General features: G+C 38.2%; 12 protein-coding genes, 1 long non-coding RNA gene and 1 pseudogene across 17 annotated transcripts; 5 read left to right on the top strand and 9 right to left on the bottom strand.

Moving 5' to 3' along the window:
• Positions 1-13,442: 13,442 nt before the first annotated feature.
• On the bottom strand, positions 13,443-16,960 carry LOC126792664 (probable prolyl 4-hydroxylase 4). Its single transcript, XM_050519118.1, has 7 exons — positions 16,651-16,960; positions 16,499-16,556; positions 16,311-16,415; positions 16,059-16,116; positions 14,811-14,986; positions 14,250-14,319; positions 13,443-14,043 (listed from the first exon to the last, which is right to left on the bottom strand). Exons 1-7 carry the CDS (start codon positions 16,758-16,760, stop codon positions 13,748-13,750), a joined length of 873 nt encoding a protein of 290 aa, XP_050375075.1. The 5' UTR covers positions 16,761-16,960; the 3' UTR covers positions 13,443-13,747.
• A 678-nt stretch (positions 16,961-17,638) lies between these two features.
• Positions 17,639-20,683, bottom strand: LOC126792662 (receptor-like cytosolic serine/threonine-protein kinase RBK2). 2 transcript variants are annotated; one of them, XM_050519115.1, is made up of 9 exons: positions 20,547-20,683; positions 20,006-20,145; positions 19,480-19,905; positions 19,108-19,359; positions 18,853-19,007; positions 18,692-18,771; positions 18,461-18,596; positions 18,200-18,349; positions 17,639-18,096 (listed from the first exon to the last, which is right to left on the bottom strand). In XM_050519115.1, the coding sequence occupies exons 1-9, from the start codon at positions 20,612-20,614 to the stop codon at positions 17,911-17,913; spliced, it is 1,593 nt and encodes a 530-aa protein (XP_050375072.1). In that variant the 5' UTR covers positions 20,615-20,683; the 3' UTR covers positions 17,639-17,910. The 2 variants fall into 2 exon arrangements, with proteins under 2 accessions (XP_050375072.1, XP_050375073.1); XM_050519116.1 differs by having other exon boundaries at positions 19,270-19,359.
• Positions 20,684-21,512: 829 nt separating this feature from the next.
• LOC126792663 (uncharacterized protein At4g15545) lies at positions 21,513-24,448 on the bottom strand. Its single transcript, XM_050519117.1, has 8 exons — positions 24,012-24,448; positions 23,877-23,945; positions 23,654-23,789; positions 23,303-23,398; positions 22,905-23,153; positions 22,555-22,597; positions 21,895-21,973; positions 21,513-21,804 (listed from the first exon to the last, which is right to left on the bottom strand). The coding sequence occupies exons 1-8, from the start codon at positions 24,255-24,257 to the stop codon at positions 21,712-21,714; spliced, it is 1,011 nt and encodes a 336-aa protein (XP_050375074.1). The 5' UTR covers positions 24,258-24,448; the 3' UTR covers positions 21,513-21,711.
• A 4,563-nt stretch (positions 24,449-29,011) lies between these two features.
• Positions 29,012-30,440, top strand: LOC126792665 (uncharacterized). The gene has a single exon (XM_050519119.1). The coding sequence runs from the start codon at positions 29,167-29,169 to the stop codon at positions 29,695-29,697; it is 531 nt and encodes a 176-aa protein (XP_050375076.1). The 5' UTR covers positions 29,012-29,166; the 3' UTR covers positions 29,698-30,440.
• An 8,708-nt stretch (positions 30,441-39,148) lies between these two features.
• LOC126791917 (uncharacterized) lies at positions 39,149-40,244 on the top strand. The gene is made up of 3 exons (XR_007671885.1): positions 39,149-39,401; positions 39,617-39,811; positions 39,991-40,244. It is a non-coding gene; the product is annotated as an uncharacterized LOC126791917 (long non-coding RNA).
• An 11,721-nt stretch (positions 40,245-51,965) lies between these two features.
• LOC126791465 (protein DMP2) lies at positions 51,966-52,900 on the top strand. The gene has a single exon (XM_050517919.1). The coding sequence runs from the start codon at positions 52,055-52,057 to the stop codon at positions 52,658-52,660; it is 606 nt and encodes a 201-aa protein (XP_050373876.1). The 5' UTR covers positions 51,966-52,054; the 3' UTR covers positions 52,661-52,900.
• Positions 52,901-53,109: 209 nt separating this feature from the next.
• On the bottom strand, positions 53,110-56,185 carry LOC126791464 (uncharacterized). The gene is made up of 4 exons (XM_050517918.1): positions 55,955-56,185; positions 55,749-55,850; positions 55,349-55,475; positions 53,110-53,713 (listed from the first exon to the last, which is right to left on the bottom strand). The coding sequence occupies exons 1-4, from the start codon at positions 56,159-56,161 to the stop codon at positions 53,490-53,492; spliced, it is 660 nt and encodes a 219-aa protein (XP_050373875.1). The 5' UTR covers positions 56,162-56,185; the 3' UTR covers positions 53,110-53,489.
• Positions 56,186-66,746: 10,561 nt separating this feature from the next.
• On the bottom strand, positions 66,747-72,939 carry LOC126791455 (pyruvate, phosphate dikinase, chloroplastic). Of its 2 annotated transcripts, none has more exons than XM_050517908.1 (21): positions 72,826-72,939; positions 72,209-72,503; positions 71,971-72,027; positions 71,614-71,847; positions 71,312-71,449; positions 71,043-71,205; positions 70,682-70,917; positions 70,450-70,578; positions 70,162-70,341; positions 69,904-70,041; positions 69,457-69,621; positions 69,208-69,369; positions 69,037-69,126; positions 68,751-68,889; positions 68,446-68,623; positions 68,043-68,172; positions 67,738-67,866; positions 67,474-67,611; positions 67,277-67,354; positions 67,095-67,186; positions 66,747-66,958 (listed from the first exon to the last, which is right to left on the bottom strand). In XM_050517908.1, the coding sequence occupies exons 2-21, from the start codon at positions 72,461-72,463 to the stop codon at positions 66,910-66,912; spliced, it is 2,880 nt and encodes a 959-aa protein (XP_050373865.1). In that variant the 5' UTR covers positions 72,464-72,503; positions 72,826-72,939; the 3' UTR covers positions 66,747-66,909. The 2 variants fall into 2 exon arrangements, with proteins under 2 accessions (XP_050373865.1, XP_050373864.1); XM_050517907.1 differs by having other exon boundaries at positions 72,209-72,524; positions 72,826-72,937.
• Positions 72,940-74,392: 1,453 nt separating this feature from the next.
• LOC126791456 (putative E3 ubiquitin-protein ligase RF298) lies at positions 74,393-78,767 on the bottom strand. Of its 2 annotated transcripts, none has more exons than XM_050517909.1 (3): positions 78,630-78,767; positions 75,909-78,044; positions 74,393-75,176 (listed from the first exon to the last, which is right to left on the bottom strand). In XM_050517909.1, the coding sequence occupies exons 2-3, from the start codon at positions 78,039-78,041 to the stop codon at positions 74,634-74,636; spliced, it is 2,676 nt and encodes an 891-aa protein (XP_050373866.1). In that variant the 5' UTR covers positions 78,042-78,044; positions 78,630-78,767; the 3' UTR covers positions 74,393-74,633. The 2 variants fall into 2 exon arrangements, with proteins under 2 accessions (XP_050373866.1, XP_050373867.1); XM_050517910.1 differs by having other exon boundaries at positions 75,093-75,236.
• A 1,211-nt stretch (positions 78,768-79,978) lies between these two features.
• Positions 79,979-81,812, top strand: LOC126791466 (uncharacterized). 2 transcript variants are annotated; one of them, XM_050517922.1, is made up of 4 exons: positions 79,979-80,164; positions 80,247-80,292; positions 80,395-80,502; positions 81,733-81,812. In XM_050517922.1, exons 1-3 carry the CDS (start codon positions 80,000-80,002, stop codon positions 80,457-80,459), a joined length of 276 nt encoding a protein of 91 aa, XP_050373879.1. In that variant the 5' UTR covers positions 79,979-79,999; the 3' UTR covers positions 80,460-80,502; positions 81,733-81,812. The 2 variants fall into 2 exon arrangements, with proteins under 2 accessions (XP_050373879.1, XP_050373877.1); XM_050517920.1 differs by lacking the exon at positions 81,733-81,812 and having other exon boundaries at positions 80,395-80,581.
• Positions 81,776-83,434, bottom strand: LOC126791469 (F-box protein At3g07870-like; annotated as a pseudogene).
• Positions 83,435-85,658: 2,224 nt separating this feature from the next.
• LOC126791462 (uncharacterized) lies at positions 85,659-86,622 on the top strand. Its single transcript, XM_050517916.1, has one exon. It carries the CDS (start codon positions 85,723-85,725, stop codon positions 86,506-86,508), a length of 786 nt encoding a protein of 261 aa, XP_050373873.1. The 5' UTR covers positions 85,659-85,722; the 3' UTR covers positions 86,509-86,622.
• Positions 86,623-95,845: 9,223 nt separating this feature from the next.
• Positions 95,846-97,687, bottom strand: LOC126792244 (F-box protein At3g07870). Its single transcript, XM_050518705.1, has 2 exons — positions 96,507-97,687; positions 95,846-95,945 (listed from the first exon to the last, which is right to left on the bottom strand). The coding sequence occupies exons 1-2, from the start codon at positions 97,685-97,687 to the stop codon at positions 95,846-95,848; spliced, it is 1,281 nt and encodes a 426-aa protein (XP_050374662.1).
• A 37,329-nt stretch (positions 97,688-135,016) lies between these two features.
• LOC126791468 (peptide methionine sulfoxide reductase B5-like) lies at positions 135,017-136,089 on the bottom strand. The gene is given in 4 exon segments (XM_050517923.1): positions 135,017-135,070; positions 135,149-135,305; positions 135,996-136,017; positions 136,020-136,089. Coding segments are annotated over 4 exon segments (303 nt in total).
• Positions 136,090-144,179: the final 8,090 nt, after the last annotated feature.

Genomic DNA, 144,179 nt, shown 5'->3' with positions numbered 1-144,179 from the left:
TACTAAGACTTTTTCTAGTACACTTTCGCATGCTAATAAGGCTAAATTGAAGAAAATGGCTAGACATTATATGTGGGATGAACCGTATTTATGGAAACAATGTAGTGAACAAGTCATTAGGAGATGTGTCCCAGAAAAATCAGCATAGGTCAATTCGTAACTTCTGTCATAATGAGGCATGTGGAGGTCATTTTAGGCCTTGTATAACAGTTTTGAAGGTGTTGTAGTGTGGATTTTATTGGCCTACTATTTTCAAGGATACATACATATTTTGTGTTTCTTGTGATAGGTGTCAACGGACAGGTTAGATTGGTCCGAGAGATCAAATGCCCCTTACTCCTTTTATTACTGTCAATTTTTTTGATGTGTGGGGTATAGATTTCATGGGTCCATTTCCTTCATCTAGAGGTTTCTTGTATATCTTATTGGATGTTGATTATGTGTCTAAGTGGGTGGAGGCAAAGGCCACCAGGACTAATGATTCAAAAGTGGTTGCAGGTTTCTCAAGAACTAACATATTTTGCAGGTTTGGAGTACCACGTGTTTTGATAAGTGATTTAGGTTCTCATTTCTGCAACCGGACAATTGAGGCATTGCTCAAGAAGTATGGAGTGACCCACAAAGTTTCGACATCAGATCATCCTCAGACAAGTGACATGGCAGAAGTGTCAAACAGAGAAATCAAGGGAATTCTGGAGAAAACTGTAGGTCTAACAAGGAAGGATTGGAGTGATCGGTTGGATGATGCATTATGGGTCTACATGACCGCATACAAGACGCCTATTGGGATGTAACCATTTAGATTGGTGTATGGGAAGACATGTCACATTTTAGTGGAGTTAGAGCACAAAGCATGATGGGTGGTGAAGGAGTTTAACATGAGCTTAGATGAATAAGGTCTACATCGAAAATTACAGCTCAATGAGCTTAAGGAGATTAGGAATGAGGCTTACGATGCTTCGTGAATTTACAAGGAGAAAACATGTGTTTACCATGACAAAATGATTAGAGGAAAGAAGTTACAAGTGGGCTAGAAAGTTATGTTATTCCATTCGAGGCTTATGTTGTTTCCAGAGAAACTTCGTTCGCGTTGGGTTGGCCCATTTGTTGTTACTAACGTGTTTGCTCATGGTGCAGTTGAGATTCAAAGTGATACAACAGAGAAGACATTCAAGGTGAATGGGCATCGACTTAAGCCCTAATATGAGCCATTTGAGGAGCACACGTGTGAGGAGACAATTGTGAGAGATGCGCGTAAAGGAGAATGAACATGAGAGAGTCTAGGATGAGAGACTATAAAACTCAAGCGTTGCATGTGAGACAACCCATTTCAACCGTATTTATGGAGGAGTCGTCTATGAGAGTTTGAATGTTCTAATCCCTTCACTCTTATGGTTGAATTGTATGTGTTGATATGTGATCTTATTCTATGCTTGTGAATTACATTCTTACTATTGAGCTTACATTGAGGACAATGTAATTTTCTAAGTGTGGGGTAGGTTTACAAGTCTGTTTTGTGTTTGTTTGTTTGTTTCTGTAAAAAAAAAAGGTTAAAAAATGTGTTTGCTTTATTTGAGTCAATTGAGTCTTAGGATGCCCCTAAAGTATAGGATCATTATGTCTCTAAATACATAGATGATGGTTTTGCATTCCATAAGAATTGAATTATAAGTTTTATTAATAATGTGGATTTGGTATGAACATGTCAGATTTTGATTGATTGATTATGACATACATTTTTGGTCAGTTTAAAGTCCATAATAACCTGTGAGTTTTTGAGCCTATATGTAATTTCTTCAAGAGATGTAATATGAAATTTCGTGGTTGTTCATGAACCTCACTATTCTTTGCATATTCAAAAGCTATGACACATAGCTTTTAATGGACTATATAATTTACTAGAACTCAGTTTTGTGATTGTTGAAACTCTTAAGTCATAAAATGCTCTGATTTTGAAAAGGATTTATGGATCATTTCTAGGAATACCACAACTTTAGCCAAACAGTCATGTATCCTTTTATGTGCCATGTCTGGAACCCCTTAGTTGAACCTCATTTGAGCCTACATTGAGCTTTCTCTTCATCACTTATGTTATCTCCATGCTTACTATAGTTACCTCTACCTTGTCCTATAGACTTTCAGAATTCTTGTTGAGATGATGTTATGATGATGCATGAAATAAGTATGGGGTGAAAGACATTTGAAAAAAAAGAATAAACAATTTTTTAAGGAAGCATTGCCAAAAAAAACAAGAAAAAGAAAAAAAGAATGATGAACTCGACAAGAAAAGAAAAAAAAAGCTATGTTGTCTTCCATTTGTGATTTGGAGTTGAGTTGTAATTGAAGGTCTAAAAGTTTTTACTTGACCTTTGTCCATGTTCACTTTGTGGTTAGAATGATGATTGTGTCAAACTTGTTATATTTGGCCCATGATGATGTGTGGTGTTATAAAGATGATGTTTACTCTGTTAAGTCTATAGGATTACCTTTGTGATTCCTTGATATTCCATGCCTTTAGCTAAGCCTAAACACTTATCTTATCTAATGATCCTAATGATTCTTAAAATGAGCAAATCTTGGTTAGTGGAGATGATTACAAGAGTTGAGCATATGGTTTTGGTTCATTTGTGCACTTAGTTGTTAAATGAGGTTTTCCTCTGTTACTGACAAAGTGCTTTCATTTGTTGAAATATGCAAGTTATTTGATGCCTTAATATCATTTCTCTTGCATATACTTGTGTGTGAATGATAACCATGAATCTGAGTGAAAAGAAGAAAGTATGTCTTGTGAGGAGGATTGGATTGACTAAACATGTTAAATGCTTATTGTCTCGTATCTGACTTATTCATACTATGAAGCATGTTTATGAAACTTGGAATTTATGTGCTTACACTCTAATGCTTAAACTTGAAAGTTATGTGTTTTGAGATTCTGAGACAATCATTTAGGGGAAATAGTGTCTTGTTTAGTTTAGTTTTGCTAAGAGACTAGCAAAAACCAAGTGTGTGGTAGTTGATAAGAGCATTTTGTGCGACGTTCTTAACATATTTTTACCTCTATTTGTACTTTGCTTACCCCTTATTGTTGTACTGTTGAGTCATTAAGTAGTAGTAAGAATCTTGGGTAGTATTGGATGCATTTATGTGCTTACATGAGTTTAAAACGCAGAATTGGTCTAGAGTCCTAGTTTGAGTATGAATCTTTGTAGAACTAGGAAACCTAGTTGGATTAGGAGTTTTCATCTTTCTACGTTTTGGTCGCATTGACGTTATTTTGAGAGTCCTTCTTACACTAGTAATCCTTGTTAGACTAGGAAACGTATCATTTGGGAAAGTCCTACTTGAATTGAAACTCTTTTTGCAAAACTTTCCTAAATGAACTTTCATGTTCTAATAACTTACTTGTTCTAGTAAGTTTCCTTTTTGCAAATTAGAAACTTTTCTAATCTAGCTGAGGTCATATATTACATGTGTTTTTTTAGGCATAAATGCCAATTTGCACCCCAAATTTGGCTGAAATTGTCAATTTGCACCCCGAACTTAGATTTGAGTCAATTTACCTCCTAAACTTAGTAAAAATTGCCGATTTACACCCCAAACTTGTATTTGAGTCAATTTACCTCCTAAACTTGGTAAAAATTGCCGATTTGCACCCCATTCGTTAAATTTAACTGTTTCTATCCAATTTTGCGTCACATGTCATGCATTTAAGGGGTAGTATTGTCATTATATATTTATTCATATTGAATAATGAAATAAATTAATAAAATTACTTAAGAGGAACACTTGCTACAATGTGTGTTTTTTCGAAACATGTTATTGATTTATATATTTATTATTTTATGTGATATGGTATGTTAAAAGATATTAGAAAAAATATAAATAAATAAATACATTGAAAATTAAAAATAAATGTGTGTTCCGAGAGAATTACTATTCTACCATTGTGTGTGTCTTAGCCTTATTAGGTTTTCTGTTAGAGATAGATTCGCATGTCTGTAATAGATTATGACTCCGAATCCTACGGGATTTTGGTTATGTAATGCCTATATATTGGCGTCATTATCAATCAATAAGCGGTTACGTTCTGTTCTATTACGTCGTTATTATTCTCGTTTTGTTCATCCTCCAACAATGTGTACATATAAAAACATATTTATACGCAACACACTATATTTGAATGAGTGGGTATATTGAATATATAATTCAAAATAGGGTTAAGTAGGTAGAAAAAAAGATATAAATAAATAATTTGATTAACGAAATAATCCTCATTTTAAAAGAATATTTTTATTTATTTTTAAGAAAAATATAAATATATAATGACAATACTACCCCTTAAATGCATGACATGTGACGCAAAATTGGATAGAAACAGTTAAATTTAACATATGGGGTGCAAATCGGCAATTTTTATCAAGTTTAGGAGGTAAATTGACTCAAATACAAGTTCGGGGTGTAAATCGACAATTTTTACCAAGTTTAGGAGGTAAATTGACTCAAATGCAAGTTCGGGGTGCAAATTGACAATTTCAGCGAAGTTTGGGGTGCAAATCGGCATTTATGCCTTTTTTTAAGACAACAATTATTTAGATTATGACATAATTTTTAAAACTAATTATCTCTTACTTATGAATTTATTTTCAGATTGGATTTAAGAGATAATCCTAGAGAAAATAAAGGGGAAGCCATGCATATGGAGTCCTATCATCAACAAGTCATGCAACAATTAAATAGAAGATGATCATTAAGGGAATAAAACATAACATGATTTAAGAGATTAAAGCATATCATTATAATAGGAGATAATAGAATAAAGGAGAGAGTTGTGCAACAAACAAATTAGAGATGCACGAAAGGAGAAGCTTAAAGAAGAAAGAAGAAATATATGTGAAGATGAATTAAGTGAAAAAAAGAAAGAAATGAGCCATATGCAACATAAAAGCTAGAAGATGATCATTAAAGGAATAAAACATGGCATGATTTAGGAAATAAATCATGACATGATTTAAGGGATTAAAGCATAGCATTATAATAGGAAGAAATAGGCAACATCAAAGTTCAAACCGTGCAAGCATACTCTCCCTCTTTCATCTATATATATATAAAGCTTCACCTCTCAAATAAATCACTTCTCCTTTGCATTCAAGAGCCAAAACTCTAGCAAAATACTATCTCAAACATTCTTCAACAAAAAGAGCAAGTCATTATCCACTGTATACAAATTACATCTCCACTAAAATCACCATTGAAGACAAACCTCTAAGGTTTCTAAAACGCAACTCATCTCTATGATTTTGTTTGTTTTTGATTTTCTACAATACTTTGTCTATGAAGATTGTAGTATGATGTTTGTGTGTGATTATTGTTTTGTATTAAGAATCAAAATTTTCATATTGTTTTATTAGATTTTTGGTTCTTTGCCAAATTGATGGTTTCCTATAATTATTGAGTTTGTATTTCTATTGTTGTGTTCTAATCATCTTTCTCATAATTTTCAGATATATGCATATGAATGTAGTGCTTAGATGCAGTCCCTAAGATTGTGTTTGAGTGCTAGATTCGTTAACCATATTGACACAAATCGAATCATGCCCTAAGTAGGTTCGGTTTGTGTTGATTAAAGTGGTAAAAATTCTGGAAATTTGCATGTGAAACCATGGTGGGTGACGCCATACATGAAACATGTCTCAAACAAAGATTTGGTGCTTAAATGTAATTTTGTTTGATTTCTACTCTAAGTGTTATTGAATTCGATTGCATGCAAATTTAGATTAGGCTCTAAGTCAATCTAAATGTTAATTGAAATCTTGCATGATTAGATGATCCCCTAAGGCTCTAATTGTATTAGTGTCTAAAAAATATATAATTGGTCAAATTAAAATACATAATAGGTTCGAACTTGAAATTATGTGGTGTAATAGTAAATTTGGTTTAAGTTTGTTAAAGAAGTCGATCATGTAAATAGTAATTTAAGATTTATTTTCAGTAATAGTTTTATAATCTAACTCAAATCCCTCAATAACATGATAAGTTTTGAAATCCTTTTGATTCCCCGGACTGACGATCCATGCTTATTCTATACTAACGATGATGTTTTACAAGGTTTATTATAGACGTTTTAATTACAACCACTACTTGTATAACTTAAGGCTATTTGCCTATACTAGTAGATTCAAGTGAACCACTATACTTCTTGTGTCAAGCTAACACTCACTATAGCTAACTATGTGATTAGCCACCCCAATAATCACCACGTTAACATTGGCGCCATTTTGTGGGAAACCAACGAATAGCTTCGTCACTCACCGCGAGTCGGAATTTAAGCATTCTCCGCAATAAAAGATATATTTCTAGAACTCTTGATTTAAAGTTGAAGTGCCTTAGCTGCGGCGCAACAAGGACAAACATAATTACAAACAAATATTGACCGGTCATTGACCATCCATCTTCTTTCATGGAGGTCGAAGTCAATGCGCAGTGTCAGGAAGCAATTATACATACTTCCACTCATGATAAGTAACTACGACGCAACGGAAAAAAATCATCAACCAACCATCTGTGTTACAAGCCCAGCGCATCAAAGGAACTTTGATGTCCAATTACTCTGGACACCTAGAAAGTTCTCTTTACACCACCTATCTGGTGGTCACCGCCCCGTAGTATAATGAACTCCTTGCAGTGGAACATATTCTCCGCATCCAAAACAACAAAGGCCACTCCGCCGCAGCACAACACCGCAGAAGTATAACACACTAACAACATCGTCGACCCTTCACCTCCTTGAGCACACTGAGCATAAGTATCACTCTCTAGATGGATCTATAAGTCACTATATGGCTCAACCATGATATCCATAGCGTATCTCGTCATACAAGCTTTCCAACAATAGCCGAAAGTCGCCAAGACACTACTGAGAAGTCACTTTTTCAGCCTCGCTAAGATGACTCTATAGTAAGCTTAGAAGACACTTGTCCCACATTGAAATATATGTAAATGAGAAGGGTTCCCTTACCTATAAAAGGGACCCCTCATCCCACTTAGAAAAGATTCCAGCCACTACTTGTATAACTTAAGGCTATTTGCCTATACTAGTGGGTTCAAGTGGACGTATGTTGGTTGCATCACTTAAGTATGAGTATGTGCATTTGTGTGTGAAGCTACCTACTCCAAGTATAGGAGGTCAAGTTTTAGTAAGGGATTGGGGAAAACTCAACTCTAACTAGATTTCTGCAAGAAAAACTAGAAAAGCATGCATTCTATTTTTTTACAAGTTCATAACCTTAGTCCTTTGGAAGCTAAGAGTCATGGAGATGGTATTAACAAGTGGTAGTGAATCGGCTTGGTTGATTTTAGAATTAAGCTAAGCAAACTAGTTATTGCACAAAAATAACAAAGAAAGGTAAATGTAGAGATATAATCAAAAGAGGAGTAGAGACTTGGGCAATGCACCTAGCCTTACTCATGTACAAATGTCAAGATTAATGCATAAACATGTTTGACAAACTTCCCCCTAGTGCTTTGGTGAAGCTACCAAGAAACCAACTAATCATGCAATTTAACGTCTTTTGGAGCCAAATTAAATCACACAACCTTAGTCCCAATTATATTACCTTTATAATACAATTGGGCTATTTACCACAAGCATAACACCTCCTTAGAGTAATTACACTCATGACACAAGCATTAAGTTCAAGGTAAGAAATTCAAGGAACTTAATATTTCACGTAAGAAACACTAAGCCATCACCTAAATGCTACACATGCTCACGGATTCAAGAAGTTGTCAAGTTCAAGTTTTGATTCATTAATTACCTAAACATTTTTTTAGGTGACAAAACTAGCAATACATTTAGTAAGCATTTTAAGTGTAGAAGCACATAGATTCAACATGCATCAACATCAATTAAGAGTAAAATGAATTCATTAGCACATGAGTTTGGCTAGGGCTAGCCTAGCCTCAAATTCAACTACTCATAACTCATTAAATATAACAAACCCTTCAAAATAAAATACATCAAAAACGAATTAGAGTAAAGAGAGAAGAGATTACCAAGGGTTTGGTACAAATGATACCAAACCGTACCTCTAAAGGTTCAATACCCACAAAAATGTAATAAGAAAGAAAGTATTTCTAAGTATGGTATTAATGGGTTCTAACAAAGGAAGAACTCCATGAACACTATACTTTATCCACACAATCTAGGAACAAAGAACAAGGGTTGAGGATGATTATGAGTAGAGGATGAAGAGAGTGAAGTGAGGATGGTTTTGGTAAAATCCCTAAACTATTACAACTTTTTACTCCAACCCAAATCTACGAAACAAGTTTGTGATTGATCAAAGGTGTAAATGATCTTTGGTTTTTGGTAAAACCCCAAGACACTTTACACTTTTCTCTACACAACTTGATATTTATGACTTAGGCCTAAGAAAATTATGTTAAAACTATGGAAAAGATGAAGTTTTGATAGAGTTTTAGTGTGGTAAAGGAGGTTGCACGAATTTGGAAAGAAGGAGGGTATTTAAAGGCCTTAGGGTCACAAATGAAGAGTGAAGATGTAAGGGGATGAATGACTAGATATGATGAACAAATGTGGAAGCAAAAATTGTGAATCTTATTCTTGAAATGGTGCCCTTCATTTGTTTTCTTCTATTTTGAATATGAATTTAAATTTAAATCCCTAATTCATGGAGCACAAATTGTGGATATTAATCTTGAAATGATTCACTTCATTTGTCTTCTTCTATTTTGAATTTGAATTGTAAATTAAAATCCACAATTCATGATTCACCAATGCTCCATTGGCTTATTGACTTCAGCCACCACCATTTCCGGCAACCACATTCTCATCGCCGGAGTTTAACCAGCATTTTCCGGCGTTGACTTTTGTTTTCTTGTGAAATCTCCACATTTGCTATTCTTGGCTTGAAACTTTCACCCGAATATAAAATGTTCGTTAAATCCACTCATTTTGACGTGTTTCCGATCATTTGCACATTTTCCTAGCATGAGTAGGAAACATAATAAGAAATAAATAAATATACAAAAAGATAAAGCAAAAGAATAAGAATAAGACAAACATTACTAGGTTAATATTAACCTAACAACGTAGCCTACCCCAAGAGAGAGAGGTGAACCACTATCTTCTTGTGTTAAGCTAACACTCACTAATAGCTAATTATGTGATTAGCCACCCCAGTAATCACCACGTTAACATACGTCAACAAGAAAACCATTAAAGACGGTTATCAAATAGCTCAAGTGAGAGTCCTCATAAATCGACTCAAATGAGCTAAGATCTTTTCCAAATTTGACTCTAACTCAGGATTTTGGCAAGTAAAAATGCACCCAAATTCTATAGCCTTAACAGCTTTTGGAACAACACAAGGGCATTACGAATGGCTAGTTATGTCATTTGGTCTTAAGCAAGCTCCGTCTATTTTCCAAAGGAAGATGGACAACATTTTCAAGCCCTATTCAGATTTATGCATAGTTTATATAGATGACATCTTAGTCTTCTCAAGGACTATAAATGAGCATCTGAAGCATTTGGAGCAGGTGTGCAAGCTTATTGTTAAAAAAAAGAATCATTTTAGGACAAAAGAAGATACATCTGGTTAAAGGAGAAATCAACTTCTTAGGCATTCATGTTAAAGATAAACAGATTCATCTCCAAGAACACATTGTCAAGAAAATCAGCCAATTCTCAGATCAAATCCTTGATGCAAAATCTTTGCAAAGGTTTTTAGGTGTTGTCAATTTTGCCAGGGACTTTATTCCCCAACTCCCCAAGTTAGTGGCTTCACTGCTTTACTCTCACCAAAAACTAGTTCCAAGAAGAAATGGTGTTTCACAGAAGATGACAGTAATAATGTTAAAAAGATCAAGGAGCTAACCAAAAATCTACCCCATATACAACTACCATAAGAAGGAGATCTAATCATCCAGCAGATAGATGCGAATGATTATTACTGGGCATGAGTAGTTTTGACAATAACCCCAAATACAAATCGAGAAAAGATTTGTAAATTCCTATCAGAAAAGTTTAACGCGGCGGAGTTAAACTATTTTCCACTGTGGATAAAGAGGTGCTAGCTCTAATCAAAAGCATCAAAGGTGCTAAGGCATTTTTAGGAAGCAAATTTGTAGTTAGAACAGACAACAAGAGAGTTAAAAAAATTAAAACTAAAAATTAACTGATGCAACAGATAGAGGAAAAATATTGAGATGACAAATGTTCTTATCTTAGTATGAATATTATGTAGAAATGATTGTAGGTACTAGGTAACAAGAACTTTTTTCCAAACGCCCTCATGAGAGAAATGACAACATTCAGAAGAGGAGTGGAGATGAAGATGAAAGACGAAATCCTAGAAGCAGAAGATCTGAACCATAGTCTTTGGGACAGATACAGAAGTGGAGACCAGATTGTTGGACCTATACATGACGGACTAGGTTATCAGTTCATTGTGTCATATGGAACAACTAAATCAACCTCGTCTACAACTTATGACAAAATTAAACCAAAAGGATAGGAACAAAGGTCTGAAGGAAAAGCTGAAGACACTAATGAGGAAGAAAAACTATGTAAAGAGTATTTGTTGTGTCCTAGTGAGACAACCTCAACTGATCGGTCTCAGGGTAAAATACCGGCTAGCCCGTCTCAAACGACAGACGGTAAAAACATACCAAGTCCGTTGATGGATGTTGCTTTGCTAAAAAGAAAAATAATCCCTTTTAGGGGGAAAATGGTTGAGGTCACTGGAAATAAAAATGTTCATAGCTATCCTATAAAGATATGTAAAGAGCCAGTATTCAAAACAGAGAGGCTATTGGCTTTCAAGCATAAGATCGTCATGGATAACGTTCTACAAGCTTTTTATGAGGAAGACAAAGAACATTCGTTGAGAAGCCTCAATGCCCTGATAGAAGAATCGTATGGAGTCCATGCAAAAGAAAAAGAAAAGGAAAATTCAAAGGAAGGCGATTCAATGTTCAAGTATTTAGAGGGTCCTGAAAGCGTGCGAGTTTTTATTTCAGCCTTAAATGAATTAGCTTGGTGGGAATTTCACTACAAAATTGGAGATGGTAAAATGCTTTCTTCCACCTTAACAATAGTTTCTGGCCTTGGATACACATGATAGACATGGCCTTGGATTACCATGGAAAAAAAAAGGTAAAATGCTTTCTTCCACCTTAACAATAGACAAGGCCATGTCTATCATGTGAATCAAAAATATGGTCTGAAGAGATTATGAGTCCAGCCTTTTGACTAGTGGAGAAAAAGTCATTGTCACATGTTATAATCATCCTTCACTAGATGCCTGTGATTTCTTCTCAGATATCATGAGAAATGAAATAGATGGAACTCCAGAAACCACCACATGGTTGAAGAAAGTAGAGAAAGAAAAAGGATATAAGATTTCCTATCATTTTCCTTATGATTTAGATCTAGATGAGGATGACACAAAGCAAGAAGACATACATGAGAGCCAAGATTCTTTGACAGATTATGATTGTGCAGATGGAGAATATTACAATGTCACAAAAATGATGGAAAAGTAAGAGTTGCTAACGCATCCAAACAAGGAACGTGAGCTGCCGACGCATCAAAACAAAAAATGTATCTTTCTGCCTTTGTGGTACAATTTTCCGACGCATAATAACAACCAGCTTTATTTTGCAAAAGAAAAAATTAGCAAAGATAAGATTCCTTGTCGTCCATTTTCTTAAGGGAGTTTTGATTGATGCTTGGAGTCTGAGTGCTATATAAGGAGGGAGAACCTCTTTAGGAAGACATTGAAAAGAAGAGAGAAAAACTTGAGAAAGAAGTTCCGACCACCTTTCAAAGGAAGAGAGTCTAGTGTTCTAGTATTGTAAATAAGTAAGTGTGAAGAAATAGATAGTTTCAGTGTGAGTGTGAGTGTGCCTATTCTGTGTACAATATATTTTCATTGTAATCATCCGGTGTGGAGTGCTTTTATTATAAGTAAGTTTGTATTTATTTTAGTCATGAATAGGTAAACAACTTTACCCAAGAGGGAGGATCTAGGATTAATGTTTGTATTAATGTTGAATAAATAAAGTTTATCTTATGCCCTAAACTCCGTCGCAAAAATATTTAGATTTGCACGAATTTTCTATTTTTTATATATACTTAGTGAAACTACATATCTTATCTGTGTTTTTTAGAGCCTAGAATTATTGCTTCTGAGAACAGTAGTGATTCCGCCAAAGAAAAGTAACCATTTAGACATAAGTCGTCATTATGTGAAAATCATTGGCATGTTGAAGACTAGTTCCTAGGAAAATAAAACTAGGTTCATAGAAGTAAACAAAAAAATTACTATCTAAATTTTACTTTTTACGTTTATTGTACATGACTACTGTTCATAGTCACTCTTCACGCTGCCTACTATAGTGTATATTTTGAGTGGAAATATATTCCTGCTGAAAGAATCAATTCCGTTAGTTGTCAACATTACTTGGGAAACGAGTAGTTCATTAGAATTTGAACTTGCCCATCTAGCAGGGAATCCATTTTGTGTTTCGAAAATGATCCAAAGCCTATCGTACTTCAAGTCCCTGATTTTTACAGTTTTTCCCCACAAGATGAATTGAGAAATATTAAAATTGGGTATCTTCGTCCCCGAGACTCATGAAGTGTCAAGTAGAAAGAGGGAAGTTTCTCCGCAGAAAAGGTCACTCACTAAGCAATGGAGGTGTCAAGTCATGCCAAATGAAGATAAGGGATCTTCCTTTCTTCTTCAATCAGCTGCTTTTCTTGGGGTTCACTCTACTGAGGCCCCTTCAGTCTTGAAACACTTCAAATTATTGAGGCCGCCTGGATTTGTTTGCATGCTCATATCTCTTATATACACCAGAGCTTGAAAAAAGATTGGAAAAAGAAAAAAGACATTGGGTCTTTCATTCTTTCATGAAATACCAGACATGAAGCACACATATAAGTATATCCAGAATTGACAAAATGCTTGCAGAACAGACATCAAAGGACCACCTCCTATTTTCTTCTGATAATGATGGGAATCTCATTCTTGTCCGTTGAAATTGCAGAACTCATGGCACGATTATTTCATTGGCGATACATCCAGAATACAAGATCAATGAATAACAACTTTCCATGTCACTAAAATCAGGATCCTGAATTATCAAAAACCATGTTACAGTAAAAATCTGCTGATCTTTATTTCTAGCCTAAATTCAAAAGACAATCTGATATTGCATGGATAAATTTGGGGACTGCAGTACCATAACACCAGTTGCACCAGCTGAAGTTCAAGACTGATCATGGATTCATGGGTTATAATGGATGCAAATATAGCCCTCTACCCATCTGCCTCTTACTAAGATCTATCTGGTACTACGAAAAATGTCTTCTGTATTCATATTTACATTCGGGAAAAAGTTAAATTATGAGTTTACATGTAATATCTCACCATATTACTCAACTGACTGGATGCAATACGATTACAAAATGAAATTTTCTTATTTCATCTTTGATTCTACACAAAACCACTTTGTAACTTTCTATTCCCATATATCCCTTAACAGGTAGAATTTAGCACAAAGACAATTAGCATAGACGACAAAATTACTAGACAAAACCAAAGGTTGATTCGGCTGTTTGTAATACTTGTATTACAGTTCACCAAAAAAAAAAATAACCACACCAGGAACAGGAAGTTTCCAATTGATGTTTGAGCGTGGAAATCATTACGTCAAGTTAACACACCTTACAACTCCTCCTACAGTAGCCAGGAAGGTCAGCAGACCCAACCATATACTCTCGGTTCTTGGTGCATTCCCCAAGGGCAGCCCATCTCTCACAACTCTCATTTAGATCTGTGCAGTTTCCACCAGTATCCAAGATCTTGTCAAATGAGTCAACATGAATCCATTTAGTCGCTGACCATTTCTCTCCCTCAATCACTGGGCACCCTGCATGGAGACTATTTGTGTCTGGAATAGCGTTTGGGTGGAGACTGAAGAATAGAAGGGCATCTCCTCTTCGTGGTTTCACTAATTATGTCCAAGATGGAGAGAGAGAAACAGCAAATAACATCAAACCTTATACAACCTACAAATTAACAAAATTTCTACAACTATTGATAGAAGCGCTGCTAATTTATCTAGAGCTTGATGCAGAATTAGCAAGTATTATCTAGAATGATTCTAGGAATATTTTATGTTCCAAGATTTAACGTTTACATTATCAGAGCTTTTACCTGCAATTCCTTTCTTTGCACAGTCGGAGAGACTTGCATCTGGTTCTGCAGCCTTACGGTGATGAACTTCCTGCACAAAGATTGGTTTACTAAAACAACCAGTAATAATATTAAAAAGGAACAAGAAAGCTGGATAATTATTACCACCCGATCCTTCTACTGATGAGCATGATAAGTAATTTGTTAATTTAGTTAATTTTTATTTATTTAATTTTTATCGCCAGGTATCCTCAACACTTCATGCTTATTATAACAGACAATGGGTTGGAACAGTACATGCAATGGAAGGTTTTGCTGATTCTAATGTAATATTGAAGGCAATGAATTTTCGCTAATCCAACTGTAATATAAAAAAATGCAGTGCAGATTCAGGTCTGAAACATGAAGAATTTAAGGGCTAATACAGATGAGGTATAAAAATTTGATACTCTTACAAAAGGAACCAAGTTAGATTCTGAGACCCATACGACACTAAAATCATTGAAATTCTGATAACATTAGCCCATATAATGGAGCTAAAGTTTGCTCAATGGAATGGAAAAAGTAAATACTCCAACTAACCTCTGCTAGAGGAAACACTGTTTCACCACCTTTGGCCACATCAGTAAGATACATGAGTACAGTTGCTACACGATGTCCACCTCGTGCAATGTTGACCTTGTCAGCAAAGTAATCATAGTGTGGTTCATATTTCTGCCCAGGCTCATATCTCAGTACTTGTATGTCTTCTCCATTCTCTTAGGATGAAAAAAAGATACATAAATGCGTGTACCAAAATATTAAGAGTCTGCTTATAGATCATCTCATTCTTTAATCTTTATCGATCTAGAATTGAAAATACTCACTCAATGTTGTAAGAATAGACAACCTCCGAAACCTTATCAAGCTACTAATATTCAATATTAGTCTAAATTTCCTTACCCGTTTTACGTCTGAAGCAGTTCGGGCATAGTGGGACTTATATTAAAACTTAATTTTTTGTTTTGTCTTTATATTTTTCTTCTGGTCTTCATTTTGACATCAGTTATCAGAATATCAGTACAAGTAGACATCCAGATATTTGGCTCATCATATATAGATGTGCTCAAACAAAAAGAGGAATACGAGAGTAAAATAATAACCACGTCAAAAGCAGATCGACTTGTTGCTTCACATATTTGTGTCCCATACCTCCCCTACTAGATGCATCTATATTCATATATACCTATTCTTGTGAAGCCTGTGTGTTCCTTTCCAAATTATGGCTGGTAGAGTCCACACACTTATAAGTTCCTTCCAAGCTACCAATAGCCTTTTTATGGAAAATAAACAAGATCGAGCCTTGCTTCATCACAGTCGGTGAACTCAATTGGACATCAGACTGCCATTTACGAGACCTTATTTGCAGTGGAGGCCAGGGGAAGGTCTTAACTCTTAGTATTCTAAATTTTTTACCACTCTGCCGCACAATACCAGCAGAACCAATTCCCATACACTTAAAGGAAGGTCCCATTTTCATGCACCCATAGAAACCGGACCTATGAGTCAGCCAACTATAATCTAAAAACTTTAACCATTCCACTGTATATGGTCAGAATTGACAGTCATACATGATAAAATTTAACTTCTTCTCATTCACTACTAAACTTTAAAGATCAATAAATGCAATACTGGAGAACTCACTCAAAGGGCATAAATTGATTTCTAAATCATTGAATTGAACGATAGACAAACAGTGACATTAATTTGATCACTTAACAGTAACTACATACTCAACATGATACCGAAAAAAAAAACAACGTAAACGGTATGCTTCTGTAATCTACTTACCTTTAGGGAGAAAGGTCCATGTTGCCAGCTTCTCCTCTATACCGGCAATAATATGATCCTAAACACAAAAGGATTCAAATTGCACAAACACATTACATACATACATGTAAGTAACCATTTCAACTCTCTCAAATCCACATTGTCTAATTCAAGTAACGTTCTTTTCGGGCCGAAAATCTTCCCAAACAAATAGAATGCACACATAATAAAGCACAGATTTTGACCACAAATGAAAATGGTGGGAGACAAAACCTTGGCCTTGGGGATGAACATGCCGGAGCTGGTGCGAACCTCGCTGAGCTTGCTCTGACCGGACAAATTATCGGCGACGGCCGATCTCTTCAGCTCCGATTTCGCCTAAAATCCCAAAGAACCAGAATTGCTCAAGTTTTACAGAAACTAAACGAATTGAAACGTGCGAAAGATCACAAGCTACTCACAATGGAGATCAAGTGGTCACATTCGAGCTCGGAGAGTAGACCTTGGTACACGAAAGCTCTGAAATTGATGATCCAATCGTTCAAAGTTTGAATCTTTTTGATGATTTAGTGATTTACAGATAGAGAAAAGAGAATGAGGATGGGGAGAGTACCTGGGGTTCCATGAGATCTGCTTGACTTTGGAGGGGTTGACTGTGAAGGTGGCAGAGGTGGTGGTGGTGAGTGAGAGAAGGAAGAAGAGGAAGCAGAGGTGAGTCTTCATTGAGATTTGAATGGAGAGGTTTTCAGAAAGGGAAAGAGAGTCGATTCAACTTCCGGTGATGTTTCTGCAAATGGGAATAAGTCTCTAGTTCTCAACTTCTAATAAATCCAACTCTGCTCATCTATGGCGCCATCTAGCGTGACACATTGGATAGAGTAGCCTCTAGATTCCCACATCGTACAATGTCAAACACAAGAGCACTAGTAGCTGCACTTGACACAGAATCAAACCAACTAGCACACATGAAGCTATAATTACAATTGGGTATACCCTTGATTACAAATAGCAAAATATTAGCTCATGTGGACTAAACCAACAGTTACTGTCCGTAGCCATCCCAAGACCGTGGCTCAATAACCCTCAATTACCCCTTAAATATTTAAAAGTAACAACAATTACTGATCAGATATTCATAACAACGGTGAGTGAAGAGAGGGGTGGAGGCTGTCTTTCAAGTTCAGTGGTGTTGGAGGGCGGCGAAGAGTTGTTTTTCGAGGATCAATGGCTTTAGAAGGCGGCATAGGGTTATTTTTGATGTACAGTGGCCTTAGAAGCGCGACGGAGGGCAACAAAGACTTGTTTTTTTAGGCTAAGTGGCATTAGGAGAGCGGCAGAGTGGAAAAGATTGATATCTAAGGCTCAATAGCATTAGAGAGGTACGTAATTTAGATTATGTTGCATTAATGAGACTTAGGGCTTTTTATGAAGTAATTAATATGATTACCTTAATGTGGTTAATATGATCCCTAACTGGTAGTGTAGGAGGAACATATCTTGAATCATTTTCAACTTAGTAAACAATTGTGAGATACTGTCTAATTTGATTTTTGACATCACGAAAATCTAGTATGCATAAACTTCATGAGAATCGCTTACAAACTTATAGTACAGACCTCTGGTAAATGAAAATGAGAATTGCAGATAAGCGCTCATCTTCTTAAGCCAATCTTTACATCACTAAAATTGTCAGTATGTCACTCAAACACCATCCTTTTTCTTCATCCAATTACTTTCATTACAAGTAATTACAAATTTACAATGCTTACATAACATTGTCTTGCACGTTGATATGTTCTCCTGGTTTTAAACAGATTAGCTTCTGCATTTTGAATTCAAACTAAACTCTTCATCGATTCTTCAACAGAAAAATTCACACCTCAGTACTGCGGCCTAAATCAAAGTCGAGACGCTTATCCGTATCAGTTAAATACTTGGTGGAGTTGTACTCATCTGCATCTAAGAGCTCCTCAGAATATGTTCTCTGAAGCTTTTTAGACTTCTGTCGTTTCTTTACAAGATCCAAACTCTCTTGATCACCTTCTAAAACCTGGACAATCTGTGGTAGGTTCAAATTCACATCAGAATATGTATCTGACTGTTGAGCTTACATTGCCAAAACGAAAAAAAATTATGAACTTGATAAAATGAAGTAAACGTGCCTGCCTCATTTGTGGTCGATTTACTGAGGACTGCTGTAGACACATTGAAGCTATCGAGGCAAGACATTTCATTTGTTCCATGTTGTAGCCGTCAGCAAGGCTCGGATCAGCTAGCTCTTTCACATTATTTCTCATGAGTAAAGGTTTGGCCTGAAGAGTTATGTTCAAAACAGGAATGAAATTGTTTTGCAAATATTTCACTACTACTACCAAGCACCTTCAAATAAACTGAGAAACGGGAGGATACAGAAGAAAACATACCCACATGACAAGGCTTTTATGTGAGCTATCCAAAGCTTGCCGGCCAGTGATGAGCTCTAATATTAGTACTCCATAAGCGTAGACATCAGTTTTTTCATCTACTATGCCATGCATGAAGAACTCAGGGGGAAGGTAGCTGTATTGGTTGGGGGAGTGGAGTTTTGTTAAGATTTCTTAACTTAGTAAAACCAAATTAAAAGACAAAATTTGCATAGGTTCAAATTAACTAACCCAAATGTGCCTTCAAATTTTGATACAATGTGGTGAGTCCATTGATCTGGAAGCCACTTTGCAAGTCCAAAATCAGAGATCTGAACACAGAGATGTGATTTTAACTTTTCAAGAAGCAGGTTTTCATAAATCAGCAAAAGCTACTGATAAAAGAAATTTACCTGAGGCTCAAAATCCTCTGCAAGCAATATATTAGAAGCCTTAATGTCTTTGTGTATGATTCTTCTCTGGCACCCCTCATGAAGATACACAAGGCCCTTAGCAGTCCCTAAAGCTACTTTATATCTGATACCCCAATTTAGCATCTCTCTGGGACCTAGAAATGATTGACAAAGAAGCAAAACCGATGATCAAAATGTCAGTGAAATTGAGAGGAATTTAAGTTGTAAAGGATTCATATCAGTATATCTACCAACCATAAAGTATAGATGCTAGGCTTCCATGGGGAGACAAATCAAGAACAAGATGCATCCCTCCTTCAACCCCATATCCAATTACTTTTGCTATGTTGGGGTGGTCAACATGAACTATAACACCAAGCTCAGATAAGAAGTCTGCTGTCATTTCTTCAGGATTACCTCTAATCAGACGTTTAATTGCAACAATCTGCCCATCCTCCAAGATTCCCTTGTATACTTCAGCATAGCCCCCCTCCCCAATCAAGTTCTCTTTACAAAAGACAAAAAGAACATGTTATGAGAACCCTTAAAAAAAAGTGCATCATATAACATTATACCAGCAATGTAGCTAAGAAATGTAATACAAGTTCTCTGAAAATGTGAACAGACCAATGTCAAAGTTGTTGGTTGCATCTTGGAGCTCAGAGAGTGAGTAGTTCTTCCAGGAAGATTTAAAGCAGTACAGTTCAGCATCCAAAGTAGGCCTCAGACTGGGACTGTTTAGTGTTGGAATGAAGTCTTCTCTTATTCGTTTACTTTTCCGTCTTGTGAGTTTTGGTTTTGCTGGATTCTTCATCTGAGGGAAGGTTTGGGGTCCTATTCTCAACATTTTGAAGAAACCACGAAAGGGGCTGTTGACGGTGTTGAGTTTTCCTTCCGAGTCTGAAGCACCACTGGCTCTTCCATCCGAGTCTGCAGTGCTTGCCTTGGGAGTTGATGCTCCAGATTCTAAGCGTCTTGGGAAGTCATTTACTGGAACTGGTCTAGGAGAACAGTCATCTATGACTGTCTCTTCCAAATTCAATGATCCCAAATCTAATCATCACAAATTCCCAACATTAATACCACTACATCACAACAATGCAGGAATACTAACATTTCCAGGCTAGACAAGGAAAAGAAATGAAGTTGTTACCATGAGTTGAAAAGGTTTCAGAGAATCCGGCTCTTGTTCTTCTTGTACTAGGACTAGGAGCCGGTGAATATGGAACAGCTGGTGCAGGGGTAGCAGCCTGCCCTTCTTGATTTTCTTTGGAGACATCACGCGAAGCATTGCTGCCCATTCAATGTAAGCCTCTTATTGTCAGCAAGGAAACCAAAAAATATGACAAAACTAAACACAGCCTAAGCGCCCAAGAGCAAATTCAGACCACGATAGTGAGTAGTACTATACTACCGATCACCCAAGTGGAGGAAAATCAATGAAGAAGAAGCCAAGAACAATATACGGCACATGTAAAAATATCTCAAGAACCAAACAAACGATTTGAGTACAGATTACAGAAGCACCATTGAAACATCATCTCTTGAGCGACAAGGGAAAACAAGCCAAAACAGAAAGCCCAAAGGAAAAACAAAAACGAAAGCGACATTGTATAACTGCACAACAAAGAAAACCAAAAAATGCAGCCAAGCCAAAACGTGACAATGAAAACCAGAGAGAATAGAATACATACTGCTTAGAGACAAATGCCGCAAACCCGGAAGTGATGAACTGAAGAGCAGGCACGGAGGCGATTACCATGAAGAAATTTTGGGGTCAGATTGTAGGGCATCTTCCATACATTTTTTCTTTCTTTTTCTTCAAGGGCTGCCCAAAACCGAAGTGGGAGGCTGCAGAAGTTAGCCAAGGAAATGACAGGCAGCCAAAGAGAGGAAAACTCAAAACAGTGGTTGGCATCGTTTTCCTGTCTTGTTGTCTAAATATTCCAATATTTTTGGACAAATCCAACGAATATTCATGCTCCAAAATCGGGCTTCGTTGTCACTTTTTGACACAAATATGTGGAAATTTTAGCATGTTCATGCAAAACCTTGGCTTTCAAGCAAGCACGCATATGGTTTTTATTGTTTATGCACAGCTCAACTCATTCCCTCCCATGTTGGGGTTCTGGATACGTGAACTTGATAACAACCCTGTTTATCCTGTATAGCCATTATGTAGGTTTTTTTTTTGTTTTGTTTTCTCCGGAGCTAATTATGTCATTATTTCTTTGTTGAAGAACAAGGTGGACTAGGTGGCCGCGAAATATGAACATTACATGACGATAACGGATAAAACTGACCATGTATAGCGGCCTAATATGAACATTACGTAGCGATCATGACACTCTAAAATTAGCTTCTTTTCACTTTATCCACTCATCGTCATCATTAGTTAATGTGAAATAGACTATATTTAGTGTCAGAATCCTCTTCCTAAACAATGGCTGGTTCTAACTAGAATCTTTCTGGTTATATAAATGCAATGACTAATATCAATGTTATGTGAAAATGATATTAGACTCAATTGCCCCCGAGGGCATTACTAAAGCCTTCCTTAAAGGTGTATTAGAGTATCAGACACGGACTATGAAGCAAGTAATATGAATCAGGAACTGATAGTGTTCACGTTCTAAGTTTGGAGTCCTCAACATACAACATATTTAAGGTGTTGTGTTACCTATCCTCCATTCACAAGCCTTTAAGAAGTCGGAACAAGTCATTTTCCAACATTCTCGCAAAAGTTACTACTCATACAGTTAAAGGGGTTCAAAGAATTGGTTTTAGTAGAGATTTATAATTTACATCAGAAACAGATGGAAGTAGTGAAACTGAAGCTTACAGACCTCGACTGCCATGTCAATGGACATTACGACTGATCAATCCTTCAAATATAGCATACAGATCCTTATTGTCTGGGCCAAATATCTCATCGGCTTTATGCAGAGTCTCCTGAAATGCTCCAGTTATATTCGTAGATGAGTAAACAGAACAGTCACTGAATCAAAAATTCGAAAGAGAGATAGAGGTAGGGAGAAATACCTCTTTTGTTTGCTTGTGGGCATTTAGTTCCTTAACATTTGCCAAAAATGCACCAAACTGCTCATAAGACAAACGACTCCTGAGGGAAACAACAGAACAATGTCAGACTTACTAAAGCACCATATGCAAAATGACTTCTGATAGCAATAAAAGAAAGAAAGATTACAAACAGATGACTATCCAAAAAACTATTTGTAACTTGAAGAAAAAAAAACAACAGCGGGAATTTTTCTTGGCATGTTGGGGGTATTCAAAATCAACTCAGTAGTCACTACCGTATCAATAAGTTACAAGAAAATGGGGAGAGCTCAAATAAAAAATATTAAGTAAAGTTTATTCCTGGCTAATGTGTTGATGTTAAACAGGAGAGCCCAGTTACTTGGAAGGCAGATATTTTTGCGAACAGAATAGGGAGGGGTGGATTAGAGGCATTCGTACTATCATTATAGCCACTAGAATTATTGAATGCATAGTTAACGTAATTCAATCAGTTTAAATCTGATACAAACACTACCGGCCATTACAGTATCATCTGTATCATTACTATGGAAGATCACTCAATTTTACATACCAGAAACATGTGTTTTAGTAGGATGTAAAGTTTTCTGTGAAGTGTACTTTCCACCAGACTTGATAATCAAAACTAAACTATGTTTTTACCTGACTTGGCGGAAAAATTCTTTTCCATCCACTCGAGTCCTTCCTGAAACATATTAAGAAGAAAATACCAGCATTAAAAGAATGTACATAGAATTACCTTCGAATTGCAAGCAACGACACTTCAATAAGGGCAATTTCCATTACGACGGCTACAATGTCAATCGATTCTACATCTGAAAGAGTGTTATCTACTATTGAGGATAGCTCAAGCAGGAACCAATGATTTCAAACAGGTCAGTGGCAAAACTCTTTTAAGAATCTAGCAACAAATCAATTCCTAAGTTGCGATGAGTAATTAATTAAACTAATCTATCAATAAATTTCATCCGGAAAAGGTTTCTCGAGCTAACCATATTCAGAGCCAGACATGGAGCCATGATGGCTTGAGGGCGCTGAAGATCTATCATCAAACATGCCTCTTGAGGTAGCAAATGACATGGAATGCCGCTTTGGGGAAACCGGCTTTGAAGTCCTCGTCGGGGATGTGGATGCCGAATAGACAGGAGGAGAACCAGGGGGAGTAAGCCGCGGTGTGCTAGTTTGGGATGCTAACAGTAGGCCAGGTGATATGCGAGGAGCTCTTGGGGCCGGCATTGCAACTGCACACCGTAAGAGATACAACAACATTAAAAAGGACACATTATGTTGAAGGTTAAGCACATTATTCCCTAGCCAAAAAATGAGCAGTCTGGCACAATGCAAGCATATAAGATATCATTTCAAACTCAAGAACAGAATCAAATAGTACCATTTGTGTCGCGATCATCGATATATGTGCTTGCTGCATCGGAGAATTGGCTCTGGACTGAAGATGTCCTCGAAGGTGGCAATGTAGCATCATATTCTGAAATCACAAGTCAAATTATGGATTCATTTCATACTCAACCATACAATGAAGTCCTTAACCATATGCAAAACGTTAAGAAGAAATCACATTAAAATTAAAACAACTACAAACAAGCATACTAAAACAACACCCTAATCAAATCGCTTTCCACACTTTGCTCATCAAATCAACGGCGGAGATATCTCGAAAGCAAATCAAGCATCAGCTAAAGAACTTGAATTTAGTATAATCAGAATTAAAATTAGTAGAGACCTGCAGGTCCAGTCTGGGACTGAGAAGTTAAGCCGTCGTCAGATTGCTCCGTCGGCTTCGCCACCACTCCCGGAGCTCCTCCGGTGTCGTCCTCCTCCTGCAGCGAACGCATAAGCGTCTTCCTGAACACCTCCAGCTGCAAATCGCAACACAAAATTCCGAACTCAGTCCACACAAAAACGACGTCGTTTAACAATCCAGAATTGAGGAGTGCCGTTGCTACCTTGGAGACATCTCTGTTGAGCTTCCTCACAGTATTGGACAGGTAGTTCTTCTCCTTCACCAGCTCCTCCTGCAAAAGTCAACCATCAGTCAACGGAAATGGAAGCCGGACCGGGTTTCGGGTGACGGCACGGACCTTCTGCTGCTCGGCGAGGGCGAGCTTGTCGGCGGCGTCTGAGAGGGAGGCGAGCTGGGCGCGGAGGTCGGCGATGAGGGTGTCCTTGTCGGCGAGCTGGGAGTGGAGGGCGTCGGCGTCGGATTCCAAGGAGGAGACACGTGTCGCGAGGGCAATGGAGGTGATCTTGCGGGCCACGTCGAGCTGGTCGAAAGGATCGGGCGGCAGAACTTGGAGCACTTCCTCGGGAAGGTCGAAGTTCTGCATTTTTCTCTCTCTTGGGGCCTTTTCTTTTTTTGGTTTTCTGAATTTCTAATTTCAGTCTTTTTCGTTTGCTTTTTTATTTTTTGGTCTTTTAATTCCATGGGGACATGTCACATGTTGTACAAAATGAGAGCAAGGTAGTTTTTTGTTTTAGGGGAAATGAAATATGTGGTGAAGGAATGGATAGGAGAGAGAGGAGAGTTGTGGTGAAAGCTGGTTTTCCATGGGGCTGGCCATGCCATTTTGTGTGGTACGAGAGGAAGAAGGAACCTGTGGATGTAACTGATCGAGTAGAAGGGCTAGCTGCTGCATCCAATAATGTAATGTGCAAAGACCAGGGAGGCAGGGACCATATGATAAGTTAGGTTTTTGGGGCATCGACATTAAAGAGGAAGAACAAAGGGTGGTGTCGATTTTGAGTGTATGTAGTAGTCACTATAGTAATTACTCTCGATAGTCGATACATTGAGTTACTGTAGTACACGTCCATTTTCGAGTGTATGTAGTAGTTTCATAACCACAATAAGTAACTCTGAATATATAGAGCTACTACAGTACGCACTTATTTCCGCACTAAGTATTAAGAATGCATTGAGCTTATTTTTGATATATCAATTCTTATCCAATTTTAAAGCGTGGTAATAATCAAAATTTTAAATGAATAATTGGATGAAGATGTTTGGATTTAATTTTGTGTCTTTTTTTAGGGATAGTAATCCTTAAATGGAAAAAGGAAATGTGCTTATGCACTTGGTCTTTACACTTTGGCATGGCCAGCCAGTTTTGACGTCTTAGCCACCACTGCATCATCAAGTCCAATCTACTCTGTCCGTTTAGCAAACTCTTCAGTCTTCACAGTCATGCACTCAAAGCCACAACATATTTAGTCATTGCTTAATTGGTCACCCTTCTTTGAAACGAATTATTATAAGGGAAGCTGAACGTATCGTTCCTTGTCAGATATCACTACTACTGGGTCATTCATGACTCCTATATATATACGCTCTCCTAAGTCTGTCGATTAATAATATCGCCGACGTGTTTGGCCGACCGGACAATCAATTAGTTTGGTCAACTACTACATACAGAAACCAATTCAACTTGATCGAGTAGGTACTTACTACTACGTAGAAGTAGTAAGATTCCGACCAACTCCGAAAAATCTGACCTCAGCCAATTCCATGATTCTTCTTCAGGTAAATAGCAGCTAGCTTTAGTTTTTTCACCTTTTCTTTTCTCTTCTTTCTTTCAATTTTATGGAAAGATGTTTCCACTATATAAGATCACCCAAGACAAGATAGGATGATTGCTTCCTAGGAGAAATTTTGAAAAATGACATGTTTTTGGCGAAAAATATTAATATACATTAATGTATATATATCATATATCCGACTATCGATATTATTATGTGTGTTGGGTCAGAAAATAATATCTGTTGTCAACCGTTGAATGTGAGATGTATATGATATTGATGTATAGTAGATTAACCCATTTTTTGTTTTTAAATTGACTTTTAACCATTTTATTTCATACTATTGAAAAATAACCATATATACCTACAAAAAGTCTTAATTACCCTAAACAATAATAGTATGAGTTATTTCTTGAATCATTATGGATGGAATGACAAACATCTAGCTATTTTGGGTCAAAGTATATATGATCGACTATATTTCCCAAACAAAATCTTTAGATCTCACCTAGTAGAGGTGGCAAATGGGCCCAAAAGTCTGAACCTAGCTTGGACTCGGTACATTAAAAATCGGCTCGGCACAGCCCGGTCCCAACCCGTTATTGTAATGGGCCGGGTCGAGCCGAGATAATTTGGCCCATGGGCCTCGTACGGCCCGAGCCCGTTTTTAGCCCGGCACGACCCGAACACTATTAATTCATGTGCCGGCCCGTTAAACACATAATTTTATATTATTTATATCAATATTTAAACAATTATCATTATTAAACTTGAATATTATACTTTTTAAATTAAAATCTATTTATTATTTTAACTAAAATATTTCACAAATATTAAAATACTGAATAAAACGTCATTATTTTGAGATACGTAACATTTTAAAAATTAGATTATGAAATGTGTTATAGTATTTTACTACTCTAAATAGTTATATAAAACAAATATTCAAAGTACATAATATTTTTTATTTTAATTATGTCATATAATGCTAATGGGCCGGGCCGGCTCGCTTCTTGGCCCGGCCCGACATGAGTTTGGGCCGTGGGCCGGGCCGAGTTTAATATTTAAGCAAATGGCCTGGCTCGAACCCAGCACGATAAATAAATGGGTCAGCTCAAGCACGGCATGAGCACGGTTTTGGCCCGTTAAAAATGAACCGGGCCGGCCCGTTTGCCACCTCTATCACCCAATGTCTAATGATCGAGCTAATTCCTCTTGAAAATGACGAGAGTTTCAGTTGCAAGTAACTTTGTAGACTTCCTAGCTATTCAAATTAAAGATTCAACACACTGATTTCACTCATTCTTCTTTAAATGAAATTGCTCTCTCAAAAATCAAAGCGTGATTGAATATTGAAAGTAACTAACATTGCTCTAGAGAAACGTAGCTCAAAAACATGGCCATATGCAGATGATCAGGCCAACAAGCAAGTAACATGATCCTTTTATATCTAGAAACGAAATTAGAGCACTGTGATTGACAAAATGAATAGACATCGATAGGTTGGAAAAAGTAAACGATCTAGTGAACAGAGTTTTAGAAAAAAAAATAAGGAAGATGTTTTCTGCCTCTGAGACTTTTTGTTTTGTTTTGTTTCATAAACATGAGATCAATTTTGGAAATCTAATTAGATTAAATAGTAGAATAAATAGCTAGTTAGGGTTTTAAAATAGTAATATGACATTTTATCTCTCTACATGGTTATTTTTCAGTTTTTTTTACAAAAACATGGTTAGAATTCAATTAAAGACCATAAATGATAAATGGGTCATTCTTCAAAATTTCTCGCTTCCTAGCTTGCAATTCACTTCTCTATCTGTATATGGAAAAGGGTGTTCGATCATTTGAAGCCCTAAAGCTTGGCATCTTTTTCTTTACATATGATGGTTAAAGAAGATGTGATCGGTGAAGCTGGTTAATGGGATTTTTGGTTGGAAGGCACTGAAACTAAGAGCTATGATTATCATACCGATCACGAATCTAACCTAAAGATATGCTAGCTAGGAGCTTACGATTACTTATATATTCTGTGTTATCTTCTTATTACATGCATGGATTATTTTGTAGTAAACAAGATTAGAATTGGTTTTACATGTCTCATTTGGAGTAGCATGAACGAGTCGGGTTAGATTTCTTGAGCAAATCAATGAACGGTTTCACCATAAACTATACAAGAAGAAAATCTATAGAGGGTACAAGTTTGATTTGGAAGAATTATATTATTGTAATACACAGTCATCTTGAATTATTTATCACTTTGGAAAAGAAAGACTACCTTTGATGATTATAGTGTTTAATCTTTCTGATTAAACTATGGAGCTAAGTGCATATGGATCATACATAAACAATGACAAGCAAAGTATACTGCAAGAGAAATTGTTCTCTAAATATATAATTCGATCAGGACCGACCACCTTATTTATATTATTAGCAGTTGTCGTTCTTGTTCAAATTCCTTAATTATATATGATTTGGAGGGACAAATATGATTCTAAATCAAAATGAATTCACTTTGTGCTTCTATTAAGTAAACACTACAGCTACTTAAATTAAGAACAAAATGTATGTGTGTTGTCTCCACATTTGGGATCCATGCATTTTTTTTAACGTGATAAGGGCCAGTAAAACTAAACCAAAATGATTGAAAGAAATTCAGGTGGGAACAATAACGATACCATGGGATATTGTTCACATAATTATTATGCTGATAATTAATCTTTCTTGTAAGATTTCTCAATCAGCTCAACATATTGCATACTCCGCACAAATTGTTACGTTTATTGTCGTTCTTGTTGAACCAAAATTTAGCATCAAACAACAATAAAAAAGTTTAAAAGTAATTTCTCCAACCAATTGCATGATGGTATGAACATACGGTAAAAAACCAATGTTTTAATTCAATTACATTTGACTAAACAAAAATCTATGATCAAGAGAATTTCAAGTGTAGAATTTGGAATGCGGGCTGTGTGTTATATTATGTAGATGAGCAGTAACGTTGCTCAAAGATGTGATTTACTCCACATATATGCTCAAGTTCCGATTTCAATTTCGATTTCCCTATGTCTGGCCAGATTTTACTATACTACGAGTCTCGATCATCTAATTTTTTTTAGTACAAGGATGAACTTTATCTTGAAGAATGAGAATGATAATTGTATTTGGGTGTTTTGTTGTGTTGGAACTGTTCAGTAGTTCGTGACTTTAAATCTTCATCAACCAAACCTAATTTCCCTAGTCCCTTCCATTAAACAATGACTTAACAACTTATTAATTAATCACAAGTCACAACCACCTTTCCAACAACGCTCCAAACCAAACACACATTTCGGCGAAACAAACTATGCACCTTCCCCTTCATTTCCCCAACCACAAAAACGCCGTTTCATTTACAAATAACGCTCCCTAGACAATCCAAACGGTTTCCGTCAAATCCAAACAGACCGAGGGCCTCCTCCTTTTAAATAATCCTTACGTGGCACCCTCACGTACACCTCACGCGCCACCCCCTCCCCTTATATATAGCCCCCCTCATTTCTCTCACAACTCCACAACCCGATAAGATTCCAGGAGAGAGAGATAGAGAGAGGAGAAAAAGACCAAAACAACCTCCTTCTTCCCTCCCCAGAAGAAGAAGGCCACCAAAAAAACTCCAGAGCTTTTTTCCTTCTTTGATTCTTTGTTTCTTTCATCTCTTAGGGTTTTGATTTCTAAATTAATATGGGGACTGAGATTTTGAGGCCGCAGGATTGTCTGATCGACCGGGTCAGACTCCCTACTTCATCAACGTCGTCGTTTTCGCGGCCTAGAAGCTATAGTAATGGCCCCATTCCCGTGCAGCAGCAGCACCGTAGATTCGGAAAGCCAGCGGTGCGGTCCGAGCAACAGAAGCCGGAGCCGGCGGCGGTCGTTTCGAAGAGGTCCGGCGGCCGGGCGAGCTCCGATGACTTGATGAAGGCGGAGAAGGTGACGATTTTGAGGCGGGGAGAGCCGCTGAGGCGGATTAAGAAGGCGGCGAGCGACGGGAGGTTGGAGAGGCTGTCACCGGGGCCGACGGTTGTGCCGAAGGAGGTGAGGATTGTGGATTTGAGGACTCCGGTGACGGATATGTATGCTGGATCGGCTTTCGCGATGTCGCCGGAGCCGAGCTCGCTGCCGTTGCCGTCGTTCTCCGGGAAGAAGAAGCAGGTGTCGAGGAGCTTTGACGACTCGGCGACCAGAGACCTGAGGCGTTTGCTTCGCCTTGAATGACGCTAGTTTCAGAGGTCTATATTCCGGTGGAGGATCCGAATCCGAGGACCCGAAGAAGGCCCTGAATGGATTTTGGATCCTAAAAATAAGTGAAAAACCATTCTCTTTTCTCTCTCCCCCGTCCGCCACCCTCGTTTAGTTCATCCGGGTTTCCGGGTCGGATCTGTCCTTGATTTTTTTTATAAACGGCGAGACTGATCTGGAAATCTGGGAAAAAGACGAGGGTGAATTAGTAATTAAGTTATATTTGGCAGCAAGCTATATGGTTTGGTGTTTTATGGGGTTGTTGGTAAATTGAGCTGGATGGGTAAATTTGGGGAGTTAGGTAGAAGAAGGAAAAAAGGTGGGAAATGGGAGGTTGTTCTGTAACATACGGGAAGTCTAGTTTGGGTTTGGGGAAAGTTAAGGATATGGGATTTAAGTTTTAGTGTATGTGATTATGAATAATGTGAAGGGTTTCTTCTCTGTTGGGGAAAATATGGAAGATTGGTAATGTGTACTTTGTAAAGGAAGGAAGACTATATCAAAGTTTGGGCAGAATTATATACACATGAAATATGCTTGCCTGGTTTCAAATTTTCAATTAATCGTTTGAAGTTTCTGGACTTCCAATATTAGACAGAGATGAATACGTAAAGATGGCCATTCAATTCAAATATGAAATGACTGTGACCTCTCCTGAGAGGTATGGAAATTTGTTAATGTATTCTCAAATCTATTTTCAGGCAAGTAAAAAAGGATTGGGGATTGTGCAAGGGGTCTGAAAGTTAGAACTATAAATCCATTAAGATGTGGATCGACTTCATCAAGGGCCGAACTCATGCAGAGCTGCAATTATCGGAAAAATCTTGACTAAACCATACCTGGTAAGGTAGAGCTAACCAAACCAGTAAGTGGATACGTTTCCTTCTTAAAGAGCAACACAAACATTTCATGTATCTAAGTACATGAGATCCTAAATAACAAATGGTAGGACTGATATCCAACTTTTATTGTATTGCAGAGTCTGAGATTAACAATTTTGAGTGAACTGAACTGAAGGAGGCTTTAAATTGATCATTGACTTCGTCTGAAGGTCGCACTGATACTAAATGGAATGCTGCAATTACCTTTCCGAAAAAGTATTGATCACCTTCAAGCATCTCTTTGGAGAAGCGCATGTAACGATTAGTAGCAGATGCAATGGCAAACATAGGACACAACGTTTTGAATGATTGCGTTTTGTATCATAGCAGATGCAGTGATACAAATATCACCAGACATTCAGACTAGAACAGGTGTTTAGAACCACAAAAATGTGATAAGAACCAGGTAATCAACCTTGTCTATTGTAGGACATTCAAGTGTGGCTTACGTTCCAAGCATCTAAATTTGGGGTCACAATGACTATTATTCATCGAGTATTGATGCTCTGTTGGCGAATGGCAGTCGACAATTCTAAGGTTCACTTCAGTGCAATTCTTCTGACCAGATAAATAACAATACCAGAATGGATTTTTGGAAAGTATTTTCTCTCTCCTCTGCTAGATCATTTCCTAATGAGTATGCCGTTGGTACCTGGGATACACCCTTAAACACATGCTGCTGAAACATGCATGAATTTAGGATTAAAATGTAGTCTACATGACGATGTGAAGTCACACATGGGAGTACTTGATGCAAACATTGTTAGTACATCAGAAAGTTCATGTTGTTTGATGATAAAACTCGACAGAGAAGTTCGTTAATGCATCACTCACAAGAGCACTGCCTATGAAGTCATTGCATTATAAAGAAAACAATCTTATGAACTGTGGAATGATGCAATTTAATGATCTAATTAGGTGGTGGTACTTGAATTCGCTTACCTTGATCAAGGACAGCGTTCAGTCCTATGTTTTGTTATTTTTCTTTTAAATCACTTTCACATCAAAATAGTCTAACCAGCTCGATCATAAGAAAATTCTTTTACAAGACAAAATGCACTGCTTAATTGATTAACTAGGTTGAAAACTATAAACAGATAGATGAGATAATTATAGTCCAAACACCAGACACCCAAACATAAATCTGGCCTAGAAATTAAGCAAAAGAACAGGAAAAGACAAGAGAAAATCAAAAGACGCAGGCTACAATAGAGAGCTAGCATCATCACTCATTCATGATCCCTTCACAAATCTCCTTAGCTTTCACGAGCTTTATGATTCTCTTTTCGAGATCCTTGCGTGCGAAAGGATAGTTCTCAAGAATTTCCTCAAATAAATGAGCAAAATGTGGCCTCTTCAGCATCTGCATATCAAACATCTCCGAATCTAAGTATGTGTCCAGAAGGTTTGCAATACTTGACTGCAAATGAGAAGCTAAACCTTCAATGAAAGTTTCTGTATGCATCTTTCGAAATGCAATTGAATGCATTTTGATGTTTAAGGCATTAGCTAGTAGATCACGGGCGTGACTCCTCAGTTTTCAGTAACCGCAATCTCCCCTACACCATCCACACCATCCACCATAATTGTGGAGAGTTTTTCCGGATCATCCAGGACTGTAGATAAAATCATCACATTTGGACATTAGCTAGTCCAGTATACTCAGAAAAATACTCCTTTCTCCTCTTATTCACATTCTCATGAGTCCACTGATACGACCTCTGCTTCATTTTATCCATCAGATAGAAGGCACGAGACAGCAATGAGCAATGAGCATATCTCCTTAAATAGGACATTAACACCGAACAAGTTATTTCCATGAAGACATACCAGAAGGTATCCATCCAGAAACCTGTGACGGTGGTATGCCATTTCACTTAGACCAGCTGTAAATTCTGCATCGAGTTCGGCTGCAAGATCACTGGCTTTTCTCACCTCTTGAGTAGAAAGACTGATGCAGGCCCTAATCGGATCTGAATTGGGATTGGGTGGAAAATAGCGAAAAGAGAAAGAAACAGAAACCCTTAAACTAAAAGATTTGAATAAATTAATTCTATTAAACTTCCAAAAAGTGAGAAACCAACATAAGTTACAACTTCTTAAATAACATAAACTCAACTACTCCCCTAATCGGATCTGAATTGGGGTTTGGTGGAAAATAGCGAAAAGAGAAAGAAACAGAAACCCTTAAACTAAAAGATTTGAATAAATTAATTCTATTAAACTTCCAAAAAGTGAGAAACCAACATAAGTTACAACTTCTTAAATAACATAAACTCAACTACTCATAATAAATACTCATAAACTACTAAACATTCCAGCTAAACACACACAAAACACAAGAAAATAATGACTAACATAAGTCAAGAAAACACATTTAATGTAGCTAGACTCTATGATACTTTTTAGAAGTCAAGAAAACACATTTAATCTAACTTTTAGACTTTCTAAAGAAATACTGACTGCTTCATTCTCCCCGGGTTGCAAAAAACTCGTCCTCGAGTTTGTACTGAGATGTTTGACATTGAAAACATCTTAAGTCTTTAAGTGACTCGAAAGCTGTAGTTAATAGGCATTTTCGTTTATCTTCTTGAGAACTTTTCATGGGCCGATTTTTCGATCTTTGAGCTTATTGTAAGCTCCAGTAGGAAACTTGTCCTTTGTTAGAACTGCCCACACCAAATCACCTGCCTCAAACACAACACTCTTACGGTGTTAATCTACTACAGCTTTATACTTCAGATTGCTCTCTTCTATTTTCTTCCGCACCTCTTCATGGATGGACTTGATATAGTTTGTCATTTCTTCTGCCCTCTTACTGACTTTGCTTGGATTTGGAAATGAAGTCAAGTCTAGAACACTGTTTGGATTCTGGCCATACACTACTTGGAAAGGACTGAACTTCGTGGTCCGGTTTTGCGACTTGTTGAATGCAAATTCAGCATGTGGTAACACCAAGTCTCATTCCTTAGGCTTATCACCAACTAGACATCTGAGCATATTTCTCAAACTCTGATCGATAACTTCAGTTTGACCATTAGTTTGTGGATGGTAAGCACTGTTGGAACACAATTTAGTTCCAATAATGCTCCACAAGGTCCTCCAAAAATGACTAATAAACTTCGGATCACAATATGAAGTGATGGTGTTGGGTGGGCCATGCAGACGAACCACTTCTTTAAAGAATAAGTTGGCCACATTGGTTGTATCCATTGTTTTACGACATGGAACAAAATGAGCCATCTTTGAGAATCTGTCCACCACCACCAAAATAGAATCCATCATCCTAGGCATGCCAAGGACAAAATCCATGCTCACATCTGTCCATGCTGACTTGGGAATATGTGGAGGAGTATATAACCCAACATTTGTTAAATCACCCTTACTTCTTTGGCACACATGACATCGCTCTACAAACCTTGTGACATCCCGTTTCAACTTTGGCCACCAATAAGTCAAAGTGATCAGAAATAGAGTCATGTCATGTCTAAAATGACATTCTTGATGAAGTTCCTTGAGAATTTTCTCTCTTAAAGAACCTTCTAGAATGCATAATTGGTCACCCTTGAAAAGATAGCCATCATAAACATTGAAACCAATTTACTGACCAACCAATGTTTGCTCCATAATGGGTGCCAAATATGGATCTTCCTTGTATTGCTCTTTGAAAGCTTCAAACCCCTTAACCTCAATACGAACAATAGACAAAAGAGAAGTTTTACGACTCAGTGCATCAGCCACCTTGTTATGAACTCTAGCCTTATGCTTTATTGTATAATTGAATTGCTCCAAGAAGTTTACCCAGCTTGCGTGCTTCCTGGTCAATTTAGACTGCCCTTTGATGTACTTCAAAGCTTCATGATCAGAGTAGAGAATGAACTCTCTATGAGCCAAGTATGCACTCTAATGTCGTATGGCTATAACTGCTGCATAGAGTTCAATGTCATAGGTACTCCATTGAAACCTTGCACCAGTGAGTTTCTCATTGAAAAATGCAATTGGTCTCTCTTCTTGACTCAACACTGCTCCAATCCCCACCTTTGATGCATCACAATCAACTTGAAACATCTTTTCAAAATTAGGTAGAGGAAGGACTGGTGCTTCACATATCGTTCTCTTTAACAACTCAAAACTTTCAGTAGCTTCCGACGTCCAACTAAACTTCTGATTTGTCTTTAAACAGTCGGTAATTGGGGCAACCAAGCCGTTGAAATTAGGAATGAAACGTCTATAAAATGAAGCAAGCCCATGGAAGCTCTTGACTTCATGTATATTCTGAGGTGTAGGCCAATCAAGTGAGCTTTCACCTTTGAAGGATCCATATAAATTCCTTCTGAAGACACCACATAACCAAGAAAAGTGACTTGTTCAGCCATGAACATGCACTTTTTCAGGTTAGCATATAGATGCTCCTTCCGTAGTGTTCCAAGAACCTCTCTTAGATGTTCTTGAGCAATGTAGGATGTGCTATAGACAAGTATATCATCAAAGTAAACCACCACAAATTTTCCAATAAAACGTTTCAATACCTTGTGCATTACCCGCATAAATGTGGTAGGCGCATTGCATAAGCCGAATGACAGCACCATCCACTCATACAACCCTTCCCGAGTTTTGAAGTCGTCTTCCACTCATCGCCTGGACGAATTCGGATATGATGGTAGCCACTCCGTAGGTCAATCTTGGAGAATATTTTGGCACTTCCCAACTGATTTAGCATATCATCAAGGCAAGGAATTGAATAGCGATACCGAACAATGATTTGATTGATTGCTCGACTATCCATACACATTCGCCATGTTCCATCTTTCTTTGGAGTTAATAAGGCTGGAACTGCACAATGGCTTAAACTTTCTCTTATCAAGCCCTTCTCCATTCTTAAGTCACCTGCCTTTGCAACTCCTCGTGCTCTTTTGGACTCATTCTATACGCTGCTTTATTTGGAAGGCTAGAACCAGGCACAAGATCGATTTGATGTTGGATACTCCTTAGTTGTGGCAACCTTGAAGGAAGATATTATGGCAACACATCTGCAAATTCTTCAAGTAAAGGCTTTATTTCTCCTAGAATAGCTGAAATGGGACTGCCCTCTTTCGCTACCAAAGCAAAGCATATTCCAGCTTCTTGCAATAAGTTGGTGATTGAGAGGAAATTGCCTTCATTTGTTGCTCCCCTTTACTTTTGAACACTGTCATCATTCATTGGTGTAAGTACTATTTTCACCTTATTCTTTCAAAAAGTATATGTATTGTTTCTACCATCATGAATATCACTCTATCATTTTGTCATGGTCTTCCCAGAAGAACATGACAAACATCCATTGTAGCCACATCACACCACACTTCATCCAGATATTTATTTTCCCAATAGAAAATCATACAAGGCAGCGAGTATCAACAATTACCTCACTCCCCTTCTTGAACCAAGAGAGCTTGTAAGGTTTTGGATGCTTCTCTTGCTTCAATTTCAGATTATGCACTGTTTCTGTTGACACTACATTTTCGCAGCTATCTCCATCAATAATCAAGTTACAGACCTTGCCGCCCATGGTGCATGTGGTATGAAATATATTCCGACGCAACCAATCTTCTTCTATCTCCTCCTTAGGCATTATCAAGCTTTTTATGTATAACTAAGGCTTCACCGATGTCTCCATAGACCAATTCCTCATTGCATTCATCATCGACTTCTTCATCATAGATGGGATCCCTTATTTCGTCATGAAATTTCTCTCTTTCAATTATGAGCTGCTTATTCTTGTCCAAACGGCTGCTCGAAGCTCGCCTACAGTCGGAGGACTTGTGATTTGGCTCTTCACACTCGAAACAACGAAGCTTAGATGCATTGTTATGTCCCTGCTTGACTGGTCCTGAAGGATTGGTACGATTTCCAGCTTTTGCAGGTCTTTTTCCATTGTTTGCTGCTTGGTGGATTATTGGGTTGGTACCAGCTCTGAAATATGGTCGAGCACTAGGCTTGCTTTGCCGTTTCTCAATGATTATAGCTCGCTGATGGGCCTCAGACACTGACCAAAAAGTATGAAGATTAAGAGCATCCTGCAAATCTTCTCTTAAACCTCCAATATACCTTGCAACCAGCTGCTCTTCATCCTCATTTAGGTTGTTTATGGCCACCAACATATAAAACTCTTCAGTGTATTAATCCACCGGTCGATCACCTTGTCTAAGGTTTTGTAAATGTTGATAAAGGGTACAAACATAATTAAATAGAAGGAAATTCTCCCTGAGCTTTTTCTTCATTTTCTCCCAGTTCATAATTCTCTATTTTCCACGTCTTTCTCGCTTCATCTTCAGCTGCTCCCACCAGGCAGATGCTCATCCCATTAATTTGACTGCTACCAATTTCACCTTCTTGTCATCCGGAACTTCCTTGATGTCGAATATCCTCTCAACAATATTCAACCAATCAATGAACTCTTCAGCTTGTAAGCTACCATAAAATTTTGGTATCTCAAGCTTGATGTTCATCTCCCACCTTCGATCATCCCGAATAGGTGGCTCCCGATGCGGAGCACGCCTATGAAACGGGTTCTCAGAACTTGCTTCTGAGTCATCATTTTGTTCAGCAGATCTTGCAGCTTCCAACTCAGTTATTCTTTGAGTTAGAAACTCCACTTGTCTCCTGAGTTGCTCAACTTCAGAAGTTGGCTGTCTACCTTGCCCTCGCCCATCCATGGGCTCTGATACCAGTTGATGCATGCCCTAATAGGATCTGAACTGGGATTGGGTAGAAAATAACTAAAAGGGAAGGAAACTGAAACCCTTAAGCTAAAAGATTTGAATAAAATGATTCTATTGAACTTCCAAAAACTGAAAAACAAACATAAGCTACAACTTCTTAAATAACTTAGACTCGACTACTCACAATAAATGTTCATAAACTACTAAACCTTCCAGCTAAACACACACAAAACACAAGAAAATAATAACTAACATAAGTCAAGAAAACACATTTAATGTAGCTAGACTCTGATACTTTTTAGAAGTCAAGAAAACACATTTAATCTAACTTTTAGACTTTCTAAAGAAATACTAACTGCTTAGTAGTTGATCTATGACTCTAGGGAGTTATCATAAAGGTCACAGCGCAAAGAGCTGTAATGCAGCCATTCAGGTTGATCCTCGAACTCATTGAATATGTCTGGCTGACATTTCCCCTCCCTTTGCACAAAAACTTACCTGAGATAATCTGTGGACAATGCCACCAGTTGGAGGAAACTGGCAATTGCCTCATCAACATAAGAAATGCAACTAGCTAGGAAGCAGATTGAGTTCTGAGACGCAATATTTGAGCTGGGCATTGATCTTTCTACCAATGTCAGGTAAGTATCTAGCTCTGATTGAGAATGCGATTTCAATCCCTTCCTTCTGGCAAACATTAACGACAGCTCGCATCCTGCGGCGGGGAACCACGCCGTCTTGGTTTTCTGCTCTGATTTCTAGACTGGTCTTTCTCACGTTGGTATTTCTTGATGATTTGTTGTTCCTCTTTCTCCCCATTTCTGAGGCACACAAAAGGGTCACAAGTGAAGCATGTGTGACATGAACTTAGAGACTGGCATAGCATTTAAGGAGGAGATTAACCAGTTGGAAGCATTGGATCCTCTGTTAGAGGCAAAAGTACTCTTGGGTATATAGACCGGCTCATGTCATATGCTTTGGTTAAAGAGCAACGTCCTTTCCAGTTCCAACGGTACTCTCTGCTAATTATGCAGAAGTAAATGATGTTCTATCTATACAAAGTTTAAATATATATAGTCAATTTATACAATGACCTTGAATCACAAACGATCAGCAAAACATAATAATGAAAACATCAAGAGATTAGTGAACAAATAACATTTCTCATACATAGTCGTGCCGAATCGGTATTAGTGATTCTGATAATGGAAGGCACATGCATCAACCAATTCAAAGTGCTATACATTGGTTGGTCATTCGTATTTAGCTGACAATAGTTAAAAAGCCTCTAAAATAGAGAGTTGAACATGAAGCGGCTTTCATATTTACTTCCACGTACCACACTGTAAATTAACGAGAAAGAAATCAAACAACACTATACACTACAAGAAAAATGACATTCAACAACATCATAATAACAACATGCTTCAAATGAACGTTGTTAATTACTATAATCTACAACATGCAAAATTTGTGCGTTGTTGAAACACCTATATCACAACATGCGTCATTGACATGTTATCAAATAAATATTCGACAATGCATTATGTGTGTTGTTATTTTTAAGTTGTCGAATGTATATATCGACAACAAGCAGAAATGAGTGTTGTTGAATAATGTTAAAATAACAACATGCGGCACGTTGTTGTATAATCTTAAAATTTTTGAGACACAACAATAGTAAAAGAACGTTGTTAAAAAATTTTAAAATAACAACTTACAGTGGGTCGTCATATTATTTCAAAATTTTAAGACATTAAAAAAACCAAAAGAAAAAATATGTATAAGTGTCTGGTTTAGTCTAAAATCCCCAAAACACTATCTCATTTCAAATTTCTCTCTAATCTCTCTCTCTTCTCTGCTGACGCCGCTTCACTGAAGCACTGTGGCTTCATCTTCGGCTCGTCTGATGTGGCACTGACACCAAAATCAATCAATTCAAAGTCGCTGCACTCGATTCCGACGAATCCTTCGGTGTTCGATATCAGGTTTCGCACGCCGTAGTTCTTAATTTGTCGCCGCCTAACTTCTTCAGCTCGACGGAGCCTTGTCGCAACCTCCTTGATGTTCTAATTGTGCCTCATGAAGCTATTTCGAGGTATCAATCTATTCAATCCCTCTTTCACTTCATCATATATCAATTCAATCAATATTCATCGTATTAGGGTTTTAATTTCAAGTGATTTGTGCGATTATAGTGTTTTAGGGATGGAAATCCTCAATTCTGTTTCATCTCAACTGTCAATTTCGTTTTTGATTTCGAATCCCTAATTTCTTCATCTCAGCCTTCATTTGTTTTGTTTCTGTTACAAGTTCCGAATAAGAGCTTTGAACCGTTTCCTTCAATCTATGAAGATGTGCAAGTCGAGACCTCCAAGCACTCTGTTGCGATGTAGAGGCCACCGAGATCACGATCAATTCGGAGCTGCCAGGAATTGTCAATGACATGATGGAGCTTGAAGAGAATGAGAGTGTGATTACTGGTGAACTCGATTATTACACTAAGTGGTAGGGTCTCTGTTGTAGTGTTAATACTGGTATACTTGTTTTGCTTTGATAAAATTGTGGAGATTAAGATTTGTTCGGCATAAAAACACTATTAAAGGACGGTTCGATTGTATTTCTATGAAATTTGTGTACAGTTTCTGTTAAAATGAGTGTTTGACTCTTCTGTTATGAGTTTACAGTTGAGCTTAATGGTGTATGATGGTTTGTTGGGAAAACTTTCAACCTTGATCGCATTGACCTCTATCTTCATGCCGACACCATATGGGTAGATGTGGTCCACATCCGGCAAGAACAACAACATCGTCGATGCTTGACGCGGCTGTGATCTTCATCATCCGCTCTTTTCTATTTTGTGGACGTCCGTTTCTAAACGGCTCCGTGTATGTGTATACATATATATATATATATATATATTTATTTATTTTCTTTTTCACTTCATGATTAATAAAATACTCCTGGTGTTAGTGACGCTAGATGTTGCTGTAGCACCAACGTTCATTCTAGCACACTATAAATTTCATAATTAACACTGCCCAAAGTTCAAACTGATTTGATCCATCTTCACATATATTTTCCATTGGGAATACACTTTAGAAAATAGAACTTATAATAGAGGCTGCAAATTTTTTGAGTTTGAGAAAGTGATGAAGCAGCTTACGCATGAATTCAGTTTTAGGCCCTCACATGCATGAATTCGCATAATAATTGTTTTTAGTAGTGTGCGTGTTCATGGGATGCGACTACAATTCTCCAATTGAAGATCATTTCTTCGTCAATCAATCTTCATCTTTTCCAATTATCCAATATTCGACTTGAAGCATTCTTACGTGAGAGATGCGAAAAAAAAAGTTAACAAGCAATTTGAGCTTTGTCTTGCTGGTTTCTATTTACAGCAGATGTGAGACTGTGTCGAAGAGAAGGTAGCCTACAAAAAGGCAAAGCCTTACAAATTTCAAGGAAAAGACGTACTTTTATTGTTTCATTACCACACTAAATTCAATAAGGCGAGAACCCATAGAATGTAACTACCTTTATTAACATGATGAACTCTAATTACAGTCTTTTCTGTTATTTATTGCACAAAGATCTCCCTAATGAATGTAAGCTGAGTGGTGTTTGGATGAGTCTACAAATTATCAATGTCTTGTCATCTTTGTGAAAATGAAAGATAACATAAATATGAATGATAAAATCGTCCGAAGAGAGTTGAGTTATAGCTCGAATAACTTGGAGGACTTGCAATAGAATTGATCCAGTTTTATCAAGGGTATAATTTCCGAATAATTGGGGTTTTTATATATTAGTTAGAATCTTGTGGATTTCCTAATTTGTTATGATATAATCAAGGTTTTTTCCACATATATTTTGCCCGTTCATCTAATTATGTGGTTTTATCCCATATTAAGATGATAAACATCGGGGCCTAACTAGCATCTGCAACGAGGATTACCCCAATGTGAATTATCAGTGGCTATACTCAATAGATTTCATAGGATTTAGAGATTTTTTGAGGATAATATATTGATTGATGGAGATCAGAATTTGCTGGGGCGGAACTCAATTGATGGAGATGAGATTTGGTTGGAGTGAGACTCATTTGTACATTACTTCAATTTGATTCATACAGTTTTGGTAAAAAAAATCACTAAGCATCTCCTGAAGCATTTCTTCATATTACTAAATAAAGGAAAAATGATGAAGAGGTTTGAGAAGATTGTTCACGTGGTAGAAAAAACTAATCAAATGAATAGATATAATTTGTTTGAAGCATACATAGAAATATTGAAGAAAAACCTGTAAACTATTATACCTAGAAATATTAATTTCATTTAAATAATAAATTATACATTTATACTTCGTTGACTAAATTAATATACAATCTTTTATCTTATGTCCAGACACATAATTTGAGAAATAGTACGTAATGAGCGTAAAAGAATCTTCCACAATGAGACAAGAAGACGACTCCGCCTTGAGTTCGCTGAAGAACTTGAAGAAGAATTGAAACAAAATGGTCGCTGCATCGAGTTAGAACATTTTATCGACAAGAATAAATATGAAAAACTCCAGCTGCATCCACACAATCACTTCAAATTGGAGGCATTACAGTTTGTTTATCACTTTGGGTTAAGGCAACATGAATCAGCTGTATGGTGTGAAACATTCATAACAACCATTGCAGAATGTGGTGGACGGAGCTACATCATGATGATCAAGATTCCGCAGAGAATCCTGACTTTTCCACTAGCAAAGGTTGAAGAGGTTGTCAAGGCGATATTCCCATAACTTTCACTGTACTTATACAATTATTGTTTGATGGAAAAGAATTCGATAAAAGATCATAGATCAAGAGATATGCTTTTCAAGCCTATCGTATCTCCTTCCGGCTATGACTGTAACCATGAATTATCTAGATAAATTGTAACGACCCCAAAATTTCGAGCTTAAAAACTCAAAATTCTAAAGTCGTTAAACACCAAATAATCTCAAATAAATCGAAATCATTAAAGCGTAACAGCGGATCACATCTGAGTTTAAAATATAACTCAGTCAAGCCGATTATTACAAACCCAAATGATAGTTCAACATGTAACAAATGGAATTGTATAATCCTCACAACAACCTCACAAATAAAATCACACCAAATCACACACACAATCCACGCTGGAACCTCACCACGACTGGATGCGATCGACTTCGAGTCTTCGGAGTCGTCACTCAATCACCACTACTCAGCACCTGCGGAAGTATCCCCTACACCATTGAAATTGGTGCACCGGGATTGCAACACAAACCCGGTAAGCTTTGCAGCTCGTATGAGTAAAATATTAAAATAACTCTCGTCTCGTAAAAGACACAACTCCACATCAACACAGTATAATGAAAATCATGAGAAAATGAGCAGCCCATCTGGTTACTCTAATACTTTCACAAAATGGTAACTAATGAGCGCTGGTACACATCCGTTACCCCTCACTTAGTATACCGCTGATGTTGGGTAACCACCCGCCACCCAACATCCAAAACAAGCTGAGTACCCATGAGCAGATAACCACCCGTTACCTCCATGCAGTACTATGGCAGACAGACTAGAGCTCTAACTGTATCGTAACTTTCGCCCGGCCAAAGGCTAGGTTCCGACTTGCCTCACATGTACAATAATCTCACATCATATTGTACCACACATCACGTCCGAAGACAAATCACAATATTTCACATTTTCCGTGATAAAATCACATGTACAATAATCTCATCATATTGTACGTTTTAAAACTTTCACAATATATCCATAATAAAAATCATAACAGTATATTATATAGCAAACTATATATATTCGTATTTATTTACCATTTATACAATATATACATAGTCCACTGTATCATATACATGTCATATTTCATAAACACCTGAAAAATTACGTACGATAATCTCACATCATATCGTACCATTAAAATCACACATGCACAATTTTTCTGTCACCGAAATGACTATTTTTAATGAATTAATAACAGTATGTAATTTAATGAACTATATATATATATGTATTTATTACCATTATACTATATATACGTAGTCCACTAAGTTATATACATGTTGTAATTCATTAAATAAACACACTTGCAAAAATGTTGAATCACCACGAGGGTAGATTCGTAATTCAGTGAGATTTTTACTCACCTTATTGACTTGAGCGTAATTTCCACAATTCCCGATGCTAATTTCCTTCCCTCGCTTATAGATCACCTTGAAAAGATAAGAAAGGAATTTAGGATCGTTTCGTTAAACCTTTAAATGCCACAACAGTAATAAACGGTTACTGTTCAGCAATTTTGGTTTATACGAAGTTACTGTTCACTGTTCACTATTCACGGTTACTGTACAATACTCAATTAATACGTATTTCTGTACGTATAATTATTATATACGTATTTCTGTACGTATAAATATTAATACGTATTTCTGTACGTATAAATATTAATAAGTATTTATGTACGTATAAATATTATATACGTATTTCTGTATGTATAATTATTATATACGTATTTCTGTACGTATAAATATTAATACGTATTTCTGTACGTATAAATATTAATAAGTATTTCTGTACGTATAAATATTATATACGTAGTTCTGTACGTATAAATATTAATACGTATTTCTGTACGTATAAATATTAATACGTATAAATATTAATACGTATTTCTGTACGTATACGTACGATTTAAATGTAAATACAACTCAGTAAATAAAATTTACTAAATTACCCTTTTACAAATTACTTTTTACATTTACTGAAAGTAATTTATAATTACATTTACCGTAGGTAAAACTTAATTACATTTACCATACGTAAATAAAATTTACATTTACCGTTACACAGTAAATTACCAAAATACCTCTTTTAGTCAAAACTAATTACACCGCCTCACACGGCGGCGCGTGTGGCACACGCACCACCTCCGGCCGGCCGCGCGTGGGGCACACGCGCCGAGGCTAACCACGGAGCGTGTGACGCCACCGCCGTGCCCAACCTCTCCCCCTCCTCCTCCTCTATCTTCCTACGGCCTCCGCCGACCCCTAGGCTATCCCTAGCCTCCTCACGCGCCGCCTCTAGGCGGCGGTATCTCCTCCTTCTTCTCCTCCGCTCCCCCTCTCCGATCTACTTCAAACTTCCCCAAAACAATCATAATTACAACAACAAGCAATCCCACAATCGATCTAACCACAACCCTTACCTAAATTCACGAAGTGAAATCGTTGAAGTTCCTTGGTAGATTCGGACCGCCTGCGTTTGCGTCCGAGAGTCACGCCGAGCTTCGCTGCGTCGCCGTGATGCGTCGAGCTCGTGGGGTGGTCACGTCGTGGTGGTGAGGTCGTAGCTGCCGGCGGTGAGGAGCGACGCTCGGAGGAGATGGAAGAGACTCGGGGAAAAGAAGGGACCGAGAGAGAGAGAAAACTCGGGAAGAGATGAGAGGGAGAGGGTGGGTGAGAGTGTCCGATCGTGAAGGAGAGGAAGATGGGAGAGAGCTCGGGTTGTGAAGGAGAGGAAGATGGGGTTTCGGGGGAGAGAGAGGGATCCGAGGGTGAGAGAGGTTGTGCGGCGGAAGTGAAGAGAGAGAGAAGTGAGGTGAGGGTTTCTGATTAAGGAAACCCTAAACCTATAATTACCTATTTATACTAGTTTCCAAATCGGAAACTAACTTCCGACGTTAATAACTTTTACCTCCGACGTCCGATTCGAACGCGTCACATATCCACGAACTCGTATCGACGTGCTCTACAACTTCCGTGAAGAAAGTTTTCACAACAGAGCGACGAAATAAAAGTCGATAAATTCGTTCAGAAACGTAACGTTTTTTCGAATTAAACATTCTAATACGTATTCGTTTTCGACTTCCGACGTCACAACACGGAACGAACACAATTTAATATTTTTGAGAACTTAAAAACTTGGAAGTAGTCTTTTAACTTGTCCCGAAAAATCGGGTTATTACATTCTACCCCCCTTTAAGGAATTTCGTCCCGAAATTCAAACTCACTCAACAAACAACTGTGGATATCTGATCCTCATATCCGACTCCAGCTCCCATGATGCATCACACTCATCATGGTGACTCCACAGTACCTTGACCAGCTCAACTTCTCTCCTCCGAAGCTTCTTTGTGGATCTATCCAGAATACGAACCGGCTCGACCACAAACGTGGCATTTTCTTTCACTTCAATGGTGCTATGGTCGATCACATGTGACTCATCTGGTACATACTTCCTCAGCATGGAAATGTGGAAGACGTTGTGAACGCCCGACATACTAGTAGGCAAGGCTAGTCGATATGCTAGCTCGCCCACTTTCTCAAGTATCTCAAAAGGCCCAACATACCTCGGTGCCAACTTTCCCTTCTTGCCGAATCTCACTACACCCCTCATAGGTGAAACTTTCAAGAACACATGGTCACCAATCTCAAACTCCACATGTCTCCTCTTCAGGTCTGCATAGCTCTTCTGTCTACTCTGAGCGGTCCGGATTCTATCCCGAATGATCGAGATCTTCTCAGTGGTTTCCTGAACCACCTCTGGGCCCATCAGTGCCTCATCACCAACCTCGGCCCAACAGATCGGAGATCGACATGGCCTACCATAAAGTGCCTCATACGGTGCCATGCCAATGCTAGAATGGTAGCTGTTGTTGTAGGCAAACTCAATCAATCTCAAATGATCTTCCCAGCTACCCTTGAAATCCAACACACATGCTCTCAACATGTCTTCCATCACCTGATTCACCCTCTCTGTCTGTCCATCCGTCTGAGGGTGAAAAGCTGTACTCATATCCAAGGTAGTGCCCATCGCCTTCTGCAAACCACCCCAGAACTTCGAAGTGAAACGTGCGTCTCTATCGGAAACAATAGAAACTGGAGCACCATGAAGTCTCACTACCTCATCCACATATAGTTTCCCAAGCACGTCCACTGAGTACTTCATCGACACTGGGAGAAAATGAGCCGACTTCGTCAATCGATCGACAATCACCCATATGGCATCGTGACCCTTCTTCGATCTAGGCAACCCGGTCACAAAATCCATAGATATCTGCTCCCACTTCCAAAGAGGAATAGTCAGTGGTTTCAACATGCCAGCTGGTCGTTGATGTTCTGCTTTCACTTGCTGACATGTAAGGCACTTCGATACAAACTCTGCTACATCTTTCTTCATACCGTTCCACCAGTATTGTCTGCATAGGTCCTTGTACATCTTGGTGTTCCCTGGATGGACGGTATAGCGTGAACGATGTGCCGTACGAAGAACCTCCTCCCGAAGATCATCACAATCTGGGACACACAATCTTGCCCCAAACCTCAACCCTCCATCGGGTCCAACTCTCCACTCAGAAGGGCACTCATCAAGCGTATCAACTACAAGATCCGCCAACTTAGCTCGTGAGTGTCTATCCTGCGCCTGACCCTGTATGATCCTCGTGATCAATGTGGGTTGCACTGTGACACTACCAAGAAAGACCCTTGGTTCTCCTCCCGATGGTACCAAATCGAACTCTGATGCAGCTTCTAGCATGAACCATTCCTGGACCATAAGTGAAGCTACCACGCCTCTCGGTTTTCTGCTCAAGGCATCAGCCACTACATTTGCCTTCCCCGGGTGGTACTCTAATGTGAAATCATAGTCCTTGAGGAGTTCCATCCATCTCCTCTGCCTCATATTCAGCTCCTTATGTGAGAACAAGTACTTCAAACTCTTATGATCTGAAAAGAGTTGAAATTTCTCACCATACAAGTAATGTCTCCAAATCTTCAGAGCAAATACAACTGCCGCAAGCTCTAGGTCGTGTGTCGGATAATTCTTCTCATGAATCTTCAACTGTCTCGAGCCGTAAGCAACAACTCCTCCATGCTGCATCAACACACAACCCAAACCTTGGAGCGAAGCATCACTGTAAATGACATAACCACCACCACTAGAAGGAATCGTCAACACTGGAGCTGTGGTCAGTCTAGTCTTTAGTTTGCTGAATGCTTCCTCACATGCATCCGTCCACACGAACGGAGTATCTTTCTTGGTCAACTTGGTCAATGAAAATGCAATACTAGAAAACCCCTCGATAAATCTCCTGTAGTACCCTGCCAAACCGAGGAAACTACGTATCTCTGTAGGGTTCTTTGGACGACTCCAACTCTTCACTGCCTCTACCTTTGCTGGGTCCACTAGTACTCCATCTTTTGAGACAACATGACCAAGGAATTTGACCTCTTCTTTCCAGAACTCACACTTCTCTAGCTTGGCATACAGTCTCGCCTCCTTCAAGGTCTGCAACACTGTTCTCAGATGCACCACATGTTCTTCTTGTGTCTTGGAGTATATCAGAATGTCATCCACAAACACCACAACAAACTCATCCAAGTACGGGCTAAATACTTGGTTCATCAAACTCATAAAGACAGCTGGTGCATTCGTTAGACCAAATGGCATGACGACAAACTCATAATGTCCATACCGGGTCCTGAAGGCTGTCTTCGATATATCTTCTTCCTTCACTCTGAGTTGATGATAACCGGATCTCAAATCAATCTTAGAGAACACAGTAGCACCTTTGAGCTGATCGAACAAGTCGTCAATCCTAGGTAAGGGATACCTATTCTTGATGGTCACCTTGTTCAGCTCTCTGTAGTCCACACATAACCGCAGAGAACCATCTTTCTTCTTTACGAACAAAACAGGTGCTCCCCAAGGTGAAACACTAGGTCTAATGAACCCTTGGTCTAATAGCTCATCGATCTGCACCTTCAACTCCTTAAGTTCATTCTGCCCCATTCTATATGGCGCCTTTGACACAGGTGCTGTACCGGGTACTACATCAATGCAGAAATCTACCACTCTTCGAGGAGGTAGTTCTTCTAATTCTGGTCATAATTTTGTCGTCCGGCGTTGGATTTAAGAGTGGTTGGTACCATTAGAAAGATATATCTCCCATCTTTCATTTGATACCCTACCCACTCCGAACCGAGCACCGTACAAGAAAAAGAAGAAAAAGAAGAAGAAGAATGACTAGAAATAACGAACATTTGTTTACAGTTATGTGATCTTGAATTTCTCAAATATCGACATTAATGTGATATTACACCCCCAGCCACACTGCCTGTCACACTACCTATCACACTTGCTATCACACTAACTATCACAATGCATATCACAATAGCTATCACACTATTTGTCACATCAAAAAGTTAGCGTGATTTGTAGTGTGATAGATTATGTGATAGGCAGTGTGATAGCAATTTTCTTAAAAACAAATCCTAATAGATGAGGTGGACACCCAGAAAATTACTCTGAGTACCCATGTCAACATCTCTTTCCGGCAAGCTGCATCAGCAACAACAACATCAGCGTCTTCTCCTCTCCACAGTGTTGTCATCGCCTCCAGATCGTCAGCGCCTTCATATTGTCGTTGCCGTCCATAGCCGGCGTCGCTGTCCAAGTTTGATGCGACAGTAGCCGTTGTTGTCACCATCTTCGCTCCCACCGACGCCTCCCGCTTCGCCTTCTAAATGATCTAAACGACGTCGGCCTCTGCCGATGCATTGACGTCGTGGCTTTTCTCGATCTCCGTTGGGAAACCCAGGGAATACGACGACGATGGCAAGGGAGTCCATCTTGACGACTGAGTTCAGACCTCGGGATGTGAATAAGAGGATGAGCAAGGATGTGGATCTGGGTTTGGAGGTTCCACGTCGTGCGGTCTATGTCAGAGAGTATTGATTGAGAAGAGTGGAGCAACGGTGCGAGATCTCTTGCCTTCTGGGTAGCTGAATAGGGAAATCTGAGAGGCCGAGATCGGCGTCGTGAGCTAGAGGTAGGAGAAGTTATGGAGAGGTAGGTGAAGACAGTGGCATATTGTAAATATCATCAAGTTCAGTGGCAACGCTGTAATGGTTTTAGAATTGTGACTTTTTTCTAATTTTGAAATATTTCTTAATTTTTTTCTCATTTCATGTGTCAAAATTGACTTTTTTTTTATAAGAAACCCTATTTTTTACATACAAAAAAACATATTGATTATAAATAACTGATTTTTTATTATATCAAATTTTATGTCTAAAATTATCTTTTTACAATAGGATATTTATGTAATTTAATAATTGAGAAATGACGGAGGTCTCAATACTGTATATATAGCATAAGCCAAAACCTTTACAAAAAAAAAAAACTCGAGTAAGGTATATATAAAGAAACCGGAGTATCACTCGCAAGCAATACGTAAAGTCACTGTTTCGAAAAATCAGGTTAAGCATCTTTACCCCATGAGGCTTGTTTGGTGGCGGAAAAACACACCATTTTTGAACTAAAACGGTCCATTTTGTTGCCCATCAGAAGTTGAATACAACCTATACATGTTATATATTGGTCATTGTACCAAGCCTGTATGTTGAACTCACACAATAAGCTAGCTTAAAGTCGACATACAAGATAAAAGAAACTGAGCATAAGTAATTGAGAATAAATGGCGGAACTCGGCCTAGAATTTCTAAGCATCATCACAGAAACAATAAAAGATATTGAGCAACATAGCAAAAGTCAGAGGCTTAGAAGGTACTTAATTAATTACCCGTCAATAAGAACTGAACTAGCTAGGAGAAGGAAGTTCAGGTTTTGATCGACATGGTTGTTTGACATGTTTAGGGCATATACGAAATTATATGATTGAGCTCAGAGCCAGAAAGGCTCGGTGCACAACTTCAACAGAACTGGAACGGATCGAAGAAGATTTGGACAGCTCCTTCAGTTGCATCCCATGCAAATAAACGTGGTGGTAGCTAGCAACTGGCATTAGTCGAGTCCACCTGCATATGTGTGCCACTGTGCCTCGTCCAAACTATTGGACTGGATGTGAACTCCGGTCCTCTATTCAACTATATTTAAGCTCGAGCGTTTCAGACTTTCAAGTGATAGAATGGTTGTGACGGATTTCTGCAGTTCTATCTGGGGCTTGGTGATTAATGAGTCCGGATCTTAATCCTTGGCCATTAAAATGTTTAATTACTTTTGCGTTTGTTTCTTATTATTAGGTGTCTTAAGAACTGTATCTTATTATCAAGGCCGACAAGTGAGTGTTTTATATAGATTGTTAATATATTGTTTGATTGGAGTATAAAGCTATCTAGAAACGAACAGCTGCATATATAAGTTCGAATTCATACGATTTGAGAACGTCCCTTATAGTACCATAACGATCATATTGTTCATGAAAATTGTGGGGCGGCCTAGTAGTTCATGGCAACGTGGTAACTAACCAATTTCTTCCTTCTCAGTATCTATGAAGTAATTGCATGGTCTCTACTCTAGTACTATATCATGCATTGACAAATAGATGGAGAAATTGAAAGAAATTAAGATAATCAAAGATATCACGACTGAAATGAGTAAAGCTAGCCGCTGCTGATATCATGGCCTCATGGGGAACGCATGTTTCATCAAGTCCCCATATTAAACACGATATCAAAACAAGAAAAGACCCAACTTATGACTGCAATAAGAGATAATGACAGCAACACCGAAACTTTGATCCTTAAAATTTTTTGAGAAGGAAATGCATGACAATATGCCTTGATGGTTAGCTAACCTTCTGGAATGAGGGAAATAACCAGGAATAAGGCCTCAAGAGAGATCAATGCATCTCTTTAAGTTCTCCAAATCAGTTACTTTCCAGGAGCACGTTGTTTGCTATGGTATTATTAGTAGATCGATCTCTACTAAATCTTTAATATACTAATGTGATATCATCACTAGATAACAACTATGGTCTAATTTGAGGAGTTATATATAAATTTTTCGCTCTTGAGGAGTTATATATATATTCAGAGTGAAGTTTCACTATGAAATTACAGAGTGAAGTTTCAATTTTGACACACTTTTCGGTCAAATGTTTTCACCATAAGCGATTAAATACTTAGGTATGTTATTCAAGATCATCTCTATAAAGCTTTATTCAATTTAAATATTGAATCGCTTATGGTGAAAAAATTTGACCGAAAAGTGTGTCAAAATTGGAACTTCACTCTTTTCATTTCAGTGTAAAGCTTGACTATGAATAGAGACTATATATATATATATATAACAAGAGTTATTAGGGGTAAAAATTTCAAATTAACTCTAAACTCTAAACACACTTCAGAAAAAAAGACCATAAGGATATGTATATGTATATATTGATTATATTAAACGAAGTCCAAAAATTTGACAAATGACAGTACTTTTAGTTCAAGTTCCTGATTAGTCAATCTTAAGTTCCTACGTCCAAGTTTGACTTGAAACGGACTTCGATGGTCAAGTAACTTGGGTTGTGCAGCAATGAGATGGATAACTTGATTAGGCCCACATCCTATTTTGAGCGATTACTTACGTAAATTTGCTACAAGCTAGGTAGTGTCATATCTTTGTCTTTTAGAAATTTCAATCCCTCATGTCTCTCTAAGCTTGGATTAGAAACGAAGCCCCTCCATTCTAAGAGTACAAGCAAGCTTTCCAACTCAACAGGACAAGCAAACCATTTATCATTTAACGTGAAAGCAATCTTCTATCCACAAACAGAATCCAACTCCCTCTTTCTCTATAAATCAGGACAATTCTTCTGTAATCTGCAAGAACCAAAACACAATATAGCATTATCAAACCTTTCTAAACTCCCTCTTAAGTCTCCAACTCTCTATCATTCACAAGTAGAATTATTTGCTTTTCAAATGGGGGCTTTATCCAGTTCTTCTCCCTCCAAATCCAAGAAATCAACTAACAACAAGGGTGTCAAAGACATTGCATTAACAGGAGTAGGCAACCTCATTAAGCTCCTCCCTACGGGCACGGTCTTCTTGTTCCAGTTTCTCAACCCCGTCTTAACCAACAATGGCCACTGCAACACCTCAGTTAATAAGTATTTAAGCGCCACTCTCATTGCCATTTCCGCCTTCTCTTGCTGCTTTGCTTCCTTCACCGACAGTTACACTAGTAGTGATGGACAAACTCACTATGGAATTGCAACAACAAAGGGTCTCTGGCCATCAACGAGTTCCGGTTCTGTGGACTTGTCTGCTTACAAGCTTCGGGTTGGGGACTTTGTGCATGCCTTCTTTTCCTTGATCGTGTTTGCAGTGGTATCACTTTTGGATTCCAACACTGTGAGGTGCTTTTATCCTACATTTGAGTCCACTGAGAGGGTTTTGCATATGGTGTTGCCTCCTGTAATTGGCACTATTGCCGGCACTGTCTTTGTTGTCTTCCCTAATAAACGCCACGGAATCGGGTACCCTTCTTCAAGTTCAGATTCTTCCCAAAACTCAGAGGAGTCCTAAGCTTCCACATATAAAACTCACAACCTATTGCATCCGTACAAGAGTATTGATAAGAAGCATGCTTGATCGGTTTGGCTTTCCATTATTTATGCTTTTCATATTGTTTTAGCTTTCATCGTGTGTTTCTTGATAGTTTGCCGGAGCCATAATGTATGATTTTCAATGTTTTCATATTGTTTAAGCTTTCATCATGTGTTTCATAGTTTGTTCAAGTTTCTTGGTTCGATTCTTTTGTATGCAGTTGAAAGAGTGTAATTTACATATGCACCGAGTAAGTTTTTTATGAATTATAAGCTGATGACGAGTATTGAAGGAGACTAGCGTTTTATGGCGGACAAATTGAAGCCTATCATGCGAAACCAAGTTCTGCTGATATTGCAGAAACCTATAGATATTCTTATTTGCCCCAATCAAAGTCTTCATTATGAAAATTAACAAGAGCTATATGTTAAAGAACACAAGCATGGTTCATAACTAATCAAACAAATCACACCGAAGCAACACAAGCATGAAGTATGATTCTGATCAATAAACATTGCTCACAAGGGATAACAAGAACAAAAATACAATCCTTGCAACTGCCCTTGCATGAAGTACAAACCAAGGCAAAAGCTGATGTAATTTACAATTGCAGTTACGTCAATGCAAAAACCTCCCAACTCTAATTCACTGGGAGCACTATTCCATGTTTCCAATAGTAAGTTGTAACAAAACCCCTGTCATTAAGGATACATCTTACTAGAGATTCTTCTGCAGTTACAGGTCAGGCATAAAGTCACAAACTTATTCCGACAGTCCAAACCATTTTCACTATTTTGGATGCTTGGGGTTATCTGACATCACTAAATAACCCATCTAGAAGGTTAGAAGATGGATTGTCATTTGCACTCTCGTCAAAGAAACCATTAGAATTATGCTCTTTTCTAGATTTTCGCTCTTCAATTACAGAATCTGCTGTTTCTGCACAGAAGCTTCGTCTTGTCTGCTTTGCAGGTTTATCTGCCACAATAAACTTGTTCCCATCACGGGTTCTCTCAGGGAAGCCAGCCCAGACTGAAAGATTAATAAGGCTAACAAGTTTCATAAGTCTTGCACAAGGAGGAACTCGAAATCAAAGAATTTAATCCCTCAAAAAGGTACTAAAAACCTTAAAAGTTACTTGTAGTGGGTGCAGTCTAAAAGGAACTATCTAATTTGTATGTCATGGGGACTTAAACTCACAGTATTACTTGGGGATACAATCAAGGGAGTACTCAAATGGTACCTGGACTATAGCAATTTTTAGGTGACTTTCATAACTACCCTCGTATTGCTGAACTATGGCCATGTGCCTGTTTGGTAGTTCTGTCCATTCTACCGCCAAGGTATGCTTATGTGGAGCCGAAATGAATAAATAATATCACCCACGCCTGAAATTTGGAGGATAAAACCCTAGATAGTCACAAAGTTATTGGGCCTTTCCTCTTTGCTCGAGAACTCAGAACCATTCCCCATTCGCCATTTTCCTTTGTGCATAACTCACTTAATTTCTTTTCCTTTCAAGGAAAACCAGACACCATTGGTCTTTTTCCTCTAATATTATTGATCTCATCATCACCTCCAACCAAATTCGTAACCTGGTCTCAAATCGGGAATTAATTAACTACTTTAATTTTAACAATATTAAAGTCACAATTCCTTCTCTCTACTTCCCTATAGTTATATGGGACTTACATCAGACCAAGAGATTTCCTCCACAATAGTTACACTCCACAATGTGATGCAGGAGCCTGCATCACAATGACATTATGGAATTCAATCTTCTTTTCCCTTTCCATTAGAATAGAGTATGGTAAGGTTAATGGAATAATTGCCCAACCCCAAAATTCAACTTTTTAGATGTGTTACGGGGTTGTTAGGAGGGAAAGTAATCCACAAGAAACCCTTCAATCCACAACTTTTTAGATGTGTTACGGGGTTGTTAGGAGGGAAAGTAATCCACAAGAAACCCTTCAATCCACATGTATGTTGAGATTTGGAGATATGATATTTTTTTCATTGGCCATTATTATGTGAATTTATGAGAGAAATGACCACGGTGATTGAAGAAGGCTATATGTAGTTTATGAATGAGCTTATTGTGTAGGCTGCTATGACACACTTTATCCCACTAAAAATATGCCACTTATGCAACCTTAACGGTAGAATGTGCAGAAGTACAAAATGGAGACACTTTTTAGTTCACAAGTTCAGGTACCACGAAGGTAGTTTTGCAAGTCAGGGTACCAAAAGTGGCAGTAGAAAATATAGCTCAAATGAGGATTGTTCCCTATGACTAAAACTGAAAGGAAAGGAAATATGGTGACATTCATAGACTGGCAAGCTAGTACAACAAAGTTTGGTTATAAAGGAATTTGACTAATCTTTTTGAGTGAAGCTTGTTCCAATTTGGTTTTGCTTAGTTAAGGCTTACAAGTTACAACTAAAGGAGGAACCTAACTCCTGACGTCCCCTCTCCCATTAAGGGACAGCAAGCACTAAGTGTGAGGTTGTGCGGAGGGTAAAAACATAGTTAAGCACCATATAGTACTATTTAAACACCAAGAGTGACAAAAATAAAAAAGCACAGTTTGATTATATCTTAGACATGATATTAACAGCAAGTAAATGACAGAATCAAAACAAGTCATACGATTATTGAACAGTTACCTCCAAACTGATGCAGGACAATGGAAGCTGCGACTGTTACATTCAAAGAAGCAGTGCCGTCCCCATACTGTGGGATATACACAAAGAAATCACAAATCTCACACTCCTTAGCAGAAAGGCCTGTTCCCTAAAAATCAAAAGGAGACAAAGAACATCCAACGTAAAGCTTCAATTACAAATGCTTCCCAAGTGAAGTTTGACTCAAACACCTCAAAGGCTAAAACACCAAAACATAACTTCCACCATTGTCAAACTAACAAAACATATCAAGCAAATAATACCCAAAGTACCCATTGACTAAAAGCACACTACTTCACTGAGTATGATGTCAAAACAAGAGTAAAGGATCAAACTTTGCAATGGAAACAGATATGGGTAGCTTCAAAAATCGATAGTTTACCTCATTGCCAAGAAGAAAAGCCGTGCTTTTGGTGAAAGGGTGGTGATTCACAGGCATAGCATTGTCAGTGATCTCAACTCCGCATATATCACAATCTCTGTCCTACACCCCATTAACCAACACGAACACACAAATCAGACACAAACCCAGAAACAGAGACAAAAAAAAAAACAAGAACAAGATAAAGAGGAAAAGTGGGGACTTACCTTGAGAAATTGTCGGGCCTCTTGGAGAGAATGAAAGTGGCGGAAGCGGACGTGTGACGTGGAGCCGTGGCTGCCAAAGGCGTTAAACTCTCTGCGGCCGACGAGTATAAGCTCGGAGACGCCGAAGGCGGTGGCGCTACGGGCGAGTGTGCCGACGTTGTGCCTCTTGGCTATGTTGTGAACCACCACATAGCTCTCCACCACCATTTTTTTCCCACTTCACTAACTCTAAGTCCGCCGCCACCAAAGTCTGTTATAAACAACTTATACATAACTCCAGAACGACGTCGTTATGATGAGTTGTTTTCAACTTTGTAATTTGAGACGCACAAGAAGTTTTGGCACTAAGGTCAAAAATATGTGTACTCTCCATGGATATTACATGACCAAAAAACCATATTAGTTAACAAAAATAGAGAGACCAATTGGTCATTAGTTGAAACTTACATGAACCAAGACTGGTTATAGAAAGATCAGACACTAATTACTAAGTACGTATTTACAGTGCAGATTCTGTGGTAGATATGTTAAGTTTTCACATTCTATAATCTTCAGGGAATTTAGGCTACTCTATCTGAAGACACAAGATCACTGCAAGATTTGATAATCAGAAATTTCAATCTAGCAAGGGACGAAGAGCTTGTATGGTTTTTTGAGGCTGCTGCCATCAGCATTGACTGCAACAGCTTCTCAGAGATTGTGTCCATAAGTAATTCTTCAAGTACTGGAAGCATTGACATGGAGGTTAAGTTAGGGGCGTCCACCATTGTCAGCTTGGTTAGGGAAGGAAATGAAAGCTGTTGCTGCTTCGGCATTGATGTTGTCGCTTCTTGATCACTGCTTGTTTGCCACTCCTTTAAAAGCGGCAAGTCATAAAGTGTGAGCTCTTTCAATGATGGAAAACACAAAGGCTCCCTTCCTCCACCAACCAAACTAGAAGAGGGAAATACGTACCCGTTGTTGATGTGCTCCAAGGAACTTAGACAATATAGCTTGAGAAACTTGAGACAAGGAAGTTGATCCAGTGGTGGAAGATGCTGGCATCTGGGACAACCCTCAATTGTAAGCTCAACTAAATTTTGTAGAGACCATGCAACATTGTCCATCAGCCAGTTGGGGAATCGAACACTGCTATACCCAGCTATATGCAGCACTTTCAAATTTTGACGGGGCTGAAGGCCTTCCAACACCATGTCATCTTCATTACTTGCATTGTTGTCATCTCACTTAAATATAGAGGTTTGTATATTGATATTTTCTCTTATAAATTGATACAAGACTAACCTATCTATTTATAGGGAAGATGAGAGAATATTGTACTGTTGTTTAACACTAATTCTAATAATTAAGTATAGCTGTTAACTCCACCATGAGTAACATGCTCATGCTCCCAACACAGCTTCTTTCCAGCTCACTCAAACACTCCCCCTCAAGTTGGCGCATACATATCAACCATGCCAAACTTGCTAAGTGAGTCATAAAAGACCTTCTTAGACACTCCTTTTGTGAGTATATCCGCAAGTTGCTCTTCTGTAGGAACAAACGGAAAACAAATGATCTTAGCGTCTAGCTTCTCCTTTATAAAGTGACGATCAACCTCTACATGTTTTGTACGATCATGCTGCACAGGATTTTGTGAAATATCAATAGCTGCCTTGTTGTCACAGTACAACTGTATAGCACACTTGGGCTTAACACCCAAATCTTGTAGCAGATTCCTAAGCCATAACAACTCACACACTCCCTGAGCCATTCCTCTGTATTCTGCTTCAGCACTAAATCGAGCTACCACATTTTGTTTCTTACTCCTCCACGTAACAAGATTGCCTCCAACAAAGGTAAAGTACCCTGACGTGGACCTCTGATCCGTAATATTTCCAGCCTAGTCTGCATCTATGAAGCCACAAATCTCAAGGATATTGTTGTGGTTAGAAAACATTACTCCTCTCCCTGGAGCTGGCTTCAAGTACCTCAAAATTCTCACAACAGCATCCATGTGATCCACACTAGGATTATGCATGAACTGACTCACTACACTTACTGCATATGCAACATCTGGTCTGGTATGTGACAAATAAATCAGGTGTCCAACTAGCCTCTGGTAACGAGTTTTGTCAGTGAGCACTTGATCTGGGTACTCTGCTAACCGATGGTTTTGCTCAATAGGAGTATCAATTGGAGTGCAATCTAACATACCGGTCTCTGTTAGTAGATCAAGGATATACTTCCTCTGACACAAATAGATACCATCACTTCCCCGGACTACCTCAATGCCCAAGAAGTACTTGAGTGTACCTACATCTTTCATCTCAAACTCTGTGGCTAGCTGCTTCTGTAATCTATCCACATCAATAGTATCATTACCTGTCACTATCATATCGTCAACATATATAATTAAGGCTGTTACATTCCCTTGTTGGTGTTTGAGAAATAATGTGTGGTCTGAATTACTCTGCCTGTAGCCAATTTTCCTCATGAATTGTGAAAATCTTCCAAACCAAGCACGAGGAGACTGTTTAAGACCATACAAAGACTTCCTCAATCTGCATACAAAGTTATCGGGAGAAGCTACCACATATCCAGGAGGAAGATCCATATACACTTCCTCTGTAAGTTCTCCATGAATGAATGCATTCTTGACATCAAATTGTCTAAGTGGCCAGTTTAAGATAACAGCAAAAGAGAGCAATACCCGAATAGTGTTCATCTTTGCAACAGGTGCAAATGTCTCATCATAGTCTATGCCATATGTCTGGGTGAACCCTTTTGCTACTAGGCGTGCTTTATACCGGCTCACTGACCCATCTGCATTATGCTTCACTGTAAACACCCAACGACATCTCACTGCCTTCTTGCCATGTGGTGGAGATACAAGCTCCCAAGTATTATTCTTCTTTAATACTTCCATCTCTTCCTCCATCGCTTTCCTCCATTTTGGATCCCACAATGCATCCTGCACTTTGTTAGGTATTGATACAGCAGAAATTTAATTCACAAATGATTCATATGACTTAGACAATCTTTTGGTAGACATAAAATTAGCCACATGATACTTAGCTTTAGCATGAAGGGTAGGTTCATATTTTTTTGTTGGCTGACCTCGAGTAGACCTATTTGGCAAGACATATTGTCTACTATTAGTTTCACCAGTATTAGCCCCAATAGAATTACTAACCTCAAGTGAGTGATCTTCTGTACCAGGGAAACGTTGGTCAGGGGAGGCAGGAGGGGCAGTTTTGCTGTCAGCTTCTGGTACCTAAATCTCTGGAGTGACTATACTAGAATCATCTGGTGGTGCATGTGTAGCTGAGACATCAGTAATCTCAATCGAACCTGTCACCATAGCTTCTGGCTGACTTGTCTCCCCCAATGGTCTAAATATCGGTTATCGGCATCGTATCGGTTTTGAAAAATAAGGATATAACGGAGATATATCGAGATATATCGGATTATATCGGATTTATCGTTTTTGTTAATTTTTAATTTAAATTTAATATATTTATAAACATATACTTCAAAATATTCAAAATATACCAAATAATATTAACTACTAAGTACTAATTGAACAAAAATAGGTGCACAAAAGATAGATTGAGATATTGATTATGCATTCATGCATTATAAACTCTCATCATCAGAATCAAAGTCAAAATCATCTTCTCCATTATCTTCGTCCTCATCTTCTGAGAGAAAATCATCTTCATAAATCATATTATGTCTATTTGCGTTGAAATTCCTCAAAACGACATCGCCTCCTTAAAAAAAATCACCGAAAAAAAAGTAACAAGAAAAAAAGTCACCAAAAAAAAAGTCAACGAAAAAAAAATTATCGAAAAAAATCATCGAAAAAAAAAGTCAACGAAAAAAAAAGTCCACCAAAAAAAAGTCCACAGAAAAAAAAGTCAAAAAAAAAAAATCCACCGATATATCGCATGTTGACCCGATATTTTGAGTTGACCGATATATTAAGGCGATATGGCATTTATCCTATCGGTTTCTAAATATCACCGATATATCGCCGATATATCCCCGATATATCCCGATATTTAGAACACTGGTCTCCCATTTTCCATGATACAAGTCTTCAAAATAGGAATTCTCCCCCTGAAGAGCAGTATCGGAAGAGGAAAAATAACTCATGTCCTCAAAGAAAGTAACATTCATAGTGACATAGTACTTATTGGTAGGCGGATGATAGCATCGGTACCCTTTCTGATGTCCGCCATACCAAATAAACACACATTTAATGGCCCGGGCATTCAACTTAGACCTCTAGTGTTTTGGAAGGTGGAAAAAAACAACACAACCAAAAACACGAGCAGGAAGAGTATGGAAAGAGGGTAAGGAGACATGGGATGCAAGTACCTCGTATGAGACCTTTCTCTGAAAGACATGAGAAGGAAGGCGATTAATGAGGTGGGCGGCAGTGATGACAGCATCACCCCAAAGGTACTGAGACATATGGGCACTAAAAAGAATACGCCGAGTCATATCAAGTAAATGGCGATTTTTCCTTTCAGACACTCCATTTTGCTCAGGTGTGTAAGGACACGTCGTTTGATGAACAATTCCGTGTTTGGTAAAGAACTCCTGAACGACATGGTTCACATATTCCCCCCCCATTATCAGAACGAAGAATTTTAACAGTGGGCATTATATTGTGTTTGGACAATGTTATAGAAGACTTGAAAAGCTGGAACAACCTCATTTTTAGTTTTGAGGAGAACAATCCATGAAAGACGGGTGCAATCATCAATGAAGGACACATAATACCGCATCCCTGACACAGTAGACTATTTGGAGGGTCCCCAAACATCAGAGTGAATTAATTCGAAAGGAAGAATATGTTTATTAGAAGTACTAGAGGAATAAGTAGACCGATGACTCTTGCCTAAAACACATGTCTCACACCGTAAAAGTGACTCATCCACACTAATAAACAAAGTAGGCATATATTTTTTCATAATACTAAAGGATGGATGTCCTAAGCGATGATGCCACAACCAAACTTCACTTAGCTTGTCAGAAGTGGAGATTAAAGCGATCCGAGACTGTGCCCCTGGTTTTTCCCCAGCATATGTCAGATCCAGATGAAACAACCGGCCCCTCAGATACCCCCGACCAATTAATTCCCCAGTGAGAAGATCCTGAAATATCACATACATAGAAAAAAAATTACAGAGCACTTAACATCAACGTTCAATTGGGGAACATATATTAAATGATGAGATAAAGCATGTACATAGAGCACATTGTGAAGCTCTATTGTGGGAGTAATACGAACTGACCCTTTCCCTAAGACTGGAAAGGCCTCACCATTAGCATTAGTCACATAGGGTACTGGTGGAGGAGACAATATGGTAAAATAAGATTTGTCATAAATCATATGATCAGATGCACCCGAATCAATAATCCAAGTATCAAAACCAACAAAGTTAGAAATATTTAAAGCCATACCAATTTTGCCACGGCCGGCGATGGATGCGGAGGGTATTGCGCCGCCGGATGTATGATGATCATGTCCCACCACACCATAGACATCAGGTTCCTGGACAAGCTGAATAGCAGCCTTCGCCTGAGGACGAGAATGAGGCCTCTTAGGCCGAAGGTGAGGATACAACTTCCAACATGTCACACGAGTATGGTTAGTATCATGACAATAAGAGCAAGAAGGGCGGGGCTGATTCCCGAAGCCTGGTGGTGGTCCTCGTTGATGAGGTGGAGCTGAAATGGCCTGTTGAAGGGGTGGTGCGGAAGATCTAGCGCGAATAGTAAGACTGGAAACGTCAATTTGTGTCTGATGAAGGCTTTCTTGGTGAGATTCATCCTTACGGATATATGTGAAAGCTGTAATGAGACTAGCGGGTTCGGTCTGCCGGAGCAATTCCCCTTTCGCACTGTTATGTTTTGCATCAAGACCTTTCAGGAAATGGTGAACTCGTTCAAGCTCCTTCTCACGTTGGTACCAAACAATATCCTCTTGATGTTTGATCATGCAGGGACGTTTCATATCAATCTCAGCCCAAATATTTTTAAGTTTGGTGAAATATTGCGCCACTGGTTGCCCATCTTGTTGCATTGCTAAAGCAGTGCACATTAACTCATGAACATGTATGAAATCAGAGTCATTAGTATATAAACCTTCAAGTGTCAGCCATATTGCCTGCGCAGTGTCGCATGCCTCCACCAGATCAATGATCTCGTCATTCATAGCTTTCCACAAGAAGGACATGACAAGGCCATCATCGTCATCCCACTTAGTGTAGGCAATAATATCATCGGGACTAGAAGCTTTAGTTACGCCGGTGACATGCCCCATCTTGTGCATGCCTCGAAGATGAGCCGTCATAAGTCGTTTCCATTTGAGGAAATTGGTCCCATTGAGTTTAGTTCCTCCAAAGGACCCACTGTTAGAACTCTTGACAGATACTTCAAATTTCGGAATATCAGCTTCGTCTCCAGAACCCATTGAAAAAGAAATTGAAAAATCAGGAATTATACAGCGGAAACACCAAAAAAACTGAAATGAACCTATCGCAGGTGCACGGGCATCATCGGTGCACCAGCGCTAACAAAGATGGCCGGGTCGGATTTGGTCGGGTCGGATGTGGTCAGGTCGGATCTAGATTGGGCCGGGCCGGACGGGTCGAATGTAAGCCGGGCCGGGCGGGTCGAATCTGGGTCGTTTGGATTTGCAGTGAGATGCAGCGGCGATCCACGATTTGCAGCGGCGATGTGAAGTCCCTTTCAAGACCGGTGGGAGCGGCGGAAGCGGTGTAGGTCTTCTTCAGCGGCGGCAGACCAAGGAAATCGCCGGGGTATTCTCAAACCGGGAGGAGACGACGGCGACGGCGTCGTTTAGGGGTCGGAAGTCTGCAACAAGGCAGAGGAGGACCATGCAGAGGTGATACCGGCGCGAGTGATGCAGTGATACCGGCGCGGGTCTGTGGAGGTTTCTGTGAGGGTGTCGGGATGCAAACGTGGAGGGTTTTTGGAGTGAACACAATGCGGTTCTACAAGACTGCACGCTGAGGGATGGTCACACAATGCAAGAATCTCTCGGAGATAAGAAAATTGGCTACCAATTGAGGATACTAGCCTAGTTCGCATCCAAACAGAAAAACTAAAAAACCCAGGAAAAATAGAGCAATGCTCTGATACCAACTTAAATATAGAGGTTTGTATATTGATATTTTCTCTTATCAATTGATACAAGACTAACCTATCTATTTATAGGAAAGATGAGAGAATATTGTACTGTTGTTTAACACTAATTCTAATATTTAAGCATAGTTGTTAACTCCACCATGAGTAACATGCTCATGCTTCCAACACAGTTTTTTTCCAGCTCACTCCAGCAATCTCTGGACCAAATTAGTTTCAAGGATTCAAGATATTGCTTGCTGCACAAATTTGAACTCCTTGAATTCGTTGTACCATTGCCAACATGTTCAAGATGGGCAACATGAAGCACCCCTTTGAGACAGTTCAGGCCACTCAACTCATCTAGTCCACCGCTAACACCTGAAATATATCCTTTCTACCCAATATGAATAATGGCAATGTCTAAAGAGATACCAAGTTTCCCAGCCCAGGTGGCATGTGATTCAGTTTGCGGCACCCAGTGATATCAAGATGTCGAAGGCTGGTCATCTTTCCAATATCCCTACTCCCTAGGTAGTTGTTCAAGTCTGTAGCACCTGTTGAGTTTAAGCGTCTGCAAATTCTGGAGATTGCTTATAGAAGCAGGGAGTGTTGTCATACAAACATTACCAGAGAGGTCAAGGTACCTAAGATGGATCAACTTGCCAATGAAATTTGAAAGCTCATCGATTCTTAGATTATGCAGATCTAACACACGCAAGAACCTCAAGTTGGAAATGATCGTATTGTGACTCCAAATGCTACATGCCTGATTCTGAAGTGGTAGTATAAATTGTTATCGTGAGTTAAGAGCTGGAACAGCTGTGTTGAAAGAGCTGGTAAAGCATGATCATGTTACTCATGGTGGTGTTAACAGCTAGGTTTAATCATTAAGATTAGTGTTAACAGCAGTGCAATATTCTCCAATCTTTCCTATAAATAGATAGCTTAACCTTGTATTGATTCAATCAATATCAAACAATCAATATAGCATTCTATTTTTAACTTGGCATCAGAGCCAAATTCCTTTTTTTTTTTTCTGGGTTTGGGTCCGTACCTCCCACAGAACCAGCCGGCAGTAGCTCGGCGCCTTCCTCGCCTCTCTCTGCCTCTGCACTGCACTGAGGAGCTCCACCGCACCGAGGCCATAAACCAGCCGGCAGTAGCTCGACTCCTTCCTCGCATCCTCGTCAGAGTCATCCGACGTCTCCTCACCCCTCTCTGCCTTCGCACCGCACCGAGGCCATACTTCTCCACCGCGCCGCCCGAGCTCTCCACCGAGGTCCGGCTCCACTTCCGCGTTTTTCAATCTGAAGCTTTGGGAGAGAAAGAGGCATAGGAAGGAGAGTGTGTGGGCGATGGTATTTCCGCCCTAAATACCTGGTCCGAAACCAATTCGACCCAACCCGGTTCTAAAATATTTGACCCGACCCAACCCGGCAAGATCCGACCGACCCGGCAGATCCGACCCGGACCAAATCTGACCCGATCCGGAAAAGATCCGACCCGTCCCAACTTTGATAGGTTCATACCTTTTTTTTGGTGTTTCCGTTGTATAATCTCTGATCTTTGATTTACCTTTTCAAATGGTTTTCGGAGATGAATTTGAGAGTTTTCGGAACAATGATGTTTCGCAATTTGAAGTATCTGTTAAGAGTTCTGACAGTGGTTCATTTGGAGGAACTAAACTCAATGGGACCAATTTCTGTAAATGGAAGAGAATTATGGCAGCTCATCTTCGAGGAATGCACAAGATGTGGCATGTAACCGGAGTAACTAAAGCTCCTAGTGTAGATGATATTATTGCATACACTAAGTGGGACGACGACGATGGTCTTATCATGTCTGTCTTGTGGAAAGCTATGAATGAAGAAATAGTTGATCTGATGGAGTCATGTGACACTGCGCAGGCGATATGGAGGACACTAGAAGGCTTATATAGTAATGACTCTGATTTTATACAGGTTCATGAGTTAATGTGCACAGCTTTGGCGATGCAACAGGATAGGCAACTGGTGGCGCAATATTTCACCAAACTAAAAAATATTTGCGCTGAAATTGATGTGAAACATCCTTGCATGATCAAGAATCCAGAGGATATTGTCTGGTACTAACAAGAAAAGGAGCTTGAGCGCGTTTATCATTTCCTGAAAGGTCTTGATGCAAAACATAACAATGCGAAAGGGGAATTACTCAGAAAGACCAAACCCCTAGCCTGATTGCAGATTTCACATATATCCGAAATGATGAGTCTCAACAGGAGAGTCTTCATCAGACACAAGTTGAAGTTTCCAGCCTTATTGTTCATGCTAGATCTCCAACACCACCCCTTCAACAGGCAACTTCAGCTCCACTTCATCGGCAAGGACCACCACCCGGCTTCGGGAATCAGCTCCGCCCTCCTTGCTCTTATTGTCATACTAACCATGCTCGTGCGACCTGTTGGAAGCTGTATCCACACCTTAGGCCTCAGAAATCCAATTATCGTCCCAAAGGCGAAAGTAGCCATTCAATTCATCCAAGAACCAGATATCTATGGTGTGGTTGGACATGATCATCATACAACAGGAGGAGTAGTGCCTACCGCATCCATCGCTGGCCGTGGTAAAATTGGTTTGGCTTTAAATATTTTTAACTTTGTTGGTTTTGATACATGGATTATTGATTCTGGTGCGTCTGATCATATGACTTATGACAAATCTTATTTTTCCATATTATCTCCTCCACCAGTACCATATGTTACTAATGCTAATGGTGAAGCCTTTCCCGTCATCGAGAAAGGATCGGTTCGTCTTACTCCACAATAGAGCTTCATAATGTGCTATATGTCCATGCTTTATCTCATCATTTGATATTTGTTCCTCAATTGAACACTGACGCTAAGTGTTCTGTGACATTTTTTCCTATGTGTGCGATCTTTCAGGATCTTCTCACCGGGGAGTTAATTGGTCGGGGGTATCTGAGGGGCAGGTTGTTTCATCTGTGGTGTTAATAGCTAGGTTTAATCATTAGGATTAGTGCTAACAGCAGTGCAATATTCTCCAATCTTTCCTATAAATAGATAGCTTAGCCTTGTATCAATTCAATCAATATCAAACAATCAATATAGCATTCTATTTTTAACTTAAATGTCCTAGTTTTCTTTGCTTTGAGCAATGCTACCGGAACTTCCCATGAAGAAGGCAGGAAACAACTAAAAGAAACATGATGAACTCTTTCAGATATATCTCCAATATCAACACTGCAAATAGAGCATTCAGGTCCTGCAACTGCCCGTGAAAGATCATGTATAAGGGTTTTGATCACCAGATCTTAGTTCAAATTCTGAATGATCTATAGTGATTAATATTAAGTAATATTTTACCGGTGTAAAGTTTAAAGCTTAGCCGATAAATTGTTGATTACATTTAATTTGGTAAGAGAAGGAGACTAGAGCAGCTGGTGTATTGACATTGTAGTTGTTGCTTCTATATCAACATTTGTTTCCCCATATTTTAAGGGAGGCAGCAACAATGGCAAAGCAGCAATGAAGGGGTGACAACTGGAATTTTTTTGAATCACTACTGGTTTGCTACAATGGTCGATTTAGTAGTGTCTTTAGATTATGCAACTCATAACAAGTCTTATCTTGAATACACTAAAAGATAAAATCAAGATTGAAATTCACGAAATTACATGGACTAGTTTTTCTTGGAATACTATGGACAGTAATACATTCTCACTTTATTTTGGTTTCCATAGTAGATTGTGACATTTTTGACGTGTGTAAGAAGTTATTTACAAAATGAAGAGTCACTATTTATTCATAATATTCACTGGCTCACTGCAGCTTGAGCCGCTGCTAGCCTTGCAATTGGTACCCTGCCAAAGCATTTACAGTTACAAATTTAGTTAGTTATAAGACAGATTATTACTTCAATGTTTGGTAAATTTATTGGTGTGATATAACATGTACCATTTCAAATGGTTCCAGAAGAAAAGGGAGAAAATAGAGAACCTGAATGGAGAACATGAGACATAGTCTAGTCCGGCCTCTGCGAAAAATGCAACAGAAGAAGGCTCCCCACCATGCTCTCCACATATTCCAACCTGTTTGTTCAGATACATCATCATGTTAAGGAAAATGATCGATGAAACTGTAAAACCCTTGGTACTATATGGCCATGTTTTGTGATTTACCTTTAAGCTAGGCTTAGCTGCACGTCCCTTTTCTGTGGCCATCTTAACAAGTTGCCCTACTCCTCTTTGATCAAGTACCTAAATGAGTCATAAGTTGGACTTTTAGTGCCAATAAGTCAGTTTTTAAGTTATTTTTCATTTTTTCATGAATGAATTTGGTAGGCTTTGGACCCATATATCATCAGTTCATCACTAACCTCAAATGGATCACTTTGAAGAATGCCTTCAGACAAATAAGTATTTAGGAACTTGCCCACATCATCTCTACTGTATCCAAAGGTCATTTGAGTGAGATCATTGGTTCCGAAAGAGAAGAAGTCTGCTTCTTTTGCAATCTGTAGTCAGCATTGTTATGATACTTATTTATCAGCATAATATGAAACAAAACCTATTCATCCTTATATGTTGAAATCAAAATTCAACCTTACCAAGAAAAAGAGAAACATATCGACTAAACCTACCTCATCTGCAACCAGTGCAGCTCTAGGAATCTCAATCATGGTCCCGACCTTGAATTTTAAGGTGGTACCCATCTCAGAGAACACTTTCTTAGCAATACTCCGGATTAAAGTCACTTGGTGTCCCAGTTCCTAGGATACAAATGAAGAAAGAAGATGTAACATATATTTTGGTTGCTTGATTGATTAAGTCAAAGAAGTTTCATCACTTTTGTACAAGCAGAAAAGAAATTCAAATTCTTGTAAATTAGCATTGTGAATAAACGACGAGAAATGAGAAACTAATGAACAAGAATGCTGGAAAATACCTGAGGTGTTCCAACAAGAGGAACCATTATCTCAGGGAACACTTTAACACCCTGGTTGCTCATTAAGACTGCAGCCTGAAAGACTGCACGTGCTTGCATTTCTGTGAGTTCTGGGTATGATATCCCTAGCCTGGTGATACACCAGAAAAAAGCCTTTCATCAACAACCAGAGATACTAGTTCTTTGCATATGATCAAGTTCTTCATTGGAAATTTGTAAATTAATATATAGAAGTTTCATCCAAGAAAACAAGATCTTTAAACTTGTGCCACATTTTCAGACGAGTTAAATTTTATATGTTGGAAACAATGAATGCAACAATCGGCTGAACGATTTGAAAACAATTTTTAGTTATTACTTCACAGAGCTAATTTGAGATTTAAGAGTCAATATATTCATGTACCTGCAGCCTCTGAAACCAAGCATGGGGTTTACTTCTGTTAATTTATCAACTCTGGAGTAAACTGCATCCTCAGTCATGTCAGTCTCTGCAGCTACTTCCTTAACAATCTGTTCTAGGTCACCTTCTGGAAGAAACTCATGAAGTGGAGGGTCTAATAATCGGATGGTTACTGGAAGACCTGGAATTTCATGAATTTATAATTTATATAAGTTACAACTTACATCTACAAATGTATAACAGAAGAGGCCAGTGATAAACTTCAAAATTTTGTATCATAAGTATAATAAAAAGAAAAAGAAAAATACCATCCATTGCACGGAAAATTCCTTCAAAGTCAGATCTCTGATATGGTAGTAAGAGGTCCAATGCTGCCTTCCTCTGTTCAACTGTACTTGCCATGATCATCTTTCTTACTGACTTAATTCTATCATCCGAAGCAAAGAACTGAAATATTGGAAAGAAGGAAAAATCAAACAAACATGGAAATGTGCATAGAGTTCCATAACTTCAGTATCAGTTCAGAACTTCATATAGCAGGCAAAACTGCAAAAGTACAAATATATTTTGACAGTAGAATACTAGAATGCTTACCATGTGCTCTGTCCTGCAAAGTCCAATCCCTTGTGCACCATTTTTTCTTGCTGTTAGTGCATCTTCAGGTGTATCGGCATTAGCCATAACCTGTATATCATTTCCTTATTTTTAGAGAAACCAAATAGGTAGTGGAATTAATCAAACCATAGAGCAAGAAAGCTAAGGCACCTTGAGATGCCTAAAGCTATCAGCCCAAGACATAAAGGTTTCTAAATCGGCACTCAAAGCTGGAGGAGAAAGTGGCTGTGCTCCTGATATGACTTCACCAGTGTTTCCATTGAGGGAGAGCCAGTCTCCTTCTCTAAATAAAGTGTTCCCAATCACAACAACCTGCATTACATCAATGGAGACATCTAATCATACATTTCACTTCATAATTACTAAAAGTAGATGTAAAAGGAAAACTAGAATATGAACCTTCTCATCATCATGTACTCGGATATCTGAGCATCCTGAAACACAACATTTACCCCATCCACGAGCCACAACAGCTGCATGAGATGTCATGCCACCTCTAGCAGTCAAAATCCCAGCAGATGCATGCATTCCCCCAATATCTTCCGGGCTGGTTTCAGTCCTTACCTAAAGTTATACAGCAACCATTTTGAGTTGTTATGAATCAGAATGTGACTCCACTATAAGTCTTTATTTAATTACTTCCAATTCAAGTCCTTATTACTTTAGGCAGTCATATATTAACTAGATAACAATATGATTTTAAACTTCATCCCCTATTAGGATAGATTATAAGTCTTTGGGAACTATCAATTTTAGAAAAAGGAGCAAGAAATCCACTTTTGTTTTATTCTACCTATGTGTTAGAAATAGAATAAGAGAGTTAGATGAATAAGGTTATCTGTTTACCAAGATGGCCTTCTTTCCTTGTGCATGCCATGCTTCAGCATCTTCTGCACTGAACACGACTTGCCCTACTGCAGCTCCTGGTGATGCAGGCAAGCCAATGGCAAGCACTTTGTCTTTGTATGAGGTTGGATCCTCAAACTGATCAGAAAAAGTATACTTAAGAAGTCAAAAATGGCCTGTATGAGTATGCGGCAGTGATATACAACAGTTAGGCAGCTATATACACCATTTTAAGCATTGTTTATTTAGCATAAATACCTGAGGGTGAAGAAGTTGGTCAAGATGTTGTGGTTCCACCATTTTGATTGCGGTGCGCTTATCAACAAGCCCTTCATCAACCATGTCTACAGCTATCTTGACCGCACCTTTACCAGTGCGCTTTCCAGCACGGCATTGCAACATCCATAATCTATTTTCTTGGACAGTGAACTCAATGTCCTGTTCGCCAGAAGTTTCAGGAATGAAAGATTAATAGCAATCCAAAAATGAAAAAGAAACAAAAAGAGAGAAAGGCTGGATGTCATACTAATTGTTGAGAACTTTTACCATCATATCTTTGTAATGTCTTTCTAGAATTTCACAGTTCTCCACAAGCTCCATGTAAGCTTCTGGCATGCAATTTTTCATGGTATCCAGAGGTTCTGGTGTCCTAATACCAGCAACAACATCTTCTCCCTGTTCAAATGTCATTCTTGAGCTACTGATCTCTTAGAACTCTATAGAGTAAATAGCATGTACCGCAATTGGCTTAGAAAGGGATGATATAGGTGCTAAGAACCTGAGCATTGATTAGAAACTCCCCATAGAGCTTCTTTTCACCAGTGCTTGGATTTCTAGTGAATAGAACACCTGTTCCTGAAGTACTTCCCATGTTTCCAAAAGCCATGGATTGAATGTTAACTGCGGTTCCCTTCAAACCAGTTATCTGATTGATGGCCCGGTACTTGTTGGCCCTGGGGCTGTCCCATGAATTAAAAACTGCTTTGATAGCCAACACTAGCTGTTCTTTTGGATCTGCAGATACGCACGAGAAAAGCTAAAAAAAAAAAAAAACACAAGTATACAAACAGAATCTTTACTAAAAACTCTAAAGGGGTGGGGAGAAGAGGAAGCCTTTATGTGCATTATACTATTGGTACCTGATGGGAATTTTTTTCCAGTAACTTCAAGATAGACACCTTTGTATTGTTCTACCAGCTCTTTGAGATCGGAAGCTGTTAGTTCTGTATCAAGCTCAACTCCTTTTTCGTGTTTGTAGTTTTCCAACTTCTCCTCAAATTTTGAGTGTGGAATTTCCATAACCTTCAAAGGGAAAGGGATAATGATTACCAATGGGTTGAGAGTGCATGTTGAAGGTTTGTATCATATACTGACATCATGAAGCGCCTAAACAAAAGCATGCACTTACAACATCTCCAAACATGTCTAGGAATCGTCTGTACGAGTCATATGCAAAGCGCTCCCCACTTTTGGCAGCTAAACCAGTAATCACCTCATCATTGAGTCCAAGGTTGAGGACAGTGTCCATCATGCCAGGCATAGATATCTAGACACATACAGCATACAGATCAGTTGGTTTTTAAAGAGAGATTGTATGTGTCACTTATGATATATATGTTCCATTGGTTCAAAATTTCCAGCATAATAAAGGAAAATTCAACATCAGTACTAAATATGAAGAAGACCCAAAAGAAGTTGAAAGTCACCTACCGCAGCACCAGAGCGAACAGAAACAAGGAGGGGCCTAGAAGGGTCACCCAAAGTAGCTTCCATAGTCTTTTGCACATACTCCAAGCCTTCTACTATCTCCTCCCACAAACCTTCCGGTAAATCCTTACCATTGTCCTGATACTCTTGGCATGCTTCTGTTGAGATAGTAAGCCCAGGTGGCACAGACAGCCCGATGCTAGCCATTTCAGCCAGGTTTGCTCCCTTCCCTCCCAACTACAATGCACAAGCATTATGATCAAAACATAAACTTACTAATTAAAATGTGGACTAATCTTGATATCTTTGGCTGAACCTATGAATTTCTCAAAAAAAAAAAGAAGGTAAAAGCTAGCTTACCAGTGACTTCATGCCCTTGTTTCCTTCACTCCTTCCTTTCCCAAAAGTAAAAACTCTCTGCATAAACAGAAATGAAACCTTTAGGCCAGCAACACCAAAGTGACGATTTACAAGTTGCACCAACAGTCCCAACTTAAATCAGGCTCACAAAATGCTTGAACTAAACTAAACATAGAGCATCCAACTCGAAATCCATTCGCAATAAGGGCGAAACTGTATACTAAGTTACCGAAGTTACCTTATGAGTTGTTGGAGTACTTGGATCCAGAACTGGTGACAGAATAGGCTGTGCTCCAATCTGGCCTTGGAGCTCATTTTTCTTAGGACTGGGGTTGGTGATCCCATTTGTTATGGTACAAACTTGGGGCTGATACCGAGTCTGGCCGGCTCGAGTTGAGCAGCCGTTGAGGGAAAAACGGTCGTGCACCATTCTGTGTCTGTAAGCTACTTCCGGTGAAGTCCTCAGTAGTACACCTTTTACTGTGGACGACATTTTGGCTGTCCACTTTTGTCACTATATATAGGCTTCAATACTTGTGAGATCACCAAAAAATCTGTTGGATCAGGCCGAGAATTACAATTTACAAGGAATACTTGGCAAAACAAAAGCTAACAAAGGCTAATACTTGGTTAAATTATGACCAAAACCAAAGTTTAGTACCCTCCCTAACAAACATGCCTAGCTCCTCGCTTTGCATATAGAATTGGGTTGTTTCTGTTGAGTAAAAACACAAAAAGCTAGCTTGCCGACAGTGAAAAATGATTTGTGTCCAACATCGTTTTGTGATGATCATATATTACATAATCTCATACTTCTATAGCAAAGAAGATTGGAGGGTGTGTGAGAATTATTACCTGGGTGTTTTTGAGTTGCAGAGCTTCTTCAGAACACGAAAAATGGCGGTTGGGTTGGTCTGATATGTGACATGAGTGGACGAAAGTTAGAGAACTGTATAACGTGTCTTGCTTCTTACTTAAACTTTTGAACTCCTTGGGTGTTTGAGTTTGACCATTTTGCTTCACAATTACAAATGCTACAAGAAGCTAGAGCGCGCCACGTGTCAGGATGCTTGTGACACGTCACATAATCATGGATATAAAATTTTCATTTAGCAATAACAAGGTCTATCACTAAAACAATTTCTTATATGATTCATTGCTATCCGGCTATCCCCATATGTTTGGAAACCAAAAGACAACAAAAAGAAAAAGGGATAGAATTTGATGGAAAGTCATCTCATCTGATTTATGTATCAATTAATAGAGCAGTAAATTTTATCATTTGGAGTTATAAAAAATTTATTCACTGTTTTCTGATCATTGTTATGTATGAGCATCTTCAACAGCTTCTCTATATTTTTTCCAAAATAGAGAAGCAAATTTCAAAATTTTCATCTCCAACATTTTTTTTATTTCACTGTTTTCTGATAATTGTTATGTAAGAGCATCTTCAACAGCTTCTCCATATTTTCTCCAAAATAGAGAAGTAAATTTCAAAATTTTCATGCTCAAACTTCAACAGTTTTTTTATTTTACAGATTTCTCATTTATTACAATAAGAAAAATATTCAATTTTATCATTAATTATTACCATAAAGTATTACATATTCTTATATTGTTAGCTTACAATAAATTTTTCATATTTTTGATTGGTTATAATCTAAGTTTGAATTGTTGGAGGAAGTGTAACATTTAATATTTAGTTATGTAATTTTTTTGCCAAATCCTGTAATTATGGAGAATCATCTCTCCTCTTTCATCTCTCTCTATTTTAGAGAATGAGACGAAGAAGCTGTTGTAGTGAAAATTTGACAATTTTTCTCCAAAATTTCATTTTCTCTAAAATGCATAATCAGTATATTTTAATGCTCATCGGAATATTGCAGTGAATTTCACAAGAGGACTTGTTACATTTAGCCCTAAAATATGGCACACAATTCAACAACCATATCTGAGAAGAATTATTCCCACAACAAAAACAGTATCTTCTAGGAGAAATAAATACGAGGACACTTTAGGTATTTTACCTCAAAAGGGATAGAAAAATCTGTTATAACGGTTGACGCTGCTGATGTCAGTGATGACTTGACAACCTGTTATGTCTTAAAAAGGCTTACAGTGGGGTCACCACCCCTCCTTCGCCACAATTAAAAAAAATTAAATTTATGTTTTTTTAGTCCAAGCATTACATGCCACGTGTATCGCCAGTGGACGCAAATGACTATCGTCACCATGGAATGGGAAGAATCCTACCTTCTATTTTGTTATCATTTATGATTTATCAACATATATGGCAGTCATCCAATTTTTGTTGAATTTTTGGGTTTTTGGTCTCCGTTATACGCATTTTAATTTAATCATATGTGCAAAAATAATGATATTATTCAGATTGTATTATTTCATAAATACTTGAAACTGAATCTGTGATAAAGGATCAAAATTTAAGGATATAAACATATAGCCCGTATAGATTGCAAACTAGTACATTGTTGTCTGTTGAGCAACTGGTGAGAAAATGATCAAACCAACGGCATCAACATTGGAATACAAAGGCAAACTTGTCTGTCAAAACTTAAAAAAGGAGTGATCCAAAAGCATTATTCAATTCACAGGAGTCCCACAATCTTTATTCAGAACACTCAGCTGGATACCATCTCAGATGGTTAAGATCGAGCGTAACGTACAGAAATACGCCACTGTATGGGGCTCCTGCACGATGGACAGTCCTTCATACCCTGTTTCTCGTGGAGCTCATTGCAAGTTCTGCAGACCACTTGATGAGCACATGGGAGGAAGACCACAGACATTTCCTCAGAGAGGCACATCACACATTCCCTGTCGCGTTTCACCCCTCCTGTCTCAGAGTCATCATGCAAATCCTTTGCTACCTCTGAGATATATGGCATCTGGGAGTCCTTCTGATCCAGACTATTTTCAACATCTGTTACCCTGCTGGCATAACTTCCATCTACACCCCTCCGAAGGGCTGCAATCTTTGAAGAATCACTCTTGAGTCTCAACTGGGAGATTTCTTCATTGAGATTCTGAATATCATCTTTGTACTTCTGCAGATTGCTTTCTGCTTTCAGTTTGATCTGATCCTCTTTGGATTTTGTTGACACCTCAAGTTGTTCCTTTTCTTTTTTTATTGAACTTGCCTGCTCACGTAGCTCTTCCTTTGATTTCTCCTCTTGATGCCATCTAGCCTGTGATAATTTTTCCCCTTTCAGTGAGAAGAAGCTCAGAAGTAAAACCTATGACAGTAACTACGAAAGAAACAATTGTAAACTCATCAACAACATCAAATTACAGGTTCTATAAAACGAGTTGTACAGAAGTATTCCCAACAATGCATCACTAGAATCAAACCCTTAGCTTAGTCGTAACTTTCAGAGTGTCAGATTTCTTAAAACTGTGTGATTGACAAATCTAAGTAAGAAAATTGTGTGTTTGCATGTCTGCCCATATGGGAGCTAGTAGAAGATAATGACAAGCTAGCATCAGTTTGACAGTTCTATACACTCTTATCACATCATATGCCCCAGTATCAATAAATAAAGTAGAATGTCATTCCTACAAGATGAATAAATGGAACACTAACAAAGCATAGCTAGGCTCAAATAGTCAAATGGATGAATTCAACTGTAAATATCCAATGCAACTACCAGATTTATGTATTTAAGAACCCCATCTATGAAATCCATTTCAGGAGCAGTCCAGTGCCCTCTTTTGAGGTCTAAAAGATAATGGATAATAATGATAATGCTGATATATCAATCCGGTCTATACCTTGGAAATGCAAATTTTCTTGGTCCTGCATCGTATATTGGTTAACATGTTGCTTTACTGACCCACTTCATAGACCAATATAAAAGGAAGTCTATTATGGGTAATATCTAATCCTATGATATCATGTAAATAAATTATTTAGATCATACCTCTAATTGTTCCTTGAGATCTTTAGCTTGCTCTAATTCCTGTAGAAGCTGTTTTAACTTGCGTCTTTCTGTCACCAGTTCTTCGCTGAACAAGGTTTTTTGCTTTTCCCATGACTGAAATTTCATGAGTGTCTTCTTCTCCCTCTTTGATACCTCTTGACAGCTTGCAGCTGACTCTGCAGCCCGTAACTTGGCAGCCTCCATTTCCTGCCTTAGTGCAGCATTTTCCACCTCAAGCCTCCTTACTGCAGAATTTGCCTTTTCCACTTGACCACTAGCCTTGCACAATGCATTGTCCATCTCAGCAAGTTTCTTCATGGTGTTCTCCTCCAATGTTAGTTTCTCTTTCTTCAGCCGATCAACTTCTTCTTTCTCTTGTCTTAATGACTTCAGTTCAGCCTTGTCCTTACCTAGCCTACGTGCAGCCTGCATAACCTTCTGGTTAGCCCACTCTGTCCACTCTTGCAGCTGATTTTGCAGATCCCGCACTCTAGGACCCAACTTCAAAATCATCTCATCCTTTTTGTCTCTGGGTACCCACTGCCCCATGGACTTATCAAAAGGTATCCCAGCAAAATTAGAGTTTGGGTTATCAGAAGTGAAGGTGACAGGCACTGGGGTAGTGTTACGTTTTGTAGGCAGAGAAAGGGAAAGCTCAGTATCAGCAGATAATAAAATAGGTGGAGGATTGGCTGGCGGCAATGCTTTTGCAGTAATGGGGTCCGATAATGTAGTTGAAGTATTCGAAGAAGGTAACATGGATGAGATACTGTTTATAGGCAGAACTGGAGCAGCATTCTCAGCATCCACGTTGAAAACTCCAGGAGAAGAAGTTCCAACACTGGAAGAAAGAATGTGGTTCCCATTGTCTTTAGGCAAATCAACTCCCATCGCCTTACTTATTTTTAAAGATGCATTCTTTAAATTAAGAGTGGTAGAGTCTGACACAGATTTTAACTTCTTATCCATAATTAAACCACCCAAACCACTCAGCTTCCCTGCTCTTGATGACCCTTTACATCCATATGTACGGTAATTTTTCTCCAAATGAAGTGACTTTTGTCGAAGCATGTATTCTCTTTTAGTACTAATAGAATGGACCTTTCTATTTCCCAGAAGCTTTTCCTCTTTTTCCTCTACAGCAGGAGATGGAGATCTTCCGGTTGTGCCATCTTTTTCTGGTAGTAATCCATTGTTACCCAAATTTCTTGGTTTGCAAGTCTCAGACTGTGAGCTAGGAGAACCAGACATTGTTGCAATCGGCTTACCAGCATTCAGAAGGCCCATTTCTGAATTTTTGGCTTCTACTTTGGGCTGAGGTTGATTTGAAATAGGCAAATTTCCATTTGGCACGCCATCATTGAGGAAACTGCTTATGGGGTCACCATCCATTGCACAAGCATGAGAGACATTCATGTCACATATCAATAAGCACCACATTGCATCACCAGTGCTGAAGAAAGGCCTAATCTCGCGAAGAACACAGACCAGCTCCGCCAATATGTACTTCTCTAGCTGCTGTAAATCTTCAAAACAGTGTTCCCTTGAAGGATCAATTTCTTGGCCACTCCTAAGAAAAACTAATGTATTATCCACTATATTAGACACAGTGTCTTTAGACCCATAACAAAGACCAGACCGCAAAACAGCCTTTGTAGCAACATCTTCGGAGTAACCACAAGCAACAATCTTTTTAATTGCACTCTTGAAAATCATGCCCAAATTGCTCAGAACAAGTTCCTCAAGCTGTGTTTCTGTGAGATCACTCCAATCAGCATCTTGAAACACATCTGCCTCTGATTCACTTCTAGGCCGGCTTGGCCCAACCTCAGATGAACCAACAGCGCTAGACAACCCAAGGTCAAGTTTCAACCCATCAGAATGGTCTTGATTCACAAAACACAGATCACAGACACTGGTTTGTCCATGGTTCTGGTGGCTGATTTCAAACTTCTCTGCTGAAAATTCGTAACTTGCACATTCAGTTTGAGGTAAAGGCAAAATCTTATTTGCATCCCCTAGAGGTGGATCAGCCCGGAACTTCCTCTTGTTTCTACTACCCTTTTCTTGAACAGTCATAGAGGGAGACAGTTGAGTGGTACAACTACTCCCCTTGGCAACCATCGACGCCATTTTCTGCACAGAAACATTATCTTTCAATTCATTGTATTCATATGCTCAACTCTCATGTATCATTCCATATGGCCATACAATATCACCACTTCATCAATCACACAAAACTGTATCAAGCGAAAAGCTACGAAAACTAACATTGATGAGACAATTCACAATCCAGCTCAACATCATCTACTACCTAATCTAACAAAAACCAATACAAACCACATTCAAACATTGTCATTCCACAAAGACTGAACCGCACACCTTCAAATCTCACTATTCAAATCAACAATAACCAACAGCACGGAACGAAAAGCGATCAAAACACATGAATCAGACAGAAACCAAACACTGCCCAGAACACAAGGCTGTATAACTAATCCACGTTCAACATACCCAGTTTGACATACAATCTTAATTATGAGCTGCCGATGTGAAACTCAATATGAATCTAATAAAAATCAGTCCTTTAGATCACCAATTAAATAAGAGACAATAAGAAAACCAATCCCAGAAATCTTGCAAGCAGCAGTAGATACAATCAAAGATCCCCAATACAGATACAAGATTATCAAATCGAAGACAGAGATAATCAAGACGCACCCGATTGGAGCAAATCAGAGGTACGAGCAGTCTGAGAAGATCAGAGGAATGAGAAAGTGAATTTATACTTGGTTTAATTATATGGCTCTTCTCTTACATGAGAGAAAACAGAGAACGTCAAGCTCTCTTGGATGTGTGGGGGGGCATTTTAATTTTTACTTTTTTGTTTTTGTGGTTTTGTAATGGCCAGACAAAGTCACCATGGTTAAAGCTAATATGTCTTCCAATACTAACCATGGTTAGCACATTTTTTGCCACCTAATTCTTCTTTTTTTGTTCTTGGTCATAGATGGAGTTTTCTCCAAATTAATTACCAGAAATTGACATGTAACTTTGAGTTTTGAACTTTTGACAAGTTGTTCTAAGCAATTTGGGATCCAACAAAAACAAAGTTTAGGGTGAACAAATCATTCAATGTTTTGTTACTCTTCAATAATACAAAGACGTAATTAATCAGTTCAGTGACATGTATTGAGAAAACTAAGGGAAAAATATTATTTGCATTCCTTTAGTTCTTGGAACGTGTTTTCCGAGCAAAACAACTAATGAACAGAACAAACGTGTTCGGCAAGCAAAATCAAGAAGCGCACAAAAGTTATTTTTGGCGCGCTTCTGATAAATAAGTTAATATGTTCGGCTTATTTATATAGTAGATCATACGGATATATGAATGACATTAATTCGATATACCTATTCACCATATGAGGAAAAAAGAGCTCCTAACATTTATGATTTAAAAATCACCTAATAAGTTATGTGTGAAACATCATTATTTGACTAAACACATTTTTCTCCCTAATTCTAATTTTTCAGCACTATGTATCTTTCAGACGATACTCTCAGTTACTCCAAACAACTGGTGGCTAAGCCCCTTACCTCTTCATGATGCACCCTACATCATTAAAGTTCCATTTGCTTAGAATCTCAATACAACAACTTGCTGTACAACTCATAAATTTTTGTTCCCTACCGGCATCAATACAATGTAAATAGTTGTTTAGATAAAGAGTACCAAAGTAGACTGTCTAGATGACAGTGGTAACTCATATTTAGCGTTCTAAACTTATAAGGGCACCTTATCATGAAAAAATGTTGTCTTATAGATTGTGAAAATGCATTGAAATATGCGACAAAAGACAATAAGTCTACGAAGAAGCATAAGATTGCTCGTCAGATTGGAGCTCGTAATAAACACAAGTTAGAAAATTGAAATACCAAAACCGAAAATATTATTTGGTACGGACCATTGGAGTAACACTCCATTATTACTAGTCCGTTTCTTGGTTGAAAAAGAAAAAAGAATAATAGCTTTTATACAGTCATATTGTGAGTGTCCGAATCAGAACAACTGCAACGAACCCATACGGAAAATGGGAGAGAAACTCAGCAAAATGACCCGACCCGAAACCCAGGCAGAACCAAAACCCAGTGACCAGTCAAAGCCGCCACCACCGCCTCTCCATTCGGAGGTAGAAGACGACGATGAGAACGTCAAACAGCTCAAAGAGTGTTCTGCTCTCTATCTCGCCTTACAGGTAATGTCCTACACTTTCAATTTACAATCTAAAATCCTAATACCCTAAACCCTGAAACCCCCTATGGTTTTGTGGATTGCAGGATTGCCTTGTCAAGAATGATAGGAATTGGAAATCTTGTCAGTTGGGTATGCATTCTCTTCCCTCACTATTTCCTTGTTTTAATTCTTCTGGGTTTAGGTGATGTTATGTTGTTACTTATTAACTGGGTAACACTGTTTTTTCTTCAGAAGTTCAAGCCTTGAAGCAATGCAATGAGAGGAAGAAGAAGAAGAATGATGACAATGGAAAGTGAGATCATAGCAAAGATGAGCTGCTTACCCCACATTTCTTATCATGTATGATTTTTGGATTCTGTTGTTTAAATGGATCTATATAAATGAAATGGTTAACTCTTATTTATGTCTGCTACTTAGAGCAGTTCCATGTTCATATGCAGAAAGACATTCAAGAAGGTTGTAAGTTAATAGAACTGCATATTAAAGAGATGAGCAGAAAATCCCCTGGGTCAAATACATGAAATAAATAAGTACTTAGATATTCATAAAATGTCGGGGAAAAAGATCAACATTCACTAGTTGAGCCATGCAATTAGTCTATAGAAGCAGAGGGCCAAATAACAAAAAGAGTAAGAAACTGAAGCAGAGTTGCTTTGGCATTTACACAAAACATTGTTGAGATGAAACCTGAGTGCCCACTGCATATAGCTGACACAATCTCAATCCCTGCAAGTTGAATGACTTGAATCAGAGAACCATGAGATAAGAGTGATAAAAGCAATAACTAAACCAGCAACCGCTGATCTAAACTATGATAACTCACAGGATTATTTGGATCTAGCAAGACCCTCCTAAGCAGGCAATCCAGAGCCTGAGTTGGGTTTTTTGGACTTCTGGGGAATGCCAGAATTGGCACAGCCACCACTCCCTTCACCAAATTCCTTCTTAGAGTTCTTTATGTTTCTTACCCTGCATATCAGAGACACAAAATCAGGCTGAATATCTTAATCCCATTCTCAGAGAACATTTTCTGCATCTACAAATTTATAGCTAAACAATAGTTTGAGCAAGGAGCTCGGGTGAAAGCCTAAGCAGTAGCAAGTGACAAGCATATTTTCGTAAAATTTCATACTTCTATCCATAAATATTATGCACTGAAGTTGTCATTTGTTGTTTATCTTAGATGAGCAAGCCTGGTAAGTCTTTGTTTGGATTACATGCTAATTGGCTGCTTCATTATGTCTTTGGGAACCTTATAAATGTTAAGAAGTGGGTCTATAGCATCAATGTTAGTTGAAACTCAATAACCCTGTAACACTAGCATTCAGCAAAACTCACAGACAAGGGATAATATCATAATATACTAATAAGCTAGCTAATACCCGGGGAGAGGAATTCTGTTACCACCTGAGTTCACTCATAAAGTAATTGTAACAGAAGAAAATTTAACAAAATCTGCATAACACAAGCAATACCTCATGGCACACCACTGCTTCTTCAGTACTCAGCATTCATATGCTTGTGATGAAACCTACTTTTTAGAGCTTATGATACAACTTATTTCTGTAGGTGTAAAGATGCAATACGGTTGTCTACAGAATAATCAGCTTAACACCGTTACACCAACAAATAGCAGAAAAAAATTGCGGCAGAGAAGGGCAACTACATTTATGCTTGTATGATTGTATCTAAGTATATCTATCAAAATTTTAGTACCTTTTGATCTCCTCGCCTTTTGCAACATCATGGAGTGAATAAAAGCATGGGTTGTAAACCAATTGCATGAAAGCGCGACCAGTAACTTTAGTTTCCCTGAGACGCTTTGTTCCTTGGTTGTAACACACCACAATTCCGTCATTGTAGCACAACAAGATGTCCCCATTCCTCAGAAACAATAGTGGTTCATAAACATCATTGTCAAGTTCAGTTGGCAGATACAAGCCTTCAACTACCAGAGTTTTTGTCCAAGACTCCTGGACACCATACTCCTTCATAAGCCACATGTTAAACTTACTAGAATCATCACCATAGACACATAGAAACAGACAACCATCTACCACTCCCAATTTTAGGCACTGTTTAAATTGCTTCTCAATCGGTTTGAAGTAACCGGGTGGGGTCAGTGTGCGGAACTGTTCTGATCCAAAGTTAAACGCATATATGAACTCAAATGTTCCTCCACCAAAGGAAAGCCAGTGAAGAGCTCCATGCAGAACAGCATCGAATCAGAGGCGGATCTAAGTGACACCAAACCCAGCTGCTGCTGGGAGAAAAAATTATGGGACATGTAAATTTTTCATTTTGCTGGGTAGCAATTAACCCAAGCCTAAGTAGGAAATCAGTTCATTGTATTAATCATTACTTAATTATATACGCTCTTGGTTCATTTCTTGATTCCATCAATATTATTAACTTTTCTATTATTCTAAGTAGACTCTCCTATGCATATGATTGAATATTGTAATTATGGGCTTATTTCACTTTAGTTTTCTTTTAATGTTGACATTTGAAATTTATTGTCTCTAAATTTCTCGTGATTTATCAAAAGTTTAATTAGACTTAATTAATTAGTTAAAAAAAACTAGCTTTGGTAGATTTTTTTCCGCTCCCCTAACTTTCGAACTCTAGATCCAAATTCCAGTACCAATTGTGTATATCTGAGCCTCACCTTCATCATTGTCATAGTCGCCACATGTTTGCAGCACCTTGTATTCCTTCGTTTCCGCACTATAACCAAGTGCAATAAAGGTATAGCTAAATTTCCTCCCAGTAGTTGTTGGACGAGTGATATATTCACCCAAAATGGGATTGCACACATACAAGGGGCCAGCTCTATTTGGACCATCCCCAGACAAAGAAGCAAACCATTGCATGAGTTAATCATCTGAAATTCAGAAAGGGGTGGTAAGCTATTCTTAGTAGTAAATCTCATTTTCTCCATGTGAAAATGAGAACCAGGACATTCTTCAACTTGGGCATGATCAATCACCCTCGATATCCTTTTCGCAGGTCTGGTTTTGATCAGTATCCCAATGGGTAGTTTCGAAAGGCGTATGAGGGAAAAATGAGGGTCGGAAATAATGGAGAGCCAGGATTTGCATACACACCTGCAGTTGAGTAGGGGCTTGACCAAGAGCCTTGAGAGAATGTCGATGACTAGAGCCTGTGGAAGCTGTTGGAATCTGCAGGGTCCTGTGGATTGCCATTCTTCTTGTTCTTGTCTGTTGATGGGTGAAACATCTGCTACTCTTTTCCTTCTGCCCATTGAGGGTCTCTGGAGTTTTCTCTACAACTTGGGATTGAACTTCAGAGGAGGAGAGAGGTGATAAAGCTGTGTGCTTTATAAGGGGACACCCTGATTTGGGATTTTGAGCCTTCAGTCAAGCACTTTTGCGGGAAGTTTTACCGCGCAAAACAATTGAGTAGAAACTAGAAAGTGAAAAGGGCGGGAGACAAATTACTCTGGTAGATGTAAAACTATGATGGGCGGTTAAATTTGTATAATTATGCCACGAACAAGGCTTAAAATATCTATAATTTTCTCGATATTTCCGCGAAACTTTTTATTTTTCGCCATATGAATATATCTGTTACATACCAAACATTTTTCAATAGAACTTTTTGAAATTTCCCGATATTTCCCGATATATCCGGAAACTTTCGAAATTTCCCGATAAATTCATAATATCGCCACGTGTCAAGCCAACTTCAAATAAATAAAAAATCACTGATTAGGAGAATCAAACTTCTGATCCATCATTTTGCAAGCAAAGTTATAGTCAATTCTACTACACCAACTTATTGTTATATATGACTCTTTTTATTATATATTGCATTACATGTCTCAACATTCATTTAAAATTGAAATAAAACTGAACTAATTATTGAAGGGAATCGAACCCCTTTGGTCTAGGAGAAAGTAATGATGGACCTTACCCTTATGAGGGACATTCAACATGTCTTATCCACCATATTTATTCTTTAATGAGATGCAATCAAGTGTTTATATATGGACACAATCTGATGCATAATCTTCACAAAACTATAGTTATGGTCAAAGTCGAGAAATGCTTGATCCAAACGGGAACTATCAGTACCACAACTCACAGTTAATCACTCACGACTCCTATGGTCTATGGTTGGCATATAAATCAGTATGTGCAAAATTAGAAAGAGGAGGTATCATTGAATAACTATTCTTCACAAGATACTCATGATTTTACTCAAAGACATGATAAAGATAGTGAAAATTTTATACCTCATAGATCCTTTATGTGATTTTAAATCACTTATGTAATTTTATGTTTAATGTATCATATGTAAATAAGGCGTGATGAGCTAGCCTCCATTTAGGTAAATATATATATCAAGTATATTTTTAATAATGTTTGACGATTATTTCACCTCAAATTACTATAACTCACTATAAATTAATAGTTATATAATAATTTCTTATGACATATAGTATATAATTGATCAAATAAACATTTCTCAAAGTTTCATTCAAAATTTTCATGTTTTTATATAAATTTCTATCAATTTACTTAATTATTTTTTTAAATCGAAATTTCCCCGAAATTTCCATCGAAATTTCTGATTTTCGGATCCTTAATATTTCCGTTCTCGCCGATATTTTATTCCTCGCCCATGAGAGTGTAAAATTAGGATGGGCGGCAAATATATACAAATTACCACAGCTCCTTCACAGTTGTGATCTTAACGTGCCACTTCATCAATCTCATGCAGACTTCTAACTTGTCTTCTGGTGAATCCGAGTATATATGGAGACAAATTTGGAATACCTAGTCTTTACAGAAAAACAATAGACTCGGTTTCTGATGTATTAGACGGGGGTATGATGATGAGGGGTTTGATTCAATTTAGTAATTTACCATGACTACGTTCGGTAATATGTGGTTAACTTTTAGGTACAAATATATTTGAACTGGCCATGAAATTGTTCTTGGTGCTTGAAATGTAGCCAATATCAGTTCGTTAAGACCCTCCAAACTAACATATTCAAGGTCAGAAATCAAAATTATGTACCTCATGTGGAGTGGTGGTAACATAAGGTGTCATATATAACGATACACGATTATAAGACATCTATGTTGTCCAGAACTCCATATTGTACATCATATTAACTCTTCAATTTTATCGTTCTCCGATTGAATTTCTCTTGTACCAAAATCAACGTCGGATACTAGCCACCGGAGCTGTTTGAAGTGTACCAGTACCACTTATACAACATAGATATTTAGATCGATCAAAAGCAAAGACAAAACTACACTTGGGTTACAAATAATTGAATATCATGTCGACTATTGACTACCAACGTGGCCCACTGGGAACAACCCACAAAGTTCAGGAACATTTCCAGTTTTAGACGCCTTCCCCCACAAGGAAAACGAAGCTTCGGGAATCTTCTCGCTCTCCGATCAAACCCCTCCCTATATATACCCTCTTTCACTCCTCGCATCAAATCATACAAAATTGTCATCATCTACTCACAATTTCCTCAACAAAGTCCCCAATTCAAGTTTTCCGATATTATATGCCATGGAATCTCTCTTCAATAATCCCTGGTGCGACTACACTCCCTGCTCACACTATAGAGAATTCCCAATCCAACACCCCCGATATCCTCTCAGAAGCAGAGGCGTCCCTAAGGTGGTCTCTATCCCGGTCCAATTCGCCGCGCACGATCGTCGGCGGTACGAGACCGACGCGGCGCTGAAGATCCAGACGGCCTTTAGAGGGTATCTGGTGAGGAAAAGCGTGAGCAAGATTGCCGGGATCAAACGCGAGGTGGATGAGATATCGGAGAAGATTTCGAAGAAAGAGACGGCGGATTTGGTGAGAAAAGACGCCAAGGAGCGGCTGAAGGTGGTGGAGACGCTGATGAGCTTACTTCTGAAGCTGGATTCCGTCAAGGGAGTCGACTCCGGGGTTAGGGATTTACGGAGGGCGGTGATCAAGAAGGCGATTGCTCTACAGGAGAAGGTAGAGGCATCGGCGGCGATTAATCAATCGGCTGTGCCCGAAACTGATTCGAGTTTGACATGTTCGGAAGAGAGTGGTGAGACTGGTGTGAATGAGAGGGAGTTGTCTTGCAATTCAAGCGAAAGCAAGAAGAATGATGAGGAGCTATTAGAGAATATGAAGAAGGAGAATGAGAGGATGGTGGGTTTGGTGACTGAGCTGGTTCACCGGAATGAAAAGCAAACCCGGCTGCTAGGGTTGCTGTCGCAGAGGGTGGAGATGCTGGAGAGGGCTCTCATCAACGAGAGACTGAGGACGAAGAAGAAGAGGCATGCTCTAGATTGCAGGGAAGAGTTCTTCTAGATTTTGTGGATTTTGTGGTTGTTTTTGAATTTTTGGGCTGAAATAATTGGTCACACGTAGCTTGTGTAACATATATCGGAGTTATTGTTTCCCATTCTGTTATATTATGTAAAATTATGTGTGTTTCGACCAAGCTTGTCTTTCTAGGTCGAAGCTCAACTTTTCTCTTTCTCCAACATTGTTCACCATGCTATTTAGAAGAAAATGACTAACAATATGGATTGGGCGGTAATATAAGCACCTAAGAAATTCAGTATGGTTACAATGAAATATGTAAGAGAAATTATTGCTCTGCCTCTATGCCTGGTAACTTGCAAGGCATCCTGGAATGTTTGAAAAATTCTTCTATATCGTTTTGGTTGTTGGCTTGTCCATTTCCTTTGGCTAAATTTCTTTGTTATCAACATCTGATATTCTTATCAACTGGAATTTAATGCTTTGTCAAAAAATAGAAATAGACCTACGATTCCATATACTAATTTTTAGCATCAATGATGCTAGTCCTCTTCCTCCTAGGAGGCAGGGCCGGTCCTGAGGGAGGGTAGGCTGTGCACATGCACTGGGCCCATGAAAATCAATTAAAATGTTTGGTGTAAAAATACCATTTTTTTATAAGGATTTGGTATAAAATGATCTATTTTTTTTTAGAATCTAGACAATTTACAGACTTATTTTTTTTCCCGCACTGGGCCTTGAATCTCTCAGGGCCGGCCCTGCTATGAGGACAATTGGTTTATATGCATTAGGTCAGGTGAAGTTAATATCAAGCTGAATCATACAGAAGCTCTTTCTGTGGAAGATGATACCCGTTTGCATTTTATGGTTCTTAGAGAAAAACTACCATTTGGAGTTCGTGAGACCATATTAATAGTAAAGGAGTAAAGGGAACGTGAAATTATTGGTAAAATAATGTTAAATGAAATCATTGCAGATGGGATATGCAGAAAAATTATCAATAGACACGGTCTAACAACCACTGATAGTCTTGCAATTGCAAACAGTCCAACATATATATACATAGAAGAAGAAGTCATAAACCAATAATAGAACCCGCAGATCTTTCCAGAGCATATACTTAGATCATATGGTTTATACAAGTATAGAACTATTAGAATGACTCATGTCTCATGGTATGTTTAGAAAACATAAGGTTGTCCGTTGTCATTTCAGGGCTAGCTACACTAGCTGTGTCCCATTGATAACAAGGTGGAAAACTCCTTAGCTCTTAAATATGAATGTGTTTGACTCGCGTAAAAAAGGAAACAGCGGATAAATTCAAGAAGACAAACTAAGCAGAAAAGGAGAAGGCACAAAGGTAACTTAAGAGTAGAACTTACGGCTTAATATGGAACCATCTGCCAAAGCAGGTTCGCGAGAGCCTGACTTCAGTTTTTTTTACTTATGATCAGCTGACTTGCTGGAAGCAGATGAATCAATGCTCCCTTTAGCAAACAGCTCTTCAAATTTGTTATTGTCTCTCAGTCCTCTCGCCCTAATAAGCATGCTGAAATGAGTTAAAGAGTCCCAACATGGAAACTGCCAACGATCATGGCACTAGCAAGCAATCTTTTGAAAAGCATAGACTTTGAACACGAAAGAAATAATTACGAAACCAATATACTTGGAAGGCTCTATAGTACCTTGCAATTCGGCAGGACATACATACGAACACAAGCTAGGAAAACCTTGCAATCCTAATGGTAATAATTCTGTGACTACAACGCCTCGAGCAGGTGGTAAGACTGAAAAGGTTTATAACTTTGTTAGTTCTAATACTTGGATTATTGATTCTGGTGCTTATGATCATATGACTTATGATAAATCTTACTATATTACTGAGTTATCTCCTCCTCTAGTGTCTTATGTTACTAATGCTAATGGTGAGCCTTTTCCAGTATTAGGAAAATGGTCAGTTCATATCACTCCTACTTAGAACTTCATAATGTTCTATATGTACCTGATTTATCACATCACTTGTTATTTATTCCCTAGTTGAACACTAAGTCTCGATGCTCTGTGACCTTTTTTGTATGTGATTTTTCAGAATCTTCTCACCAGGGAGATACTTGGTCGGGGGGAGTTGAGCGGCAGATTGTTTCACCTCGATCAGACATATGCAGGACAGAAACCAGGAGCACATCCACCCACTGCTCTGACAACAAGTTCTAATAAGCTAAGTGAAATTTGGTTGTAGCATCGTCGATTAGGACATTGATCTTTCCATGTTATGAAAAAAAAAACATGCCTTTTTTGTTTATTGGTGTGAATAAATCATTTTTACGTTGTGAAACATGTGTTCTTGCTAAGAGTCATCGTTCTACCTAATCTCCGAACTTTTCTAAAAACCATACTCCTTTTGAATTAATTCATTCCGATGTTTAGGGAAGAGCCTACAGTCACGGGTATGCGGTATTATGTGTATTTTATTGATGATTGCACTCGGTCGTCATGGGTCGTTCTTCTTCAGACCAGAGATGAGGTTTTTCCTGCTTTTCAAGCTTTTCACAGTCATGTTCAAAACATAGTATAAAAGTAACATTAGGATTATTCGTTCTGATAATGGGGGGGGAGTCAGTCAGTCATATTTTTCAACAGTTTTTGAAAGATCATGAGAATATTCACCAAACCACATGTCCACGAACACTTGAACAAAATGGGGTGTCCAAAAGGAAAAACTGTCATCTCCTTGATATGGCTCGTTCCATTCTTTTCAGTGCTCATATGCCTAAATATCGGTGGGATGATGTTGTAGCTGCTTCAACTTATTTTATCAATTGACTTCCATCTAGTGTCTCTTTCAGGGAAAAGTTCCTCTTCAGGTTCTTGCATCTCATGTGTCCATTCCCTCTTTATACAATATACCTGCCCGTGTTTTTGGTTGTGTGGTTTTTGTTCATGTCCCTAAAAGCCAGAGAAAGTCAAAGTTAGATCCTCGGGCGATCAAGTGTGCGTTTGTTGGATATGGGAGCAATCATAAAGGATACATGTGTTATCATTCATCCACTAGAAAGTACTATGTCACTATGGATGTTATTTTCTTTGAGGACATGAGTTACTTTACTTCTTCCAATCCAGCCCTTCAAGGGGAGAATTCATTTTTCGAAGAACTGTATCATGGCGAGGGGGAGGAATCTGAAAGAGTCATTGTTATAAATACCTTTACTCCAGCAGAAAAAGCTCAATATGAGGTGGAAACTTTAGATAATCAGGTACCAACAGTGGCAGAAGCTTCATCAGAGGTAGAAATATCAGACACCAAGGTTCCAAAAGAAGAATCAATAGTTGAGAGAACAACTGCCTCTCACGCCATCACTCATACCCCCGACCAACAACTTGCTGGTGCAGAAGGTCACTCATCTGAGGTATGTCCATCCACTAGTACTAGAAGTGAGTCTGATAATGGGCAATATGTGTTACCAAACAGGTCTACTAGAGGTCAATCCCTCAAAAGATAAGAATCTAGTTTACAGGCCAAATCAAAATATCCAGTAGCCAATGATACATCCACTAAGAGATTATCAAAGTCATATGAATCAAATATATGCTGTATCGATACCTAAAAAAGTTCATGATGCATTGAGAGATCCAAAATGGAGAACAATGGAGGAAGAGATGGAGGCATTGCAGAAAAATGATACTTGGGAACTTGTGCCTCCACCACATGGCAAGAAGGTTGTAGGGTGTGGTTTGGTGTTCACTGTGAATCATAATTCGGATGGATCAATTAGCAAGTATAAAGCACGCTTTGTTGCGAAGGGGTTTACTCAGACATATGGTATTGATTATTATGAGACTTTGCTCATGTTGCAAAGATGAACATTATCCGAGTGCTCCTTTCATTTGCTGCTAGTTTGAATTGGCCACTCCAACAGTTTGATGTCAAGAATGCATTTCTTCATAGAAAGTTAGCTAGAGAGGTGTATATGAGTCTCCCTCCAGGGTATGTAACTACTTCTTCTGGTGATTTTGTGTGCAAATTGAGAAAGTCTCTATTGGTCTCAAACAGTCACCTCATGCCTAGTTTGAGAGATTCTCATAGTTTATGCGGAAGATTGGTTACAAATAGAGTAATTTAGATCATACCATATTTATTAAGCATCAAAAATGGAATGTAGTAGCTTTGATTATATATGTTGATGATATGGTGATTACTGGCAATGATACTGTAGAAATGGATCGGTTGTTGGAATAGTTGTCTTTTGAGTTTGAGATGAAGGACTTGGGTGATCTTAAGTATTTTCTTAAGGATTGAAGTAGCAAGGGGGAGAGACAGGATCTACTTGTGCCAGAGGAAGTTCATACTTTATTTGTTGACAGAGACAGGTATGTTAGATTGCACACCTATCGACACCCCTATCGAGCAAAACCATCGTTTAGCAGAGTATCAAGACCAGACACCGACTGATCGAGCTCGCTATCAGAGGTTAGTTGGGCGTTTGATCTACTTGACCCATACTAGACCAGATATTTCTTATACAGTGAGTGTAGTGAGCAGTTCATGCATAATCCAAGCGAGAGTCACATGAATGTTATTGTGAGAATTTTGAGGTACTTGAAGTCAGCTCCAGGGAGATGAGTAATGTTCTCTAAACATAACAACACTCTTGAGGTTAGTGGTTTTACAGATGCAAATTGGGCTGAAAATATTACAAACAGGAGGTCGAGATCAGGTTACTTTATATTTGTGGGAAGTAATATGGTTACATGGAAAAACAAGAAACAAAAGGTGGTGGCACAGTCTAGTGCAGAAGCTGAGTATAGAGGTATGGCTCATGGTCCGTGTGAGTTACTGTGGCTGAGAAACCTGTTATGTGATTTAGGTATCAAACCAAAAACTATCATGAAATTGTATAGTGATAACCGGGCATCAATTGATATTTCACACAATCCGGTACAACATGATCGCACTAAACATGTCGAGGTTGATCGTCACTTCATAAAAGAAAGGCTTGATGCTAATATTATCAGTTTCCCTTTTGTTCCTACAGAAAACGAGCTGATAGATATATTGACTAAATGTGTTTCGAAAAATGCCTTTTATTATTCGCTTGGCAAGTTCGGTATGATTGATGTGTATGCGCTAACTTGAGGGGGAGTGTTAGCTCAACAACTTAGTGTTAGCTCTATAACTTCTTGACTTATGGACATATTATATTTATTTAGTTATAGTAATTGACTTTTGTATTCAGTGTTCATATTAGATATATCTTCTATAAATGTATGAATAACACAATCATTCTATTATATTTGAGTTGAATCACATCGGACACGCTTTGTAACGACCCCAAAATTTCAAGCATAAAAACTCAAAATTTCAAAGTCGTGAAACACCAAAACAATCTCAATGAATCGAAATCATTTTAAATGCCACAGCGGATCATTACTGAGTTCTCAATACAACTCAGACAAACCAATTATTACAAACCAAATTTATAATTCAATATTACATAAAAATAGAAATGTAATAATCCTTACAATCTCTCACAAAACCCACAAATAAATCATCACAAGTCCTCACACAAATCCACAATAGAAACCTCACCACAAGCAGGATAATGAACGACTTCGAGTCCCCAGAGTTGTCATTCGATTCCCACTAATCGACACCTGCAGTAGTATCCCCTACACCATCGAATTGGTGCACCGGGATTGTAAACACAAACCCGGTAAGCTTTACAGCTCGTATGAGTAAAATAAAACAAATATAATTCGCATATCAATATATACGACAATCCACAATCAACAAATATAAATGCACTCATGAGTCAATGGATGGCCTATCTGGTTGTCCTAAAAATATGAAAATGAAATTACTCATGAGAAATTGGGCAACCCCTCTGTTTACCCAAATGCAGTTATAATACGGGTACTAATGAGTGCTGGTACACCTCTGTTACCCCTCAAGTAGTACATCGTCGACATTGGGCAACCTCCTCGCTACCCAACGTCCGACATTAGGCAACCTCCTCGCTACCCAACGTCCAAAAATATGAGTACTCATGAGCCGATAACCCATCTGTTACCTCACATGCAGTACTCCGGCAGACAGACTAGAGCTCTAACTGTATCGTAACTTTCGCCCGGCCAAAGGCTAGGTTCCGACATGCCAACACGTCCGAAGACATAAACACGTACAATAATCTACTCATTATTTGTACAAATCGCATCAACATGCTCAATATTTAGTTCTCATCACCACTGTGATCATATTCACAAACGAAATCCTAACAGTATATAATATAGCAAACTATATATATATGTACTTATTTACCATTTATACAATATATATAATCCATTATATTATATATATGTCATATTTCATAAACACGTTCGAAGACAAAACGTTTTAACAATTCTCAACGTTAAAACCACGTACAATAATCTACTAATTATTTGTACAAATCGCATCACATGCTCATATATAATTCTCATCACCACTGTGATCATATTCACAAACGAAATCCTAACAGTATATAATATAGAAAACTATATATATGTACATATTTACCATTTATATAATATATATAATCCACTATATCATATACATGTCACATTTCATTCTTTAATATTTTGCAAAATCTTGAATCTCCGCAAGGGTAGATTCGTAAATAAGTGAGATTTTACTCACCTTATCAACTCGAGCGAAATTCCACAATTTCCGAAGATAATTCATTTCTTTTATTTATTAATCACCTTGAAAAGATAAGAAAAGAATTTAGAAACATTTCGTAAACCTTTAAATGCCGAAACAGTAATAATCTGTTACTGTTCAGCAAACTGTTCAATGTTCACTATTCACGTATTTACTATTCATGTATTACTGTATAAATACACATCCATTACGTATTCTTGTACGATTACATAGTGTTTACGTATTTATGTACGTATAAATACTATTCAAATGTACATACTGTCTCAGTAAATAATAATTACTGAATTACCCTTCCAAAATTACTTTTTATATTTACTGAATGTAATTTACATTTACATTTACATTTACCGTACGTAAAATAAAATTTACATTTACTGTACGTAAATCACCTTTTTACATTCACCATCATAAAAATAAATTTTACCATTTACTGTTTCAAATTACTGTGCACGCGCCGCCGCACGTGGCGGGGCGTGGGGTGCATGCGCCACTCACTGTGGCATCGCGTGGGTCCCACGCGCCGACACCAACCACGGCGCGTATCACGCCACCGCCGTGCCCAATCTCTTCCTCTCCTCCTCCTCTTCCTTCACACGGCCTCACGCCGCCCCTAGCCTCCACCATGCTACCACACGCGCCGCCTAAGGCGGCGTCATCTCCCCCAAAACCCTCCTCATCCGATCTCCTCCAATACGAATCAAACAACCACAAAAATCACAACAAGGCATCACAACAATCAACCTAGGCTAACCCTCACCTCAATCAAGCTTTTGGATCGTCGGATCGTCGCCGGAGGGCTCGAGAAACCGTCGGTGGAATCGCAGAACCTTGGCGTCGTTGGTGGAGCTCCGGCGCTGCGTGCGTTGGTGCGTCGACCTTGGGCTGGAGGCGGAGATTGCCGGTGAGTAGGTGAGATCGGGGAGGGAGAGGGGAAAAGAGGGAGAGAGGCGCGCAGGGTGAAGAGAGAGAGAGGGAGTGAGGGGTTTTCAATTTTGGAAACCCTAGCTGATAAAAATCCTTTTTTATACTAGTTTCCAAAATTGAAAACTAACTTCCGACGTTAATAACTTTCACGTACGACTTCTGATTCGAACGCGTGACGCGCCCACGAACGCGTATTGACGAGCTCTACAATTTTCGTGAAGGAAGCTTTTCGCGACCGAGCGACGGAATAAAAGTCGATATATTCGTTCGGAAACGTAACGTTTTTCTAATTAAACGTTCCGAGAACGTTTCCGTTTTCGTTTAGTAAAGTCGCAAACAATCAAATTCATTTAATTGAATTTCACAACTTTATAGAATTCAAATCAAAACCAATCATTGTTTTTTTTTTAAAAAAAATAGGGTTATTACACGCTTGCTCATCCAATGTCCGAGAAAGAGCTAAATGTACAAGTTTTGCTATAAGCCAAATTAGCTCACAGAACATTACCAAAATTAGAAGTTTTATGGCAAAAGATATATAAACAAATGTATGAAAATAAGCACTTGGGAAAATCTGTAGCTTATCTATGCATTAACCTCTTAAAAAACTCTATTTACACCTTATCACTTCCTCGCCATTTGAGACATCATGGAGAGAAACAAAGCAAGGGCAGTATGCAATTGCACGAAATTGACACTGAGCTTGATTATTGCAGTCCTCGAGACAGCCTTTTTCTCTTGATTATAACAAACAACCTCGTCATTGTATGTCATCAGGATTTCCCCATCATTGAAGAACAAAATGGATTCATATGCTCTTTCCACACTATAATGTTCCCATGTATACAAGTTTTCAATGACAAGAATTTTCGTCCAAGACTCTCGGACACCGTAATCCTTCATAACCCACAAGTCCAATTCGCTTTCATGACCCCAAATTCAGATGATTACCATGTGATAACTCCAGATGTCCTTTTAATGGTAGGGCAAGTGGTCGAAATAGTTCTGTCTAAAAGTTGAAAGATTGTATGCACTGAGAACCGCTAAAAGAATTGGGAACCCAATGAAGAGCTTCATGCTAGAAAGAATTGAACGGAATCCTGCAAAACTTGCCACTAGGAGCTTTCCCAATGTTTCTCCAAACCCCTGAACCAAGGGTGTATATATGAGACACACCGTTGCAGCTTGTTTGCAAGACCTTGTACTCATTGGTCCTGGCGGTAAAACCAAGTCCAACAAATTTCAACCCATTGGTAAAACCCCTCATTCTAGACTAATAAGGAGAAGGAATGCTGATGTACTCACCCAAAATTGGATTGGATACATACACACCCTCTGCAAAAGGCCCCTTATTCAAACAAACTAATCCATGCATGTGTTGATGCATGTTGTGTATGATTCAGATTATATTGATGATCCTGTCTTCTATTATGGAGGGCCTGGCCGGCCATAATCCAATGCCCTCAATCAAGTATAAACTAGCTGGCCGGCTATAATCTATGCTATAAAAATGAAATTCCGGTTCTCAGAATGATATCGTCGTCATTGGGTGGTCAATCATGCAAATTTGCAAATATTTGTAGTTGGCTGGAATAATTTGAATGTCTTGCTAACAGATTGGGAGATTCTTACTACTGTGATCACAAAATCAAAATTAAAAGAAGTTCAGCTAAAGAAAACAGGGAAAAAGAGGAAATTGTAGACATACTTCCTATGAGCCTAGCTAGCTAGCTCTTCATAAGCAGTCTGGCACAGGCTTATTTAAGCTTCACATGTCTTGTAATCAGGTGGCACGGTAGAACCTGTGCAATCGTTACTCCCTTCAGACAGCAGGCTTCCGAATTTTTCACTGTCCCGAATCCTGCACATGTATCAGAAAATAGGCATGCTAAAAAATTTGGCGAATGTACATCTTTAGAGTTGAGCAACCATGTAACTAAATTGTCAATATCGTCGCATTAGCAAGTAACAAGCAACAACAATCAAACCAAGGTCAAGAAGCTAGCTATTACTCTGCAGTTGATCACAACAAAAACAAACGCACAATTTCGATAAGCTGCATGCAGTTACATTCAACTAAAGAAAATCTGTTTCTTAAATTGATTCTTAAGATATAAAGAAAATGTTATCAGTAAATGTCACCAAAATAAAGGGAACAAGCTCATAATTTCAACAGGAGAAACTGCTATCAGATTCTTTTACACAGCGATCCCGCAGAGTTAATGATGTTCATATGCAGTATTGCCACAAGTATAATTCTATAATTTTATAATTCTATACAAGAACAGATAAAAGTATTTGTTGAATTTAGCATTAGCTTCCACATGAAAATGAAGAGAAAAATTATAACATAGATACATAGTTAAAATGCTAAATAATTCAAGCATGTCGATCAATCTTTTGAGTATTATTTAGTATGTACCTTTTCACCTCCTCTCCATTTGCAACATCATGGAGTGAAACAAAGCAAGGATAGTAATCGCATGCCTGAAACTGTGACTCAGTCTGAACAATGCGAGTTCTCTCGACACACTTTGTTACTAAATTATAGCGGACTACAAGCCTATCACAGGACATGATTAGCATTTCCACATCGCTCAAGAACAGAATCGGCTCATACGCATATCTCATGTCTCTGTATATCGTTTTTGGATGCAGGTGTTCTCTCACTTCTATGACAAGCACTTTCGTCCAAGACTCTTGAACACCGTAATTCTTCATAAGCCACACATCAGATTTCCCATCATCACCTTCGAACACACATAGAAAGAGACAATCTTTCAAGACTCCCAACCTCAAACCATCATATCTCTTGTAATAAGATGCACCATCATATCTCTTGAATCCGAAGGGAAGTAGTAGTTGTCGAAACTCTTCTCTTTCAAAGTCGAAACATTCTATACCTTGATGAGGATTGTGACAAGGGAACCAATGAAGAGCTCCATGCAGAAAGGAATTGAATGGTATTCGGCCAACTCTAGAGCGACTAGGACGCTTTCCAATTCTTCTCCAAACTCCTGTACCAATGGTGTATATCAAATCATAAGTGCCGTAGTTGGAACAGTAATGTGTATGCAGGATCTTGTATTCATTGGTCCGGGTGCTAAAACCAAGTGCAATAAAATCCGTGCAGGTACTCCTATCAGGAAAAGCAATGCGAATGTACTCTCCTAAAATTGGGTTGCACACATGCAACGAATCATAGTCGGTTACCTTACGTATACAAAGTAAACCATTGCATGAATTTATCAATTCAACCATATAAACAGGCCAAACTGGTAGAACATTATTGTCGTCAGAAAACCTCATTCTCTCGACTCGCATACGAGACCCAGCTATCTGGATCAAATCAAGTTTACGATTTGCCCGAATTTTGGGGAAGGTCTTGACCAAGATGCTGATCGGTGATCTTCGAAGGTGTAGCTGAGCAAATTCAGAGCCATGAATTATACGAAGCCAGTCTTTGCAAACGGATCTGCAACTGTAGAGAGTCTTGATGGAAAGCCTTGATAGAATGTCTACTACGAGAACTGGCGGAAGTTCCTGGATATTGAAAGCACCTTTGAGTTTCCAGCTTCCTCTTCTCCCTGTTCTCGGATTCATGGTTCTCTTGGCATAATTCCTCTTGGGGTTTAGGTGCCTAATACTAGGTGGATCGCACCGGACTTTCAATCATCTCAGCCTTTTCAATAGGCTGTGTTAACTTTATATAGACACAAGAACTCCAATCATGCAAAGAACAATAGTGTGTGTTTAGGTTTATGTGGGTATGTGTATTAACGTGAATAACATAGAAAAATAACCTAGATACAATTCGGGAGCATTAAAATTACGTTTCTATTTTTGTCTGGTAAAGACGTATATAAAGGGCTGAGGGTCAGAGTCCGTTTGTTCTATTTTTCTTAATAATTATTTTATATACCTAAAATACCACGTGATACTGTCATGTGGTGTATCCAACTAATTATATTACTATATTCAATTTTTGCTCACCCCCCACTCCTAAGGGGTCATATTATCTTTCCTCTCTCTCTCTCTCTCTCTCTCTCTCTCTCTCTCTCTCTCTCTCTCTCTCTCTCTCTCTCTCTCTCTCTCTCTCTCTCTCTCTCTCTCTCTCTCTCTCTTCTTATTCTTCTTATTCTCTTACCGAGCCCTCTCTCACATCACCTTGTCTTCTCTCAACCTCTGCTCCTCCACTCCACTCCCTCCGTCGATCACCGTCCTCCGTCTCCTACACCCCAACCAATGCCTCCAAATCTCTTCGAGCCACCACCTCCTCCTTCTCTACCACCATGAAAAACTCCAACTCCAACGATGACTCTGAAACCTCCGTTGCGTCCTCTGCACCCGCCATGCTCTTCGTGATCCACGCCCGCAACCACATTGGCCTCCTCTGCGCCTATTTTCTGCAGTTCATGTTGATGTGGCAAGTTTACTCCATAGTAGTAAACATGCATGTGGTGAAAAAGAATAAAATTATTTAAATATAAGTAACTAATTAGAAAAAAACACAGTAAAAATGAACCAATAACATTAAAGGGTACGCTACTTAGACTATATACCAGGTACATATAATAATTTTTCTTCTCCCCCATAAAAATTAAAGAGGTGAGCTCCTCCCGCATTAGAGCAAATTTAAAATCAAAACATGATTGCTGTTATATGTTGGGCTGATCGGCTGCTTATTTTAGGGTCCATTTGTTTCTTGTGTTTCTTGAAGCAGTCAAATCACTTCAGCTGCAACACTCAATCGCCTCAGGTACCATTTACCTGGAATGTTTTGCTTTTCTTTTAAATCTGTTATCTGATTCATCAATTCATGACATTGAAAATTTGAAATTCATGGTGAACTTGCATCTCGTTTCGTTTATTGGGTACTGGGAGTTTGCTGGCACTGATCGATTTTATTTCATGGTCTTGATTTCTATGGTTATATCTACTTCTCACTATCGTAAGGTTCAATCTTTTCACGTAAGATTATGAAGGGTTCCATGTCCTCATTAGATCAATGACCTCTGAGCGAATAAACTTGATTGCTAAAATAATAGTGGTGGGGTGAAGAAAATATGTAATCTTTTGCTACATTGTTGTTAGAGAGGAAGACGAGTAATAGTCACATATTTATTTGATTTTTATTATGTAAATTATTTATTTTACTTAGTTATTTTGTAATGTTTTTATATGTTTAATTAATTTTATTTGATTTTAGGTATTTTGAAGTGGAATAAAGAAGAGAGAGATGAAAGAGAGGGAAATCCAATTCCTAACTCGAATATCTTGACAAGAAGAGAAAGATGTGAAATTCCAGCAATTTTCCGAGCACCACCACTTTTGGTGGTGCCATGTATTTTCGGGCTAATTTTATGGAGGAGCAAGGAAGGAGCAACACATTGTTTTATCACAACTAGATCTCATCTTTTTAGTTGAGATTTAACTACCCATTTTTATCTCATTCTCACAAAATCATGGCTCCTTATTGTCCAAAAATCAACACTTATATTATGCAAAAATCTGATTTGATTTTGGGTGTAATCATCACCTCTAGGTCCATCATTACCTAGTTATCACCCACTTCTTCCATGATCATTCATTTCTTCCATAATCACCTACTTTTTTTCATGATCATTCACTTACTTCCATGATCACCCACTTCCTCATTTATCACTCATTTATTCCATAACCAACCACTTCACTTACTACACCATTATCTCTCACTTTTTTCTACTTTTTCCACCACCATTCTCCTTTATAAAAACCTATATCACCACCATCTCCATACACACCATTTTTTCACAACCAACCAAGAGAAAGAGAGGGAGAGGGAAAGAAAAAAAATAGAGAGAAGAAAAGAGAGAGGGGAAGAAAAAATAGAGAGAAGAAGATAAGAGAAATGTGAGAAGACGGACAGGGAAAGCCGAAGCGAAGTCACCTTCAATCTCCTCAAGCTACAACCCACATCGATCTCCTCAAGGTGCTAAATTTCATCAAGCCTCCACAAGAAAAAGGAAGTTCGGTCTCTTCTCCTTTAATTTATCTCTCATGTATTCTTTGATGTTTTTATTCAAGATTATGTGTAACTAAATTCCTTAATAGTTAGGGGCTAATCAAAGCTCTAGATATGTCTTCAATTTCAAACTCCAATTGATTTATATAATTTTAGATGAGAATTTATTCACTGATTGTTTATTGATAATTTTATTGCATGTCTCATTGGGTTGATACTTTAATGCATATTTTAGGGTTTTATTATCTTGAATATGTATATCACCGACATATCGTTGCATATTCTGTGAGAGATAACAAGGTCTTTACAGGTGTTTGTGTGGAGTGATTCCTTAGTAATCTAAGGTTACCGACATTGACCTTAGATTCTTTGTTGTTACTCAAACGTTCTTAAAACTTCATGATTTTAATTATTTTGGTCTAGATACCAACATTTCATAGATAAATTAATTGAGAATATAGTTAAGTCGATACTGACATTTCGCTTAACATGACAAGTAAGAGAACGTAATACGGTTAATGACCTAACGACATTGACTTAATTGTGAGTGCATTCATCTATAATTATTGACATTGTTTTGGGGTGATTGAAACATATCTAGTGGTGGAGAGAAGTTCCTAACTATTGTTTTTCTCATATTTACATTCATATTTATTTTTTAATATTCTATTATTAGCAGTAATTATGTCTTATGTTTTTTTTCACCAATCAAACTAATTCCAAATACCCTCAAAATGTTTTTGGTAGTCTGCCATTGTGTATAGTTAGTGTCTATTTAATTTCGTAATTTTTGGTTGAGTCTAGATTAGCTAATTATTTAGGTTTCCGCTCTTAGGTCGAGTCTGCCAGATTTCTGGTTTAGGCGTCTGTTTGTGTTTTTAAGTCTTAGTTTCACCAATACTCTGCGGGTAATGACCAATATTTACCATTTACTACATTGATATAATTGATTTGATAATATATTATCTTTATAAGTGCTTTTGCGCCTATCAACGAGCCATTAGTATATATGATTAGTTTGTTTTTCTGTGTTTTTATTGTGAAAAAATTGTTTTTTTTCTTTTTGGTGATTCACTTTCTGGAATTGCCTACAGTGCCACTTTCGATCAGCACTAACAGTGCTTCTGTTGTTGTTAATGCAAGTCATAACAATCTTGTTGTTCCCCAGTTCTTCTGTTGTTGTTACTGCACGTCATAACAATCTTCTTGTTCCCATATGTGCCTTTGGCTTGTAGATTTAATCTATACATGTGAAATTGAGTTGCGGATAAGCGGATGTTTGGGGTTATTCTAGTTTTAGTTAAATAATTACTGGTCATACAATTGATCTTCCTCGTTTTTATTTCGCTTCAGTTTATGGTAGATTACTAGGAGTGTCTCGGCATTTTGAGGGGTGGACTTACTGGTGAAGTTGTACTTGATGAGGCAGTAGCCGCTTGGCCAGAAAAAGAATTTACTTTCGTAAAGATGTTCTCTCAAATTCTGTAATTTTTATATAATTAAAACCTTTAATCATATTTGTTAACCATGTTGGGTGTTTAACTTGTTGTGATGAAAGCTAGAGAAATGCCACTCGGGCTAATAATGGAAGTAGGAAGGGCGTTTCGCAGAAAGCGAATCCTTGACATTCCCCAAACGAACCCCAAGGAATTTTACAAGGGGAAGAACTGCAAGCTCACCGGTTTCCACACCCGAAAAGGTTTGCTGTCATTCGATTTTGACAATGCTTACATCCACTTTTCTATAATACCACTTGTTTCCTAAATTGCTTAAAAATTTTGCAGGTGGATATGTTGTGGTGCAGGACAAACTACTAAACTATGTAGCCCTGATTTAAGTGACTTCAAGGTGGGTACATTTTTTCCTTTCTTTCTGTCATATTTGGTATGTGCTTCCTGCTACCTATAATTGACTCGACTAAAACCCACATTCCATCTCATTCTTCAAAAGAGGCATTTAACTCTCAAAGCAGCTAATGATCCTGAATTGTATATCTACATACATGTAGGTGTGAGCATAAGTGAGCTGTGTGTGAGTTGTGTAAAGCAACAACCATGTTACTCATAGTGCTAGAACAGCTAGGATTCATCATTAGTGATAGTACTAATGTTCAAATCAATTCCTATAAATAGCTAGACTTGTATCAGATCAAACATATCAATATCAAGCAGTTTAATTACCTTATTCCAGTTGGTATCAGAGCCAAAACGCTCTGTTCTTTTCCTTTTTTTTCTGTTTTCTTTCCGGCCGTCGTCCTCTCGTGCTTACCGCCGCACTCCGGCATCTCTCGATGTTGCCGTAAACTTTCCGCTGCTCCTCGTTCGTCGCTGCCCTCCACACTCGGCCCGAAGTTGCTGCCCTCCGCACTCGGCCCGGAGTCGTCACCACAGCTCGGCCCGAAGTCGCTGCCCTCCGCACGCCGTTCCGCCGCTACTGCTACCTCCGACGTTGCCGCTCCGCCGCTGCTGCTGCCCCCGAAGTTGCTGCTGCCCCCAACGTCGCCATTCGACCAAGCCTACCCTCCGCACTCCGACGCTCATCGATCCGCAGTCAACCCAAGGTCGCCGTTCCACCGCCGCCGCTGCTCCCGACGTCGCCGTTCCGCTGCTGCTGCTGCCCCGACCCCGCGCCGCCCTCCTTCCACATTTTTTCGGGTTTTGAAAGTGTTTTCGCAGGTCGGGGATTCTGTCGGATCCTCAACCCTAAAATACCACCCGGGTCAACCCGACTCGGCCCATAAAACATTTCGACCCGGCCCGACTATATCCGACCCGACCCAGAAAGATTTTGACCCGGATCCGACCCGACCCGAACAAATTTGACCCGGACCGACCTGACCCGTCAACACGACCCGACCCGGTCAATTCAACTCGACCCGGTCCGGTTATCTTCAGTCAGTGTATACTCACGACAGTGCAAGTGCACCGGCGACAGATTGTTCTCCATTTCTTGTATTTTTTCTTGCGGTCTAATCCCTGATTTTTACATTGTTTCTTTTCAATGGGTTCTGGACACGAAGCGGAGGGCTCACAGCTTCTTGATGTTCCGACCTTTGAAGTATCTGTCAAAAGTTCTAACAGTGGTTCATTTGGAGGCGCCAAACTCAACGGAACCAATTTCCGTAAATGGAAAAGACTTATGACTGCTCATCTTCGAGGCATGCATAAGATGGGACATGTCACCGGCGTCACTAAGGCTCCTAGTCCTGAGGATATTGTTGCCTACAATAAATGGGACGACGATGATGGTCTTGTTATGTTTGTCTTGTGGAAAGCTATGAATGATGAGATAGTTGATCTGGTGGAAGCATGTACAACTGCGCAGGCAATATGGGAGACACTGGCCGGCTTATATACTAATGATTCTGATTTCATACAGGTTCATGAGTTAATGTACACAGCTTTGACAATACATCAGGATGGGCAACCGGTGGCGCACTATTTCACCAAACTAAAGAATATTTGGGCTGAGATTGATGTAAAACGTCCTTGCATGATTAAAAATCAAGAGGATATTATTTGGTACCAAAAGGAGAAGGAGCTTGAACGAGTTCACCATTTCCTAAAGGGTTTTGATGCAAAGCATACCAGTGCGAAAGGCGAATTACTCCGAATGACCGAACCACCTAGTTTACTCATCGCTTTCAACTATATCCGAAAGGATGAGTCTCAGCAGGAGAGTATTCTTCAGGCACCGGCTGTCGTTTCCAGTCTCACTGTTCATGCACGATCTCCGGCACCACCTCTTCCACTAGCACCTTCTCCGGCACCAACTCTTCCACAAGCACCTTCTGCTCCCCTTCACCGACGCAGACCACCACCAGGCTTCGGGAATCAGTCTCGCCCTCCTTGCTCTTATTGCCAGGATACTAACCATGCTCGTGCGACCTGCTGAAAATTATATCCACACCTTAGGCCTAAGAGGCCTAATTATCTTCCCCGGGCTAAAGCAGCTCTTGAATTAGTTCCGGAACCTGATATCTATGGTGTGGTTGGGCATGATCATCATACTGCTAGAGGAGCACCTACAGCCTCCGTCGTTGGCCGTGGTCAAATTGGTATGGCTTTTAATATTTCTCACTCTGTTAGTTTTGATACATGGATTATTGATTCTGGTGTATCTGATCATATGACTTATGAAAAATCTTATTTTACCGTATTGTCACCTCCACCCGTACCATATGTTACTAATACTAATGGTGAGGCATTTCCCGTGTTAGGGACAGGGTCTGTTCGTATTACTCCCACCATAGAGCTTCATAATGTACTCTATGTACATGCTTTATCTCATCATTTGATATCTGTTCCCCAATTGAACGCTGACGCTCAGTGCTTTGTGACCTTTTTTCCTATGTATGTGATATTTCAGGATCTTCTCACCGGACGGGTAATTGGTCGGGGGTATCTGAGGGGCCGGTTGTTTCATCTGGATCTGACATACGCAGGGGACAAACCAGGAGGACAGTCTCGGACCGCTTTACTCTCCACTTCTGACAAGCTAAGTGAAGTTTGGTTATGGCATCGTCGCTTAGAGCATCCATCTTTTAGTGTTATGAAAAAATCAATGCCTACTTTATTTATTAGTGTGGACCAGTCTTGTTTATGTTGTGAAACATGTGTTTTAGGCAAGAGTTATCGATCTACTTATTCTCCTAGTACTTCTCCTAAAAGTTTTCTTCCTTTTGAATTAATCCATTCTGATGTTTGGGGACCCTCTAAAGAGTCTACTGTATCAGGAATGCGATACTTTGTGTCATTTATTGATGATTGCACACGTCTTTCATGGATTGTTCTTCTAAAAAATAAAGATGAGGTTTTTCCAGCTTTTCGTGCATTCCATACCTCTGTCTACACACAATACAATGCCACCCTTCGAGTTCTTCATTCTGATAATGAGGGGGAATATGTGAATCATGTCTTTCAGGAGTTCTTTAACACACACGGGATTGTTCATCAAACAACATGCCCTTACACACCTGAGCAAAATGGGGTTTCTGAAAGAAAAAATCGTCATTTACTTGATATGGCTCGATGTATTCTCTTTAGTGCCCACATGCCTAAATACCTTTGGGGTGATGCTGTCATTACTTCCACCCACCTTATTAATCGTCTTCCATCTCGTGTCCTTCAAGGGAAAGTTCCTTATGAGGTGCTTGCATCTCATGTCTCATTACCCTCTTTTCATAATCTTCATGCCCGTGTTTTCGGTTGTGTTGCTTTTGTACATCTTCCACAACATCAGCGTTCTAAGTTGGATGCCCGGGCAGTTAAATGTGTGTTTGTTGGGTACGGAGGACATCAAAAAGGGTACCGGTGCTATCATCCCCCTACTCGGAAGTACTATGTCACTATGGATGTTACCTTTTTTGAAGACATGAGTTATTTTTCCTCTTCTAATACTGCTCTTCAGGGGGAGAATTCATATTTTGAAGAGCTATATCATGGAGAGGGGGAGACAAGTGAGCCAGTCGATATGGTAACAGGTTCTGTTGAAATTACCAATGTGTCAGCCACACATGCACCACCGAAGGTCGTCACTCAAGAGACTGAGGCACCAGAAGCTGACAACACAACTGCCCCTCATGTCTCCCGTACCACTGTTTATACCCCTGACCAATGCTCTCCTGGTACAGAAGATCACTCATCTTAGGTTAGTCATTCTATTAGGGCCACTAACAGACAATATGTTTTGCCAAATAGGTCTACTCGGGGACAACCAACAAAAAAATATGAACCTACCCTTCAGACTAAAGCCAAGTATCCAGTGGCCAATTTTATATCTACCAAAAGATTATCTAAGTCATATGAGTCATTTGTGAATCAAATATCTATTGTATCAGTACCTAACAAAGTGCAGGATGCATTGGGAGATCCAAAATGGAGGAAAGCAATGGAGGAAGAGATGGAAGCATTACAAAAGAACAATACTTGGGAGATTGTACCTCCACCATATGGCAAGAAGACTGTAGGATGTCGTTGGGTGTTTACAGTAAAACATAATCCAGATGGGTCAGTAAGCCGGTATAAAGCACGTCTAGTAGCAAAGGGGTTCACCCAGACATATGGCATAGACTATGATGAGACATTTGCACCTGTTGCAAAGATGAACACTATCCGGGTATTGCTCTCTGTCGCTGCTACCTTGAACTGGCCACTTAGACAGTTTGATGTCAAGAATGCATTCCTTCATGGAGAACTGACAGAGGAAGTATACATGGATCTTCCGCCTGGATATGTGGCCGCTTCCCCAAGTAACTCCGTATGCAGATTGAGAAAGTCTTTGTATGGTCTTAAACAGTCACCTCGTGCCTAGTTTGGAAGATTCTCACAATTCATGAGGAAACTTGGCTACAGACAAAGTAATTCAGACCACACGTTATTTCTCAAACATCAACAAAGGAAGGTAACAGCTCTAATTATATATGTTGATGATATGGTAGTCACTGGGAATGATACTGTTGAGGTGGATAAATTACAGAAACAGCTTGCCACAGAATTTGAGATGAAGGACCTAGGTACACTCAAGTACTTCTTAGGCATTGAAGTAGCCTGGGGAAGCAATGGTATCTATCTGTGTCAAATGAAGTACATCCTTGATCTACTAACAGAGACAGGTATGTTGGACTGCACTCCCATTGATACTCCTATTGAGGAGAACCATCGGTTAGCAGAGTATCCAGATCAAGTCCCTATTGACAAACCTCGTTATCAGAGACTAGTCGGGCGCCTGATTTATCTATCACATACCAGACCAGATGTTGCGTATGCAGTAAGTGTAGTAAGTCAGTTCATGCATAACCCCAGTGAGGACCACATGGATGCTGTTGTAAGGATCTTGAGGTACTTGAAGTCAGCTCCGGGGAGAGGAGTAATATTTTCTAATCACCACAATATCTTTGATGTTTGTGGCTTCACAGATGCAAACTGGGCTGGAAATATTACAGATCGGAGGTCCACATCAGGGTATTTTACCTTTGTTGGAGGTAACCTTGTTACGTGGAGGAGTAAGAAACAAAATGTGATAGCTCGATCTAGTGCTGAAGCAGAATACAGAGGTATGGCTCAGGGAGTGTGCGAGTTGTTGTGGATTAGGAATTTGCTACAAGATTTGGGTGTTAAACCTAAGTATGTTATACAACTATACTGTGACAACAAGGCAGCTATTAATATTTCACAGAATCCTGTGCAGCATGATTGTACAAAACATGTAGAGGTTGATCGTCACTTTATAAAAGAGAAGCTAGACGCTAATATCATTTGCTTTCCGTTTGTTCCTACAGAAAAGCAACTTGCAGATATACTCACCAAATGAGTGTCCAAGAAGGTTTTTTATGACTCACTTTGCAAGTTGGGCATGGTTGATGTGTATGCACCAACTTGAGGGGGAGTGTGAGCATAAATGAGCTGTGTGTGAGTTGTGTAAAGTAACAAACATGTTACTCATAGTGCTAGAACAGCTAGGATTCATCATTAGTGATAGTGCTAATGTTCAAATCAATTCGTATAAATAGCTAGACTTGTATCAGATCAAACATATCAATATCAAGCAGTTTAATTACCTTATTCCAGTGTAGGAGTGGCTCAAACCATATGTATCTCAGTCCCCGCAAATGGGCCGGACTGCAGAGTCAGCCAAAGCAACTAAATAAGCCAATAAGCAATTGAGAGGGAGTATTTGATGTTTTCCTTTATAGTTGTAAATTCAGCTAGTTGTGTTCATAGATTTTCTTTTTGTGATCTTAAGGGTACAAGACTAGTGGGTCTTTACAATGTCGACGTTCTTGCTTGGAGGTGTGAGCCTCAACACTTTCAGGTAATAAGCTTCATTGGTTTTAGCATTCCTTGATTTTGTTCAATTAGAAGATAACTGAAACATGCTTGGTGTTTCTTAGTAAATCCCTTATAGTCAGATAGAAGCTCCCTTATGTTCGTTCTGGATATTTGAAAAGTTTCAGCACCGTACTCTTCCCTTCTGGTATTGATGGAAGCTGTAGTACTGCGTTTGTTTTGAGAAAGTATAAATTCTAGGAAATATAAATGAATCAAAGCCCATGGAATTTAAAATTAGTCCACTCTTGCTAGGTTCTGAAACTTGTAGTTTGGCATTGCAAGCTTTCATGTTTTGCACTCTTGGTACCCTTGAGCAGCCACTTACTCTTGAATTTAGTATTTTGGCGGAAGAATGTATTCACAGTATGAAACTGGCAAATTGCTAAATGATATCATTGATATGTATGTGCGATTCTCTTGCTAACTGAATTTGGTGGCCTAAGAGAACCCCATATTCAGAAACGAAATTTTAAAGACAGAGGGTGGTGTGTTGGCTCAGTTTCAACTTGTTGGTTTTCATTGCAAATTGGTTTTGAACTTTTGGTTGTAAGCTGACTTGACTTTATGATAGAAGTTGAGTTATAGTGCTACTGGAGTTCATGTTGAGATCGATTGCAAACTCTTGATAAAGTCCATCGGTCCGTAAGGACAGAATTTCAGTTGTCGAAAAGTTTATAGTTAGTTTAGTTACCTTTCAACACTCACCAAGTAAAGTTGCACTAATTAGGAACTGTGGAACTGAAACACTGGCAAAGTGGCAACTGACTAGGTCTACAGAACCAGATGGAGTCCTTTTTCTGTCATTTGTAGTGCAGATTGTCCAGCACTGTAACAAGCATCACACAAGTTACTGAAGTATGGTGGAGAGGAGCCTGCGTCTATGTTTAACTTTTCACAGTACCGAAATTTCGAATGATAAAAATTCAAATTTAAAGGCATAAAAACTCTAAAACGATATCAAATATATTGAAATCATCTTATAATAACAGTGTATTAAAACTGAGTCTACAGCACGACTCAGTCGACTTGAATAATACATAACTAGTTTATACCTCAGTATTATAACTAATATAAATGTAAAATTCACTCAATACTCACCACAAACAGAAGAAAAAAATCTTCAGAGTAAGCCCTCTGAATCTGTTAATCCCCACCTGCAGAACTATTTCATACACCATCGAATTGGTGCACCGGGATTGTAAATACAAACCCGGTAAGTTTTTCAGTCCGTATGAGTAAAACAACAGTATAACATACATCACATATAAAAGAAATATAACAAATAACATTTAAAGACAAACATACTCATGTGACACTGGGCAACCCATCTGTTACCCTATATCATTTAAAAATGTGTAATCATGAGACACTGGGTAACCTATCTGGTTACCCAAAATCATTTAAAACATGTGTACTCATGAGACCCCGGTACCCATCTGTTACCCTCATGCAGTACAACGACAGTTACTGGGCAACCCATATGTTACCTAATATCACTCAAAACATGGGTACTCATGAGATCTAGGCAACTCATATGTTACTCCTCATGTAGTACACCGACAGACACTGAACAACCCATATGGTTACCAAAAATCATTTAAAACATGGGTACTCATGAGACGCAGGTACCTATCTGTTATCCCTCATGCAATACACCGACAGACACTGGGCATCTCATCTATTACCCAATATTACTCATAAATATGGGTACTCATGAGACTCAGACAACCCATCTGTTATCCCTCATGCAGTACACTGGCAGACATACTAGAACTCTAACTGATCATAACTGACACCCGGCCAAGGCTTGGTTCTGATTACTACCAACAACGTCCGAAGACCAGAAAACGTTTTAACAAGACTCAATATTAAAACCACGTACAATATAACAATTAACACATGTTTATTGTATTACATCCAAGCGACTCTTGCACAACAAGATAAATATATTCATAATATTATAATCTCACATTTGAAATAAAACCGAAACATTATATAATATAGCAACTCATATATATGTATAATATATACCATTTTTGTACATATACACAACCCACTATATTATATAAATGTCACAATTCACTCTTTTTAATAATTCAAACATATAAGTCACCGACAATGATAGACTTGTCATAGTGAGATTTACTCACATTCCCCATATTCCATAATCACTAAAACTTTTTTTAAATCATTTATTAAAATAGTGTTTCACTTACCCATGAACCGTAGACGATCAAGTTCACGTAATTTAAACCAAAACATATTTTTAGAATAATTTTTATAAGCTAGTGATGCAACGACTATGTTAACAACTCAAACTAAATTCAATAATTATAACACTACTTCGATCATGATGATCATTGTGAGGTTTACTCACCTTATTTCCTGCGTGCAACTTCCACGACACTGAAAGCGATTCTCTCACTCCTTTCGTCGGTCACCTAATAGCATGAAAAAATGTTTAGAAAATGACGTAAAATCTCAGGTGACGATTTCATTACAGCTAAACACTGTTAATAAAAACTGTTCATGAAACGTTGTTCATAAACCATTATTCGTGAAAACATTGTTCATGAACACTGTTCACAATCACTGTTCATGCGCCACCACCGTTTTCCGACCACTACCAATAACCACCAAATTTCACCACCACAATCTAAATGACATTCTTAACAACTTTCTAGTTCACCACAAAAGTCCAATTCCGAGCCTAAACACTTCAATTAAAAAAAAAACCGAAAACCTCATTTTAAAACATATGATTTCTTTTCTTCGAATCTCCTATCACAAAATAATTTGGGTTAAATCTTTTGGAGGGTTTGTAGTATGGAATGAGACTTTCAAAATGGGACAAGAATCTCACCGATTGGTGGCCGGAGGAGGGAGATCCAGCGAGGTGAAGTTCAGTGAAATGTGCACTTTCGGGGAAACTTCCGGGCTTCAGCGCTCCTAAATGGCGACGAAATGGCGAGTAGCGCTGCCACCAATCGACAGGGGACGCAGCAACCTTTCAAACGGGACCGGTGAGTCGCTTTATGGTGGCCGGATGACGTCCGACGATCCAAATTCGGTCGCTCGGGAGGGAAAAATCTGGGTTTTTTTCGGTGTGAACAGTACCCATGAACAGTACTTAATCCGAATACATTTTGATTCGTAATTCGTATTGACGAACTCAGATTTAGGCGTGTCATGTATCCACGAATTCGTATTGACGAACTCTACGACTTTTATGAATGAAGTTTTCTGAGATTTCTAATGAATAAAAAGTCAACTCTTGACCCGTCACGGTAACGTTTCTGTGTATAAATCGATCGAACACTTTCGTTTTCTCCCCGTATTATATAATCGGATCACCACCAATTTAAATATCTCCGAATTTAAATTTCCGGGATATTACATAACCATTGTTAACATATCAGTAACCTCCTTACCTAATATACGATGAGAAAGAAAAACAAGACAGAATTTGAGAATGCAGAACACCAGGGTCCTACGGGAATCTAATATCACAAGCTACTTCAATCAAGATTCACCAGTTATAGTCATTTCAAAGGACTCACATTTAGTCATTTTAAAAGATTCACAATAATCAGACTTTCGGCACCATATCCCATACCGAAACCCAACCCTAGATGATTTTTTACTATCATTAGCTCCATATCTGAACTCTAGTGCTAGTATTAGCTGTTGAGAGTCGCACACATTTGAAAAGCATCAGTTCTTCAAGTTGGATGAGATAATGTCCATAACCCTACAAACTACAGGTGCTGGTCTCCCCCTTAAGGCCTTCCTCACTGCGCCATCAGGCGCAAAACCCTTGCTCATCACCACCTCCACAAACTCCATATCACTCTGTTCTCTCTCTCTCTCTCTCTCTCTCTCTATCTCTCTCTCTCTCTCTCTCTCTCTCTCTCTCTTCTTTTTGTGGGTTTCAGCAAATGAAAAGGGAAAGACTAGATGACAAATTTCGGGGATATTACAAAATTTGAAAGTTAACACATTCCGTCACACACTTTTTTGTTTTTAAAGAAAAATAAGCATACACGACAATGTACCCAAAAAAACATGTATGCAGATTTGCTTCTGAATTCTGAAATGCCTCATTCATGAAGATTGTTGGGACTTGGAAATCGAAAGTTAGAAACTAGTTGTCTGTTCACTCTGTTGATTGGTTAAGTAACAAATAACAAGGCAAATTAACTGTAATGTCAATTGTTGCTAGCTATCACCATTTCATTTGAGCAATTGAATGAGTAACTTTTATGTATGAAGCATACATTACAGGTGTTTCAAGTACACAAGTCGGGACTCGGGACCAGCCAGGTTCATTTAGAAATTAGAATCATTACATTTTCTTGTCTCCCTTTAAATTGCTAAAGCCTAAAGGGAATATTTTGTCCCTTTAGCAACTCTGGTGGCGATCTTGTCCAACTAGGTTCCCCTTGGGAATATTTCAATAACTTGCTTATAGTTTGTCACAGTGCAGCTACATGAGCACCAATTAGCCAGTGTCCCAAACTCCCAATTTGTAGGAAATACATGAGATTTGGCTGTAAAACCATCGTGCTTGTGTTGAAGGTTTGTATTGTTAACTGCCAATAATAAATCTGTGTTTTAATATCCTTTAAAGTTGAGTTTTCTGTTAGTCATCTCATTCTGTCATGGTTCCATTGATCCATTCTGATGCATAATTACCAGTTACTAGTTACATGAATTCTCATAGAAGCAGTGATCATCATGACTACATAAAATAAGCCACAAATCTGCCACACCGCAAGGGAGGAGGAGCTGTACACATTATCTGAAGCTCTCTAAAATCTAATATGTAGCCAAGACTCTGTCTAAACTCTTATTCTGGTTTTAGGTATATTTTTACCACTAGGAGAGAACAACTCGCTGAACTCTCCAGCTAAATAGTATCACTACTTAAATGATTATAGGGGCTAGCACAGACCGCAGTGAATACGGCTCTGCAGATTGTAACAGTTATATGAGACTTTTGCTAAGACCATTATAATTTATGCTTATGAGAGTTTATGTTGGGATCAATCTCTTAGAATACTGAAATAGTATTAAATTGGGAAAATATATTCAGGGAGAGGTTTCTCTCGAGCCGATTTGCTCGGAGCTATTGCGTTGTCTAGGTTTTACCCTTGGGTGCTAACTATTCCGGCTATTCTTACTATGATTGAAGACAATATTTGGAGGATGGTGCAGTGGCGTTCTGGTGACGATCGCGAGAGGAAGGCTATGACAATGACGACCTCGCTCTCGTCGACGGTCAAAGCTATGCCACCCAAGAACTGATCTGGGTCTGGGGTGATTGCTTGTGGCGGCGGGGAGACTCCTCGTTCTTGGTTTGGCTCTGCAAGCGGTTGTGGCGGAATGGGTTTGAACGGCATGGGCGGATGGTGTTCGGTGTTCTCAGCAGGGACGATGTCGCCTTGCGGTTATCTGATGGGTGATTTGGCAGCGGCCTCGGCGTTGGCAAGGAAGTTTCAATTCGGGTCTGCTTGGGTTTAGGGTTTTGGAGGCGGAAGCCCCCTAGAGGCTTGGTTGGGCGTGGATCTGAAGTCGAGCGTGGCCCTAACAGTGGCGGCGCAAGCAGTAGATGTTCCGGCCGGGCATGAGTGTGCGGCTGTTCGGAATTTTCAGATCTCTTTGGGCTGGGCTGGGGTGCGGGCTTGTGGGCCGGGGCCTTGTGGGCCGGGGCCTTGTGGGCCGGGGCCTTGTCCAAACCTGCAGATGGTTCTGTTTAGATTATAACATTGTCTATTGCTATCTTGCATTAGTCGTAAAATATGCGATTTTTTTTCTTTATTGTGAGCTTATTACCAAAAAATAATTCTCTACTGCATACTAATTTTGAGTTTCGACTCATGACCTCTTGTTTGTTGTTGTATCACCACAGAGGTGTATGTATTGGCTATTCCGGCTTCAGGAAATCTTTTAATATAAAACGTATTTGTTTGCTGTAACAAAAAAAATCTCTTAGATCGTTCTAAATCTTAACTCAACCACAGTTTCTTCATACAATTAATCATGATAAATCTAAAATACATCTAAATAATTTATAATCATGACAATAGATATATCACAATATATACTACCGTGTCTCAACCATGACATTCATCAGTCACAATAGATCGTATATGTTTCTTCCTTTATGGTTCATTTTGTAAGCAAATCTTCCGTTGATTATTACTTAAGTTTGAATTCTTCCTTTGAGTATTAGTGTATTACTTCTGTTTGATTGTTCAAAAATGCAACAAGATAGCAAAAGAGAGAGAAACAACAGTAGAGGATATACATCTAGGCACCAAGTTTTCAAAAGACACCCAATTTCATGTACTGATTCCAATCTTTCTATAAAGATGGTGGATAGCATGAAGGATACGACTCATTGATCAATGGGCTTAGTGTTGGTTTCAACCAAAACTAGAGCTTCTACCTTCCAATGTAAACTAGTCCTTCAATGTACAACTCCAACACCAGCATATGCAATACATGATATTTTATCGGCAAAAGCAGTCAATTTGGTATTTTGTTGGATACTAACCTAAAACCTTTGGCATGCCAACATATAAATTGAATTCTTGTTTTAGAATTAGTACATCTTTTGGGCATTTTTAAGAGTAAACAAACTAACCGGATGGTAAATGCTGACAGTATTGTTACTTACTCCCGATCAAACCAAAAAGTTACTTACTACAATCCAATGGGCAAAATACTTATCACCAACTAGCTTCCTTTTCTTCCAAGTACAGTGGAATATGAAAATCTCATAGGTAAAACGTTCAACTGACATCCATTCAATGAGATATGGAATATCCTACTTAGTATGATGATGATTTCCGTCCGCAGATATTATTTGATTTTGAAGCCAAGCTAATTAACCACCTGCCTAATATATATATTCTCCAACAAATAGACTTGGACAATTTCATTGAAATGCAACAAACTCATTTAATTCTTTTGATACAAATCACATGTCATTGACATCTTTATCTGTTCCAAAGTCAGCCTCTTTGAGGAACTAATTGTCACTAGCTTCTCATCTCACTGCTCTGAGGCTAACTGGTTTAGAATAACAAATTCTCTCAACACCTTAATTTTAAGGGATCAATTGGCAGCCTTGCCACAATTGTTACTTTGTAACAATCAGAAATTGTGGAATTGTTTGAAAAAGGAATTATCTCAAATTGTCCTGGCTACATCTCCTTATACCAAAGAGAACTTAGTTTTAGAGTTAAGCAAATGGGCCTACTTGCAATTTCTAAAGGGTATACTTTTGAAAACCAAAGTTGTACCTAGCTTTCTAGTCAAGTTAATTATAGATGGGTATGGGCGTAAGGCTTCATTATGTTATACATACACTTACACATACTATTATTTTTTTAATTTTGTTAACAGAAAACATAACATGCTTCTTAACCTTAGCTGAGTATATCAGTATATCTTCATTATCTTCAACATTATTTTTAGTAGTAGAAAAAAAACCTGGAAGATTTCTCTCTGAAGGATTCTCATTCCCAATCTTGGCTAATGATGATCAATGCATTATTGACTATATATGTATATATATTCAAACAAGAGACAATTTATCATGCTTCCTTCTCGAGAAGAATTCCTCCACCTTTTTAGTTATTCAATTTCAGTAGCTTCAAGTCCAGGGACAATATGAGCTATCCTTCCACAATGCTTGACATTAAAAAGCATTGAATATGTAATACTAGTTTCAGTGCTTATTGAGACGTGATTAAACTATTTAAAGTTCCAAAGAAAAATATGCGAAGAAAATCACTGAGGTAAAAGAAAATAAACTCGAGAACTAATAAAATTCCATATGGTTAACATGTAAGTTTTGTACTCCATCATCAATTTCAATCAATTTCATGGTCATCTAATTTACTAGTAATAATACTAAAACACCTGTTATTATGTGGGAAAGCATTTAAAGCATACAACAAAATATTACACCCAGATAAGCATATATCTATAGACACACTTTAAGATTAAAACCCTAGCACAGCGCCGCTCTGGTGTTGGTATCCTAGTTTCATCTAGGTTGCATTCAGGTTGTTGTCTCCGACGCCATCCTTGATTTCCCACTCCCCTCGTTAATGTCTTACGACGAACCTCGACACCGTTTCCCAGAACGTTGCGCAACAACTTGCTCTTGCGAGTCAAGATGTGTTTGACATCACAAACATCCATGACGATGAAGACGACCGGATTGCTAGTCAAGCCTTCCTTCTTGTGCGGCCGGTGACCTCAAAGAAAACCTCAGCAATGGCTTTGCGTACACACTTTTGTCATCTCTGGACCCTTGAGGGATCTTTTCAGGTACAAGCACGCCCTCCAGATCAATATCTCTTTGCTTTTAATCATGGAAACGATGCCAATAGGGTGATCAATGGCGGACCATGGTACTTTGCTAGGGCACCAGTTGTATTTCAAGAATATAATGGGATTGCAGATGTTACTTCTATCCCTATGGATCTCTTATATTTCTAGGTGTATCTGAAGAATTTCCCACCAAAGTTTGAGACTCCAAACCGTATCAAATCGGTGGCAATGGTAGCAAGCAATTTCATCCATTGGAATGATAAAGAGTGGAAAGCCTCTCGCGAAATTAAGGTTAGGATTTCCCACAGCCTTGGCCACCCTTTTGTGAAGCAGAGGATGATTAAGTTCTCGGATCAAGTCGAGAAAGAAATTTTCTTATACTATGACAAAGGACAAGGGAGATGTAAAATGTGTAGCCTAATATGGCATGAGAAATGGAAATGCTACAAACGCCTCCTTTTTCTGAATCGAGGAGTATCTCACCAAAACCTAGGTTGCCAAATCTCTCGAGCCTTCTGGCTGATCAGGGGTTGGGTAAGAAGCATGGTCTATTCCGTTTTTCTAGTACTAATGAGTTACAGTCTGCCCCGAAAATCCAGCCCATGTTTGACCTTCATGCTAGTGGTTCATGCATCATTTCCGCAAACCGGCATTTCTTCAAAGGAAGAATTTGTTCGATGTCCCTGATGATAGCCTGGCCATTGTTCCATTTAACTGTCAGCTTGGAACATTGGAAGAGGGTAAGGTTGTTATAGATGAAGGGGGGCAAGATAAACGACGGCAAGATGGTTATCCATCTCCAAAGAAGTTGTTGCGCCCAATTGAGGACTTCTGGTCCAACACTCAGCGGAATGCATCACTGAAAAAGCTGAAAATGTTGGAATTCCCTATGAAATTCACTCCGTGGTCACTAGGACTGTTTGAAAGCCCTGATGGTGTTTTCATTCAAGCTCCTTCCCGAAATACTGTTGTATATTAGAGGATAAAGAATCGGGAACCTGGTCGCCCCATAGGCCAAAAAAATAAGACTCCGCCTCCGGCAAAGAAAGTCCCAAGTGATCAAGTCCTAGCGTACCTCTATGATGGCGCACCCCATCTTGCAAGTTCCAAGGGCAAGGAACCGGTTTGAGGCATTTACCTCTTTTTAAATTTTTTTATTATTTTGTTTTGCTTTATTTTTGTTTTTCACCTTAACACTTGATTTTCTTTTGCTTTGGTTTTCTTTAGCCTGTATTGTGTTTTTAGCTTCCCATGTGATGCTCATGGATTTTGATACTAGGTGTGTTTCATGGATAGAATAGAGTGCTTACTACTTGTCCCCTTGGTTCGGGTTATGTTATATCTACCGGAATGTAGTAGTTGCTCGAGTCATAAATACTTGTCTACCGTGATGTGGTAGCGGTTGGAAGTATAGAGTATTTGGCCTCCTTGACTATTCTATTGAATTATTTCAATCCTCAAAAAATAAATCTATAGACACACAATATATATATATATATATATATCTAAGAGCAAATATTTGGGAAATAAACATTTATGTGCCAGATTGCTCTACCTAATACAGAATAGAAAAACACCCACTTCAAATGAATGAAAATCTAAACTAATTATGTGGATCATGAACTAATTTTATGTGTGGCTACGCATACCAGACATAATACAAAATGGCCAGTTAGCTCTAAATAATACTGAAGTTGAATGAGATTATGGTTGTCAAACATACCAATGGACTAACTTACAACTTTCATGCAAAAATTGTCGTAACATTCTTTTCCTCTATGTCTGCTAATTAAGCAGGGAAAAAAGTTGTCATTATAACTTTTTATTTGAAAAATCTTTCCACTTTAAGTAAGCTGCATATATAGGGAGCTATGAAAAAAATTACTTCAATTTAAGAATAGCATAAACATTATAGTACATGTTATGTTCATGTATATGATGTTGGAATGAAACAGATGGAATAAGAAATATAGAAAGGTTTATGGTTTCTGAGTTGCTACTGCAGAGCTCTTTCTACTGATTTTATTGAATAGCAATACAACAACATAAGCATACTTATAGTCAGCCTAGGAATCTAGACATTTCTACTGAAAACGCCTTGGAACTCTAATACAACAATAACTTAGCTAACCAACTACTTATTAAATTGAAATCTAGAGATAAACATAAAACTCTAGATTTAAGGAGAAAGTACATTAATTCTAACACTCCCCTTAATGTGTTTTCTTCACCACGCTGATGAGTTCTCGAAGATGACAAAAAATTTCTTTTGGAAGTGCTTTGGTGAGCAAATCTGCTAGCTGATCTTCAGTGCTGCAGTATTCAAGCTGAGTCTCTTCCTTCAAAATTGCTTCCCTGAAGAAATGGTACTTGATGGCAATATGCTTTGTGCGATCAAGTGACTGGATTTTTTTCCAATGGCTATTGCTGATTTATTATCACAGTAGAGAATAGTGTCATACTCTTGCTTCTCTGCAATATCTCCAAGAATCCTTCTAAAGTCACATCTTCGAATTGTTTTAATTGTGCAACCACTTTGCTTCTCTACAAGTTGTTTAAAATCTCTTGAACACCAAAAAAGCTTCTAATTTCTCCTTCAAAAAATATACCCAGGTCATTCTCGAAAAACCATCAATAAATGTGCGAAAGTACTTGAATTGATTAAAGGATGGAGTTCACATTTTTCCACATATATTAGTGTGCACTATGCACAAGCTCCAGCGGCACCTTTGCTCTCCATGAACTCTATCTAGGAAAGGAAAGACGGTGTTGCTTGCCCATAATACACCCTTCACATGCATCTATTGTAGCTTCAATTTGGGACAGCCATTTAACCATGCTATTCTGTTGAAGTAACTTTAGCCCTTGAAAATTCAAATGACAAAACCTCTTGTTAGAGGTGGAAAACGGGGCCGGCCCAGGTCCAAATATGAACAAACCTGCTCTGGTACCAAATTAGCTACGTTATTTCTACTGATGTTATTGAATAGCAATACAAAATAGGCATACTTATAGTCAGCCTAGGACTCTAGACATTTCTATTGAAAACACCTTGAAACTCTAATACAACAATAACTTAGCTAACCAACTACTTGTTAAAATAAAATCTAGAGATAAACAGAAAACTCTGGAGTTAAAGAGAAAGTACATTAATTCCAACATATGAAGCCAAACTAGCAAGTTGAAATAATTAACCTAAACTATAAAATAGGGATTTCATAGTCTGGAAATACTTGCAAAATCATAAATCTAGGCACAAAAGGACATCATCACCAGCAATTTGAGCTCGGTCGAGATGGAGATACAGTGAGGGATGTTGAGTGCCAAAAAGAAGCCTTTTGCTGCCCTGCGAAATGGAATTGAAGAATTCTCACTACTAGAGATAACCCATTTAGAGACGGTTTGTTTTTTTGACGGAGCAAAATTTCATCACCCAAACACTATGTTAGGGACAAATTTTTTGATTTTGCCTCTAATTGTTTTGTTGTTGAGAATTTATCCATGGATAGATGTTAGAGATAGAAAAAGTTTTAACAGGGACAAATAATATTTTTCCCAAAATTTAATTGGCGATAAGATTAATTTTGTCTTCTAAATTTATTATTTTATCCCAAAATTTGGGTAGGAAACTAAGCAAATTTGGAAGATAAGAAAAAAAAATCAAAATTAATCGCCTCTATTTCGTAAAAGATTTATTTCACCTAACAAAAAGATACTCATTCACATATTTTTTTTTGCCAATAAAAAAAGAGCATACAGTGCTTTCACCATCTACACAAACTCGATACACAAGTTTAGAAAAATTCTGGATACATCACTTTTAACATGGTATGGATTAAACTATGCATCTCATGATCGGGATGGATTTTCCCTTCATCAAAGGTAATTTGTTCAAATCAAGCAACCCTTGGATATTTGCAACTGATTTCACTTATTCTTTCTCCTTCACATTATCAACACTTGCATCAAAGATAAACTTTGGTGAAGAAGGAATATGGTGCTTGTCCATTGTAGCTAAATCTTGAACTGAATGGTCAATATGTATAATTTCTTTTAATAGAGAAGGTTGGTGGTAGTGGTGGGAAAAAAAAAAAAGAGGGAAGCATCTACTATTTGAGCGGGAGATACTAAAATACTCTAAAAAAAGGATGGTGAGATTTTAGCAGGACACTAACATTTAATCAAAATAAGTAATTGAGATTTGATTACCATATTGTTGAGAGTATTTTATATATGGAAACAAAGACACTAAAGGCACGGATGGAGTCAAACGTTTAATTACCTTTTACATGTATGATTCTTGATTGATAAGAATCCAATTCTCTCTACAGACGTGGACTTCTCTTTGATATGGTTAGAGAATGAAACCTAAGCACGGCATACATAGAGGATAATTACAATTAGGTGACAAAACTTAATCAAAATGTAACAGTAATAGATTTTGGCGGGTTTGGAATAGATTTTGGCGGGGTGTTTGACTGTTTGCTACCATATATATCTTTTTGGCGGGCATCACTAAATCATAATAAGATATGTTCCCTCCATTAAGCTGCATCTCCTCATATATATATATATATATATATATTTCTCAGAATAATATCAGTACCATTTGCGCCAAGCATCTTCTCCATACAAGGTTTTTATCATGATATCCATCTTCTCTCTTATTGTCTTTTATGTTGTCCATATATATACTTGAATTTGATTTTTTCGTTTTTCTTATCGTATTTGCTAATATGACCAATTGATCGTTTACTATGTACTATTTCATTGTAGGTATCGATCGTTGATTCTTGCATTACAATGGAAAGGTAAAGTTTCGTTCCCAAGTTCTACTAGTCTTCTCTTCTTACTAAGAAAATGATGGAGGGTGGTAGAACCATAGAACCCTCACCGTGCTCAATCAACTTTTATAAAAAAAAAATCTAATCTTGTATGTTAATCAAACTAAACATGACATGCGAATCTACTATAGACAAGTCAAATTGTCCAGGAGCTAACTTGAGAGAAACAACCGGCCCTCTGATCAATAATTTGAAGAGATCTAGATTACAAGTCAGACGTGGTAGTTTGGCACCCAAAACGAATATAAAAATGTAAACATAAAATTTATTTCCTCTGTACGTAGTTTAAGAGTTCTGCAATATATTGTTTTGTGAGACAAACTGCATTTTCTTAATTAATTCTTTATAGTAGATTTGCATTTTAAAACATGAAATCCTTTCATTTTATTCATTTTCAATGTTGAACTCGCTGTTCAAATTATTTGATTTTGGCTTGTACAAATTTAAGTTGTCAATTGTTTGTATATATTGCTACTTAATACATATAGTATGTATATTAGGATGTTGAAGCCGAACAACAATAAGGAGGTTCTCAATGCTAACAAGAGGAGGTTTTCAATAGCAAGGCAGCCACAAGAGTCCATTCAATCTCAGTCCCGTAGTCTGAAACAACGGCGTGTCCAACCATTGCCTCCACAACCAACTCATGCAAGTAGGACACAACGGCGTGTCCAACCATTGCCTCCACAACCAACTCATGCAAGTAGGACCAATGGTCTAAATATCGTTTTCGGTATCGTATCGGTCGAGAGGTAAAACGATATATCGGGGAATATATCGGTTTTATCGGGGATATATCGGTTTTATCAGATTTGCTTATTTTCAATAAAATTTATAAAATTATACTTCAATATGTACCAAATAAACTAAAAAACGGTACTAAGTAAACTAAAAAAAAATAAATACTTGATTTAATGACAATTAAAGTATACGAACGACATCTAATAATAAAAATAGGTATTTAAGAATGATTATTTAGACTTGAAATTCATCATATATATTTAAAATATATATGAAAAAATGAAAAAAAAATATAAGTTTTTTTTAAAAAAGAGGAAATAAATATTAAAAAATTAAACAAAAATTGAAAAAATATATATCAAAGTTTGACCGATATTTAACCGTTGACCATCATTTTTGCGTTGACCGATAAATTTTGACCAATATGTTCAATCATACTCTCTGTTCGAAATATCAGCGATATATCGGTGATATGGCTGATATTTCGAACAGAGAGTAAGATTGAACATATAATGAGTAAGTCATATATGTTGGTTGCTATAAATTACATAAACACACTATTTATGTTGCTTAAAATTAATTACTTGTACTTGTTTCTCATAGGCAAAGTGGGTAACGAGGTGCCGTCTTCACAAGTCAAGAAGACTCGTGGGATTACAAGGGGTTTAGGAGCTCATAATATTGTCAATGCAATTAAAAAGAGAATTTCGATTCTGATTGATCATGAACAAAAACTTCCAAATACCATCGAAGCTAATGCGATGTTAGTTCTGAGATCGGATCGACTCGCAAACTTGCCCCACTTACTATCAAGACTAGGAAAAAAGTCTCTCAAAGTGATAAGACTACTATTATAACAGCTCTCTCAGTAAGTATCTTCATATTTTCTTATTTTATAAATTAATTTTATTATAAAATTCACTTGTTTTTTTTTTTTTTGTATTAGACAAAGTTTGAATTTGACAAGACAGACCATGACATAATGAAGTACATTGAGGATCACATGGGAAAGTCGTATAGACAATGGAAGTGTAAGCTTCATAAACACTTTAAGCTCCATGGTAATGACCTTGAGTATGCCCGTGCACATCCTCCTCCAGAAAAGTTGTGGGGTAAAAGACAAATGGCTGAGTGTGAATATTTATGCGATGAATTATTTAAGAAGGAAGATTATCAGGTATGTATATATACTTAGTTAAGAAATTGATTGATTTGTTATCATTGTACTTGCATGTATATATTTTTCTTCATGTAGAATCGTTGCAAAACTAATGCTAAGAACCGAGGCAACTTAAAATACCATCATTGTGGGGGTTCACGTCCCTTCCAAAAACATATGGAAGCTTCATTAGAGTAAATTATCAATTTTATTTCGCGAAGTTAAAAGTTTGAGTACATGCATATATTCGTTCATAATTGTACAATGTAATTTACTTTCAAACAAATATATGCAGAAGGGGAAGAATTTGACAATTGTTGAAAATTGGGGCATTATGCATCAACATCAAGGTGGCTTAGGTACATGGGTCAACGAGGAAGCATCAAATAGAGGGATAAGTATATATGTTTAAATTTGATTGCATTATTTATTATAAAAACTCATGATCTTTTTTTGAAGTGTATATAATAATAATTTTAATTGTTCATTTGCTTAGAAGAAAATGCTGGATGCATTGGAGAAGGAAAAACAAAAGTTGGCTGAAATTCAAAGTGTCTCAACTGATCAAATCTCAGTTCCTCTTCCAAGACAATTAGAGATTTTGGAAAAAGGAGTTGGAGTCATGAAGGGCAAGACCATTAAAGGTTTAGGATATGGTTTTCAAAAGCAAAATATTTATACTGCTGTGACTGCAACTAACAACAATGATCAGTACACAAATGAAGAGTTATTGGATGCAATGATAATATGGTGAGGCAGATAGAAGAACTGAAAGCTAAGTTTGTGGCTTATGCCAATGAAAATATGTATCCCCCTTTTGATGATGGTAATCAGAATGACCAAGACATGGATACTGAACAAGACATTGATACCGAACATGAAGGATATGAGAAAGATCTTGGCAACATGCATTAAGTTTATTAGGTTTTAATAGATGGTATTTGTTAAGATGTTATTTATTTATTTCAGCTTATGGATATTCCATTTTTGCAAATTTATCTGATCGGATATTTAATTAATAAAGAAATTTCGTTTTCATGTGACTTATCTTATTGAGATATTCTTATTTGGTCAGTTGAAGTGTGCTTAAGTCTATGAAAACGCAATATAATTATGATCATGTGGTTGAATAAATGATCATGTGGCTCTTTTACTGATACTCATTCACCATTATTATAACTACCAATGAAGTGAATGAACTTTGTGTCCGCATTTGGTGTTGTTATACCATTTTTTTGTTGTTTGTATTTGTCAGGGGATCTGTTGAATTTTAAGGAGTAGAATGGGAGAATATGAAGAGGATGCTTTAGAGCTTCAACTCAATAATAAAAACTTAGCAGTACATACAAGATATATACTGCATGAATATATGCAGTAAACAGAAGGAAAGCTGAGCTATCAGCTACTGTACATCACACACTTCAAAATAATCTATATCTAAACTAACACACGACTATCTATCTCACCTAAGCATGTACAGAACCAGAAAACAAGGGAAGGAGATCAGTTTGTGAACAACAAAACTGATATCAAGGAGAGAAAGCCAACAACCCACGATTCTGCTTTAATGCACTGATTCGAAGGAGGACGACACAAAGGTGAGCATACGACCACCTTTCCATCAACTGAGAACAACAGCAACAGGAACAAACGACAACCAAAAACTGGAGGGCTGCAGCTATGCTTGCATCCCCTGCGAACCTCTGCATATCACTGCATATAAGCCTGTAAACTTCATAATCAACAACCATACTTCAATACTCCCCCTCAAGCTGGATCAAGAGAGTCTCTAGAGCCAAGCTTGAACAATAGACGACCAAACTGAGTAGTTGGCAAAATCTTTGTAAACACATCTGCAAGATGCTCACTAGACTTGATATATGCAGTGGAAAGAAGCTTGGACTGAACTTCATTTCGAATAAAATGACAATCCACTTCAATGTGCTTGGTTCTATCATGAAACACAGGATTGGCAGCAATATGCATTGCAGCTTGGTTATCACAATGTAAGATGATGGGAGTAGATACAACAATGCTAAGATCACTGAGAAGAGTCTTTAACCAGATGAGTTCACATGCAACTGAAGCCATTGCCCTGTACTCAGCCTCTGTACTTGATCTAGCAACCACAAATTGTTTTTTACTTTTCCATGTAACCAAGTTTCCACCAACAAAAGTACAAAAACCAGTTGTGGATTTTCTATCAAGAACATTTCCTGCCCAATCTGAATCTATATATCCTTCAAGTTTAAAATGGCTATGTTGTTTCATGAGAATGCCCTTAGTCACAGAGCCTTTAAGATACCTAAGGATACGCTTAACAAGTTGCAAATGATATGAATGTGGAGAGTGCATGAACTGACTGATTAGACTAACAGCATGAGTGATATCAGGTCTAGTAATAGTTAAGTAGATTAACTTACCAACCAATCTTTGATAATGAGAGATATCAGGGAGACTCTCACTTTCTGTGTCAAGATTAAGATTGCTAGGTAGAGGAGAGTGAGCTATTTTAGTATCTTGCATACCAACTTCATCAAGCAAATAAGAAATATATTTTCTTTGATTCAAGAATGACTGACCAGGTGTTTGATCCATTTCAATGCCAAGGAAATAACGCAGCCTTCCTAAATCCTTGATAGCAAATGTAGAATGAAGAGATTTTTTCAAGGCTTGAATCTCTGAGTCACTATCTCTAGTAATAATAAGATCATCAACATAGACTAAGACTATGAGTCTTCCCATTTTTCCATTTCGAACAAACATAGAAGAATCACCATGACTCCTTTTGAACCCTGAAGCAAAAAGAACAGAACTTAACTTAGAGTACCAAGCTCTTGGAGATTGTTTTAGACCATATATGGCCTTATGAAGCTTGCAGACCATTCCTGCTTCTTTCTCTTGTTCATGGCCTGGAGGTAGATGCATGTACACATCTTCCTCTAAGTCACCATGCAAAAAAGCATTTTTTGCATCCATTTGAAAAAGATTTCATCCACTATTCACAGCAACTGATAACAACACACGAACTGTGTTCATCTTAGCAACAGGAGCAAAGGTCTCCTTGTAGTCAACTCCAAAGGTTTGAGTGAAACCACTAACAACTAATCTAGCTTTGTGCCTCTCAATAGTTCCATCTGAGTGAAATTTGGTTTTGTAAATCCAACGAGCACTAACAACTTTATGTCTTTTTGGAAGAGGAACAACACTCCATGTTTGATTGTCATGTAGAGCTTTCAATTCATCATTCATAGCTTGTCTCCAAACAGGAGATTGATTAGCTTCCTTGAAATTTTTTGGTTCATATGAGTCACACAGGCTGTTGAGAAAAGCATTGTGTGCAGGAGAAGTCAAATTCAATGTGGCAATGTTGCCAAGAGGATGTTTTGGCTTATAAATCTCAAATCCTTTCAATCTGACATTGGTTGTCCGAGTCCGACTAGGATACCTTTTTGATGAGGATTGAGACTCATCTGGAACAATTTCTCTACACTGTCTATCATCAATCCTTTCTCTGTCACCAACATCTTCTCTTCTTACTTCATCTTCTCTAACCACATGTTCATGGGTGTCCTGATCAATCTCCTCCCTTGGAACAACCTGATCATGATCAGATACATATGGTGCAGATTGAACTATAGGTGACACATCAAATAGTTCTCCTTGCAGATCCCCCTGAAGATCATTTTCATGAGTTTGAAAGAATGAATTTGCTTCATCAAATCTGACATCCCTGGATACCAACAACTTCTTGCTAACGGTATCATAACACTTGTAGCCTTTTTGAGAAGATGAGTATCCCAAGAACAGACACTTTGCAGCCCTAGAATCAAACTTATCCTTTTGTTGAGACTACAAATGAACATAACATATACAACCAAATACACGAAGGTGACTGATGTCAATTTCTCTTCCCTTTAACACATGAAAAGGTGACTGAAAGTTCAACACACTACTAGGAAGTCTATTGATGATGTAAGCAGCACACTGAATTGCATAAGACCAAAACCTTTAGGGCACGTTTGCTTGCAGCATAATGGCTCTGGTCTTTTCCAGCAGATAACGATTCTTGCGTTCAGAAACATCATTTTGTTGAGGTGTACCAACACAACTTGTTTGATGAAAAATACCATTTTCACTTAGATAATTTTGCATAACATTTGAAGTGTATTATGTGCCATTGTCTGATCTTAATGTGCAAATGCTAGAAGAAAAATGAGTCTTTACAAGATTATGAAAGTCTTGGAAACATTTTGATACTTCACTCTTAGATTTCAACATATAAACAAATGTAGTTCTTGAGAAATCATCAATAAAAGTGACATAGTATTTATAACCATCCACATATACAATTCTGGCCGGCCCCCATACATCAGAGTGAATCAACTCAAAGCTCCGAGCTGATCTAGACATTGAGATAGAGAAGGAAAGTCTAGACGACTTGGCCTTGTGACAAGTTTCACATTATAGAGAACTTTTACATTGAGAGGGAAACAAAAAAGACAAAACATGAGTAGATGGATAAGCAAGGCGCATATGCCATAGTTGTTGATGGGAAACAGAAGATTTGGCTTCAACAAAAAAACTCTTTGTGAAGCTTGGAGAAACTGAAATGTAATATAGATTGTTGAGGAAGAACCCTTCACCAATCGTGCTCTTTGTGACTCGATCCTGTAAGACAACATTGTAGGTTGAGAAAGTGACAAGACAATCAAGTTGGTGTGTTAATTTACCTACTGACAAGAGCTTAAATGAAAAAGAAGGAACATACACGATATAAGAGTTTGTATGATCAGAAAGAAGTTTTAATTCTCCTTTTCCAAGAATTAGAACTTTGTGACCATTAGCCACAGAAACATGTGAAGGTTTATCAAAAGATTGAAAATCATGTAAAGGATATGCATCATTAGACATATGATCTGATGCACCTGAGTCCACAATCCACAAATCATGTGATTTACTAAGACTTAAAGCTGTTGAAATAGCTTGTATAATACCTGGAATGTCTGCAGGATCTGCTAAGTTTGCCTCTACAAGAAAACCAACAAATTTACCAAGCATAGCAGTGGTATCACCATTTTGAGTCTTGCCTTGTCTCTGCTGAAGAAAAATAGCAAAATCATTGAGCAAATTGATAGGATTGGAAGAAAAATCCACCATGTTGCTACTTGAATTGCCACTGCTTGCTTGAGTAGCTCTGAAGTTGGTCTTAGACTGATTCCTTGAATTTTTCTCTTCATTGAACTTGGTCTTGAGCTCAGGATGCAAAATCCAGCATGTTTCTTTAAGATGACCAATGCCAGCATGACCAATTTTCTTGCAATGAGTGCACTCCAAATCCGGCATTTTGCCTCTATATGGTCTGCTACTAACAAAAGCTCTACTCTCAGTAACTTGAGTCTCAGCAACAACAACATATGCATTCATGACTTTCTTTCTAGTTTCTTCTCTTTGAATAGTAGCACTAACTGAGGTAAGAGAAGGAAGCTCAGAAGACATCAAAATGTGGCTTCTAAAGTCCCCATACTCAAATCCAAGGCTGAATAGGAGCTCGAAGATCGAAGACTTCTCTTCTTTTCAAGATTGTTGCTGAGTTAGTAGTATAGGGCATATAGATCTCAAGCTCATTCCATTTTGCCATGAGATTTCCATAATGTTCAATGTAAGTGAGATTGCCCTGCTGAAAGGATGCAATCTCCTGCTTGATTTGAAAAACTCGTGCACAGTTATTTAGATCTCCATAGAACTCCTTGATTGCAGTCCACATCTTTGCAGCGGAATCATAGAACTGAAAGATCTGATGAAGCCTTGGTTCCATCGAATTGATAATCCATGACCTTACAAGCTGATCTTGAGGTTGCCAAGTATCAAAGTCTGAAGATGATGATGCAGGCATCTTGATCTTCCCATTGATGAAACCAAGCTTATTTCTGCCACCAATAGCAAGAATCATGGCATTTGACCATGAAATGTAGTTGAACTCATTGAGCAATGAGGATATGAGCCGAGTAGAAGTGTTGGTGTCAACAACCTCTGCTCTTGATGAAGAAGAATCTCCTTTGTCTCTGTTACCTCCTGCCATAATGAAGGAAATAACAAGATGTTGAGGAAACTATGAGAATGAAGGATGGAACTATGAGAATGAAATACAGAAGCATGTCCTATAAGGATCACTGCTTTGATACCATGTTGAATTTTAAGGAATAGAATGGGAGAATATGAAGAGGATGCTTTAGAGCTTCAACTCAATAATAAAATCTTAGCAGTACATACAAGATATATACTGCATAAATATATGCAGTAAACAGAAGGAAAGCCGAGCTATCAGCTACTGTACATCACATACTTCAAAATAATCTATATCTAAACTAACACATGACTATTTATCTAACCTAAGCATGTACAGAACCAGAAAACAAGGGAAGGAGATCAGTTTGTGAACAACAAAACTGATATCAAGGAGAGAAAGCCAACAACCCACGATTCTGCATTTAATGCACTGATTCGAAGGAGGACAACACAAAGGTGAGCATACGACCACCTTTCCATCAACTGAGAACGACAGCAACAGGAACAAACGACAACCAAAAACTGGAGGGCTGCAGCTATGCTTGCATCCCCTGCGAACCTCTGCATATCACTGCATATAAGCTTGTAAACTTCATAATCAACAACCACACTTCAATAGGATCCAAAATGAATAGACAGTGGATTCATTCTAAAAACAAACTCAGCAAAGAATACAAGGATGACATTGAGTCTTTCATTGGTGTTGCACAACATTATTTTGATGCGAATAATGAGACGGTATGTCCTTGTGTTAAGTGTCAGCTGTATGAATCACATCCTCTCTTAGTTATAAGATACCACTTGAGTAGAAATGGGATGTCAATGACTTATGAGAGATGGACAGAACATGGAGAAACATAAATGCCGCAAATGGAAGTTGGTCAAGCAGAGCATGAACCCAATGATGATGTGTTTGATATTTTAGAGGATATATACCCAAAAGTAGATCTTATGGACCAGGATGCAGAGGAGATAAATGATTCTAGCGGTGAACATTCTGAGGTAGAAGACGACCCCAACATTTATAGGATTGAATCTGATGAGTACGGAAAATTGGATTATGAGGCTAAAAGAGAATTCTTCCCTAGTGCTGAGTTTAGTGTTTTAACAGCTATGGTGAAGTTGATGCATTGTAAAGTCCTCAATCAATGGACTAATAAATCTTTCGACATGTTGTTAGAGATATTGAAACAGTGTTGTCCAAAGCCTAATAACATTCCACCATCATTCTATGATACGAACAAGATATTGAAGAGTTTGGGCTTGGGATATAAAAAAAAGTCCATGCTTGTAAGTATGATTGTGCATTATTTTACAAGGAGCATCCAGATAAAGTCAGATGTCCAGAGTGTGACGAGCCAAGATATAAACCTACTGCTGATCTAGATGATGGGGAACAAAAGGAAGGAATCCCTCATAAAGTACTACGCTATTTTCCATTGAAGCCCAGATTACAGAGGTTGTTTTTGTCAAAGCAGACTGCTACTAATATGAGGTGGCACAGTGATAAAAGGAAGGATGTACCAGGGACTATGAGCCATCCAGCAGATTCAATGGCATGGAAGGAACTTGATAACATGTACCCTAACATTGCAGGAGAGTCACGAAATGTGAGATTAAGACTTGCTACAGATGGATTTAATCAATTTGGGAACATGAGTCTCTCTTATAGTTTGTGGCCAGTAATCGTAGTTCCATATAATTTACCACCATGGATGTGTATGAAAAGCCAGTTCTCAATGATGACTTTGCTGATTCCAGGGCCGAATGCACCAGGTAAAGACATTGATATCTATTTGCGTCCCTTGATTGATGAACTTAAGGATTTATGGGAAAATGGAGTTACAACTTATGATAAATCTACTGATTCTAGTTTTATATTGAAAGTTGTTTTATTGTGGACCATTAACGACTTTCCTGCTTATGATAATTTGTCTGGTTGGAGCACTAGGGGTTTTCTAGCATGTCATGTGTGTAATAAAGATACTAGATCTGAGCCTTTAAGGAGTAAAGTTTGTTACATGGGGCATCATTGTTGGTTGAAGAAAAATCATCCATGGCGTAAACTTCCAGAATTATTCAATAATGAAGTTGAGACAAGAACAGCCCCAAAACAGTTATCTGGTAATGATTTATTGCTTCAACTAAATCCGCTCCGACCTTGTAAACCTGGTAAGCACAAGAATAACCTTGATAAAAATAGAAAGCGAATACCAGTTGAACTGAATTGGACAAAGAAGGGTATATTATTTGAGTTGGAGTACTGGTCTAAATTGAAGCATCGATACAACGAAAATTCTTCCCTCCACCCAGTGGAGATTCACTATCTGATATGGCAGAATAACAACCATGTATTTTAGTGTGTAACTATATTTTAACTAGCCTCTTGTTTCTCCGTTAACTTTTATGCAATATAAGAGGGTGGGGAAAAAATGCTGTAAGAAATGGTTTACCCATTCTCATATTTATCCACCATGGCTTCCTTCTCCACCTGGGGGTGCGAGTCTTGATCTCATCGGCAGTCGGCTAGTCTTAATTAGATCAAGAAGGAGTTGCACATGATGTGCTCGGGGTTGGCTTCGAGAGTGAAGGAATGGAATATTGAAAATGGAAAATGGAGAATGATGGAATGAGGATAACAGCTGAAGTTTGAGATTGGCAGTTCTGGGTTTGAGTGGTAACTGATTGCATCTGCTTCGTAGCTTGATGTTCCACATCTATTAATTCACAATTGAAGCAAAATTAAGATGGATTGATTTGTAGTAAGGATGATGCGGGGAAGCGGAAATTTCACAATCTGTGAGTAATTCATGAACTCCTGAGTTCAAAATTCGGGTGTCAAGTCGAGTGAAAGTGTGAAACATGTGAAGCCCTCCTCCCACATCTACGCACTCTCAGATAACTGAGATAAGCAATATTAATTAAAATTTATGAGTAGGTTGTGGAATGGGGTGTGTTTGATTACATACATGTTATGAATTAGAGGAAACATGGGGTTTGGGTTCATGAATTTAGAGAGCGAGCTTGGGTGGAGAGGAAGGGAAGGGATCTGAAAAAGGAATAGTGAACTACAGAGTACAGAGGAGACAGAAGCGATTCAAAATCGTAAAAGTCTTTGATAAGTTTTTGCCCTTTTTGGACTTCTTCTCTGTTATTGTTTCTCTTTTACCCTGTTAAAATAGTTTGTTACCAACCTTCATGGCTTCATCGATATCTGTTAGTGTGTGTGCAACACGCGTGTTAACAAAACGTCAGGTGAACCTCTACGGGGTGGAGGGAAGAACCTCCGTCGATACAACCTAGATGTAATGCACATTGAACAACGTATATGTGGGAAAATGATTCGGTGCTCGTACGTGCTCAGACACCATCCAATATTATAATATTAGAGTTCAATATCAGCCAATCAGATCATGGAACAAACATTTATGTTAACTTGTCTTTAACGGACAATTTGAACGTTAAGTTAGATATTGAATAAAAAAACATTAAAAAGAGTGATAGCTGCTATTATGGGAATTTGGATTCCAACCAGCTGACATCATTTTGACCCTATACAGATTTTCTTTTGCTATTCTTTCTTTTTTCAATTTCCTTTTCCTAATCTGTTCTTTGAAAACAACATTACTTACAATTATTAAGAAAATGCATTAATTACCTTTCAGAAAAAAGAAATGCATGAATAAGAGAAAAATTTTGGTTTTTTATATCTTTAATAAATTACATAACTTGTATGAAAAAATTTCAATTAAAACTGCATTACTCACATAAATTAAACAACATTTAAATACTTTAATTCCACTATAAAAATTACTTTTACTTTTTTGAACAAAAAGATCGAATACTACATTGAAGTTCATGCACCTTTTGTACACTTTTCTCTTTATCAAACATTAAAACAATGTCCTAATTTATAGTTATAGGTAAATTTTATCATCCTTTTACTTCTAACCTTAACTAGAAAAAAAAACTTGAAGAGCTAATTAACCATATCTAATAATAAGTGGACGAATGTCCATTTTGTAAAGCAACGCAAACGTAGCATGTATGTACTTAAATAAGTACATAAAATCATAAATAACAGACGACAAACCATACGAGTTTCCGAATTTATCACGTACGATCGTTAATTTTATTACAAAAAATAGTTATGTCATTAAAATTACTCGAAATTTTATCCTTATTATACACTTTAATATTATGGATCAATTGTAATTGTCATTTAACCCAAAATTCATTATTTAATACGTCAACCACATTAACTTTATAATCATTAGTTTTCGTCTAAGTTTAGTGATTTATCATGCTTTTACGATCAAAACTAAGATACTCATGGTTATTAAAATTAATAGATTAAAACAATATATTTCAAACTCATTTCAATTATAATCTCTAAATATTTTGTGCCTAGATTATAATTTTGACCTAAAAAAACAAATGTCATAAAATAAATAAATAAAACATATAATAAACTCTAGAGCTTTTTGGAAAGCTGTACTTAATTTTTTTAAAAAATTTCTTTGGGCGGAGCCCAAGGTGAAGAGGTTTTACAATAATTTTTCTCCTAACTATTATTGTTTTGCACATATTTCAAAGTTAAACTCATTTATAGCTAACAGAAGCATTTTGATTTAACAGACATGTGAGTGGCATACCGCTCGTGTGCACACTCGAAGGTGCATCGGCTTACCGCACTAGGTATTGAAGCCAATGCCGACATGGTTTGGCTTGACAAGTACCTAATGATGATCTATGTATTTGTCGCTTACGAGCGTAACTATTTCATATGAATTATATATATATAATTTCTTATATAAATCAAAAAGATTCTCAGGAAGAACATCATTTAAATTCCCAATTGTTTGAACATCCAACAAATCCGAGGTTTTTCTTTATGAAAAAAGAAAGAACAAAAAAATCCATGATAAAATCTTGAGGTAGTTTCCTTCAAAGAAAAAATCTTGAGGTTAGTAATTATGTTTATTTACAATGAATAAAATAAAATATATCCTACCTTACAAAAAAAAAGGTCACTAAGATGGAGACCCTGCTAGTTGTGATTAAAATTTGAGTTTGGGATGGGGAGAAAATGATTTTGGTGAAGTTTTTACCTTTTTTTTTCTTAGAAAACTAACAAACAGAGTTAACAGGCACATGGTTGGTGCCCATACTCCACCAGAGCACCGAATAAGCTCCCCGTATATGTGATGCACTTGTTGGGACGACGTTGGGCTTTGAAAAGAAATCCAAAGATACAATCAAGGCTCGATTAGATTTGCAAGACATGGGAATCCGTGAGAGCTTACATCTACATAAGCATAGTGATAAGTTTAAGAAGCACATTGCTTATTATACTGTTAATCCACCACAGCGACTACAATTTTGTGAATGGATGGGGACTACAACATTTCCTAATGGGTATGTTTCCAATGTTTCTCGAAATGTTAAAGATGGGAAGATCACGGGTTTAAAGACTCATGACTACCACGTGTGCTGCAAAGACTTCTACCGGTTGGAATTCGACCATTCTTGAGCAAAGAAGTATGTGAACCTATAATTGAATTATCTTATTTCTTTGGACAATTATGTGCAAAAACATTAAAAGTAACCAATCTAGATCGGCTGCAACGTGACATTGTAGTGATTTTGTGCAAACTTGAGCAAATATTTCCGCCTGCATTCTTCGATGTCATGATCAAATTAGTAGTGCATCTGCCACAAGAAGCCAAAATTGCTGGACCAGTTAGATATAGATGGATGTTTTCTATTGAAAGGTAATCAATATTATTCATGTTTATAATTTATAAAATTTATGGATATATATTTACTATTGTATTTTTATTTACATTGTAGTAAGGTTGGAGATTTGAAGGGTTACGTACGTAATAGAGCTCGCCTGAAGGTTTCATTGTTGAAGGATATATTGCAGAAGAGTCATTAACCACCACAAGCTGTACAGATTATCTCAGTTCTCCTGCCATCTGGGTCCGGCTGAAACACAGTACTCAAGAAAATGCTGTGGATAGCAACATAGAAACAGCAATATCTTCAGCAGCAAGGATAACTTACAGAACGATTTATCGCTCCAGGCAAACCCTCATAGAATGCAGGCCAACCACATCCAGAGTTAAACTTGGTTGCAGACTTGTAAAGTGGAGTTCCACAACCAGCACAAGTATAAACCCCTTCTTCGAAAAACTTGTCATATTCCCCAGTGAATTTTGGCCTGTGCATTTTATCAAACATCATTTAGGCATTGTCCCAAAAACATCCCTTAAAATTTTCTTTTGGGGCCACGAATGGTCCTCGCATTGTGATCAAGGAATCAGATGACATTTTAATGTGCTAATTGCAAAAATCACCTCCCTAATCTGGATCGAAATTCACCAAACAACAGTTCAAGAATAAATTGAAAAGGCCCATCGGAGGGTTGACCGAATTGATTATTAGAATGGACTAGATTGGACTTTTAATTTCTTCTAATAAAGGCCACAAATTTCAACTTCTACAATAGTATTGTTAACTATTAAGTTATTAACTAACCTGTGTAACTATCCAGTTAAATAACAGAACAGAAGAAAACCCATCATTGGCTTCTGCCAATTGATCCCTTATGTTATACTCTCATGGATGACAAATACTAAAGAAGCAGTATTTAGTTAAAAATTATATGCATTGAATCAAAGGTCAGACAAATACAAGAAACCAAACTCAAAGAGCCACAAATATTGCAGAGACATTATAAATTTATTACTTCACTGCAACGACTCACGGTGATCTTGAAACCCAAGAGAGAGAGAGAGAGAGAGAGAGAGAGAGAGAGAGAGAGAGAGAGAGAGCCCATCAAAGATATGGACCAAATCAACCATTATATACACATGTTGTAGTGAATAATGAGAAGGAAATAGGAATTTACTCAGTTCCTTTCTGGCGTAGAATCTGAACTGTTCAGGGGAGAGAATAGCCTGACATTCTTCCTCGGTTTTCTCTACTGAACCTGGTGCACCCATCACAATTGTCCTATCTAACACTAGAGTTAGTGCACTCCTTCACACGCAGCACACCCACAATGGCTCGGAGTTCCTCTGTTGGGAAGATTTATGTATGCCCGAATTATGAACAAGGACGCAAAATCGACTAGATGGGGCTATTAAGTCTTTACCTCTTCGGTTGAACAAGGACGCAAAATCGACTAGATTTACCGGGGTACAGGGATAAAAGATATAGAAAATTACTTATTAATACTAAATAATATTTAAATTAACTAAAAACTCATTTTTTTATATTTTTTAAATACAAATTATGATATAAGTCCAACCTTAAAAATGAGTGGATCCAAATCTGATTAATTATTTAATGCTGAAATATCTAATTTACCATTATTTTCGTGAAAATTAACAAGATGTCACTTTCAGATCTAATAAGTTTCTCTCTGCTCATTTTTTAGTTTTTTCTGGTAATTTTAAATTTTCTGGTCAAACCACCGGCAATTTCGAGATGAGCCAATATATAAAGTTATTTATTATGTCATGACCTTTCATTTTAAGTATCATATTACATATTTTTTTAGAAACTTTGAAATTTCGAATTATGCTCATAAAAAACCACAGTAACAGTTAGTTTTATAGTCGACAGTAGCATCTAGATTCATATTTGACAATAGCTAGTACATTCTCAGCCGACAGTAGCACCTTTCAAGTCGGTAGTAGCAGCTAATTTCATACTCGACAGTAATAAGTTGTTTAATTAGATAATAACTGTTAGTTTCATAATCGACAGTAGCAGCTAATTTCTCAGTTGACAGTAGCATGTAGTTTCTCAGTCGTCAGTAGCATGTAGTTTCTCAATCAACAGTAACATGTAGCTTCTTAGTCGACAGTAGCAGGTTTCTTCTTAATCAATAAAGAGGGACAAAAAATTAATCGATAAAGAGGGACAAAAAATAAAATATCATATGACATGTGGCAGTTTGCTATTATGTGTTCTTTATTTGTAACTTTTGGTCATAATTTGCTTAATTAAATTAGGAAGTGAGTTTTTTTATAAACCAAAATGTTGTATAACATTTATTAGTAGTATGTTATAAAAGAAAACAGTAAACATCACCCATTTCTTAAAATTTCAAAAATTATGAAGGTTACATCGTAATTTTCACCACATCCATGTTGTGGTGTTTTTCGAACCTCTCCTTTTAGGTTGATCAACTACTTCCAAGGACTTTTTAGTCCTAATCTTGGCAAAACATCCAATACTCTATTGCATTCTCGTTATTCATTATGATTATAATTGGGTAATTACATATATCGTGATTGTATTGAAAAAGATAATTGTACATATGTCTGTGATATCAAAATATATATACTCATACTTGTTTCAAGATGAAAAATTGTGTATTATTGAATGATAAGGGGGCATATATATAGGCATTACAAAACCACAATCCCGTAGACTTCGGAGTCCTAATCTATTACGGACAATGTTCTAAAAATCACCGCCTAGGCGCCCGAAGACCCCTGGCCGTCGCGATTTTGGGCTAAACGGCGGTGTTAGGCGGTTGGCTGATTTTTGCCGGCTGGGCGGCTGCTGGGCGGATCTTGGGCCGATTTTTCCCGCCTGGGCAGCTGGGCGGATCCTGGGCGGCTAGGCTTTTTTTTTTTTGAGTTTTGGATTTTGAGTTTGATTCGGATGCAAAAGAAATACTTGAATGATATGGAGAAGAAAAATTTGATGAGCTCCGAGGTATTATGCTTGCAAAAATGCATTCCCGTTGTTTGAATTGTTTTTCTTATTTTCCAAAGAGTTGGTGAATTGTGTTTCTTATTATTGATTTTCCTAAGTTCATTGTTGTTGAATTGTATTTCTTTTTTTTCTAAGATCATTAGATCAATATTGTTGAACATTTATAAAGATTAAAGATTAAGAACATATGTATTTTCAGTATTCTAGACATTATATATATATTTTACATTAATTTCATGCATTATATTCTTATTTTAATTATATTTATATAATTATTTGTTATTAAAAATTTAAAATATATACAAAAATACAAATCCGATTAATCCCCGATTAATCTTCTGGGCGTTGGTTTTTAGCTGTCCGCCCGATTAACGCCTAGCATTTTTTAGAACCTTGATTACGGAGATGCTAATCTATCTCCTAACAGGAAACCTATTAGGCTAAGACACACACAATGATAGAATAGTAATTCTCCCGGAACACTCTTCCTTGTGTCGCATGCTTAGGTTGCATGGTGCACACATCGTTGTCTCGGTAAAAACCTTGTTAAGCAAAATAAAAACCACTTGGGTAAAAACAAAAGCTTGATCGAAGGGAAAAAGAGCACAACGCACCGTCTACATTTGATAGCATCATGTGAGGTAGACTCCCCCTGAAGTCTACGAAACAACTCCAGTTGATTAGTGCCATAATCATGGAGTACAAAAAACAACATATACAACGTTCATTACATGCTTCTCAAACGTAGTCTAGGGCTAATGATTAATCATTAATCTAGCCACACATCCTTAGAGCATACATGTTATACTTAGCCAAACTTAGATCTTAGGAAACAAGATTGCATAACAACTCAAAATAAGAGTTTGCAATGAAAATCAGATTCTCGGGTAGAATGACATTCACTCACTTAAACGGCCATAACTTCTTCATCAAAATAGGTATTAGTGAACCGTAAATGTTTCTGGAAAGTAGACACTCGTGGCTTTCCAGTGACATAAAGATCACAACCTAATTCGATCGGAAAAGTTCACAGTGCTCTGTCGAAGTTGACTGACTTACAAATTTCCGGACAGGACTATCCTATTTTGCTAAAACGGTCATAACTCACTCAATATGATAGCTATGAACAAATGGTTAGTGTCCCTAGAAAGTAGACACATAGGCATTCCCAATGGTACCAATTTCACCATATTTCATCAAGCGAGCTGTCCTGTAGGTCTCGTTGAAGTTGACCTACGAAACTGGACAGATTCTGATTTGTCACATTCAATGTGTCTTTCACAAATAAATGGGGGAATGAACCAATGAAGGACTGATTTTGGTCCGAAGTGGAACCGTACGTATCCTTTACGCTACTAGTGTCGACTGCTACACCAAGGCATACGTTGATGTTGCTGGAGCTGCTGGCGGCGTTGGTGTGGATATGATTTGTGTTGGTTCACTAAGTGTAGAACTAAACCCATGTCAAAGGAGCAATGCAAGTTCAACGACAATGCATAGGCGCAAAGTTAATCACGTCATAATGAAAGCAATAGTGTCCTAACAACACTTACATATATGAATCTATAGCTCATTGAGTCTCTTCATCATCTTTTCTTAGACGGAATAGAGAATCAAGAATTAGCTTTCATATGAATACATATGGGTATGAGTTCTTGCAACCGATTGTACTACGTTCTCTTGAATGTCACAATCTGATTACATAATCTCTCCGTGGTCTGGAGGCATTTAAAGTCCCTCGGGCACTCTCATATCTGCGTCAAGATCCCTTTACAGATATTCTATGACCACTATCATATGCTGCAAATCAGTTTTCATGGACATTACTACTGATCAAGTAGCGGAAAGCAATTATGTCCATAACGAGCGAATATAACTCATCGTAGTCAATACTAGGATAATGAGACAATCTTTGCGCCATAAGTCTTGCATATATCGCATGACTTCATATTTCTCATTACATTTACGAACAACGACTAACATAACAAGTCTAGTTCAGCCTGTATTGATTCTTTCCACTTCGGTCAAGTTGCTCATCGTTGATGCTTTACAACGGAATAAGAGCATAAACGAATACATCATCAATCATGGGAGATCAATCCATTAAATACGCGCGCGCTGTATACGATCAATTCGTGAGATTTCTATTCTTCTCTAACATCAACAAAAGGAGTCTGTAGCGTCCCACATAAACTTAGTTAATACACATATTTAGAGAATATCTCTTGATGATGGGCGAAATACTTGTGCCTACGCACTTCGCTTCTTTCTGGGTTTGATTCAAGAGAATAATGGTCTCCTCCTCATCTAGGAAGGAGCCAAGACCGAAGCTATGACCCTTACTAGTCCATCTTTGCGTTTGCCGCTCTTATTTTGTGGTGCAATACCACGGGCTCCGACAACGCCACAACGTATGATGGTGCCATCGCCGGCTTCCTTCCCACTGTCAGGGATGGTGCCAACGGTGCTAAGACCAGGTCATATGAAATTCTCTCATATTCTGAGAGTTCCAACCTTACCGGCACATCACAACAGTTATGTGCGATCTCGTCACTTTCACAATATCGGTAAAGTCATTGAGCATCGAATCTTTGACTTTTCTGGAGGTAGATAATGCGTTGCACATTTGCTCACTTTGAGTAGTGCGGGATCTTAATGAGACATAGTGCCACACCACGTCAATTCTTAGCGTTAAAACCGGAATATGAGCATTCCATATCTCCCCCTAACGACGGGAAGTATGTCTCATCAAAGTGACAGTCTGCTAATATCGCAGGATAGAGATGAACGGTTGTAGATTGGAAATAGCGGACAAGTGTTGGTGATTCATAAATCATAACCAACCAGAATACTTAATCATTTCAAGTAGACCCATTGAGATAACTACAAGAGAGGCACATAAACAACTTTAACCAAATAGGTGTTTAATGAAAAGAACGTTGGGATCGTATCCAATAACCATATGGTACGCACTAAACGCTTGGAAAGTTGTGGGTCTAAAACAAATAAGTGTCGCTGCATGCAACATCATTACATATCTCCATGCAAAAATCGGTATATTAGTACCCATAACCAAGTCTGAGCTCCGCTAGACCGTGCAGTGAATGAGCATGAGGAATAATATGTTCAACGACGATCCCAGTAGATATGCAAAATGAAATCATCAAAATCGTGGAGGTGAACTCTCTAATAGTATCTAATCAAATAGATTTGAGAGGATGGAAAGGGTGGTGAGCCCTTAGTATGATGATCATAGCTAAAAACTTAGCAAATGCAGCGTTCCTTATGGAAAGCAAAGCGACGTGTGACCAACGCGTCGATGCTCTTAACCTATACCATAAAAATACTGAAAAACGTCCGCATTCGGTTGGATAGGGTCCACTAATGTCACCTTAAATACTTTGTAAGAATGGAAGGTTCTCGGTTGGAGCCTTAGCAAATAAGGGCTTCCTTAAAATCTAGCAAAAGAACAAGCTTTGCAAAATGAGCGATGGGCATCAGAGATTGTCATGGAGGTATTAGAAAACACGGGAGGCATCACAAGCTCCTGTGAAGGAGGGGATGCCGCCACCAACGGCCTGAATTCCATGGAGCCGCCGAGAGGGGCAGGCTCAACCTCACCGTGCATGGCATGGATAGGCACGGCCTCACCGTGTGGAGCACGGGTAAGGTGATCATTCAATCGCTTCGTGAACATGAAAAATAGATGATCATGTGAATTTCAAAGAACTCGAATCATCATATCTCGTCCAAAATGACCAAAAAAATAATCATGTCAAAACCGAGGAGACAGAAAAACCGAACCCATGATTCAAAGAATCTTGAGTTACATAAAGCTACTGCTGCAGGCAAGCAAAGCTATGTCTGCAGGCTAACAAAGCTACTGTCGAAGCTTGAAAAAGCTACTGTCAATGAAATCTGACAGATTTATTCCTCTCCATTCTTAATACAAATATCAAGATGAAAATCCATCATTGGAATATATGGCCTTTAAAACTTAGCAAGGCACGAAGATATAGAACACAATCTCCGCACGAGATCCGTAAAACAACTGCATGCGCCGTAGGACAGTGTAGGTGGTTACGCAATTAGCAAGACACTCGATTTCACGGTGGGACATGCTCAAAATAAAATTAAGAGAGTCAACAACGCGGTGAACTTCTCTAGACAATACGCCATATGATATTGTAAGAGGGGGGATTGAAACAAATGGCAATCCCATCGAATGTATCACATGGCAATAGAACTACATTCTTCAACTTAAGAGTTGGAAAAACATGGTATTGGAGCAGTTGAATACCAAACAATTTTGGGTGAAAAACCATCCATTTGGTGCGGGTGGTCACCAATAATAATAAAATCGTTTGAGCTATGAAACGACTTGGAGAAAACCGGAAAATTAACAGGAAAACTGGAAAACCATGTCAAAAGAACTTAAAACCGGGTGAAATTTGAACTGGAAAAACGTGGCAGTAAAAATTGCGGAAAATATGCCGAAAAAATGACGAGAAATGACGAAAAAATCGTTGAAAACTCGCCGGAACCGGCGGCGCCGATTGCCAGAAAATTGGCCGGTGGCAGTCGGAGTTGGCCGGCAAGGAGGCCGGGGCTGCTGTCCGACAAGGGGCGCCGATAGGAACCGGATGGTGGCGCCGGCAAGTGGCCGGAAGGCGGCCAATATGCCGGAAAACGTTCCGGAAATGCCGGAATAGTAACCGGGGAAAACGACGTCAATTTTGACGTTCCGAGGTCCGTTTTCCAAATTTTAATGTCCAAATTCACAATGTAGTACTATTGGGGTCCTATGTAACCCAAAAGCAGCCAATTTAAAAACCACTTGAGTTGCAAACGTTGACCATTCATGCTAGGTTTAAGACAAATAAAATTCTCACGAGTTCATCTAAGAAATACGAGAAAATTTATTGAATACAATACAAACAAGCTTCCAATTCCAATAGACGACTTAAGCTAAAGTCGAGCAAGAATCATGGCAATGCCAACGTCATACTTGAAAAATAGTAAGCAGAAAACATAGTCAAAATAGATTGACTAATTAAAAGTCCGTAGCAATAAAATCTTGCATATTGGATTGGGCGGAGCCTTAGCCTGAGGCTCAAAAATGTGCTTACTTGAGAATGTAAGAATGTTACATTTCCATCTCCAAAATTCCCTCAAGAAATAGATACATGTGCCAAAAATGACATGTGTTTCTCGGATGTGGAGCATGTTTCAATGTCAACTCTGGTAATACAACGTCATAGACGTTTATTGAATCATTTTAAGTGTGTCCTATAGAATGTGTTATTTTTGGGATCTTTTGTCAGCAAATATTGTTGCTTCAGAGTAATGAATTTCAACTCAAATAAATGAGTACGTAGACCTTGAGATTATCATTTATAGACATGAGTTTAAGAAAACTCAAACATTCAAATAACAGTCGTGATGGCGACGCATCCATGAGAAAACGAGGATTGTATAGGTTTCGAATAATCAAAACTAATCAAGTATGTAACCAGAATTAGAAGGGTTGTGATATATATGGTCACAAAATAATCGATGCATATCGACGATACTCATAATCGCACCCAAAATAGCGGTGCACTCAGGCGACCACACGAAATCAATATATTCCTTTTTAAATAATAACGTGACTCCCGCAGGACCGTCACACGAAAAACGTCGACCAAGAGAGAAATCATATCCCTCTTTGGTCTCATCGGCGTAATAAGAAGGCCGGAAAAGAAGACATGACAAAGGCTAATAGCGCCCGATAATTTATATATATATGTTCAAAAGCAGCAACTTTAAGAAAAACATACTTGTTGGTCTGCCAAGTAGACCGCATATAATTAAATTGCTATATAAATCGATCGTCATGCATGAAGTTGCTTGATGAATTCCTTTGATCTTCATCCGATGACATAAAAATCTTAGGAGGATACGATCGAAATCGTATGTAGATGACAAAAGTATCGTCCATCTCGGCATGAATGTCATCACCATAGTACGACAAACAATGATTTTACCTATACGAGCACGTGAAATATCGTTAGAAATAAAAACGTGCCAATGAATATTTAAATAATGAAATAGGAAAAAGGAAACGAAAATATAGTATGAAGCCCAAAGGGTATTGTGCTCGGCAGGCCATAGGCACAAAAGAGTAGAGAAGACGGGAGTAGCTTCTCTTGAGCGAAAAGTTTGCTTGTGGAATTCGCGTTTCTTACGTGGATATGTGGGAGGAGAAATTTTGAATCCTTTGATGCGGGGTCTTGCGGGGCAAAAATATGTTTTTGCAGAGCGAATGCGGAGGAAACCCTGCGGGGCTGCGGGGGGCGTTGCAGGGCAGCAGGGGGGTCGC

Source organism: Argentina anserina, chromosome 4 (genome assembly GCF_933775445.1).
Source record: "Argentina anserina chromosome 4, drPotAnse1.1, whole genome shotgun sequence".
In the NCBI taxonomy this organism is placed as follows: Eukaryota; Viridiplantae; Streptophyta; class Magnoliopsida; order Rosales; family Rosaceae; genus Argentina; species Argentina anserina.
The sequence above is the reverse complement of the archived record's forward strand: the minus strand, read 5'-3'. Positions and strand labels throughout refer to the sequence as shown.

What these genes read in the sequence shown, in the direction of transcription:
- LOC126792664 (XM_050519118.1), bottom strand. Translation starts at nt 16,760, where the DNA reads ATGAAGACTCACCTCTGCTTCCTCTTCTTCCTTCTCTCACTCACCACC. An exon ending in ATGGACCTTTCTCCCTAAAG is followed by an intron (nt 14,987 to 16,058) that starts GTAAGTAGATTA and finishes TTTCATCCTAAG; the next exon opens with AGAATGGAGAAGACATACAA. An exon ending in TGCAAAGAAAGGAATTGCAG is followed by an intron (nt 14,044 to 14,249) that starts GTAAAAGCTCTG and finishes GGACATAATTAG; the next exon opens with TGAAACCACGAAGAGGAGAT.
- LOC126792662 (XM_050519115.1), bottom strand. Translation starts at nt 20,614, where the DNA reads ATGGTAATCGCCTCCGTGCCTGCTCTTCAGTTCATCACTTCCGGGTTT. An exon ending in AACCAACAACTTTGACATTG is followed by an intron (nt 19,360 to 19,479) that starts GTCTGTTCACAT and finishes TCTTTTGTAAAG; the next exon opens with AGAACTTGATTGGGGAGGGG. An exon ending in CCTAGCATCTATACTTTATG is followed by an intron (nt 19,008 to 19,107) that starts GTTGGTAGATAT and finishes AATCATTTCTAG; the next exon opens with GTCCCAGAGAGATGCTAAAT.
- LOC126792663 (XM_050519117.1), bottom strand. Translation starts at nt 24,257, where the DNA reads ATGCAGAACTTCGACCTTCCCGAGGAAGTGCTCCAAGTTCTGCCGCCC. An exon ending in TCAACAGAGATGTCTCCAAG is followed by an intron (nt 23,790 to 23,876) that starts GTAGCAACGGCA and finishes TGCGATTTGCAG; the next exon opens with CTGGAGGTGTTCAGGAAGAC. An exon ending in GAATTTTTCCGCCAAGTCAG is followed by an intron (nt 21,974 to 22,554) that starts GTAAAAACATAG and finishes TGTTTCCCTCAG; the next exon opens with GAGTCGTTTGTCTTATGAGC.
- LOC126792665 (XM_050519119.1), top strand. Translation starts at nt 29,167, where the DNA reads ATGGGGACTGAGATTTTGAGGCCGCAGGATTGTCTGATCGACCGGGTC.
- LOC126791465 (XM_050517919.1), top strand. Translation starts at nt 52,055, where the DNA reads ATGGGGGCTTTATCCAGTTCTTCTCCCTCCAAATCCAAGAAATCAACT.
- LOC126791464 (XM_050517918.1), bottom strand. Translation starts at nt 56,161, where the DNA reads ATGGTGGTGGAGAGCTATGTGGTGGTTCACAACATAGCCAAGAGGCAC. An exon ending in AGGCCCGACAATTTCTCAAG is followed by an intron (nt 55,851 to 55,954) that starts GTAAGTCCCCAC and finishes AATGGGGTGTAG; the next exon opens with GACAGAGATTGTGATATATG. An exon ending in CTTTTCTTCTTGGCAATGAG is followed by an intron (nt 55,476 to 55,748) that starts GTAAACTATCGA and finishes TTTGATTTTTAG; the next exon opens with GGAACAGGCCTTTCTGCTAA.
- LOC126791455 (XM_050517908.1), bottom strand. Translation starts at nt 72,463, where the DNA reads ATGTCGTCCACAGTAAAAGGTGTACTACTGAGGACTTCACCGGAAGTA. An exon ending in CTCTTGTTGGAACACCTCAG is followed by an intron (nt 67,867 to 68,042) that starts GTATTTTCCAGC and finishes TTTGTATCCTAG; the next exon opens with GAACTGGGACACCAAGTGAC. An exon ending in TTCAAAGTGATCCATTTGAG is followed by an intron (nt 67,355 to 67,473) that starts GTTAGTGATGAA and finishes TGACTCATTTAG; the next exon opens with GTACTTGATCAAAGAGGAGT.
- LOC126791456 (XM_050517909.1), bottom strand. Translation starts at nt 78,041, where the DNA reads ATGGCGTCGATGGTTGCCAAGGGGAGTAGTTGTACCACTCAACTGTCT. An exon ending in ATCTCAAGGAACAATTAGAG is followed by an intron (nt 75,177 to 75,908) that starts GTATGATCTAAA and finishes AAATTATCACAG; the next exon opens with GCTAGATGGCATCAAGAGGA.
- LOC126791466 (XM_050517922.1), top strand. Translation starts at nt 80,000, where the DNA reads ATGGGAGAGAAACTCAGCAAAATGACCCGACCCGAAACCCAGGCAGAA. An exon ending in CTCTCTATCTCGCCTTACAG is followed by an intron (nt 80,165 to 80,246) that starts GTAATGTCCTAC and finishes TGTGGATTGCAG; the next exon opens with GATTGCCTTGTCAAGAATGA. An exon ending in TTGGAAATCTTGTCAGTTGG is followed by an intron (nt 80,293 to 80,394) that starts GTATGCATTCTC and finishes TTTTTTCTTCAG; the next exon opens with AAGTTCAAGCCTTGAAGCAA.
- LOC126791462 (XM_050517916.1), top strand. Translation starts at nt 85,723, where the DNA reads ATGGAATCTCTCTTCAATAATCCCTGGTGCGACTACACTCCCTGCTCA.
- LOC126792244 (XM_050518705.1), bottom strand. Translation starts at nt 97,687, where the DNA reads ATGAATCCGAGAACAGGGAGAAGAGGAAGCTGGAAACTCAAAGGTGCT. An exon ending in AATGGAGAGGAGGTGAAAAG is followed by an intron (nt 95,946 to 96,506) that starts GTACATACTAAA and finishes ATACATGTGCAG; the next exon opens with GATTCGGGACAGTGAAAAAT.